At 31.8% G+C, this 141,701-nt stretch overlaps 14 protein-coding genes, 2 long non-coding RNA genes, 1 other non-coding gene and 6 pseudogenes across 54 annotated transcripts; 7 read left to right on the top strand and 16 right to left on the bottom strand.

The window, feature by feature from the left end:
• The first annotated feature begins 3,539 nt into the window (after positions 1-3,539).
• LOC111279146 (uncharacterized) lies at positions 3,540-6,593 on the top strand. Its single transcript, XM_089756717.1, has 6 exons — positions 3,540-3,885; positions 4,142-4,455; positions 4,615-4,720; positions 5,045-5,142; positions 5,279-5,458; positions 5,541-6,593. The coding sequence occupies exons 1-2, from the start codon at positions 3,685-3,687 to the stop codon at positions 4,346-4,348; spliced, it is 408 nt and encodes a 135-aa protein (XP_089612843.1). The 5' UTR covers positions 3,540-3,684; the 3' UTR covers positions 4,349-4,455; positions 4,615-4,720; positions 5,045-5,142; positions 5,279-5,458; positions 5,541-6,593.
• Positions 6,594-11,636: 5,043 nt separating this feature from the next.
• On the bottom strand, positions 11,637-16,580 carry LOC111279144 (serine/threonine-protein kinase PBL27-like). The gene is made up of 5 exons (XM_022866037.2): positions 16,185-16,580; positions 15,233-15,432; positions 14,808-14,997; positions 12,966-13,357; positions 11,637-12,801 (listed from the first exon to the last, which is right to left on the bottom strand). Exons 1-5 carry the CDS (start codon positions 16,324-16,326, stop codon positions 12,181-12,183), a joined length of 1,545 nt encoding a protein of 514 aa, XP_022721772.2. The 5' UTR covers positions 16,327-16,580; the 3' UTR covers positions 11,637-12,180.
• A 5,868-nt stretch (positions 16,581-22,448) lies between these two features.
• On the bottom strand, positions 22,449-23,764 carry LOC111279915 (monothiol glutaredoxin-S10 pseudogene; annotated as a pseudogene). 2 transcript variants are annotated; one of them, XR_016334600.1, is made up of 2 exons: positions 23,151-23,764; positions 22,449-22,725 (listed from the first exon to the last, which is right to left on the bottom strand). The product of XR_016334600.1 is annotated as a monothiol glutaredoxin-S10 pseudogene, transcript variant X2 (transcript). The 2 variants fall into 2 exon arrangements; XR_016334599.1 differs by lacking the exon at positions 22,449-22,725 and having other exon boundaries at positions 23,000-23,763.
• Positions 23,765-47,607: 23,843 nt separating this feature from the next.
• Positions 47,608-48,126, top strand: LOC111279908 (monothiol glutaredoxin-S2 pseudogene; annotated as a pseudogene).
• Positions 48,127-49,330: 1,204 nt separating this feature from the next.
• LOC111279303 (uncharacterized) lies at positions 49,331-55,762 on the top strand. 9 transcript variants are annotated; one of them, XM_089756733.1, is made up of 18 exons: positions 49,331-49,544; positions 49,663-49,772; positions 49,883-49,989; positions 50,228-50,309; positions 50,391-50,534; positions 50,648-50,725; positions 50,846-50,950; positions 51,303-51,369; positions 51,463-51,524; positions 51,811-51,950; positions 52,096-52,222; positions 52,309-52,423; positions 52,618-52,706; positions 53,049-53,132; positions 53,209-53,556; positions 53,696-54,217; positions 54,314-54,373; positions 54,873-55,762. In XM_089756733.1, the coding sequence occupies exons 3-18, from the start codon at positions 49,946-49,948 to the stop codon at positions 54,951-54,953; spliced, it is 2,148 nt and encodes a 715-aa protein (XP_089612859.1). In that variant the 5' UTR covers positions 49,331-49,544; positions 49,663-49,772; positions 49,883-49,945; the 3' UTR covers positions 54,954-55,762. The 9 variants fall into 9 exon arrangements, with proteins under 9 accessions (XP_089612859.1, XP_089612858.1, XP_089612860.1 ...); XM_089756732.1 differs by having other exon boundaries at positions 53,037-53,132; XM_089756734.1 differs by having other exon boundaries at positions 49,663-49,800; positions 53,037-53,132.
• On the bottom strand, positions 53,334-61,370 carry LOC111279304 (anaphase-promoting complex subunit 7-like). Of its 10 annotated transcripts, none has more exons than XR_016334878.1 (19): positions 61,199-61,355; positions 61,024-61,092; positions 60,869-60,919; positions 60,051-60,188; positions 59,876-59,938; positions 59,567-59,682; positions 59,324-59,408; positions 58,593-58,652; positions 58,306-58,351; positions 58,068-58,141; positions 57,782-57,832; positions 57,469-57,669; positions 57,305-57,376; positions 57,112-57,205; positions 56,801-56,946; positions 56,474-56,703; positions 56,175-56,235; positions 55,853-56,013; positions 53,334-53,469 (listed from the first exon to the last, which is right to left on the bottom strand). XR_016334878.1 is itself a non-coding variant. In XM_022866323.2 (18 exons), the coding sequence occupies exons 1-18, from the start codon at positions 61,265-61,267 to the stop codon at positions 55,927-55,929; spliced, it is 1,686 nt and encodes a 561-aa protein (XP_022722058.2). In that variant the 5' UTR covers positions 61,268-61,370; the 3' UTR covers positions 55,607-55,926. The 10 variants fall into 10 exon arrangements, 4 of the variants coding, with proteins under 4 accessions (XP_022722058.2, XP_089612864.1, XP_089612865.1 ...); XR_016334880.1 differs by lacking the exon at positions 53,334-53,469 and adding an exon at positions 54,387-54,509; XR_002688926.2 differs by lacking the exon at positions 53,334-53,469 and adding an exon at positions 55,184-55,321 and having other exon boundaries at positions 57,332-57,376; positions 61,199-61,370.
• Positions 61,371-62,002: 632 nt separating this feature from the next.
• Positions 62,003-64,405, bottom strand: LOC111279322 (putative serine/threonine-protein phosphatase 2A regulatory subunit B'' subunit TON2; annotated as a pseudogene). The gene is made up of 7 exons (XR_016334813.1): positions 64,246-64,405; positions 63,956-64,088; positions 63,778-63,842; positions 63,591-63,666; positions 63,236-63,337; positions 62,761-62,953; positions 62,003-62,369 (listed from the first exon to the last, which is right to left on the bottom strand). The product of XR_016334813.1 is annotated as a putative serine/threonine-protein phosphatase 2A regulatory subunit B'' subunit TON2 (transcript).
• On the bottom strand, positions 62,492-62,610 carry LOC149510824 (small nucleolar RNA snoR104). Its single transcript, XR_016334902.1, has one exon. It is a non-coding gene; the product is annotated as a small nucleolar RNA snoR104 (small nucleolar RNA).
• Positions 64,406-64,557: 152 nt separating the features above from the next.
• Positions 64,558-68,358, top strand: LOC111279321 (GTP-binding protein OBGC, chloroplastic-like; annotated as a pseudogene). The gene is made up of 5 exons (XR_016334812.1): positions 64,558-65,234; positions 65,619-65,896; positions 66,187-66,475; positions 67,944-68,031; positions 68,221-68,358. The product of XR_016334812.1 is annotated as a GTP-binding protein OBGC, chloroplastic-like (transcript).
• A 6,411-nt stretch (positions 68,359-74,769) lies between these two features.
• LOC111279903 (ethylene-responsive transcription factor ERF086-like) lies at positions 74,770-76,021 on the top strand. The gene has a single exon (XM_022866964.2). It carries the CDS (start codon positions 74,894-74,896, stop codon positions 75,896-75,898), a length of 1,005 nt encoding a protein of 334 aa, XP_022722699.2. The 5' UTR covers positions 74,770-74,893; the 3' UTR covers positions 75,899-76,021.
• A 1,610-nt stretch (positions 76,022-77,631) lies between these two features.
• LOC111279226 (zinc finger CCCH domain-containing protein 34-like) lies at positions 77,632-83,678 on the bottom strand. The gene is made up of 7 exons (XM_022866188.2): positions 83,271-83,678; positions 83,021-83,166; positions 82,690-82,755; positions 82,308-82,427; positions 81,906-82,223; positions 81,509-81,814; positions 77,632-78,714 (listed from the first exon to the last, which is right to left on the bottom strand). The coding sequence occupies exons 1-7, from the start codon at positions 83,344-83,346 to the stop codon at positions 78,319-78,321; spliced, it is 1,428 nt and encodes a 475-aa protein (XP_022721923.2). The 5' UTR covers positions 83,347-83,678; the 3' UTR covers positions 77,632-78,318.
• Positions 83,679-90,771: 7,093 nt separating this feature from the next.
• LOC111279690 (protein ALWAYS EARLY 3-like) lies at positions 90,772-102,340 on the top strand. Of its 14 annotated transcripts, none has more exons than XM_089756193.1 (21): positions 90,772-91,028; positions 91,584-91,717; positions 92,951-93,049; positions 93,283-93,345; positions 93,733-93,810; positions 94,250-94,439; positions 94,674-94,933; positions 95,015-95,393; positions 95,843-95,920; positions 96,754-96,974; positions 97,113-97,175; positions 97,957-98,170; positions 98,348-98,577; positions 98,675-98,853; positions 98,931-99,213; positions 99,508-99,750; positions 99,918-100,079; positions 100,487-100,630; positions 100,725-100,943; positions 101,579-101,878; positions 102,020-102,340. In XM_089756193.1, exons 2-21 carry the CDS (start codon positions 91,610-91,612, stop codon positions 102,182-102,184), a joined length of 3,678 nt encoding a protein of 1,225 aa, XP_089612319.1. In that variant the 5' UTR covers positions 90,772-91,028; positions 91,584-91,609; the 3' UTR covers positions 102,185-102,340. The 14 variants fall into 14 exon arrangements, 13 of the variants coding, with proteins under 13 accessions (XP_089612319.1, XP_089612321.1, XP_089612314.1 ...); XM_089756195.1 differs by having other exon boundaries at positions 90,775-91,028; positions 97,119-97,175; XM_089756188.1 differs by having other exon boundaries at positions 90,778-91,028; positions 97,957-98,577; positions 102,020-102,188; positions 102,285-102,340.
• An 855-nt stretch (positions 102,341-103,195) lies between these two features.
• Positions 103,196-103,703, bottom strand: LOC149510823 (uncharacterized). Its single transcript, XM_089756583.1, has one exon. It carries the CDS (start codon positions 103,696-103,698, stop codon positions 103,426-103,428), a length of 273 nt encoding a protein of 90 aa, XP_089612709.1. The 5' UTR covers positions 103,699-103,703; the 3' UTR covers positions 103,196-103,425.
• LOC111279691 (uncharacterized) lies at positions 103,196-107,534 on the bottom strand. Its single transcript, XM_022866691.2, has 2 exons — positions 107,450-107,534; positions 103,196-104,813 (listed from the first exon to the last, which is right to left on the bottom strand). Exon 2 carries the CDS (start codon positions 104,596-104,598, stop codon positions 103,708-103,710), a length of 891 nt encoding a protein of 296 aa, XP_022722426.2. The 5' UTR covers positions 104,599-104,813; positions 107,450-107,534; the 3' UTR covers positions 103,196-103,707.
• LOC149510822 (transcription termination factor MTERF15, mitochondrial-like) lies at positions 106,009-107,456 on the bottom strand. The gene has a single exon (XM_022866692.2). The coding sequence runs from the start codon at positions 107,403-107,405 to the stop codon at positions 106,236-106,238; it is 1,170 nt and encodes a 389-aa protein (XP_022722427.2). The 5' UTR covers positions 107,406-107,456; the 3' UTR covers positions 106,009-106,235.
• A 5,198-nt stretch (positions 107,535-112,732) lies between the features above and the next one.
• LOC149510820 (uncharacterized) lies at positions 112,733-132,592 on the bottom strand. Of its 3 annotated transcripts, none has more exons than XR_016334587.1 (4): positions 132,453-132,592; positions 131,424-131,482; positions 131,217-131,332; positions 112,733-113,232 (listed from the first exon to the last, which is right to left on the bottom strand). It is a non-coding gene; the product is annotated as an uncharacterized LOC149510820 (long non-coding RNA). The 3 variants fall into 3 exon arrangements; XR_016334586.1 differs by lacking the exon at positions 112,733-113,232 and adding an exon at positions 130,914-131,137; XR_016334585.1 differs by lacking the exon at positions 112,733-113,232 and having other exon boundaries at positions 130,914-131,332.
• On the top strand, positions 115,793-122,376 carry LOC111279142 (protein ALWAYS EARLY 3-like; annotated as a pseudogene). The gene is made up of 11 exons (XR_016334517.1): positions 115,793-115,819; positions 115,865-116,305; positions 116,401-116,579; positions 116,657-116,939; positions 117,191-117,433; positions 117,601-117,762; positions 118,159-118,311; positions 118,406-118,624; positions 119,269-119,568; positions 119,708-119,876; positions 121,810-122,376. The product of XR_016334517.1 is annotated as a protein ALWAYS EARLY 3-like (transcript).
• Positions 120,912-122,394, bottom strand: LOC111279141 (transcription termination factor MTERF8, chloroplastic-like). The gene is made up of 3 exons (XM_089756050.1): positions 122,288-122,394; positions 122,089-122,233; positions 120,912-122,013 (listed from the first exon to the last, which is right to left on the bottom strand). The coding sequence occupies exons 1-3, from the start codon at positions 122,392-122,394 to the stop codon at positions 121,081-121,083; spliced, it is 1,185 nt and encodes a 394-aa protein (XP_089612176.1). The 3' UTR covers positions 120,912-121,080.
• LOC111279240 (uncharacterized) lies at positions 122,570-125,356 on the bottom strand. Its single transcript, XR_016334588.1, has 2 exons — positions 125,132-125,356; positions 122,570-123,562 (listed from the first exon to the last, which is right to left on the bottom strand). It is a non-coding gene; the product is annotated as an uncharacterized LOC111279240 (long non-coding RNA).
• Positions 123,697-125,134, bottom strand: LOC149510821 (uncharacterized; annotated as a pseudogene).
• LOC111279239 (uncharacterized) lies at positions 127,500-130,667 on the bottom strand. The gene is made up of 4 exons (XM_022866210.2): positions 130,628-130,667; positions 128,609-128,839; positions 128,297-128,505; positions 127,500-128,194 (listed from the first exon to the last, which is right to left on the bottom strand). Exons 1-4 carry the CDS (start codon positions 130,665-130,667, stop codon positions 127,724-127,726), a joined length of 951 nt encoding a protein of 316 aa, XP_022721945.2. The 3' UTR covers positions 127,500-127,723.
• A 2,379-nt stretch (positions 132,593-134,971) lies between the features above and the next one.
• On the bottom strand, positions 134,972-136,288 carry LOC111279236 (uncharacterized). The gene has a single exon (XM_022866208.2). The coding sequence runs from the start codon at positions 136,247-136,249 to the stop codon at positions 135,080-135,082; it is 1,170 nt and encodes a 389-aa protein (XP_022721943.1). The 5' UTR covers positions 136,250-136,288; the 3' UTR covers positions 134,972-135,079.
• A 1,540-nt stretch (positions 136,289-137,828) lies between these two features.
• On the bottom strand, positions 137,829-140,594 carry LOC111279138 (uncharacterized). The gene is made up of 3 exons (XM_022866033.2): positions 140,549-140,594; positions 140,393-140,451; positions 137,829-140,301 (listed from the first exon to the last, which is right to left on the bottom strand). The coding sequence occupies exon 3, from the start codon at positions 140,141-140,143 to the stop codon at positions 138,974-138,976; it is 1,170 nt and encodes a 389-aa protein (XP_022721768.1). The 5' UTR covers positions 140,144-140,301; positions 140,393-140,451; positions 140,549-140,594; the 3' UTR covers positions 137,829-138,973.
• Between the last annotated feature and the right edge of the window lie 1,107 nt (positions 140,595-141,701).

Genomic DNA, 141,701 nt, shown 5'->3' with positions numbered 1-141,701 from the left:
TTGAATTTTTTAGTTGGATTTGCGTTATCTTTTTTTTTTTACAATATATTTTCTTTGTAATTTTTTTAATAGAATCTAATTAACTAAATTAATCTCTTAACAAATTTAATCAAAATAGAACTTAATAATTGTTGTTTATCATTTTAGAGAGCATTTCAATGTGGTGAAAATATGTTATTTGCTATTTTTTAAAAATATAATAATATAATAATAGATTTCCTTTAATTTCATTTAAAATTAAGTCATCGGTTATTAATGTAGTTAGTATTTTACAAAATCAAATTGTGCTGCTTTATTAGTTAATTGTCTTATTACATAAATTTTATGCATTTAATTTTAGAATTGTGATACTTGATTTTATATTTTTTGTTAACTTTTTGGACATTTCTAATCGGCTTGATTTGGAAATAATATTAAAAAAAATAAATATAATAATCATACTAAAGTGTAACTAATTTATTGCATATATTAATCTTGTTACTTTCTCTTGTTTAGCAAAAAAAAAAGAGATTTCACTTTTAATATTTGTGACACTAATTTATTTCATATATTAATTCTGTTACTTTCTCTTATTTAATTTAAAAAAGAGAGATTCCACTTTTAATATTTGTCACATTAATTTATTTCATATATTAATCATATTATTTTCTGTTGTTTAGTTAAAAAAAAAAAGATTCCACTTTTAATATATGTCAAAGTATTGTAAGAGATTATAATGCTAACGGATAAGAATTAATGGTGTGCTTTAAAAATTATGCTTTTAGGTTTTTTTTTTTTTTTACATTAGAAGAATAAAACATTAATACAAGTAAAAAAAAAGAAAGAGTTTTGATTTAAAACTAAATCTTTAATGTTTTTTCATATACTTTTAATCATTAAATTAAAAGTTCGAAGATATTTCTAAGTTAAATATCATTTTTTATGATCTCTAAATTAATTGATTAGTAATACTTCTTTTGCCTTTTAGTTAGTCTTACGTGGTTGTTATATTTTTGTTACTATTTGTCATAACGTAACGATGAAATGCTTTATCATTTGAGTACATCATCTATCGGTGTTATACGTGTCATCAAATGCTAGAGTTCTTTTTTTATTTTTTTTCCATTTTTCCATTTTTCCATTGGAAACATACTCAAGCCAACCAGGAAAAAGCAAAAAATTCCGGTGAGTGTCAGCATCCTATGAAACCTATGAAAACAGTGTCAACAACCAATATCTTTGCTCCCATAAGGAAGCGGTCACACAGTGCAAATTGAAAACTCATATAAATTGAAAACTTATGCTCATAAAAAAAACAGACCCGGCCATTATTCTTCTTTCTTCCTCTTCCTCCTGCCTGTTTCCTTGTCCTCCAGCTTCTTGTTTTGCTGGCTCGCAGTACTCACCCCCTATATCTTCCATTTCTTTGGATAGAAAACATTTGTGCTAGTTTGAACTAACAATGGAGGCAAATAACAGCTCATCATCATCATCATGGGTGTTACCATCTCCGAAACCTTCAAGTTTACGGGGAAAGGGGGAACTGTGGCTTTCATTTTACTAGCCATATTGTCTGTTCTTATTCTATCTATATTTTATAGATATTATCTATATATATATATATCTATATATTATTTATATATATTTAATATATATTTATGAGATTCTGTTGAAATGCGCTTTTATTTTCAGTTTCTGAGCGATCTCCCTGTGAGCGAGCTTATGGGAATGATTTTAACCAAGCAACTGGAAGCGACCAGTTCCAATCAACAAAGAATACAATAATTAGGAAAAAAACTATACAACTTTTTTTATTTGTATTTGGATATTCTTTATTGTTTTAACGATCAAATATAAATGTTTCAGATGCCGTCCAAATGATGCTGAAGTCGGTATAGAACTAGCTGCTCAAAACTCAGATGTGCTCCCATCAGGTACTCTGTTCATTGTAACTTACAGTTAGTATCTTTACTTTCTTCTTATTTTGAATATATAGTCAGATATTTCTTTAATAATGAATAAAAATATAATGTTTATAAATATAATTACAGTCGTTATATATATATGATCCCACACTGAAAATTTTTTCTGGCTAAGCCACTGTTGAGAGTGGCAGGGGAATTGCATTAACGAGGCAGACACCGTAGATAAGACCTTTTGGACAGGATTTAGAGTAAAAATTAACAAGTTTCAGACAGAGAGAGAGAGAGCAAATTATGGAAGTATGAGCGGATCAAAGTAGCAGCCATGCTGGCGTGTTTGAATCTGCAGGGTATTACATTGATGACGCAATCATGGAAGAATAAGGGGAGGAGAGGAGCATATGTGTGGGTATCGTGATTGAGCTGCAAACTGAGTCCGTAGCTACAACTTAGATTCTTAGAATCAAAATCGGAAAACCACACATGATTATTTTATACCAACAACCTGCTTTGTTCTGTTCTTGTGTTTGTGATGTTTGATAATTTTGTGGTTACTTAATGTATTTGGCAATGGAATCTTTCTTCTCAGAATACTGCTTTTTACAATGTCTATTTTCATTCCTCCTGTTTCAGGTTGTGACCAGCAGCAGCCATGATCGATCAGTATCACAAGCTCCACTGCTGAAGAATAAGCTGTTGAATTATATTAAAATGTGGCTGTCACGTTGTTTGTTGTTGATGTTATTGTTATTATTACAGCTCTTTTTTTTTTATTGAATTTTAGATGTTTCCAGTATCCGTGGAAAATGATAGGTATTCGGGATTGGAACTTCCCTTTTTATTGGGGTTGAATTTCAACGTGTTTTGGGTAGGTTTTATCCCGAGTACATTATATCTACTGACATATCATACAAGCATGAAGATTTTACTATGATTAAGTTTATCTATCATAACATATTTGACAAGTTTGAATTTTATTTTTTGTTACATCATGAGTGTAAAATTTTAATTCAAATAAAGAAAAAAAAATTTATTTGAAATTAAACTTTTGATGTCTTTTAAAATATTTTTAATCACTAGTCTAAAAATTTTAAAACTTTTGAGAAATTTAAATTAAATTTTATGTTATGATACTTGAGTTTAGAATAAGGACATTGAAATTCCTCGTTTCCCTATAAATGGTATGAAATTCTTCATTTGACACTTATGACACTTGAAACGTTAATTTTAAGATTGATAACAGATCGAATCAAAATAAATTTTTATTCGTTTTGATTTAATCTGATTTTATAATAATAAAATTTGAATTTGATTCGATTTAAAATTTTTTTAATTTTTTATATTTTAATTTGAATAGAATTAAAATTAATAAAATATTATTTTTTTTAAAATATAAATATTATTTTTTAAATATAACTATATAAATATATATAAATAAAAAATTAAAAAATAATTTTATATAATATCATATCGAATTTATTTAAAATACTTGATCTTGATTTTTTTTAATATTATAATCGAAACTCGACGGAATCTGTCAACTCTAATTAACTCCACTCTCCTAAATGGCCAAATCCAACGGCTACAAGTTCTATCTAGGGTCAGTCACCACAATACTCGCTTTTCAAAAAATGAAAAATGCTCGACTGCCCCAGCAATCCTCTTAATTTTACTTCTCATTTTTATTTGGAGCCTTCTTTGCATACCAAAGCTCGTTCTCTCTTTTTGGCATTTTTTCCCCTTCTTTCTTGAAAATAAAAGAAACCCTCCATTTTAGAAAGAGATGGCAAAATCGTCGAAGCCGGCGTTGTCCGATGAAGCCCTATCCAACTGCTTCAATTCATCAGAAGAGGAGCGAATCGACGACCAGATCAACGTCGACGAAGACGACGAAGAAGAGCTGAAAGCCGTTGCTCGTTCTGCCGCTGCCTCCGACGAAGACGATGACGCCGCCGCTGAAGAGAATACTGACGACGCTGACGAGGTAATTTTATTATTTTCCCCTCTTTAAAATGTTCTCTTTATTTTGCTTTCCAATTTTTACAACTTTGGCTGTCGGATCTAGTTTTTTGCTCGTTATTTCTAGTTAAGGTTTACTAATGATTGTAAAATTTTACTTTTCCGCCTTTAGTCTTTCCACTTTTGAATAATTTTTGGTTCTACGGTTTAAGCTTAATTTAAACTCTATTGTTATTTATATTTAGATTTTATGGTATTTGAGTCTTTTCTTTTCCATGTAGGATGAGTCTAACCGGGCTGATCCTGAAGTTGGTAAGCGAGAAAAAGGAGAGTCTAAAAGAAAAGCAGAAACTAAAGAAGCAGAAGATTCAGGAAACATTGGATGCTTAAAATGCCAATATGGTGTATATTCTATGGAAAAAGTTGGCGTTCAGCTAATTTTAAGTGTATTATTTGGTTCACTAATGTCTGGTTTGAAGGCAGAATAACAGGGGGAAGGGGGGGGGGGGTTGAAGTTTCTTTTGCAGCCAACGGAGTTGTTTGCTCATTTTGCTAAAGGTGACCATTCAACAACACAAAGGAAGGTGAAGGAAAGGTATGCATGTCTACTATTTTTGCTAAAGATGTTGAAAAAGATGATTTGTCCTGTTTGTGGTGTTTTCATGATACTACTGCTTGTAAGTGATCGGTATTGTTTTCTATTTGGTTTTTAATGATTTTCATACTAATGGTTTCTTCCACTTGTTAAATTTAGGTGCATCATGCATCAAAAATAACTGAAGAGGAAGAAGATGAAGAGTGCCTCAAGGAGGAAGAAGTTGGTTTGTCTGGAAACACTCGATTGGTGACTCAGCCTTCTTGTAAGTTCTCTCATTCTCTCTCCAAACACCCTATGAACACTTTTCCAAACTGTCCGACCATAACAACACAAGAAAAACAGATAATCCTACATTCTGCTTTCTCAGTACAAAGAATACAGGGAGTAGTGTCTGATATACTCGACGAGTAGAACCTGGAAAGGGTACTTAGTCGATTCAAAATGGCCATCCAAACTATCAATGAGAATTTTGATAGCTTTATACGTGTTTTTTATTTTTTTTTAGTGGAGCCTGGAAAGGGTGCTCAGTTCAAGTGGTTTCGTTTATCTTTTATATGCTCTTTACTTTTTTCTTTTTCCTTTCCAGGTATTTAGGGAAAGATGAGGGACTACCAACTTGCTGTTGTAAACTGGCTTGTACGACTGTATGAGAATGGTATAAATGGAATTCTTGCAGACAAAAGGGTATGTGCTGTAACCATAACTTTTAAAGATTGTCTATTGTTTAAGTTCATTGTCAATGCTTGTTTTTAAGATCACAATAAGCTTGATCAGGGATATGTTATTAGCTGAAGTTTGTTTACTAATCTTTTGAATGCAGGGACTGGGTAAAACTTTGCAAACTATCTCCTCATTGGGCTATCTGCATGAGTACCGATGAATTATTGGCCCTCATTGGGTTGTGGCTCCAAAATCAGCTCGGGATAACTGGATGAATGAAATACGTTGATTTCGCCTAGTCTTGCGATCTGCAAAGTTTCTTGTTAATCTCGAGGAAAGAGTAAGTTGCTTGACGCTTTCTTTGCTTATTAGTCTCTCTGTTTTTTCTCGTTATCATGATTCTTACTCTTCTAATTTCTCAGAGATACATCTGTGAGGAATTACTAGTTGCTGGGAAGTTTGAAGTTTCGAAATGGCCATCAAGGAGATGTCTGCCATGCATCGTTTTAGTGGGCGCTATATACAACTTTGTGAAAGGTGCACAGTTTTAGTCTGCCATGCTTCCAAGTTGGTTTTCAACATTTGGGAGGCACCATTGGGAAATTCCATGGAAAGTCCACCAAGCTTTCCTTCGCATAAAGCAAGTGAAAATTTGTTAATTGATTCAACTTTTAGTAGCCTTTGTTGAAAATTTGTTCCTTGTGTTTCTCATGTTAAGTTAATAAATTGGCGCAAAGATATATATCCTCCAAAGAAAAAGGGGCAATGTCAGTGCATGAACCGAAGCAAGTGAAATTGTAATTGTAAAAATTTTAGAGATATTCAGGATTTTTTTTATTTTTTATTTTTAGGAAGTGTCTATGAACATCCAATTTCAAAGGTGGATCCGCCCACGGAAAAAGGTGTTATGACCCTCAATGGGTAGCCAAGAGGCCTAGGTTTCGCAAGCGCTTGTGTGCATTTTTGTCGGGCTTCTTGTCGGGATCAAAAGAGACAAGAGGAACCATATGCAAACCGAAGCCATTAAAAGTCAGAAATTATATGGAAAAGTTAGATCAAGATTCATATTCACTTTAGTCTATTTTGATACAAAATCAGGAAACTTAATCTTATATGATAGATGCGAGTATGTTTTTTTTTTTTTTTGGGTGTTTGTAGCTGAGGCCCTCACTAGTCTTAGTCAAACATCTAACACGCCAAAAACAACATTGACCATATGGTGCTGAAGTTGATGTCCGCGGTGACGTAGAGCTAGCAGCTGGAGACTCATAACATATATCAGTATGCTTTACTTTTTTTCCTTTATTTTGAATATCATGTTTATATAATTAAAGTTAGGTATATATTTATCTTCATTCCTCCTATGTCTGGTTATCACCAAAACGAATCATGTGTATGTTTAATTTTGAGTACATTTTTTATATATGTATGAAGTTCTTACTATGTTATGATTAATTATTTAAGGATTAAGTTTATCTATCTATCTTGACATATCTTGAGTTTAGAAGAAGAACATTCAAATTTTCTTTGTAATAAAACACAAAAAGACTAGCAAAAAAGCATAATAGAAGGGTAAAGAGAAGTGGAAGAAAAATTCCAAGCCATTAACAACTTACCACGGAAACTAATCTCGTAATTCAATAAAGCACACACGCTTAACTTCGTCTTGTTCTAATGTTCAATATTCTTAAGACGGGAGAAGAAAGTGGAATCCACCTCATCAGTTGCTTCCTCAGTTCAACCGTAGCTTTGGTTTGGTTGTTTTTTGCCTTGACTTTAAATTAACAACTTTAAATAACTTTAAGCAGTGTCTTACAAAGTAAGCAATCCTTTGCTCATACAAATTATAGAAAAAACTGATAAATACAGCATTAATCTAAATCAAGAATAACACTTAAAAATTAAAGTATCTTCGCTTATAAATTTTATTTTAATTAAATTATAAATTGATTATTTCAATTTAAAATGAGTAAAATATAAACGAATTACCCCTATTTTTTTTATTTGTATATCTATTATTTGTAAACAAATTAGTGGAACGGCCTTGTTTTTTTTTCGGCTCTCTTAAAAAATTTGCAAATTTCGGCCCCTTAAAAAAATTTGAAAACATTTAACGTTATATGTTAAAATCAGACAAGAGGAACCATTTTCAAACAGGAGCCATTAAAATCAGAAATTATGAGCTATGTATGGGTTCACCATGGAAAAGTTAGATACAAACGTTTATTACATAAAAAAAGTACATGCCAAACTAATTTATACCATATATTTGAACGTCTTAGAATATCAGACATTGTAAATTTGAAAGCTTCAAAAACAATAACAAACCATTAGAAGATAGTGTTTTGACTATTAGAAATAGCTAAACGATATTTTTAATTAGAGTCATATTCATATATTAATCCGTATTGTATAAATACATAATTTTTTTTTACATTGTATCATTAAATTTTAACTTTTGCTTGAAATTTAATCATTTTAAATATTATAAGAAGAGTAAATTTAATAAAAAAATCAACATATCATTTTTAAGTTTATAAATTGAGTTGGGAATGACTTGATTATTGCTTTTATTATTTATATTTTACTTTGCAAAAGATATATTTCGATATATAAAGTAAAAAAAATATTTTTGAATAAATAAGAAATAAGAAATAAAAATTTATATTTATATTTATATACAATAAAATATATATGATTTTACCTTTTACTTTATGTTTTTATTAAATTTAATGGATAAGTATAAAAAAATTACAACAATTTTAGTATTTCTAAAATTGAGTGGAATTAAATTGATTCCTTACTTTGTACATAAAATATCCACAAATTAAAGAAATATTAGATACCTTCTAGATCTCAGGCATAGACATTAGCGTCGTAAATCTCAATTTGCAATTGGGGTGATTTTGACATCCTCCCCCTCGATACTACAGAGGTAGACTGATGTGGGCCATTCTTAGCTCGAAGAAACTGGGGCCATCAGCATCACCATTTGCAACTGAGTAGGCCACGTGTACGCTCTGATTCTCCCCCTTGATACTATGGCGGCATAGAATGATGTTGGGCATTCTTAGTTCAAAGAAACTGGTTCCAACATTCTTCTTTCTTCCCTTCAGCATCTCAATTTGCAAATGGGTAGGCCACTCTCAATTTGCAAAGGGGTAGACCACCACGTGTACGCTCTCAATTTGCAAATGGGTAGACCACGTGTACGCTCTGATTCTCCCCCTTGATACTATGGAGGCATAGACTGATGTTGGGCATTCTTAGTTCAAAGAAACTGGTTCCAACATTCTTCTTTCTTCCCTTCAGCATCTCAATTTGCAAATGGGTAGACCACGTGTACGCTCGGATTCTCCCCCTTGATCCTATAAAGGCATAGACTGGTGTTGGGCATTCTTAGTTCAAAGAAACTGGTTTCCATCATTCTTCTTTCTTCCCTCTTTTCTCTGCGTGTTTCTGTATCTTCCATTTCTTTAGACAAAAAAAAAAAAACTGTGCTAGCTTCAACTAAAAATGGATACAAATAACAGCTCATCGTCATCAAGTGTTACTGTTACCACCTCCGAAACCTTCAAGTTTAATGGGAAAGGGGCAACTATAGCTTTGCTTTTGTTTGCCATGGCTGCTCTTCTCATAACCTTAATCATATATAAATGCATGGGAGCCTGCCGAAATGGTGCAAACGATGATGACCAGGGCGAATAGCCAGCAGCTTCGGTGGCGACGTAGAGATGGGAGCTCGGAGCCGCGTATAACTAGCAGCTCGAGACTCAGAACGTGGGATCTCATGCATCTTCGTGACTTTATTTTTTTTCTTTATTTTGAATATCATGTTTATATAATTAAAGTTAGATATATATTTATTTTCTTTCCTTCTACAACAGCTTTTCAACGAAACGAACCATGCTTCGTCTGTTTTCGTTGATGGTGATGATCATGATCATGATTTTTAACAATAATTTTGATTCTAATTTGAATTGAAACTTTATTTTTATGAGTTAAATTTCAATATGTTTTGGATGTATGTTATAGGTTAAAAAAATTAATAAAATTTTATATAAAATTTATATTTATAAATAATATATATTTTATATAATTTTTTATTATAACTAAATAATAATAGAATTAAAATAAAAAAAAATTATAATCTGTTCTAACAATCAATAAATTTTTAGAATTTTAAGCAGACGAGGATTGTAATTAGGGTTGACATCGGGACGGAGATTGTAATTAGGGTTGACATCGGGTCGGGTTTTGCTCGCCCCGAATCCGACCCGATTTTATCATCAATAAACCCGACCCCCGACCCGACCTGAAAATTTTTTTATTTTTTTATACCCAACTTCGACCCGAACCCGATATTATATAATTCGTACCCGATTCGATTCGACTTGAAATTAATAAAAATATTATTTTTTAAATATAAATATTTAAAAATATAATTATATAAATATATATATAAATAATTAAAAATTAATTAAAAAATAATTTTTTAAATAATATCGGATCGAATAAGATCGAATATGCCTAAAATCCGACCCCGATTATTTTTCTAACATTACTCGACTCAACCCGACCCGACCCGAAATCTGAAATTAAAAAAAAAAAAAATTCGACCTTATAAAATCGGATCGAATCGAAACCCGTCGAAATCGGGTTGAATTCTCATCCCTAATTGTAATTCTATCTACTTTATCGAATACGTGACAGACAAGGAGGCCCCACTAGAAGTTAGCAACTCTTGGATTTGATCGTGTATCTCCATTCTCCACTAAAAGTAATTGGCAACTGTTTTGATTTGTTAATAACGATCAACCCATAAAAGTAAGACCATGGAATCATCATGGAAGGCTGTGAGATTGCAATCAAAAGACGTATAAATTATAATTTTTGCATCCTAATGAATTAGCACGGTGAAAAATTAGTCAATCATTCACTAGCCATTTGTGGTCCAAATGGTGATCGGCCAGTCAAGGTTTTTTTTTTTTTTTTAAATTTTATCCTTAAGTTTTATTACTATATAAAAAATTCCTTAAATTATTTTTATTTTGATTTGTTATCTAAAAATTAAAAAAAAATTCTTAATTAATAGAATAAATAAATTTTATTACTTAATAATTTAATAAAACTTGCCTCATTTTACAGGGAAAAAAGAGGAAGTAATATCACTAATATGAACTACAAATATGGGTTGGGCTGTAGTTTGCATTTGCATGCTAGATTCTGGCTTTTGGTATGGACTTCAGAATTGGACAGAACTAGTTATATTTGTCCTAAGACACCATCTGTACTTGGCTGCCTATCAATTTTTGCTGAAATATAGTCTACCATAGGTATAAAAGCGATGGCTTTAGACAACTATGATAATTTTCTCTATTATTTTTTATATTAAAGAAGCAAATTGGGAACTTTCTTATCAAAAGAAAGATTTTAAATGTGGTTTCATTTTAACAGGCTGGCAAATTTTGCATTTAAAATGTCAACGAGGATAGCATTTTAAACGAACAAATATGAATGAAAAAACATATATTTATATTCATTTATTTTTAAAAATGTTCATAATCGATTCATATTTGTCAAGAAATTATTTTATTCGTTCATGTTCGTTCATTTAAATAATAAATTATTTATGTTCAATTTGTATTCGTTCAATTAAATTAAATAAGCTTGTTTATAAACATTAAACGAATATATTCACATACATATTTACGAACATATATAAATAAATATATTTATGAATAATAAACAAATCATAACCAAACAAATTTAAACAAACAAACCATAAACAAACTTAAATAAATATAAATGAATCCAAATAAATAAAAATAAACATTAAAATAAGATTAAAATAAATAATAAAAATATAATTTTATTAGTATTATTATAAACTGACAACAAACGAATAATAACAAACAATAAACAAACAAGTTTTAAATGAATCATAAATAAATTTATTCATAAACATAAATAAACGAATAAAATTCGTGCTTGATTTTTTAATAAAATAACGTACAAATAATATTTAAAATTATTTATTAAATTTAATAAATAAATAAAAATAAATAAAAATCAAATATATTCACGAACAATTTCTTAAAAATTCTATTTACTTACACTCCTAAGTAAAGGTTGATTGAGTGATAATGATTGAACTTTCGCAATTCGATTTTCGATTTTCGATTTTCGATTTATAAATTCAATGGAATCTTGACTGATACGTACCTAAATTTTTTTGTTTATCGTCGTCTGGTACATACGGTTTCTCTGTTTTGTCATTAATGTGGAAATGTAGATAATGCGAGAAAAAAACAGGGATAGTCGGAAGTATGCACGTCTGAACTTTTTGGCTGACGAGGCAGTCGATTGTCCCATATCTACCAGTGAGTGCATTGACGTCTGCATGTGAATTGTCTTCGGGACATTAAACAATCAAAACACCTTAAATTGGATGCCAACAACCCAATTGAACTCGAATCATCGGCAGCAAGCCATTCAGTTTAGTTAGAAGAGAGAGATGGTGAAAGGAAAGAAGTAATTACATAGAGAACGATATGATGATAATGATAATACATGAAAAACAATATCACGAAACCTCTCTTTGTATAAGCCGAATACAGGACCGACTCAGAAATCCATACACAACAACTGTACGAGACATCCACACAAAACCCACTAAGCCTATAACATCTCCTGTAACATGAATCTCAGAATAAAATAATAAAAAAAAGCCTAAATATATAGATTAACATGTTGCATACAACATTGTTTTTGGCTGCAGAATTTACCTGTGAATGCCTCACATCAATTAACCGCTCTCGATCCCTTCTTTAACCGTGTTTCTTCATTCAACCACATAATTGAAGCATTCAGTTTGATACTCAACTACAAGAATGATTATAGGACAAGCAACAACTGTCAAAGTTGGATACATGCATGAACTCTTATTTCCTGGGTAGATATGGAGACTGACGGTAAAGGATGGGTGGTGTATCTTCAATGTTTCTTCTTTTCCATTGACAACCCTTAAAATGTTACAACATGTCTATGTCTTCGCTTGAATTAGTCATTCATACCATCAAAGCTACCCATTGGGTTCGCCCGTTTTTTCTCCCTCCATTTCTCACCCCATACTTTAGCCTCTGCAACAGCATGTTCTCTATCAAGATCACGATTACGTGGAATTTCCCTTGCTCTCACAGCATTCAGAGGGCTGCCTCTATGAGATTCCTGTCGTTCTGAATCGTCCAAACCCCATTTCCTCCCTGATCCTCCATCAGTTTCATTCCTAACTAACTCTGCACCGGTGCTCAATTCCCTAGCATGATTCCTCTTTCTGTAATCAGGTGAATTTCTGTGAGTGGATGGAGAACCATGCTGTCCACGCTCATCTGGGATGTCAAGCCCATCTGCCATACTCCTTCGATCATCCTTGGGTCTTGGAGTTGATGGGCCAACTCTGTTGCTTTGATTGCTGGGTGCATTTGGGTCATAGATTTGCGAGGCTAAATATGTAAGGGCTGTCACAACATCGCCTATTAGAGGCCTTGTAGCAGCTTGTTCCTGCAAACACATTGCTGCAACTGCAAGAGCTTGGTATAATCCTCGCATTGGATAACGACCTTGCAGTAGTGGGTCAGCCATTTTGGGAAACTTCCTCCGATCTTTGAAAAGAGGTCGGGCCTACAAACCCCCATTTTCACAAGATAGAAAAGAAATACAAGAAAGCTTGTTTTAAGTCAAAGCAGTAATAAGTAAAATATAACAGTCATTCTGCATAAGCATAAACTTTGGAAGAAATTTCTTATGTTGGAATCATGGCAGGATAGAGGAATAAAGAGCCTTACCCATGCAACAAGATTATGTTCTCCAGAAGCACGCATATTATCAATGGCCTTGCGCCCTGTGATAAGCTCAAGAAAGACCACTCCAAAACTATAGACATCAGATTTTAGGGTGAGCTGGCCAGTCATTGCATATTCTGGAGCACAATATCCATAAGTGCCCATCACACGTGTGGACACATGGGTTTTGTCACCAACGGGACCCAGTTTTGCAAGCCCAAAATCTGATAATTTAGGGTGATAGCCCTCGTCAAGAAGGATGTTGGATGATTTTAAGTCCCTGTATATAACAGGAGGATTAGCTCTATCATGCAAGTATTCCAATCCCTTGGCTGCACCAGCTGCAATCTTCATTCTAGTATTCCAGTCCAGAGGTTCCTTGTCTGATGGAAGATCTGGAAACAATTTTTACAAAAAAAAGAAATCATTGTGGTCTGCCAAAAGTGTGATTATCTAATCTAATGAAATGAGTGCGAAATAAGCCACTAAAGAGTATACAGCTAAAATTGAGCGCAACCCTAAGTACAAGAGTATCAGTGAAACACAATTTAAAATGTGTTACTCATAAGAGATGTCAATTAAAAACTCAAGCCAACAGAATAGTTTCAAGGATGAGATGATTCCACATTGATGGCTTACTATCAAGAGTGAAGACTCTTATGTCCAGCTACTTAGAGATATATTCTATTCATGTGTGTAGGTTTATTCTCACAATAATAACATCACGGGGCCATTTTCATAGTAACAAGTGAAGCTAGATTTCATCTTTATATTTCGTTGATGCCAGAGAATTTTAGCATAAATGTTTATACTTCCGGGAAAATTGTTGATGCTGTAAGGAAGCTGCCTAGTAATTCAGATGGTTCATTTGTATATCACCAAGACATTTTCTTTTGACATCCAAACTTGTTAAATAACCAAACAAAAGCAAGCAACAAGCTAATCAAAGTAGAATTTTGCCGGTATAGAGTCACAGGTTAGTTTCTCCGAAGGTCATACTTCATTTCTTAAGGTCTTATAAACTCATGCAGAAGCTACTTAGCTAACTTCATAATTTCTCTTTTTCTCCACATTACAACTAACTACCAACCTTGTTGGGCAAAATGTAAGTCAGCCTTTTACTTTTGGAAACTTAAACCTAGTTTGGAACTTGTGGAATCATATTGAATATTAGGCAATCCACATCTCTAGCAAAGAAATCTACGTTTATACACAGCTGTAGACTTTCTCTCTAGTTTATTACTCAAATAATCTTGGTTTTTACCACAAGAAAGAAAAGATGCATATAACCAAACACCTAAAAAAATCACACATAAAGACACTTGTGGACACAGCCTCAATCTATGTCCATGCAGTGCTTCAAAATATGCCAAAAATCTTTAGGAGAGCTCAAAACGGGGTCATGAAGAGGCTGGGCACCAAAGCAATAGAATGTCTAGTTACTTATTGTCTAGTAGCATAGATGAAACCAAAAACAATCAGCAACAGACCATTTTTTCAGAAACAAAAACCATTCTGCCTGCATTAGAATTCTACAAATCATGATATCTTATTCTAACAGGAATTAACTCTTCATAACATGTTAAAAGACCTCAATAGAAGGAAGTATTGTTTTACCAAAGTCAATCAAATGCGGCTTCATCAATAAATAATTGGTAATTAAGGCTACAAGCCTTATATTGCAATTCACTCAATTGAAAAATTGTAGTTCCTGAAGACAGGCAAAAGCAAAACAGCCATGCATAATTACTCCTAATGTCATTCAGTTTTCAAGTTGACATTGCAATCAAACCAAAAGCCAGAGGACTTCAAGTATCATGAACACCAAAAAAATGTAACCCTTACCGTGTAAGTGATCCTCCAATGATCCTAAAGGCATAAACTCATAGACAAGGAGGCGTTGGTCCCCATCGGCACAATAACCAATCAAGTTGACGAGGTTTGGGTGGTGTAAGAGGCTAAGCATAAGAACTTCAACAAGAAATTCTCTATTTCCCTGAAGCCCGTTTCTATCAAGCTGTTTGACAGCAACTACCTGAAAAGATAAAACAATTATTAAAGAATAGATTAAACTAATATGATTCATAGTCTTCACACCCATAATTCAAAATAAATAGTAAAAGATTACAAAACTTACACTATGAGCATATTTAACATCATGGGGATCCCAAGTCTATCAGATAAAGCAAGCAACTTAAGTGCAATCACATAGCATAAGAACATGTTTAAACCACAGTCATTTAGATCTATTTCAAGTATCTGTTACAGACCTGTCCTGTACTCTCCAAGTGGCCCTTGTAAACACGTCCAAAACCCCCTTCTCCTAATAGACATTCTGGTCTAAAGTTCTTAGTGACAGCAGCAAGCTCTCGAAAGGTAAATGTTTGTGCTGCAATATTTGCTGTTGGTCCATCCTTAGGTACTGCTGGTTCCTTCTTAGGCTCAGAAGCATTCCAAGATTTTGATTTTTCTGTTCAAATAAGTGAATCAGATATATTAATATATGAAAGAAGGAAAATAGAGAACAATAGAATTACAATTAAAAGGGTCAAAAGTTAAAGGTCATCTTCCTGTAATTGTGGCATAAAGTGAGCACAAATGCTCGTTGCAAATTTATTTGCAACCACTATAAACCTTAGTCACCTAGAAATGGAGATGAACCCTTTTATTGCTCTAGAATTGTGCACCATAATACACTTCAATAGAATACTTAAACTTGTTTCTCTTGCACACAAATTAACCATAAAAGTGAAGTCTCAGATGATTATATAATGTAATATTAAAATTACGACTTTGGAACAGCATTTTACATTCTAAGTGGAAGAATTACGGATGAACAAGAATTTACAAGAAAATTAGAAAATCTGCCTTCCTCAAACTAAGAGCAGATCTCCCAAATAACTCCTTAGGTCCTCCATCTGGGTAAAATTCAAACATATCCACTAACTAACAATTCATCAAAGAACAACCATCAACACTCGAAGGTAAAAGATAGATAAATTGATAAACCATCTAAATCAATCAAATACCCTAAAACAACCATCAATGTATCAGATCAAACTAGAAACATATTCTAACAGCTACCTATCATCAAAAACTCAAAAAAAAAACCAAGAAAACATATAATTCAACATGCCCCAGCTGATCAAAAACCAAAAAGTTAAGCAACACAGAACAAAAAAAAAAGAGCAAAATTTGGCTAAGAAAATGAAAGCCTTTTACCTGAATTAACTCTATTAACATGATGAGACTGTCCAACTGAGCCCTCTTTAGTTGAATCTTTCTTGCCCAGTTCTTTCACAGAGCCCCCACCATTCTTCCCTTCCTTGTCTGATGATCCCAAACAAGGAAAACACCCACCCATACTCAAAATCCAAGCAAATCAAACAAAACCCAGAATTAAAAACCCAAACTTTAGACAATTCTTCAACAACTACTCCAAACCATCTTCGTTTTCACACTTTCAACAAAAGACCCATACCTAAATTTCCCCTTAAAAGTTCAATCTTTACCAACTCCTTTCCCCCTTCAAATCCTCTCTCTTTTAGCTTCCCTCTCCATGATCTCAAGTGCCCATTTAAGACAAAGATCGAGACCAAAGTGGCAGATCAGCAAATCGAAGAAAAAAAAAAAAAATATATATATATATATATTATGTTGTGCAAGTGGAGGAGAGGGTAAAGAAAAGAAAAAGAAAATAAAGGAGAAACGAATATGAATAGAGTTTAAATTTACTTAAGTTGCAAGTGTAAACAAAAGTGAAAGGCCTGGCTTTTATTACTTCCGGTTTTAGTTAATTTTTTTAATCTTTAATTGTGGTGAAATTTACGGTTGTGGTTAAAAAAAAAATGAAAATACAAAATTAGGGAAATTTTACTATTTAATAATCGGTCAGAGAAAAAAAGAGTAGGTCTCACTTAAGATCATGTCCTTACACACTTGAGATGGACATTCTCAACACATGCTTAAAATAAAAACTATTTAAAAAACAAAAAAGAAAAACAGGAGCTTTGATTTGGTGTAGTTGACTTCTTATTTGCCCTTTTTTGAGTTTTGAATTTTGGGCCGTTGGATTAGGTGGTGATTGGGTGTGATGGATAAGGTGTTGACATATTGATGCTGGATCCAACAATGTTTTATTATTTTTTTAATTGTAAATCTTAGAATGTCAGTTTCTGACAAAATGTACATGAATTTGCACCAATTACATTTAATTTTATATAGCAATTTGTGTGATTATATACAAGACATTCCGATTATTAGAGTTTAATATTTTATTTTAAAAATTTTAAGTTAGACAGTATAAAATCTATAAAATGAAATAAGATTACTATTTATTTTTAGGAGTGTAAATAATACATTAGTACTCGTAAACTATTCGGGTTTAATTCGAATAAAACTCGAATTCGATTCGATTATTATCAAATCGAGCTCGAATTCGAGTAGCTCGACTTATCGATCGAGTCGAATTCGAGTATTCTTATATCCGGCTTGAGTAGCTCGCGAGTCTAATCGAGTTTTTATATTTAAATATATTTTATTATTTTAATTAATAAAATATTTCGAGTCCGAATTCGAGTTCGACAATGAATAATCGAACTCTTGTCGAGTATATGAATCGAACTTATTTTTACATATTAATCGAGCTTAATCGAGCGAGCTCGAGTAGCTTGAATTCGATCACGAATCGAGTTTGAGTTTGAAAAATAAAACTCGATCGAGCTCGAGCTGAGTATCGAGCCCCGAGTTGTGAGTCGAACTCGAACTCGAACTTTTCACTATTCGACTCGACTCGACTCGACTCGATTACACCCTTACTTATTCTTTCTGTCCATTTTTTTTAATCTTTTTCTTAAATATATTCAAAATTATGTCTTTTTTTAACATTTAAAATTTTTATTTTTTTTATATTATAAATTTGTTTTTTGACATTAAAAATTATAAAATTTAATTTTATAAAAAATTTTAAATTTATTATTAAATATATTAAAATTAAAACTTTTTTTTTTTAATTTCATGATAATCGTATTCTATAATCTAATGTTACATATATAAAAATAAAAAAAAATCAACAATAGTTTTGTTAGTTTAAGTAAACGTGAAGAAGTAGTAAGAATTTTAGTTTAGAATCGAGAAGATTATAGCATCTGCAGGAAGTAGCTTTGATGCTAAGTTATCCATGCATAAGTATTCAGCAGTAGAAAAGAAAAATTCACTATGAAACTTTTACCATTTTGGGATAATTTTTTTTGGATTTGCAAACATAATTATTGGTCTTGAAAACCTGATTCCATTTCCACTATCTAATAAGCTTTTATGGGCGACGGGCGGTGCAATCGAAACATGTGCTAAAAATCTAACAGTAATAATATTTGATTTAATAATTGATATATAATTATTTTTTTTTGTTAGCAGGATGCTCACTTGTTAATTTGAATATCAAGCTTATTATTCAAAGCCAATCAACCTTGCATTAATACTTGTTTTTGGATTTTTTGAATGCGGACTTGTCTTATGTATGACCTTGAAGCCTGCAATATAGATTTGTTTCACGAAATTTCCGGTGGGAAGTAAAGAATTCTAGGACCTTGAAATAAGGTGAACATAAACCCAAAAAACTAGAACTTTTTGGTTGTCTCGAATTGCTTTGGGTGGGAACTTGATTTCCTGATTTTGGTACGTAGCGTGAGGCAAAACCCCAACCAAGTTACGTTCTCCATTTGGCTTGGACACATGAGAAGGGAAAATAAATGGTTGTGGTTGAGACCGTCTGGTCACGAAACTTGAAGCCTAGGCTAATCTTAAGCTCCTCATGACCTGCAAAATTACGGTAAATCTTCAACTCTAAATGGTAGGTTTTATGAATTTACCATGTTTTAGAATGTCAATTGCTCAACCACAATTTTATATATACATATTTAAAATTATAAAAGATTGAATATAAAATAAAAAATCCAACATTTTATGACTATAATGCATGGGAATGAGTTGCTGTTCAACCCATATGCTATTGGCTTCGGCCACTTATTGATAGATTGTATGAATTTTCCATGTTTTAGAATGTCAATTGCTCAACCAAACTTCTATATATATATTTAAAATTATCAAAGATAGAATATAAAATTAAAAATTTAATATTTTGCGCCTAATAATGCATAGAAATTAGTGGCTGTTCAACCCAATTGCTATTGGCTTCTGCCACTTACGGTTCAAATCAAAGTGGGGAATAGAAACATAGAATTCTTAATTCTTTGTTAAAAAAGAAGAGAAAAATCAAATTTGGTTTGATAGTCAACAAAATTAATATGGGTTACTTTTTCATCTCAATCAGCCAAACTTTTCTTGACTTTACTGTTAGACAAGGGTTTGAAATTTTCTTGTTCATATGCTATTTTTCATTAAATAAATTAGGGTAATGAATGCTAGCAAATATTCCATTGTAATTCAATAATAAAATTAGCCAAAACAAAATGGTTTGACAGAAAGTAAAAGTTTATAATTCTCAGAAAGCTCAATTTTTTCTTTGGGATGGGGTTGAAATTGAAGGCAATTTTTCTTGGTTGGGCAGGCTGCCCTCGAGCATACAGTTGAACCTTTCTTGGTCAAAATTTTATTATCCTGAGATAGCTGCTAGGAAGAATGTATCAAACTTGTGCGTCATCTTGGTCTTGGGTTTCATTTACAATTGGTCCTTCATTGTTTATTTTTGGGCTAAATTTGAGCCCAATGAAAATTTCATGCCCAAGGAACAAGTAAGCGATGTTTTTGGGCATCGTTGTTGGTTATCTCGTTAGTCTTACGCATTAGTTTGTTCGAGTTTGAATTTAAAATTTAAAATTTATTTTGTATTAATTTTTAAAAAAATAATATTTAATAAATTTAAATTTTAAATTTGATAAGTGCAAATTTTAACAGGAATTCATCAAATAGACATGTCCATCATAATAATTAAATACCAAAGGATCCATCCCTATATGCATCAACCTTAGGTTTTCACAAATCTTTTTCTTGAAATTATATTTACAAGTAGTAATGACAAATTTATAGTTATAATCAAATGGTTTCTTTTATGAAATTATACTTACAAATTGCAATTACAATCACAATCAAATTATTTTTTCAAGAAAATTAATAAACAAGTCAAATAAATAAACAATCAATATAAAATTAAACGAAATTAATCCACTTGTGAGATTCGAACTTGAAACTTAAAAAGCATAATTGAAATTCCCATATTTTCTTTGTAGTTTATTATTTTCATTTTTCAAAGGACTTAATACTTTTGCATTGAAGAGCATATATATCTAACTTGTAGACTTCTCTAGGTGAATAATGTTGCACATGGTAGCCAAGTGAAAACTGCAGTTCAAAGGACCAGAAAATGCATGCATTTCAATTTGTGAAAAAGAAATGAAATATCTTTTTCTATTATAAGATAAAATGGAATAAATTCCATCACACCTTAGACAGGGTGAATATTGGCCAATCTAACTTTTTTTTTTTTTTTTGAAAATGGAAGAATACAAACATGCCATTCCATCTTCAAAAAAAAAGCTAAGGTATCGGTTGGTTTTTTTTCCACTCTCCCTCCTTTGGCATCTCAGGTTTCTTTTGATAATCAGTTGGCTGCAATTCTTGACTATCAATCAAGGAAAATATCAATCCACTGTGGTGGAATAGGGTGTTTAGCCGATATATATCTTTTAGTTTTTGAGCCTGTTTTGTTGAATCTAGTACTGATCTCGATCTGCCAATTTTAATCCAGCAAGTACCCCAATTTTTGGCAATTTCAACTTTCAAGTAACAATACTAACATTATCCTAGTTGAGACAAAATGATTTCTGATTATAGATGTGTAACATAAGCATTAATCATAAAAATGTCATAGCAGATTTAAATATAAAGCTTGCCTGATAAATATAAAGCATGTTATAAGGGTCTAAAAATTTCTGCATTTTGTTATATTCAGCTATTAAGATAAATACTTCACTTTCCCATCAATTTGATGCATTTGGGATTATATTTCTGAAATGCTCCAAGAAGGATCAATACTTCATTGAACCAAAACTTTCTTGAAGTTCATTAGTTTTCATTGATTTTCATTGATTAAATTAGCTACCAATAAGTTTTCTGTCCACATGAATCCTGTAATGGGCTACATTCCTAGGGACATTTTCATAAGGGAGTGAATGGAACCTGAAATATATTGAAAATGAAGAGGAACAATCAAAAAGAGAGAAAAAAAAATTGAAAACGAACAAGAACCTAAATGATGCATGGCTATTGGCTAAAGTCAGCAGATTTGGATGGGGAAGGACCACTCTGGTTGATGAACTTTCTGAACAACTGCCATCTGTTTAGTTTATCTAACTTAACTGCTTATTGTGGATATATATATATACACACCTCCAAAAGGAGAAAATTCTCAAAATAGTGCCTATAGCTTTCCAAGTTACTTTTTTATCACAATCTTCTTCATTTTTATGTCCTCAAAGAAGATGGACTTGGATTTGTGAAAGAGATATATACCTACCTTCAATAAACTGCTGACTTTAATCATGTGTTTATATTTTGCCTAATCCTAATCATCAAGTAGACTACCAAATTATGTTATGTTACTACGACTCTACATTTTTTTTTTAAATATTTGCGTTTGACATATATTTGTGAAAATGTTACGGAGATTTGATCTTTTAAATATAAAAAAAGACATACATATAACCAATATTTATCTCGAGTCCGAATAACATAGTTACGTACCTAGTATGGGAACTATATATGCTTGGTTTTCCCTTAAAAAAAGGAATCAGACAGCTAATATAATCTGATCATTAATCATTATAAACTAGTGCAAGATTCAGAACAAGCAAAAATTAAACATGAAATTTCTACTTATAGGATGAAGTGTTTGATGCTGATATAATCAAAGCATAGAATAATTAATTTTAGTTCTGGTAGATGTTACTAAAATCTGAATGAATGCTTTACCGAAAATGACAATGAGACTTTATAAAGACTTGACGTAGCTAAGCAAAATTCTCCAATATGAGGCTTCCCCTTTGGCACATAAATGATGGAAACTGGAATGTTTTGGATAAACATTAATTCTTTTTGTCAGAATATTGTTAAAAAAAGAAAAAACCCACCCCAAGAATGCTGATGAGAACAAGAATTTGATCTAAAAATTGTTTTAAATGGGAAAAATATTATTGATCCTGCGATGGTGGTTTGCAAAGGCCAATGTTACAAAGAGAAAGGGAAAAAAAAAAAACCCTAAAACCAAATGAGGAAATGATTCAATTGGAAACCATACTTATATATATGTTATGATTAATCTTTAGATGATTAAACTTTGAGGCATAATTCCGGAACTGTGAATGAACCTCTCCAGGATGGAAAGGTGTTATACAGAAGGAACAACACTAACAATAATATAATTCACAAATCGAGCTTTGGTTTTATCAAAGAATATATGCATATATTTATGTCTCGAAATGACATTGTTAAATTCTTTAAGCTTCTGCCACGTCTCTCTCTCTCTTTCTCTCTGTACATATATATATATATATATATGTTTGTATGTATATGTATGTAAATATTTCTGAGTGAATATTGCAAGGGTCATCAAGGAGAATATTGGATTCTATATATGGCAGCCTTTCATGGAATTGGAATATTAATTTATGACAGCAAAACACGCTTTGATTCCTCATTAGGCATCTTAAAAGTGCTACTCCTTCCGATTGCATCTGCTTCTCATAGCCTGACAGAATCAAATATTAGTGAAGGAAATCAAAGTTTTATATAAAAATACAAATTTTTTGAATTCAAAATTTAATTCAATTGGTTTGAGGTGTCATCTAACAAACTATTGGAAATTTATATTTTAATACCTGCATTTTCTTCTTTTATTCTTAAATTACGACTTCTTTTGCAAAAAAAAAAATTCTGTTGAAATTTGAAAAGCTTGACTATTTTTTATATGATATTAATTGCAAGTATAACAACAACTTGAAGAACTATTTGGTCAACCAAAAGGGAAAAAAAGGCTTGACTTTCAAGAGTAGACTTCAAAAAAGAGTTCCAAATTTCAGAGCATAAGTAGATATGAGATATATTGAACTCTATAGATTATTTTAAATGCAAGGTATAGCCGGCTAAATACTAAAATAAAGGGAAAATACAGACAAGTTTAATTTCACTTAGAAACCAGTAGGACTAGGGGCAACATCTCCATGCACTCTGATTAAAGCCAAATAGCTCCTGCATTTTTGAGCAAGTTCTTCAAGGAACCATTGAGCTGAAGGGTCATGATGGTGTTGGCAGAGCCAACAAATTTGCCCCCAATAAACACTGCCGGAACCGATGGATTGCACCCTAGCCTCATTAGAGTCCACTCCATTTCCTTGCCCCTTGCATCTTCATCGAGCTCATAAATTGCTGGACTCACCCCTTGCTCGTAGAACAATCTCTTGATTGCATGGCACATGCAACATGAGCTCTTGCTGAAGATCACCACCGCCTTCTGGGATGCCAGTTTCGCTATGCGATCCATCTCTCTAATCAAATTAATAATATTTTTGAAATTTAACTAAGAAATTCGCTTGTTTGATACACAAAAAAGGTTGACAAAACGTGAATGGTTTCAAGCTTATAAATAATAAAAATAAAAAGAAAAAACCGGAGATGACTAATTATATGGAAAAATCAAGAATTAGTTTCAAAGAGAATGTTAGAGATTGGAGCAAATGTTGGTTAATTGTTGTAGTAGTAGGCTTGATCTGTGATGGATTCGAAGCTCTCATGAACGTATATATAGGGCTAGGCCATGGGTGAAAGTGGTGAGAGTTAGAAAATTAAAATATTTATTAAATATTAGAAAAGAAAAAGAATGAGGAAAAGGATATGAAAAAGGTGAAGGTTCCTTGTGATATTTGGGTTGATGCCACCTAAATCACCCTTGATTTGATAGTGACTTGTGTGGTTTTCTTCAAACTATTTAACTAGTTACTTTGTTCTTAGAATCTTGCAAAACTCAAAATATTTTTTTATGAGAAATTTAGGTAAAGGGAAGCTACATTTTTTTGAATAAGGGTATATTGCAAGTTTCAACGATAAGTTATATTGAATTTATGAATTATTTATTAAAAAAATTGTTGATGATAAAAATTAAATTTAAAATTTATAAATAAAATATTTAACTCTTATTGATTTTATTAATTTCATCGATAAAACTCAAAATATTTAAATAAGCCAAGACATTGCCGAAAGTGAGATATATTATTCATTTTTTGTGAACGAAAATGTCCCTCGATAATTTTCATGTAACTGTAGTAGGGAAGAATGTCAACTTTTGATAGGATATTTGGTATGATAAACCTGAAAAAAAATGAGATGCTGATAATATATAGATGCAAACACCCACAAATGTTTGCATCGGATAGTGATGTGCAAATAATTATATTAAGCATCAATATAATTATTTGTTTCTCTAGAAAGTTATATTTTTATATTAGGATTTGATTATGAACATAAATCATGCATCATTAATACTAGCTAGTGATATATGTGATAAAATCATTACTTATGTTTCTTCTAATTCATTTTTCTTGTATAATTAAGTCATCATAATTAGTCACAAATTTAATTACATGTCAATTCCAAAACAGGGATCATATTTAAGTCGATTTATATGGTTTAATTTCGTACCTTTAATTTTTTTCAATTTCTTGACCTAATGGTTAAGAAACCTAAAAAAGACATGTAAAGCATAGGTTCGATACCAGCCATCCCCATCTTCCTACATCCCTTGGATAAAAAAAGGCATTAGTGAATTTTTATATTCTTAGATACAAAATATGAGAATTAATCACTTTCTTTTTTAGTTATCATAATAATTTTGGGGATTGTTAGACAAAACTTTTACAAGTTTCAAAATCGAAGAGAGTCATTATCAATTTTTTTGTTAGTTATGATTATAAACACCTAATTTTATCCTAATTAATTCTAATGTGTTCAATTTTATTCTTGATTCGAACATTTCAATTTGGACCGATTAAAGTGTTTTAATTGATTTGGATTGATTGGGTTTTGTTTTGAATTAATTATTTTTGGATAAACCTAAATCTAATTCAATTTTATTATTGGATCAATTTTAATTAAGATTGGAGGACCCAATTAAAAAGCTTAAAGTCTAAATGATGAGGTCAAATTCAATTTTGAAGACTCAATTTCATTTTATTTGAAATTAATCACTTAAATAATAATAATAATAACAGTAATAATAATAATAATAATAATATTATTATTATTATTATTATTACAACAAAAATCACGAAAAGACAAAAACTTCTTCTACCATGAGCCATTTTTCCTAAAGTTTTCTTCTTCAAAATTGCCTTCTCATTTCTGCTTTTCTTTTTTCACCTCTTGTTTTACCCCCATTTACCTTAAGCACAAATTCCTCACACGATATCAACCCTAAAACTACTGTAACAAGGGGCTAAAATTTTATGATCTACTTGGTAAAAAAAATCACTTTACTTTACAACAAATTTTTTAAGAAATGCTGGCTTAGATTCCTAATAAAAAATGAGGCTAATTTTCATTAAAAAAAATGAAGGGACAAAACAAGATAGCAAAGAAAAAGAAAACCTTCCATTTGGCCTCTACCATCAGCACCAAAACTCATCATGCCCTTACAAAAAACACAATGAATTAACACTTAAAAGATCTATCCCAGAATTAACCCTGAACCCAAACTCTTTCCACAGTTAGCCGTTCAGCCTCGTGGTGGGTACCATTCGACCAACCATAAAACTCACAGACTTTTAGCTAAAAACATACCCCAATCACCGTCAACACGACCACATAAAAAACTCTCAATTGAAACCTAGCCAACCCATTGTTAATCTCACATCTCCATATACACACATTCAACCTTCATAAAAACCACCATTGTCAAGTATAAAAAATCACCTATAACCCAATACTCCATTTAAAAAAAAACTACAGCCACTATTTAAACTAATAAAAAATACACACAAAAAAAATCACAACAAATCACATAATCCAAGGTAGGGAAATGCAATAGCAAAAAGAAAGGGTTTAGGATAGGTAAGGGGTTTTGGGTTTAGGTGAAGGTTAAGGTGTGTTAGGCTTGAGCTTGGTGGAAGATAAAGCAATCACAATGAAGCCAGAGAAAGAAAAAGAAAAACATCATAGGCAGTTTCAAAACAGTGGCAACGTAGCACTACATGAATGACGACGGCTTCTTTTGGACGATCAAGGATGGTGAAAACGATGAGGAAAGGGACAAAAAGAACATACTAAAAAATTAGCCAAATCAAACAGTGAGATACGGTGAAACATAGGTGAGATGCCATAAATTTTGGTTGCAAATCTAGGACAATCCATTTAAATTTATGCAAAACGAAACTTGAATTTGTGAAAAGAACAAAAAGAGGAAGTCATAGCTAAATTTTGAAAAAAAAAGGCAACCGATCGGTGGTAGGGTGGCAATTTTTGGCCAAAATCTTGAAGGCTTAGAAAATCTTTTTTTTTTAACCAGATGATTTTTTTTTTTTTGTAAAAACAGGAAATTGAAATGAATTTTTTTAAAAAATTTTTGACATTTATAGTGTTTTTTTTTTTAAAGAAGGTTGATCGAATCAAACCTAATAAGAAACCTAACCACTTTGTTGACTCCTTTGGCCCAGACCCAGTTTGTGATCTGCTTTTTTTAATTGGACTGTCAAGCTTAAGCCATTTTGTTGTTGTTGTTTTGAGTTCAATGCTAAAGACTTCATTTGGGATATATTTCTTTTTTCATTTTTGTTCATTTATTTTTATGAGCCCTTAATCATTATTTGTGCTTGTTAACATTATATTAGCACTTGTGAATAATAATAATAATAATAATAAATAAATAAATAAATAAATAAAATTGCAAATACATTCTTGAAAATTAATTTTCTTAAAGATGATTAATAAATTAAAAAAGAATATTGAATAAAAAGTAAGAGATAGTAATTTCATGATTCCAAAATGATTTTCTTTAGAAAAAAAAAATTGATATGGAAATAAAGATAAATTATATTTTTTAAGTAAGAAATTAATAATTTTGAAAACGCTACCTAAATGTTGGAGGAAATCAAAATCTTTAAAAATAATAATAATAAACAATTTCGTCTAGATGTTGAAAAATTATTAAATAATAAAATAAATAAATAATAAATAAAAATGATAATGATAAATTTTTAGGAAAAAGAAAAAAAGAAAAATATATAAAAATTTTATATAAAGATTAATTTTTGGGAAATCATAAAAAATGAGTTTGTTTTGAAAATCTATCTAGATGTTGAGGATTTGTAAAAATATTCATATTATTTTTTTTAAATCTAAAATCCTAAAATTCGAAACCTTAAAATTCAAAACTTCAAACCCTTTAATCCCGAAAACCTTAGAATTCTAAAGCACTAAAACACCAAATTCCAAAACCCTGAAACTTTAAAACTAAGAAATCATAAAATCTTAAAACTCTAAAATGAAACCTTTGGAAACACTCATCTGTGTCCGAGATCAATCAGACCGTATCCAAGGTTAATTGGATCATGTTTAGGGTCAATTGGATCGTATTTTATTATTTTTGTTATATTATTATTACTATATTATAGTATCATTATTATATTATTATTATTAGTGTATTATATGGTGTTATATCATATTACTACTACTATTTTTTTGTTTTTATTTTCTTTTTTTTTCTTAATCGTAGATAATCAAGGAAATCGATTTGGATTGAATTCAATTTCTTTGGTCAATGGATTTTAAATCAGAACCCAAATCAAAGGCTTTCAGTTTCATCAAAATCTAGCTAAGAATTATGCTCGGGCAAAATCAATCTAAGAACCAATCCAGGCTTGAACCCTAGGATTGATTCTATCCGTTACCAAAAATTTTTCTCAAGATGCCTATAAATTGAATAATCCTCAGAATATGAAGAATGGAGTGATTTTAGAGGGTAACGGTGGAAAATTAGGAAAATTTTAGTTATTGCATGTTTGAAAAACAGTTTTTGGTAGAATAGATGTCTTGGGATTTTGATTTTTGATTTTGGGTTTGTTTGAAGATTCTGGATTAGATTTAGGTTTCTAGAGATTGGATTAAGGTTCTAAAAGATTCGAGGAGTAATTTGAGCAAATTTGCGGAAATTTGAGATTTTTCTAGAAAAATTTGGGTTTGGATAAATTTTTCGATGAATATTTAAAGTTTTCGATGAATTTTTTTTGCATGAATTTGATTTTTTTCGACCAAATTCCAATCAATTTTTCAAAAACTAATAGTAAACCCAATTTTCGATTGAATTTCTAGGGATTGTTTTATTAGGGTCGACAATCCAACCCGTCATTGGTAGGTTTCGATTAGACTTGACCTCCTAAGGTCGATATTTTTTTTTTAAAATCGAGTTTCAGGTCGGGTCGAATTGGGTAAAGCTAAGAAAAAATTGAGGTCGAATCGGGTTCAAATTTTAGGCAAACTCGATCTGACCCGATCCGATATTATATAAAAATTATTTTTTATTTTATTTAATTAATTTTTATTTATATATTTATATAATTATATATTTAAATATTTATATTTTAAAAAACTAATATTTAAAAATAATATTTATTAATTTCGGGTAGGGTTAGGTATGATTTATATAATATCGGATCGATCGGGTTTAGGTATAAGAAATAAAAATTTTTTTGGGTCGGATTAGATTCAAATTTGATGAATATAAAGTGGGGTTGGGTTCAGGGCGAGTAAAAATTCATCTCGACCCGACTCGTTGCCAACTATATGTTTTAGAGAGAGATTAAAGGAAATTGGGATAGAGAGAGCAGGGAACGTCTAGGGCTTAAAACGTTGAACTTGGTTTAAATATCAACCTAATACGATACTGTTTTGGAACACCTGAATCTATGGGTAGATTCATTAACCCGCGCATTGACCCATACTTTGATCCGACCTAATCGCAAGGTTTCGTTTTTCTATTTTATTTTTATTTTTTGATTTGATTTGATTTTATTTTTAGCTTATTTTATTTTTAGTTTTTTTTTTATTTTTTCAGTTTTGTTTTTGAGAATTTTATTATTTTGTAAAAATTATTTTTCTTTTAAAAAAACAATTATATATTAAAAAAAACTTTTTGAATAAGTAAAAAAAATATTTTCAAATAAGTTTTCAAAAAAGGTGTATAAAAAAAAATAAAAAAATATTTACAATAAATAAAAAATAAAAAGGAAGAAAGAAAATATTTTTAAAATAAAAGTCCTTACAAAATAAATTCATGAATTTTACTAAATTATTAGAGAATTTTCATGAATTTAATTTTTAAAATGAAATCCACCAAACTATTGAGAAATTTCATAAATCAATTTTCAAAAAAGTAAAAAAAATAAAAAAAATATTTTTATCCTTTAAACTATTGAAAAATTAATTCAAATTAAGTTATACCAAACTATTGAGAGCCTTAATGAAATTCTTAAAAATTTTTACAAATCCTTTTGCAATAAAATCTCACTAAACTATTGGGAGATCTGCTTTAAATCCTATCAAACAATTGAAAGTTGTACTAATTTTTTGGAATAAAATAAACCAATAAATCCAAAGACGAAGCCTCTTCAAAGTAAAATACTAGTCTCAATGAATACTCTTGAAGTGAAAAAATTATCTTAAATTGTTACCAAACTATTAGGACAATTTTAGAATTAATTTTTAATATTAAATATTTTGATAAAGTATAAAATTTTTTGACTTGGATAATTTAAAATCTAACTGGTACCATCTTTTAGATGGGTGCTGTAGGGATGTTATAATCTTTTTACATGTAATCGTACTCCTGAACCTAAAATCTGATTTCATAAATCTGAATCTACTGTTTAAAGATACCTAAGTTAATCCTAAGACTCCTCTTTAAATGGGACAGATTCAATCAGGTGGTCAATCACACCTAAATAAAAAAAATTAGTGGCAACTTCATTAATCCATTTCTAGCGGTTGGTCCTCGGATCTATACATTAGGATAGTTTGACAACTCTACTGGAGACATCGAGAGTCAAGCCAATAAATGATTTCTTTTTATCTAAGCTTTGCCTAATAAATTAAAATTTATTTTCTTTCTTTTTATTTTATTTTTTTCATTACTTATGTATGTTTTAGTTATTTATTTAATTGTATATATATATGTCACTCATTTACATGTGCATAACATATGCTCTCCACTCAAGCTCTATCATTAGTAGAGAGTGAAATACCTATGTCTTTGAGAGATTGCATGTCTCCGTATAGGCTTACAAATACTTTCACTCAAATTAAATGCTTTTCACTTGTAGCATATAATAGGTGAGGATCAAGGTGCCTTACTAGTCTATAATAGATAATAATGTAAAGAACAATTTAAAAATCTTTTAGAAGTAATCCAAACCACATATAGTTAACCTTAAGAGCCTAACCATAGATAAAGCCATGTTCTTCCACCTTTCATAGTTAACCCAAAATTTAAGATCATGTTATTTTACTTGCTTTATAATGTTTATTGAGGTAACTAATCGATTTTTTTATCTTTTTTTTTATTTCTTTTCTTTTTGTGCATATTCATAAACATACGTGCATATTGCATGTTATGCTTACTAACCTTTTATTATGTATGCATACATTCATGCATCACTGCATTCATTCTCATGTATAATTTGAAAATTCCATGGACTTCATTCTAAATTTGCACATTATGGGAAATCAATGTTCAAGGATAACTCAACACCAATATTACAATCAAGTTAGAGCAAAGAAAATGGAACAAGACAATACAGACCAACTTGAGAGGCTAGAAAAAGACCAAAAATAATTGAGAGAAAGATAAACAAGATCCTCGAAGCTTTAGAAAAGACAAACAGAGAGAAAGTAGTAGCAGAAAACATCTCACATAAATATATTGAACCACTGTATCTTCTAGGCTTCGTTCTGTGTCAAGCTTAAACTATTTTATGCTTTCAGCAACAATAGAACACATTCTCAAATTACAAGTAACGGAATGTTCAGAGCTATACCAATCATGTTTTCATTAAAAAAGTAAGTGAGTCCATCCAAATTCTCAAGATGGATAAGACCAAAGAAGAAGTAAAGTTATAGACAGTTATGCCCTTGAAAGACTCTAAAACTGATCAAGCTATGAGCATAATTGAAAAAAGATTATGGGCTATAAAAGGCATTGATTTTTATGGATCCATAGATGCTACCAACCTTTGTCTGGTTTCAGATGTTGTAATTCTTCTAAAATTTAAGGTACTAAAATTTAAAAAGTATGACAATACTAAATGCCCATTTATGCACATCATAATGCATTATTATAAGATGGTAGCACATGCTAGCAACGAAAAACTACTCATGCATATATTTTAAGATAGCTTGACTGGGTTTGCTGCAATATGGTATGTCCAGTTAGATAGGATTCACATTAAGTCATGAAAAGATTTGACTCAATCATTCATCAACCAATATCGCCACATCATAGACATAGTTTTGATCACCTTTCATTACAAAGGTTGAAGAAGAAAGTATCTAAGTTTTTCAAAAAAAATGCTCAAAGATGGTGAGATATAGCTGCTCAGGTTCAACCTCTCTTAACAGAAAAAAAAATGATAATTTTATTTGTAAGCACTTTGAAGTTATTTTATTATGAAAAAATGATAGGGAATGCGACTGAGAATTTTATCGACATGATAATTTTAGGAGAGATAATTGAAAATGCAATCAAAAGTAGTAAATTGGAATAAGAAAAAGCTTCTATTGCTAAAAAGATACCCAAGAAAAAAAGAAAGTGAGACTCAAGTTATGAGTTTTGATAGGTAGTAATCTAAAAACTACCCTCAGCCAATCCATCCCATATATCATTCTCTTACAAGTTATGCTTCTACTGTACTTTACCAACCAATTCCACAACCTCCTTATTCATCCATACCTAGGCCTTTTATTCGTCTAACTACCCCAACGAGTGGTGTACGGGAATCATAAAACCAAGAAAAGCCTACATTTGACCCTATTCTTATGAGCTATATAGATTTATACCAAGAGTTTTACAAAAATCATTTGATTGCTCCTATTCCTGCAAAATAACCTGAACTTTTCTATCTCAAATAGTATAACTCCATTACTCACTGTGACTATCATTTTGGGGTGATGGACTATTTCATTGAAAATTACATCCGTTTGAAATATATGGTCAAAGTTTGATAAAAAAAGGGTTGATAAAGTTTGATACTGGTGGAAACATGGCATCTAATGTTAATGGTAACCCATTGCCCAATCATCCAAGGACATAATTTTGGAAAAGGTTGATTGAAACTACTCATCATCTTAGGATTTCTTGATATTGTGGATTTTTTTATGTACTTAGATTTCATTTTTCATCATTTTAATGAAAGAGACAAATTTGATGCATTTTCATGACATTTTTTTTTTGTGTGAATACCCATATTTACTTTTATCTTTTCATACCTTTTTCATACCTTTTATTTATTCTAAATAATGAAGGTTTAGATAATAATAATGATTATTCAAGATTCAATACCATTCATTATGGTTTGATTGATAAATTTGAGATTGTTGGTTCATTGAGATTGCTGAAAAAAAAATATAACTCTAGTAAAAGTTTGGCTTATTGAAAGGTGAAAGTGATGCAACACATGATCTTTGCAATTATTCACAAGTATGCTTCTAGTCAATAAAGATTTTTTGTTGAAAGTATTCACATTCGAAATGATAAATGACCATCTTTCTTCTATCATTTCAAAAAAAAAATTTATCCCTTGCTACCCCATCAGAGCCTACTAAAAATTTTTTTTAAGGAACTCTAACCAAGGATTACCTTACATTGAGGGATAAAATTTGAAAGATTTATTCATTCTTAAGGGCAAAGCCCTTTTGTGACCAAATTTTCTTAACAAATTAAAAATATAAAAAAAAATGAAAGAAAATTTGATAGGGCAAAATGCTATTGTGCTCCACAAAAAAAAGGGCAAATAAGGAAAAAAAATTAATGAGGTAAAATATCAAAGTGCTCTATATGAAAAAGTGATCATTGGTTTAATTACCCTGTAAATATAATTTGGGCTTATTTTATCCATTTCTTTGGTAACATTTACCCTAACCTACGTTATATTCTTTAAAAGTTCATTTTGATCAAATGTAAATACTCAATTTGGAAAATCATGAATCGAATTAGGGCAAGTTTATCATTGAATTGTTTGAAGCTCGGATCAAAATATCATTTATGAATAAAATAGAAAAAAATGAAAGGAAAAATGAGAAAAAATATGTGAAAAAAAAAAACAAACAAAAAAAGGTAAAAAAAATAAAAAATTACAAAAATAAAAAATAAAAAGAAGAAAAAAAGACAAAGGAAGAAAAAGGAATACTTAAACTGAAAACCTGAAAGATTGGTTTAAGTGAAGATAAAAATTTGAAAAAAAATAACTTCATATGAAGGTCTCTGGAAAAAAGATGATAATTAGCTCAAAGATTGAAGATATTAATGGAATGTGTCTTTTAAGAATGATCCTAAATTTGAGTTCAAAATTATTTAAGCAATCATTATTTTTTATGTTAATGTCCTATTTAAATAAATCCTAGCATTTTACCTTTATTCACCCTTGAGTTATTTTTTACCCTATCTTTATTCTTTCAACAATAAAATCATTCTTTCTATCATTCACTAAATGAACATTCCTTAAATGAACGAAAGAAATGTATCATCTCCGTCATTAATTTGAATGATGAAAAATAAATGAATGACACTTTTCATAAAGAGTTTTTCATTTTTTGAAAGAAATCCAAGATGAGCTAAATGAAAGAAGCATGAGAAAATGATTTACAATAGGGCAAACAAGGTGACCTAGTGATAAATCTAGTGATAGATTTATTAACATGACTTAGGAGTTGTGATCAAATGAAAAAAAAAGCATGGAACAACTGACAAAATTTGCTCTGAGATCATTAATACTGAGAAGCCAAGAAAGACTGATGGCATTTTAAGAATCTTATTATCATAATTGAAATCACATGGCATGATTTAGTAATATCTGTATTACATATACAGTGTTTACATTTGCATCCTAGATAGGATATGAATTTGCATTATCGTAATATCACTTATCATTCATTTTTTATCTCAACTCAGTCCAGATCATTTCTTAATTTTTTGTTCTATCCTGGTCATCTTCGACCTTGACTCGATCTTGGTCACTTTATTTTTTGACTCGTAATTTCATTTCGATCATTCGATCTCAACTCAATCTAGATCATTTTTTGACTCATAATTTTATCTCGATTAGTTATCTTCGACCTCGAAACGGTCTTGGTCATTTTAGTTTTTGACTCATAATTTTGTCTCAATCATTTAATCTCAATTTCATCCAAATCATTTCTTGACTCGCAATTTCTTCCTGGTCAATAATCTTCGACCTTGATTCAATTTTGATCGCTTTATTTTTTGACTCATGGTTTCGTCTCGATTATTTGATCTTGATTTCATCCAGATCATTTTTTGACTTACGATTCTGTCCCGATCAATCATCTTCGACCTCAATTCGATCTTGGTCATTTTATTTGTTGACTAATAGTTTCATCTTAGTCATTCAATCTCAATTTCATCTAGATCATTTTCAGATTCACGGCTCTATCTCGATTAGTCATCTTCGACCTTGACTAGGTCCTGGTCATTTTATTTTTTGACTTGTGATTTTATCAAGGTTATTCGATCTCGGTTCTATTCAAATCATTTATTGACTTGAGATTCTATCCCTGTCAATCATCTTCGACCTTGACTCGATCCTGATCACTTTATTTTTTGACTCACGATTTCATCTCAGTCATTCAATCTTAGCTCAGTCCAAATCATTTTCCTACTATGGTTCCCTCTCAGTCAGTCATCTTCGACCTTAACTCAGTCTTAGTCACTTTATTTTTTTGACTTGCGATTTCATCCTAACCATTCGATATTAGTTTAGTCCAAATCATTTTCTAACTCGTAGTTTTGTCTTAATTAATCATCTCTAACATTGATTTGGTCCTGGTTGTTTCCTGACTCGTGGCATCATCCCAATCATCTGATCTTGGCAATAAAATCTTGTCAAACTATTAGAAGATCTGCTTTAAAGTAAGTTCTACCAAACTATCGGGAGACTTTACTAATTTTTTGAAATAAAATAAATTAATAAATTCGATGATGGAGCCTCTTCAGAGGAGGACACTAGTCTTCATGAATACTCCTGAGATAAAAAAAATTATCTTAAATTATTACCAAACTATTGAAATAATTTTAGGATTAATTTTCAATATTAAATATTTTGATAAAGTATAAACATTTTTTGGCTTGGATAATTTGAAATCTAACTGGTACTCTCCTTTGAATGGTACTGCAGAGGTGTTATAACCTTCTCCACGCGTAACTATACTCTCGAACCTAAAATCTAGTTTTATAAATCAGAATCTATTATTTAAAGATATCCAAGTTAATCTTGAGACTTTTTTTTGATGTGATAGATTCAATCAGGTGATCAATCATACCTAAACAAAAAAGATTGATGGTGACTCCATTAATCCATGTCTAATAGTAAGTCTATGGATCTATACGTTATGATAACCCTAAATCCTAAAAATCCACTAAGACCCTAAATTTAACCTAAACCATAAATTCGACTCGTAACCCCAAATCATCACCCACAAAATATTCAAAACCTAAAAACCTCGACCTAAGCCTACACTTCAAAATCATCCTAAAATTTTAAGGATACATATAAAAATGTCATATAAAATAATTTGTTCTCAAATGTCGCCTAGAAAATGGGATATTTAAAAATTTTTATTAAGATTTTTTTGGTTACAAGTCATGAACCCACAATAATAATAAGATTAAATAAAAGAATAAAACATATCACTAAAAATGAGATTTTAAATATAAAGAGTCACACCTAAACTCTACCTACATATTTGGAGAGTCATGATGGTCTTCTTATATTTAAGGACCCAATGTCAAATTACATTTCATCATCATGCATAGCATCTATTAGCATACATGCATTTATTTATTATTGTTTACATTTATTTTGTATATTTATGTCTTTAATTATTGTTTGTTACCTGATTGTACCATCATTGACTTTCTTGCATAAAATGTTTTAAAAAATATGTATTTTAAAAATGTGAAATTATAAAATAAAACAATAATAACATCATGAAGAAAATAATTTTTGGTACTCTGCCTAGATGTAGAAGAGTCACCAACAATTATCTTTTGTAATGAATGTCATTTTCATTTTCAAGGAATATTGTGATGAACCTTAGGTGAAAAGAGTTATCTTTGAAATTTTACTTAGATGTTGGAGAATTTTAAAGTAATTTTTTAACTTAAAAATTTTTACAGTATTTTTAAATAAAAACTTTTAATAAAATCGATTTTCTCTTTCAAAAAGTGAAAGAAATTATTATTAAATTTTAAACTGAAATCATTTTATACAACCCCGAAGATAAAGCATGATTAATTAGTATCAATTTTCATGGACATTGTAGGAGTGCTAATTATTTTCTACATGTAACCGACTCTCAAACCCAATTTCATTTTCATTAGCCAAAATTGTCTTTTTAATAAGCTTTAAATTCATTTTATCGTTTTATTAAAAAGATAAACTTTTAAATGACCAATCACATCTTAAAAAAATTGGTAGCGACCCTTTTTATTTTTCTCAATTTTTAAAATTTTTTTCATCTAATGGTCCCAAGATCGTTATGACAATGATTAACCACCTAAAAATTTATCTTTTTAGTTTATCTTTTTAATAAAATCTTAAAATTTATTAAAATTTATTAAAAAATAATTTTTTGTCTACAAAAATAAAGTTGTTCTAGAGAGTTTAGTTATATATGGGAAAAAGATTAGTACCTTGGAACACCCATTTTAAAAATGTACCAACTAATTATGTATTATCCTTTTATTTTGATAAAAATGGTTTTAATTTTAATATTTAAAATAAATCTCTTATCTCTATTTTTTTTTTTGAAAAATCCTTTTAAAGCATTTTATTTAGAAATAAATGAAAATCTTTAGTTTCAAAAGAAATTTTTAAATTCTCTAATATCTAAGTGAAATTTTCAAAAAATATCTCTCAACTTAGATTTTCATGGTAATCTTTAAAATCTAGTGTAATATTTTTTTATAAAAAATAATTATTGATAAGCTTTCTAATTTTTAGGTAGAGTCCTAAAAATTATTTTTCATAAGGAATATTCATTTTTATTTCTAAAAATCATTTTTTCAAAATTATATTTATTGCTTTATTATTATTTTTTAACAAGGATAAAATGTGAACAATGTAACATAAAGTAAATAAATGATGCAAATATAAATTAAAAGATGTAAATGACCAATTTAATTTTTTAATTTATTTTATTTTTATTATTTTTTTAATCATTTGTGATAAAAAATAGTGATAAAGAAATTTTATTTATTTATTTATTATTATTATTATTATTTTGAAAAAATTTTCTTTAATTTCCCAATATTTAGGTGAAATTTAAAAAAAAAAATTAATTCTCCATTTTAGAAATTCTCATAATTATTTTTGGATAAAGAATGAGAATGATACTTAGTAAAAACATAATTTGAATTCCCTACATATGTAGGTAGGATCTCTAAATTTTTTTTAAAAAATATTATTCCATATCTTTTTTCTAAAAGAATTATTTTGAATTGTTATTTTACTATTTCACATTTATTATTAACACATAAAATGTATATATGATAATATGAATAAATTAAATAATATATGTAATTATATATTTTAAAATAGATTTTATTTAGGATGAAAATGGTTTTTTTATTAGAAATATATTTATTAACTCTCAATATTTATGTGGAATTTAAAAAAAAATTGTCTTTTCACTTAAGAAATTCACAAAATAACTTGTCCAAAACAAAAAGATGATTATTTTTGTAAAAAAAATAATTATTTAAATTGCCTCTAATATCTAAGTAAGATCTTCAAAATCATTTTTTTACTTAAAGATACCATTTTTTTTATTTTAAAAAATTATCACTTGTTTGCGAGCACTTTATAAGAATAATTATATTATAATATCAAACATTCACAATTTTACCTTTATAAATATTGTCATAACGTCTAGATCCGGGGATCTATCGCTAGACATTGACTTTAGGGAGTCGCCACTAATCTTTTTTATCCAAGTGCGATTAACCACCTAAAGAATCTGTCCTTTTAGGGAATGCCTAAGTTTAAGGACCCCTAAAAGAATAGGTTCAGGTCTACTAACCAGAACAGGGTTCAAGAGTTCGGTTACGTGTGAGGAAGGTTATAGCACCCTCACAACGCCCATCAAAAGATGGTATCAGCTTAAATTTGTGTTATCCAAGAGCCTTAAAATTTTACCAAGTAATTAATTATTGGAAATTATTCTCAATTGACTCTAATACTTTTAGCAGAAAATTGAAAAAAATTCTTTCACCTCAAGAGTATGCAAGAAAACTATTGTTTTACTTGCAGAGGCTCCGTCGTCGGATTAATTAAAGAAAAATCAAAATCAAAATCAAAATAGAAAGGAAGGAAAGAATGATTGTTCTTGTGTAGGAAAAATTGATACTTTTAACTTTTCCCCAAAACTATTTTTTTGAAAATTTTAATTTCGAGAAAAATTGATACTTTCAACTTTTCCTCAAAAATTTATTTTTTTAAAATTTTAATTTCGAGGAAAATTGATACTTTCAACTTTTCCCCAAAACTTTTTTTTGAAATTTTATTTTTAAGGAAAATTGATACTTTCAACTTTTCCTCAAAAATATTTTTTTGAAACTTTGATTTTCAAGGAAAATTGATACTTTCAACTTTTCCCCAAAAACTTTTTTTTGAAATTTTATTTTTAAGGAAAATTGATACTTTCAACTTTTCCCCAAAAATATTTTTCGAAAATTTTGATTTTCAAGAAAAATTGATACTTTCAACTTTTTCCCAAAAATATTTTTTTAGAAATTTATTTTTAAGAAAAATTGATACTTCTAACTTTTCCTTAAAAATATTTTTTGATTTTTATTTAAAGAAAATAGAACAAAATAAAAGTGAAAATAAGTAAAGATAAAAAAAATAAAGAAAAGTAAAACAAAAATAAAAATAAGATAAAATAAAAAATATTAAATAAATCTAATCTAATAAATAAATAAATAAATAAACAAATAAATAAAAAAATTCCAAAAAAAAAAAAACCTGGAGCGGCTCGGCTATCGGCTCGGCTCAAGGAAGAAAAAAAGGCTCGGAGAAGCGGCTTTGGAGCTCGGCTCGACTCGGCTCAGAGGGAGGCAGACACGCGCGGGTCAAATAGCGGGTCGACACTCGAGTCGGGTCAGATCTCGATAAAACGCGCGGATCTTCTGGGTCACTTAAGGCTAAAACGACGTCGTTTTGGGAGGATATATAAGGTCCTTCCCTCTGTTTTTCGACAGAACGTTCCACCCCTCTCTCTCTCTTCTTCCCTTTTCCTCTCGCCTCTCTCTAAAATGTCGAAGAACTCCGATTGAAGATTCACCGGATTCTGGGATTTGTCGCCGAAATCTGGATTTTTTTATCGAAAATTCACCGGAAGATCACCGATTTCTGGGATTCTTCGTCGGAAACTGGGCAGGTCACCGAAAACTTCAAGGTTGGTCAAAATTTTCGTCGAAAAATTCAAACTTCGTCGAAAAATTCAACCGAAATTTGGAATTTTCCAGAAATTCGGAATTTTTCAGAAATTCCCAAAAAAAATCGCCAAAAATCTTCAAAAAATTTTTGCTAACTCCTGGAACACTCTTAAACCTTTTCTTAGCCTTCTATACGCCTCTTTTCTCTCAAATCAGTAGCTTTGCTCACTATTTTTTTCTGTCTGTTGCATATGTTCCAGGAGGTCCCTTTTATAGGGATTGATCAGAAGTTCCTGATCAATCCCAATTCTTTCTTGAACGGGGATTCAATCTTTGAATCCAATCTGGACTCTTCTGATTGAATTCCCATTCACAATGGGATTCTTCAACTTTCAATCACAGTCATCAAAAAAAGAAAAAAAAATAATAATCAGATAATCAGAAAAAATCAGATAAATAAATAAAAAATAAAATTAACAGATAATTAAAAATAAAATAAGATAAACCCAAAAAATATTACAAGATAAAAAAAATAATAATAATATAATAATAAATATATAACTATATAAATAAAATACATATAAATATTAACAAAATACAATAAAATAAAATAAATAAATAAATAAATAGATAAATAAAGATATACATATATTAATACATAATAATAATAATAATAAAATACATAAAATACATAAAATACAAAAGAAAAAAAATAAAAATAATATAAGATAAAAATTGAATTGGACTTACCCATTTGGGCCAGGCTCAATTGATCTGGGCCTGGACCCAATTGGGTGTCTACAAATATCATTCTTACATAGCACATATACAAATGAGAGGTAAATAAAGAAATGAACACATAATAAAATGATTAAGGTAAATAGATTATACCCAATAAAGTTTTATTGTTGAATCCCAATACGAACAAGCCAATAAACCTAAGGAGCAAGATTGTTGGGCTCTAAAAAGGTAGGCTTGGATAAATTAGCTATGAGTTGGGTCGAGCGGCTCTCTGAGTCAAGGTTGGGCCACTATTCTTTTTTTTTTTTAACAAATCTCAAGACTTTTGAATTTTCAAATCATTTTTTCTTTTTTCTCCTTTTTCTTCTTTTCTTCTTTTTTCTTTCTTTTTTTTTTTCTCCTTCTTTCCTTAGTCGAACCAGACTTTTCATTTTTTTCCACTAGTTTTTCCCTTTTCTCTCTTTTTTTTTTCTTTTTTTCTCCTCTCATTTTTTTCCTTTCTTTTCTCTTCTTCTCCCTTTCTAACAAACTCTTATGCCTTTTCTTCTTTTTTTTCTCCTTATCACCACCAGTTTTTTTTCTACATCTTTCCTCTTTTTTTTTTATTCTTCTTCTCATCTTTTTTTTTTCTTTTCTATTTCCTTCTAGTCAACAATCTTTCTCATATTTTTTTCCTTTTACTTTTTTTCTTTCTTTTCCTTCTTCCTCTCTTCTCTTTTTTAGCCAACTAGATGCCTTGTACCTCATTCATCATCTTTTATTCCTTTTCTTTCCTTTTTTTTTTAAAAAGGCTTTCCTCCCTTTTTTTTTACTTGATTTGGCATTGCTTCTTTCTCTCTAATCAGTGAGAAATGAGTTGTTTTTTTTTAATGTGCTTTTGGTTTTCTTGGGATGCTTAGGGTTTTGGGGTTTGAGTTATAAAAGGTGCATATTCGATTGTGCTTTTTTTTTTTTTTTTGCTGTTAGAAGGTGGTTAGTGGCTTTAGTGGTGTTTTTAAGCTAGGTGTTAGGGCTATGAATAAGGGATGCTAGGGTATAGAATTGTGTTAGTGGTTGATTTAGCAATGGTGGCTTTAGTTGGTTTTTATTTTTTTTTTAGATTTCCTAGTCTCTGAATTCTTGCTTGTCAATTGTGCTATGCTCGTCAATTGTCTTTGCCTTTTCTATTGTTTTAGGACATTTTAGCTCCATTTCAAATCTAAATAAATTAACTTTGCTTGGTTAAAGTTTTTGGATTGTAGTTGTATAATGCAATAATGGCCGTTAATCTTGTTACCTACTGGATTTCTTGGTCATAGTGTCTGAAGAATTTATGTTATTAGTCAGTGAGGTAAAAATAGTGATAAAAAAAGGAAGAGCTAAAAGCAGTGAGACAAATTAAGGGAAGGGAAAGTGAAATTTTGAGGGGAGAAAAAGTAAGGAGGAGGTTGCAAATTGACAGTTAACCCTCTGATCTTCTTTTTTTTAATTTTTTTAATTATTGTTTTTAATTAATTTTAATTTTTATGAAATTGGGCTCTAAGATTGTATTTGGGCCTTAACAAAAAGGATTTGAACCTTTGGCCTCTAAGCCCAAATGATCCAAAAGTAAATTGAATTGGACTTCAACCCATGCAAAATGATTCCAAGTATTCAATACGAAGTCAATAGGAAATCAAAATGAGCCTAGTCAAATTAAGACATTCGAATTACTTGAAATTAATACATTTGAATCAAAATCAAAATTGAACACGATCAAATTATCCCAAACAAAATTAGTTATCTACATTACCTTAATCATAAACTTTACATATCTAAATTTTACTTTTGGTTATTATAAAATGAAATCATTTTTATCAATTTTTATTAGACCTGTACAAAGGTCAAACAAATCCCAACTCAAACTGAGACTTAAACAAGGATTTTGAATCCTGTTCTTCAAAATCCTTTTTCTATTATATGTTTGCCTTTTGTTATTATTATTCAAGACCAAAAAATTATATATATTTTATACAAAAAAAAAAAACCCACATATATTTTTGTAATTTTCACTTAGTGATAGCTAATGGTTTATTGGAAATCAAGAATGTTACAGTCAAATATGCCAAGGCTGCAAAACTGCAGCTAGTTGGAATACCAGACAATATATATATATATATATATATATATATATATAAAAGATCTCTAAAAGTTAAAAGAGATGGCCGTAGAAGGAAAGAAATGAAGGTGCAGCTGCAAATGCCTCTGAATTGGGCTTTGCCCAGTTGCATGAATGTCAGATCTGCACTACATGGAACTTACAAAAGAGTGGGTTGACTAGAATATATAAATATAAATATAAATATAAAATATATATATATATATATGTGTGTGTGTGTATGTGTGGCTAGCTATAACTGATATATATACTTCACCCGAACTAGATTCTATCCAAGGAATGAGACCATCACCATAGAGGAATATATAAGAAATCTCAATACTAAAACATCAAATTCAGATGATGGATGCATGCACTGCTGTCAATGTCCATGTAATATATATATATATATATATATAAGAAACTTCTCAACATTTTCCAAAGACGATAGCTATATGCTATTTGTGAATTGATATATAAGAAACACGAACATATAATATATAATAATTTAAAATTTAATTTAATCGACTTATATAATAATTTTTAAAATATAATATTTAATAAATTTAAAATTTAAATTATAATATTTGAAAATTTTTTATTTTTAAGTTAGGATATCTTTTGTAAAATTAAAAAATAAAAATAAAACACATTATAGTATATAAAATGATAAGGAAAACAGATAAATATGCACTATATATCCTGGAAGGCTTACATTAATAGAGCTTACATTAATAGAGTACAAAAAGCATGAGCATTTTCATTTTGGTGGGGATCGGCAGGATCTATTTGGAACATGTAGTCTATTATAATAACAACTACTTGATGTTTGTCTTGTGCAGGCCAAAAAGAAAATTCATGGCTTAAACAATCTGAACATATCTAAACGATTCTAGCAGCAAATCAAAGAGAAGTCCAATCATCTTTTCCGTAGACTCACTCAATCAGGCTTGATGCCACCTTTATTCCCAAAATTTGATCGAATTGTACGAACAGAACTGACATCTTAGGGCCTGCAAAGGGGATATGAAAATATTGTTAGCCCCTTTGAAATGACGGTGCGTACCACTCTAGTTCTTTTGTCCTTTTTTTGCAAGTTAAGAGGAGCTGTTCTATCAATCCATCATCAAGAATCAAGATCAGATTTAGTTAGATTTTGCAAATTTCTGGTATGATCAGATTATATCTAGATATCCATGCACGTGTTAAATTCAATTGCTTTAAAAAATGACAAATTAATTTTAGACATATAAAATTGAAAAACCAATTCGAATTTGAAAAATCATTTCAATTTGTTTAAACTTAAAATCAATTGATTATATTTCATTATAACAAACCAACAATCTAAATTCGTTTAACTTGACTTTGAAAGTAATTCGAACTTGAATTATTCAATTAAAAATTAACCTAAATTTATTCAAATTTAAATTGGTTTAATTCTAAATTTTAATAATTTAAGCTCAAAATCAAAAAGTTTTTTAATCTCAAATGACTTTGATTTAAACCTGATTTGCCTCCACCTCTACCGAAATCTCAATGAGATGTCAAAGAATAACTAACAGTCCTGGGAATCATAATCAATCTTGCAAATATTTGTGGGACAATAAACGTGATTAAAGAACAAAGCAGGCGAAAGTTTTGCAACCCTTAAGAATATGTTTATATATAATATTATATCCTTTTTACAAGTGATATATATATATATATATATATTTATTTATTTATTTATTTTGTTCGGTAATTAAAAGGTGTCAAACAAATATGGGAGAATCATTATTCACCTTTTTTTTCATGCGTTGGGTTTTGGATAGAAAGGAATTCCTTGTGTTTTTTGGTATCTACAAAAGAAAGTTAAAAAAATAAAGCTAAACGAGTATAATATATTTGTGTGTTGCATCAACCTTTCCATGCTTTTCTCTCTTTTCCTTCTTATAAGAGCAAAAGGGAATATTAATAGAAAGAGAGCAAATTGTACAAGGACTGGCATGTACCTCACCAACCCAGAAACCCTAATATGCATGGGATGCCACGATCCGTCCTCGCATGCTTTGATGTTTATCTTTTTCGTGCCGTGAAATTGACATTCTTTTGCCAAATGCTGGACCTTATCTTATCTCATCTTATCACCCATGCATGCACACCTAGACATGCTTATATCTTGGATGCATAGATATACTTATTTGGTAGCACATATATAACACTGCATATAATTAAAATGAAAATATGTCAATTTTGGTGTCAATTAATTAGTAGTAACAGTTTCCCATGTATAAAATTTGAACAATCTCTTAAAAAAGTTTATATTAAATATCTAACTTTAAGATCAATGTATTTCTATTTTTAAACCCAGAATTTAATTCAATTAATTCATATAATCATCTTTAAAAAATGTCATCTAACAAATTTGTTATTTAAATTTTAATATTTATAACTTTTTTTTATTCTTAAACTACGATCTTTTTTATATAAAAAATATATATTTATTATTCAAACGCGTTATCTTATCCATGAGTATCCAGCATTGATGAAAAAAATGCATGATTATTACATGCCATTTACATAATACAAATGAAGAAAACTGAGAATTCCAAATGCGTATAAGCTAGGTGAAGGATGGATATGATGTATAATACGATCAAGTATTGTTATATAAATGACCCTACAAAATTTGGCTCTTGGCCTTGCCATTGGGACGAACATGGGACTGCTTCTTTGTTTATAACGTTTGTATAATTTATAGTATCTATGTATTTTAGATTAGTTGGCTGGATACATTACCCAGACATGAAAACAACTTGTCAGAAAAGAGTATATTTTTGTTTGAAATACGTATGTTTTTGCCATTATAATAAAACAAACAAGATTCCAACTGGTGACTAAGAGTTTCAAAAAAAATAGTGAAAAAACTTTTGAATTTTTTTGATAATGATGAGATTTTTCCAGAGAAAGCATATACATATAATATATATTGTACAAAGGAAATGCATAGAATAATGGCAGCTGCTGAATTTTCTTTATCAGCCACACTGTTTCAATTGGTGAGACATAATTCTCTAGCTTGATCATCCACAGATTTTGTTCCATATGGTGGAATTATTATATTATATTATTATTAATTTATATGAAAAGGAAAAAAAATTAAAAAAATTAGAAGTACATAAAAAAAAATAAAACTATGTATTATACTTCTAGAATGGATGATTTTGGGTACCTCACCTTAGGGCATCTATAAAATAAATAAATAAATAAATAAAAACTATGTGCTATTGAAAGTGAGAGAGGCTTGGCTCACACACACAAAAAAAAAAAAAAAAGCGAAGATCTTTTTCACAAAAGAAAATTCTATCATGTGTTTTTATAGGTTTTTTTTTTTTTAAGCCTCCCAGTATTCGGTAAAAGTCAAGCCAGATCAAACCCCATGAGAAACATAAACTCTCCAAATACTTATTTTTTTCATTCATAAAATTTAAAATCGAGACCTTGCTAAAAGAGAATCAAGCTCCTTAGCCACTCAGACCAATAGACATTAATGTCTTTATATGTTTATTATCTCACAAAATAACATTAGATTTTAGGGTTCTATAACCTTCTCTTTACCTCTAAATCAATGCGTCATTAGCAATCACTGTGCATAAATATTTATTGTTAATTTATTTTAATTATTTTCCCAAATATATATAACAAAGAATAATTTGCCTTTAATTAATTGTATTGAAAACCAATAACAGTATGATCCTAGATGAGCGAAATTATTTTATTTATTGTCAATAAAATTTTTAAACTCCACAAATAAAATTAGTAGGATAACACATGTCACCTATGATATATTAAAAAATAACTAAAAAAAAGTAGAATATATGTTAATCTCTTAACTTCATTCATAAAATTAAAAAATTCACTAGATAAAACCAATAATAAATATTCAAAATAAAGTAATATATATGCAATCCTTATCATTTCTCAAACGGTTTCAAGTTTCCCTTTCTCTTGCTGGCAAGAATAATATATAGGTTGTATGATTTTCTCCACACTCTTCTCTCTCTTTCAAATAGCTTTCTATTTTCATTTCTAATAGGGAATTTATGCGCCTCTCTGAATATAACTACAGCAACAACAAATAATCCAAGAAACAACAAAGACAAGGTCCCAATTGGATAAATCCAACTGCTTTCTCCAACTCAGAAGATGCCTCCATGATAGCAACAACCAAAATTAAACTCATATCCTATCCTATGATTTATAATAAACAAAATACACCATATATAACAATATATATTTAATTGTTACTAATTACCTCAAAATTAATGGAGATCACAAGTTTATTTTTACATATTTTACAAGAGAGATTACAGTCAGGAGATATATAAAGGGGTGAAAGATATTGGGATTTAAATTCCAAATATTTTGGATGATTAAATGGACCAACTGAATTAAACATTTGGTTCCACTTAGCTTTTTTCACATATATACTACATCTACATAAATTGAATGAGTTCAAACTTTCGTATGTGATCTAATTCAAGAATTTGAAAACTTTCTAATAACTTACAAACAAAAATTTTTTAAAAAAAATACACAAATTATTATTCTATGCACTATTCGAATAGTGATTTTAAAACTTTATATCGAATCCAAATTTGTGTAATGAGACATGTGATAAAAAATTAGATTTGTTCGTAAACATTTTTATGTTGATTGATTGGTAATATATATGATAGAATAGTAATCCAAAATGTTAATGATCTGTCACAAGAGAATATTTTGAGGCAAAGGTAACAATTATAATGAAAATTTTTCGCCGTACAAAGGCTACATCTCTGTTAATTTTCCGTATCAAAAAGATTCGTTTCCTTTTGTCTGGCTATGGAGGAAGGCTTTGATCGCTTTCATGTATGATCTAAGAGGACAAAGAGTGGAGTTGGAAACCGACCCAAATATCTAATGGAACATTCTCTCATTTTTCTTTTCAATTTCCTTCAAACCTTTATTTTCATGCCAACCCAATGCCACAATTCCTATATAAATCAGTGCCGATTGGGCATTCAAAGCACCTCACAGACCCAACAAAAAACTTCAAAGTAGCCTTTCACTTGCAAAAACCCTAGCTATACATCTTTTGGCATTGTTTCCATTTTAGCAATGGAAAGTGTGAAAATTTTGGCATCGGAGAGGCCGGTGGTGATCTTCAGTAAGAGTTCTTGCTGCATGTGCCACACCATCAAGACCCTTTTCTATGACTTTGGGGTGAACCCTGCAGTCCACGAGCTCGATGAGATCCCTAGAGGACGTGATATTGAACAAGCTCTCTCGAGGCTCGGTTGCAGCCCTTCCATTCCAGCCGTGTTCATTGGTGGTGAACTTGTTGGTGGTGCCAATGAGGTCATGAGTCTTCATCTTAATCGATCCTTAATCCCAATGCTTAGACGAGTTGGAGCTCTTTGGGTTTAATCCATAAAATCCACTAACTTGCATGTCGGAGCACCAATAAACATGTGATTATATATACTAGATAATCACATTTAGATCCATAAGAGCATAGGCTTCAAGTCTAATTAACACTATAATGTATCCAACATACCTACTTTATATGGTCTTACTAATTTATGAGTCTACTTAGCATGTATGTCATCTTTTTGGTAATGTACTAATATGTTTTTTTGAGAAATAAAAGTTATGGGTTACATTAACAATATTCTATATCTAAAAATGCAAGTCCTTGGGCCTTTTTTTTTTTTCTATATTGTTATCACCTTATTCAATCTTTTAATAAAATATTTCTATCCTTGCTTTTAAAAAATAATATTCATCTCTTAACCTTTAAATGTCTTAAAACATTACTTGATTTCTTTGTCAAAATAATAATTTTAATTTAAAATCCCTCCTCTTCAAAGTATGAAACTTGTAAAATTCACCATTTCTTCAACCAATCTACATGGGCAAAACTTGATTAAATATGATTAAACTAGTAAAACCAATGCTTGGATTGTAGAAAATGTATAAATATAAAATTGGGTTTTTCATATAAGATGAAAATGGATTTGGGTTGCAAAATTTTTGGCTAAATGGGCCAAAACTCTTTAAAGAGCAAGAAGTTGGTGGGGGAGGGCTTGAATCGAAAGTGACACATGTGGTGGAGACTTGAGGGGAGATTGGATCCTCTGCTATAGGCTATAGAGGGCAGCTGCAACTTGAAAAAATAAATGACTTTCTTTTTTTCTTTTTGTTTTTGACACAGAATCCAAAGTCATCTTTCCATGTTTTTTATGACTGTTCTGCGGTCACTCTTTTCCATGTTTTTTATCACTGCTCTTCAGTCACTCTCAACAGTTATTACTACTATTAAAATTTCACATTATTTTTCTTAGAGTTGAAAATCTGGAGTTGATCAATAATTGTACGTAGAAAATGACCCTTATTGAAATTTAAAAAATAAATCAGACCATATTAGTATTAATGATTCTAGTTTTATAATATTCCTTGAAATTTGATAAATCAGATCATAAGAATAATTTTTGTCGATTAAGATCAGATCTTTTAATAATATTTAAAAGTAATTTTTTAAATATATAATATGGAAGAATATATCATTAAAATTGTTTTAAAAAATTAAATTTAAATAAAATTTGAAGATAGATTACCAAAAAAAAAAAATTTATTCAAGCATGAGGCAATGATTTTTAAGGAAAAAATATATTATCAAACAAGAACGGTAAAAACGGTGAATTAGAAGCATTGACAATTTAACTATATATATATATATATATATATCTTTATTATTACATTTTCATGGTACTATGAAAGCAAACTAGCACTAGACTGGTACCTAGTTGTTAGACAGACCATCCCAAGAAAATCTTGGTAAAGGATCTCATCATCAAACAATAACCAACAGGACAACCATTCACTTCACCTTCACCACTTCACTTCCCTCTCTCTCTCTCTCTGAGTGTCATTTGCTTTGCTTTAGTTGCTATCTCTCTGTCATCACCACTTACAGAAGGTCAGGTACAGCTTACTTCCTCAAAATCAAAACCCACTTCCATAAGTGAACCCTGTCTCTTCATTTTCTGAATGGCCCATTAATTCATTTTCTTTTCTTTTATTCTTTGTTTTCTCAGCAACCCAACTCAAGTACGAGGTTGAAGGTCAAACCTTTTGTGTCAGGTTGAGCTAAGTCCATGGTTCTGGAGGATTGTGCTTTGTTGCTGTTTAAAAAGAACTTGGATAAGTAATCGGGGTTTAATCATTTTATCTATGTATTGACTGGCTGTTAGGCTTTTTAGTATTTTAAGTTGTTTTTCTAGGTGATAATGTAGCTTCATTTTTTGGAAATTTTAGGGTTTTATTTTCTGGTTTTTGATCCAAAGACGTTTCCTTTGCTACATCAAAGCGTCTGCTTAGATGAAAATATTTAGCTTTTCCCGTAGGCGTATGAAGCTTGGCAGGTCAGTTTCTTCTTTTCATTAGTTGACTTGTTAGTCATATTTTCTTTTTCATTTTTCTTGCTCTGAATTTCGATTATTTATTTAAATATATGTTCTTTGTTCAAGATTAGTATTTTTATGCGAAAGAAAATAAATTGCAAGCTTAATTAAAGAATGCCCAAATCCCACTTTTTCATGAAGAAGGCCTCTTTTTGTTGTGTATTGCACACTTATTTGGTACATTGCTGTGTTGATTTAGAGTGAAGAAAGTACAACTTTCAGAGTCTGCTCATGGAATTAAGAGTCCTATAAGACCGCCCAAACGAAGTAACACTGCCAATGTGAGGCTTTTGACTTGTTTGATTTGGTTTGGTACTGGTGGGCATGTGTATAAGGTGCTAAAGCCTTCAAATTTGTTTCAGGTAGAGTCCGCTATGCCTGCTAGTAGTCATTCTCATGAATTTGACTCCCACAGTCCAACTGTCCCTGAGATTAATTCATCAGTGAACTCTGAGAATTGGATGGTGTTGTCAGTTGCTGGGGAAAGGCCTGTGCCACGCTTTAATGTAAAACATTGTTGCTTTTCAATTTCTAATGGCTTCATATCTTAGTTGTTAATTCAACTTTTACATATCAGCTATGATGGAAGTGTTGAAAACTTTACTTGTTCTTTGAGTAGCATGCAGCTGCTGTGGTGGGGAACAAGATGATAGTGGTTGGTGGTGAATCTGGGAATGGATTGTTAGATGATGTGCAGGTAAAAACATGTTAATAGTTTGTAATTTTTGAAAATTATGTCTAGTTTACTTGACATGGTGCAAGATCTGTCACAAATTGTTACCTTAAATCCTATAATTCTTTCCTGTTTTTATTGCAGGTTCTTAATTTTGATAATTTTTCCTGGACCACAGCATCATCCAAGCTTTACTTGTCCCCAAGCAGTCTACCATTGAAGATCCCTTCATGCAAGGGCCATAGTCTGGTAAAATCATAGTGACATATTCTATTGTCCCTGATAGAATATTCTCTTTGCTTTGCATACCATATATGCTGAATTGTTGTTACTACATGCTTTTCAACTGAGGTGTTTTCTGCCGTGTGCTACATAGGATACGGCATGTGTACTGAGGTTAATAGGATTCTCGTGCCACTGCTATGTCTACTAATTAGACTTAATTTTTATTGTATATTGTTTCTAATTTAATCGTTTGGTTAAATTGATTGTGCTACTTTGTGGTATTATTGTGCTGGTTCTTGTTATTTCTAACAAGTGGGATGTGAAGCGTTAGTAGTGTTGATATGCTCAAGCTTTTTTGTGTTTTTTCCTTGCCCAGGTTTCATGGGGGAAAAATGCCCTCCTGGTTGGAGGCAGAACTGACCCTGGGAATGACAGAGTTTCAGGTTCAAGATTAGAATCTTCTGAATCATGCTATTATCACTTTGTCTTTGTACATGGTGTAATGCATTTTCTGTTCTCAATTTTGGTTTTTGCAGTATGGGCATTTGATACAGAGACAGAATGTTGGTCAGTTATGGAAGCAAAAGGAGAAATACCGGTACTTTTTTCTAACTCATAAATGGCCAATTTACATGTAAAGTAGCATTTCTTGCATTGATATCAAACATCATAAAAAACAAATGCCAAATGGGTAAGAACAGTAAATTGTAATGAGCAATACATTCATTGGATAGAGCTATAACACTGGCATGTCGTAAACTTACATCGTATCATTGTCTTTTGTCGATGCTCCATCTTTCTCGTTTGCTATTTCATTGACAAACTATGGGTTTTACTAATTTATAGAAGTAAGCATTCCTAGAAAACATTGTCATGCCTTCCAGGTTGCTCGAAGTGGTCACACTGTGGTCAGGGCAAGCTCCGTTTTAATCCTTTTTGGGGGTGAAGATGCTAAAAAGAAGAAACTGAATGACCTACATATGTTTGATCTGAAGTCTTCAACTTGGCTCACCCTTCAATGCACGTGTGTAGCTCTAACATCTTCCATTATTGTTTCTTAATTAAGCCCGTGTACTTGATGTCACTTTGCTGATAGAGAAATCTGGCTCTTATCCATGCAACGTAAGACTAAATGCAAGAAGCTTCTAAGCAAAGAATCTTTTGTACAGGGGAACAAGACCATCTCCAAGATCCAATCATGTGGCAACTCTTTATGATGATAAAACTCTTTTCATCTTTGGTGGAGCATCAAAGTCCAAGATACTGAATGACTTGTACTCACTTGACTTTGAAACGGTGTGTAAAAATTTTAGCAATCTTGCCATGTTTATGTTAGATTATATTAGCTTGTAATGGTTTTCTTATAAGTACTTTTTTGTCAGATGGTATGGTCTAGAATAAAGATACGTGGTTTTCATCCATCGCCAAGAGCTGGTTGCTGCGGAGTTCTGTGTAGAACAAAATGGTACATATCAGGCGGTGGAAGTAGGAAAAAAAGTATGCCCCGTACTATTAAGCATGTACTAGCACCTGAAAGTGATTATAAGTGTCGATGAAAAAATCATCGTACATGAATTTGATTACCTCTTTTTCTTGCATATTTTGAAATGGTTGAACCTGTAATTGTGCATCTTTTGCATTCATTTTTACTTCTTATTTCCTTAACATATATGGTTTGGAAATGTTTACAGGACATACAGAGACTTTCATCTATGATGTTTTAAAGTCTGAGTGGTCTGTGGCCATTGCATCACTTCCATCTTCAATCACAACTAACAAGGTCAACATGCTGAATTTATTCTTTTGCACATTTGTTCTTTTGCACAAAGCGTGTGATTCTTTAAATGATTTGATACCCTCATACCACATGATGTGAATTATATATGACTGGAATTCCTGTATGTTGTCTTTTTGGTATAAGATTGCAAACTTGACTGTTAGAGACGATCATCCAGTTTTCTGGTTGGTCATTGATTTGAAGTTAAAAACAGAAAATTCTGATAGGATTTTGTTTAAGCACAATGTAATCATTCTTCACTAGTGAACATTTCTTAATAAAAGGTACCTCTCATTGGTCATAAGACATGGGGCCTTATTGTTCTTAAGATAGTTGTTCTGGCAGGGATTTAGCCTAGTACTCGTGCAGCACAAGGATAAGGATTTTCTTGTTGCATTCGGCGGATACAAAAAGGAGCCATCAAATCAGGTTGAAGTTTGAATTCATATACTTAGAATGATTAGATTGTGTTTAAATTGTAATTCCTTCTTTGTCTGTTACACAGGTTGAAGTACTGATCGTTGAGAAGAATGAATCATCCATGGGCTGGCGATCTACTCCTGGTAAATCTGCGGGACAAATGCAGTTTGGAAAACGCTCGTCATCTGCAGGGTCGGCTAGCCAACCTGTTAACGGTTCTTCCCAACGTTTGGTTAACTCTGCTGCAAGACAAAATCTAGCGTCTGTAATTGAACATGATTCTGGTAGAAGATCGTTGTCAGAGTTGTCACTTGTGGATCAAAATCCTCTTTCTGGAAAAGTCTCACTACGGAAGCAATTTCATAATATGGAAGAATACAACACAGCTGTTAGAATAACAAAGTGTTCAGAGGACATAAGTTCTATTCTACAGGTAATTGTAAAAGCTTCATTTAATTAACTGTTGCCTTCAAGATGATTAACATCCATCAATCTCTGCTCAAACTTGAAATGGCACCTTCTACTTTGCCATCGAAATATTCCATTAGCATAACATATTTTTGTTGTTTTAGGCAATAGAACAAAAAACAAATCAATCTGATACGGGAATTCAGATTCATGCTCCTGGGACCAAAATCAGTTCAGACAAATCACTCCTATTTGGATCTGAAAGTTCAAATCCCCAGGTTAAACGGATCATAAATGTTCCTGTTGATAATGATAATTTTGTATTTCCAGAAGCGGATGATAAATCAGGAGCCGTATCAGCTCCTTCAAGCATATATCAATTTTATGAGACAAGAATGGCTGCCCTTAGTAGAAAAAATGGAATTTTAGAAGTACAGTTGGCAGCTGCATCAGCAAGCCAATACAATGCAGAAAGAAATTTAGCTTCTGCTCTCAAGAGCAAAGAGGAGATGGAGAAAAGATTTGCAGACACAATGAAGGAGATGGAATTGCTAAAAGAGAAACTAGCTGGTACAGAACTTGCTCAAGAAGAGGCCAACAGGTTATCTAACATAGTCCACTCAGACAATGTAAGGCTCGAACATGATGTGGCTTTCCTTAAGGCTGTTCTAGATGATACTCAAAAGGTATTGATTTTGTTGTCTTGTGCTATTTAATCATGGAAACATGCATTTTGGATCGTAACGCATTTTTAAGAGTGCCTGATTTGAAATTTATTCTAGGAGCTGCTCTCGGCCAGAGGAGTCCTTGCAGGGGAGAGGGCCAGAGCATTCCAACTACAGGTGTGGCTTTGAACCAAATTGTTTTGGATAAATGGGAAATGAAACTAAGATAAATGCTCTATGGTGGCTGCTTTCGTTAGTTTTAATCAAGGGGAGTGCAAAAGCCTGTGTGCCTGGATGCATGTGTTTATCAAACCTGCAGAGGCAAATCCACATGTTTAGCTAGGGTATCCATGGACACCCCCAAAGATTAAAAACAAGAAAAATTTGAAGGAAATTTTCCCCTAAACACTCTTTCCATCATAAAATTGGTAAATCTGTGACAGTTTTCAATACATATTATAAGTGAACATCTCTAAAAAAGAATCCAAAATCCACCACTGCAAACCTGAGGCTAATGCCACTAGAATCAGAGTCAAATTGTATGCCAAATGATCAGAGAGTCAATTCAAATCTTAGTTTTTGTCCATCAGATGAAGCTCATTCGTTTCTTCATTAATATACTCCCTGGCTTCTCTTTGACCCTATATGTTGCAATTCACCTAATATTGCAATGCAGGTTGAAGTTTTCCATCTCAAACAAAGGTTGCAATCCATGGAGCACCGAGCACCCACTCCTAGGAAACCATTCAATGTATAGTGTCAGACTGAATCTGACTCGTTACAGTCATATCCATATATCTATTTCTGACTAGTTACTGTCATATCCATATATCTATTTGCCATACAAGATGGTAGGAGGAACAGTTTGAATCAACAAGTGTTCAATCTGCCTGGAACTGAGCCTATGTCTGCTGAACAAAGGCATGGATATTCATATTCATTTGGTAATTTACTATGTACATATGTATATCGACCATGTCACATGTTTCCTTGGACGCAATCTCTTCTTCTAGTTTGAAGAAACCCCTGCTGTTCAATACTAATGACCTATGGCATGGCTTTGATCTCTGCGGGCTTCTAAGAGGAACTTTGAATAAGGTTTGCGGTAGGAATCTAGCTGCAGACCTGCATTATATTCGAGCCAAACGAATAGTAGCAGGTCAAATGAGGGGAGCTCGCTGCTGCTGAAGAGTTTTAGCCTCTATCTTCAAACAATGCGAATGGGTGTTTGATTGCTATAGAACTTATGTACATCTTACCAGTCCCAAAGCGCAAAGAATTTGAACCAATCGTCCACTGGAACATGAGGTTCAGGTTCACATTTTCAGATTTCAACACTTTTACAAAGGGTTCATTCATGATAAACCAGAGATAGTTGCAGTAGTAGTAGTTTTGAATAGGCAGTGGAAATTCATAAAATTTAAATGAACTCATATCTTACTGTAACCATATTGTCGACATCTACAAAATCAATTGTATTAGTGATTTGGACCGAAAAATACAAACCATCTATCTATCGCATAACTGATGTGCTTAGTCAAATGAAACTTTTAAAACTTGGTGCAAGTCTCCAATGAATTATGTCAATTTTTAGCCCCCCTTAAAGATTATAAATTTGCTGGAAATGATTTGCTTCAAATGGCAGCAAGAAGTTACCTTGATTCATAATCAGTTTTCTTCTCAACAGATGAATTCAGGATCCTATTCGATTGAAGACCTTGGCCACAAGCTTACAAAAGCTCAGTCTCTTCTTGGTCTGCATCCGCATCTTCAACCTCATTTTCTTCCTCTTCTTCAGGTGCATCTGGATCCACTCCCTACAAGAAGTCACTCGCTTACTCTCTCTGCATATCTATGATTAGCATGCCTAAATGCCTCCAGACACACACACACACACACACACAAAAAAAAAATCTTAAAAACACCCCCTCCCCCTTATAAATGAAAAAAGAATGGACGGCACAAGCACAATACAGACCTTCATCTGCTTTTCCAGGCGTTCCAACCCCTTTTTCGCAGCTTCATTCTGAGGATTTATTCTGCAAAATGCATTAGACATTAAATTGCATTCATTAAAAAGGGAATAGCAGGTTTTTTTTGAAAGGCATAAGAAATTCTATTAATGGGGAAGTTTAACAGCAAACAAAGCAATAGCAGTTTTCTCTGTCAGATTATTTGACATGAAAGCTTCCTTTATAATCATTCAAAGTTCTTGTCATGTGCAGGCTATAAACTAGAATAAGAGAAAATTGGAGCATATCCTGAGTATGAATGGACCTCAATGCCGATTGATAATGTGACAAGGACTCTTGAAGCATATTTGTGGCAGCAAATACTTGAGCCAGTTTGACATGAAGAGAGTCATCAGCCCAATCTTTGAGATAACGCTCAAGTAGAGATACGGCATCTCTATTTTGGCCCTCAATGACATGGAGCTCAGCTAAAGCTAATGCAGCTCCAAGGTAACCAGGTTCCAGCCTGAGCGCTGATTCATAGAATTTTTTTGCCTGTTACCAGTTTCAATTAGAGTAAAACTTATTAAAATTTACTTTCAGTGGCAACATCTAGTCAAGTTATGCTAAGAATAGTCTATTACAGGTTTACCTTCTCCCTGCCACTGGAATTGCTAGCATGAACATCACCAACTAATTTCAGTGCCTTTGCAGAATGAGGCATTGCCTTCATTGCCTCTCTAGCAGCATAGAGGGCCTCCTTGACTTTAGAAAATGCCAGATACGACTGAACTAAACCTGAAATTATAACAGTCAGAGGTTTGCCAGGCCTCCATAATCTCACGATTCTTTCTTTTTTAGAATATAACTGCATCAAACAAATAGAAGACAGTAATAGGGATAAGATGAATCTTATGCAGCTGAATAGTGAATTTGCATATTTTTTGTCCTTAAAACTCAAACCTTGATACGAACGAAGATCAGCTCTCAATTCTTGAGCTCCCCTGAAGGCCATTACAGCAGCTTCTGGCCGCTTCAATGATAAGAGCAGGTTACCCTAACAGCACACAGAAAAATATAGAAATTGAGAAAATAGAATTATATTGCCAGGAAAAACAAACACCCAGAGAAAGCTTTAATGAGGATAATCACCCACTCTGTTGGATGGAAAACCTTTCAATACCTTCATTATATAACCCGGTATGTGCCTCTCATCAATTTTGATGCTCTGATAGCAAACAATATAAGTGAATATGTGAGATATATAAATATTTACAAGAGGGGGAGGGGGAGAGGACTGTTACGGATAAACCAGCTAACCTTTTCAGCATAAGATAGAGCACCCTTTTCATCTTTCCTTTCCCACAATACAGATAGAGCCACAAAAACTTCGGGTCTTGTAGGATCAATACTCAGCAAATCATGCACTAACTTATTCAACCTTGAATAATCAGACTTCATCTTTAGAAGCATTGCATACTCATCCATGTAAGTCATAACATAAGGATCAATGGATCGAACCTACAAGGACCACAGACTCAAATTTGTTACCATACATGAGTCAAAGTGTAAGCATAGGCAGAAAAAGACTTGAGAATAGTTCATTGACATAAAAGTTAGATATTCTAATCACCTTCTCAAAATTCATTCCTGCCTCATCATTCTTTCCAATGATGGCTTCAACCTGGATATAGGAACATGTATTAATTAATAGAAAGTTAATTAAAAATCAAATGATCTAGATAATATAAACAGCCCACAACTAGCAAGATTTAACATTAGTGATCATGTTCATAAATACTCTTCCAGCCTTTTCTTATCCATTCTAAGCTAAAGTCAACCATTAGTTTTCTTTCCTACTAAGCTGATAAAGGAGCAAATAAACAAGCTGGATTTATTAGAATGCAACCATCCCTAACCTTTGCCATTTCAAGCAATATGTGTATGTTATTAGGGAAACGTTGTAAAAGTTCTGTAAAGAGTTCCAAACCACCTGCAAAAGGATTTAGGGGAAACAGGAATCCTAATGAAAAGAAATTAATAAAGCAGATAAATTAACAAATATATCAGAATAGATAACCTTTGCTTGGCAACATCCATAAATACGATAAGTTCTAGATTATTAAACCTTACAATTTGAAAAGAAAGTTATCTTACCTTTGTAATCATTTGAAGCAATGCAACATTGTGCCTCAACATACCGCTGCACAAAATCAGCAAATTACTAAGAATTCTGTCAAAGCAGAAATTAGTATTGACATAAGCACTGAAACTAAAATAATAATGCACAAGATAACACCAAAATAACTGAGTGAAGCATTATTTTTCTGAAAAACCATTATAACAGTTTCCAAATCCATATTTTCATTGTTTATCAAGGAACATAAAGCTAATAAGTAGCTCAATATGGAGCAGAATGTCACCCATTTTATTTTTTTTCTTACTTGCAGCCAACGGCTTGAATCACCATGATCTAATTGAGCCCTCCCACTTCTATATGGGGTCTGGAATTATACAATAGGAACACGAAGATGTTAGGTAACAAAGATCTATGACTACAAAAACCAAACAAAAAAATTAATTGTAGTAAAAAAAATGAAGCTAATAAGACACCAAATAGTCAACAAATCTAGTTAGGAACCTCATAGCATTACTTTTGATTTTAAAACTTGAAAATATGTTCATAAGAAGAACTTTGGGTTAGGAAGAAATAATTTGCATTCCACAAAATCATGTTTTTGACAACCAAAGATTCAAAACAAAAGGAAAATCTCCTGCTTAAGGTGTTTACTGCACTATACATTGCAGCTCTCAAAGTTTAATAACAGAGTAGACTGCACTACCATATAAGTTAACTTCTCTTGAATGAATGAAAAAAATGACTAAATGAGTGTATCCATGCAACTTGAACAATGACAAATGACATGTGAAAAACTAGAAGTTTACTAGTAAGAACTCTACTGCAGCCTGCATGAGAATGACAAATCCAGAAAAATGCTTCCCATTTTGACCTTCTAAACATGTCTATATGGAGCACAGTGAAAATTCAATACAATCTGAAATTAAAAACCTTATGCAAACTCAAAGGCATACAACATCAAAGAAAAAGTACATCTTGCATACTTAACTACCTGACTAGACACAGGGACAAAGCATAGCACTTATATTGACAAACCTGAGGGAACAATGAAATTATATCCTTGGCACTGGCCCCTAATTCAGCCAAGGCAATGATAGCCTCAATGACATAAGGACATTGCCTGCCAAAGAAGAACCCAAAAGACACATGCTTTCAGAAAGTTAGCACAACAAATTTTAGTGAATACCAGTAAAAACAAAGGGAAAAGCAATAACTATTAGACACACTATCCATAAAGAATAAAGAAACATCAGGAAAATAGGAATAAAATTGACAGACCTTAAACATTCCCTGTAACATGTAACAGCACCGCGGTTATGTTTAGTATTTCGATAAAGCTTTGCCATCAATAAACTCATCTGCAAATTTCTTGCTTTGCAAGGTATTCCCTCCATCTGCAATTTCAAAGTAATGAACAATGCAGATTTCAAAAAAAAAGTTGAAAGAAAAGTAGAGGGGCTGAATAGTGAATTAAACTTTAAATCAAAATCCATTAAACAAATATTTAGGAATCCAAAATACAAGCTCCATCAAAACAAGTCAACAAAAACAATAAAACAGAGAAATAAAGATAGAAATGAAGAAAACCTCTGCAAGGGCCACTTTAATTTCACTTAGAGCAAAATGACAAGAAGCAATTTTGAACTTCACCTGTCATGGAAAATGAAACAAAATTGCAATAAGTGTTTTAGTCTCAAAATTCAAAAATTTCAGCTTACGAGAAAAAGAAAAGAGCTCAAAGAGAATTCATAAGAGAAAATACCTCGTTTTCATTTATCGCTGAAATGTTAAAAGAATTCGGAGAAGAAGACCGGTTTGAGGCAGACAATGAGCTTCTAGAAGTTGTTGAATTTTGCTTGGGAATAATCTTGTAATACTGCAGGGCTTGTTTGTACGTATGCTGAAAAGATATAGGAAAAGGCAAAAAATTAAAGCAACTCTGACTTCATTACTCGATCAATCTCCTCCGAAAATCTAATCACTCTAGCACATGAATCACATTTTCTATATAAAGCCATCTCTTCCCAAAGACAACATTATATACAAACTCGAAAATTGATTTTTTTTTAATTAACAACATAAAATTATATAAGATAAATGAAATGAAACAATTTAAAACTTAAAAAATTAATCTTGTAATACTGCAAGGCTTGCTTGTATGTATGCTGAAAGCATATAGGAAAAGGCAAAAAATTAAAGCAACTCTGACTTCATTACTCTATCAATCTCCACCAAAAATCTAAGCACTCTAGCACATGAATCACATTTTCTATATAAAGCCAACTCTTCCCAATGACGACATTATATACAAACTCGAAAATTGATTTTTTTTTTAATTAATGACATAAAATAGATATAAAGATAAATGAAATGAAACAATTTAAAACTAAAAAAATTAATTTAAAAAAATATAGCAGCTCATTCATATTTCATACTAAAGCTGTTCATCTACCGGGAACAAATAAAGATACTCTACAGTTGACTGATTTTGTTCACATTATCCGAAAACGAGTCCATTTATGTCAATTTTTTTGCCAGTAAATCAGAGGAAAAAATTATTCAAAAATAAAATGAGCTTACAATTGTTCTACGGTACTCTCTCTCCCGAAACAAAGCATCGCCAAGAAGAATCTGCAGAAATACAAAACAAAAATTGAGGAAAAAAAAAGAATCATTTAGCATTTAAAAACTCATTTAAAACAAAAAAAAAAAGGAAAATTGGAATAAATCGATACCAGATTTTCAGCCTTGAGATGTGGACTAGTTTCGGCATTAACGGTAGATGATGAAACAAGAAAAGAACCCTGTCAAAACCAAACCAAAAAAAGATCAATCAGCGAAGTAAATATTTAAGTTCGGTTTGTTTTAATAATAAATAACTAATACATAAAAAAAAAAAAAAGAGATTACGAGAACTTGAGCGGAGCCAAAGAGAGCATTATCGAGAAGAGCAGCGATTTGCTCCCTTGGGACGTCCATTTTCTAGAGCAGCAACAGAGACAGTAAAGGTTTTTTTTTTTTTTTTTTTCTTTCCTTTTTATTTTTAAAAGATGAGAAGAAAATTTGACAATACGTAATTGAAATTATGCCAAACAGCCCGCCCCGTTTTTTCATTTTAAAACCCCGGTTTTGCCCCTGAAAAACAAAGTGCGCCTCCTTCTATTTAAAAAAAAAAAAAAGGTTTTTATTGGAAAAATTCGAAAAATTAATTCTAGTAAATATAAAACTCAAAAATTAAGTATCGTAATTCATATCCATAAGTTAAATACAAAACTTATTTTTTTAAACTTATAAATAATATTTGTTAAAATTTTAATACAATTCATATATTTGTGTTTATTTATTTAATATTAAATACATGTAAAATATAAAAATTAAAATGTTATAATTTATGTTAATATGTTAAATATAAAATATATATTTTAATTTTTTTCAAATCTATCAAAAATTTTTATTAAAATTTTAATACATGTCACTTTCTTCTTCTTTTTTGTATCATTGATTTTTTGGCCATATCTGTGGCTTAAGAGATCAGTTCCTTCACAGTTTACTATAGTGGTAGTTAGTTGTCTATTACTTGGGGCTTTGCTTCAAGTTCTGAAATGGTGGTTGGTATCCCCAATGGTCTGCTGATGCCTGCGCTATCAGTTGCTTGAATAATGGTGTAACATGACTCAGCTTAGTGAGTGAGGGATTGATCATCTGAAACTAAGATTGACTTAATGAATCGAATTTCATTAGCTTTTGTCTTGGTACAGGCATCTTTCAGATCATATATCTTACCAGTTACAACAAAGAAGATTTTGTTAGTACAAGCAGGATTTTGATCAGACAGGCAAATCAACATTCTTCCCCTGGCTCTTCTTGTTCTTGGAGAAGGTTTTCCCTGTTGTCATGAGCCCGAAATCCCCGCACATCTACGAGCATGCAGGCGATGGTACCACCCTGTTTACAAGCTAGGAGGTCAGCCAGTGTAATCATCAGTGGATCAACTGGCTTCACCATATCCCATATCTCATCCCTCACATCCTCAATGCACAATTCACAGTTGCCCCTTTCAATCCATTTCTGGTGTACATCTCTGTTTCAAGATGGTAAAGGTGGTCTGTGTTAAAATAAATCATTAATCCTGGGTCAATGAGAGCTATTACTAAAGAGCAGAATTCGATTCCGAGTTTAATCTATGGTTCATTGGTTAATCATTCATGTCTATGGAGATATGAGACTTGCAGAAGCTTGCTCAAAGTACTACAAACAGGAAATTACAGAGTTTTCTGTAGGAAGATTGTATCAGGAAACATCTAATCTCTTTGATGCTGCCCTTCTTCACTTCCATGTTTGTAGCTACGTTTGATAGCTCAGGAGAGGGAATAAAACTCTAGCTCTTAGCAACAGGTCAAAGCGGATAATAAAGATTCGAACCACGGTAGCCAAAATAAAACTTCCATGTGCATATATGAAGAGGTCTTCACCTGAAAAGAGAATGAATATCTTCTGATGTGAGGAATCCTCTACCATGAAGATCAAGACAGCGAAATAAATATGTTAAACCTTCTGGAGTGTCTTTGTTCTCAAAGGCCAGAACAAAGTCAAGAAAACTTTCAAAATCCATCTCTCAATTATTTCCAGCACCAGTTTTCCCACGGTGGACATGCTCATCAAATACTATTCAAAGCATAAGAAATCCAAAAGAAAAAAAAGAGTAGAAAAACTCAAAACAAAATCCACAATAGCAGAAAGGATTCAACTTCTAAATGACACCAGAAAGAGAGAAACTCAATGATACTTTTGAGTAAAAGAAGATACATAGTGGGTTTATTGAACATCCCAAAGTTTAATTCCATTTTTATTTCAAAAGGTAGCTTTTAAAGTAACAACTCTGCATAAGAATCAAACATAAGAAATCCCGGTAGACCTTGAAAAATAAACAACAGTGTTATATCTTACCTCTTTCGATAAAAATTTCAGTTAGAGTTCAATCTGCATAATCTTTAAGCTCCTGCTTACTCAGTGTTCCGTTCATATCTTTATCAAGGGCAAGAAACATATCTACAGAAGAAATAGTATGCAGTTAGTGCATTATTACACAGTACTCTTCCCTTATATATTATTCAAAGGCTTATGCAATTCCCAAATAGCAAGAAAGAAACTTTATTTCAAAGAATGGAATGCGTAAGAAGTTGCAGTTTATGATCAACTATACCATCAGGGAACGTTGTACATTTGCAAAAGAAAGGATAAACTAAAACAGTAAAGATAGAGGACAATTTCTACCAAAACTGAAAGTGTTCTAAGTACTCACCACATATGCGTTGTGCAGATGTCAAGGAAACCCAATTTTCAGCTTGCTCGGTGTTAGTGACTTCTTCCTCACTTTCCTGCACAGAAGTTTAAAGAGAGAAAAGAAAATATCAAAATAAGAAATACATTTGTCAAACTTAAGTAAAAGAGGATGATATATATACAAGACATATTCATCAATAAAGAACCTGATGTAGTTCCATTAATTCCAGGAGACAGTTGCTGAGTAGCACCTTTTTTATGCAGGCTTTTCCTGCAAGAAATACTAAGTTTTAACTATTTGAACAGTACAATCGAAGCACCAAAACAAATTATAATAGATAAGATATCAGTCCATTTTGGTAAGCAAATTTAGGTCATGCAGACCTCGTCTATGAGGATCACAAAAGAAGAAGAACTTGTGTGCAGCTATGCGACAGTACATTTGAACAAAGGCTGCTGGCATATCCTGTAGTTGTGCCAGGTTAGGAATAAGACCGCGAATATAGGCTTCCCTTTCCTGTACAATATCAAAGTGATTATAGTTCTTATACTTTAGAAATGGTGAAAAACAAACTGATGCTGGAGTAGTACCCAATGTGAAAGAGATTACATGGTAAGAAGATCATATAAACACTTGAAGTTGAGGGCGGCTTCAAGATGCAAAGAATCCTTACATGAGGTTGGAGGAAACCATCTGAATCCTCATCAAGCTCACTCATATATATCCTGGCTCGTGTAAGAGAAACCTGAAGAACAATGAATAATAAGCAGCAGTCAAAGAACTACTTCCTCAATAGGAATAAATTAAAAAGGAAAAGCAGATGATATCTAGGTTTCTTCGAACATCATGATTTTAGGACTGCCATCTTTAGTTAACAAAGCAACAGTCCATAAGGGACTGATCCCAAGACTTGCACATGATTAAGAAAGATTGTAAAGTATAATAAAAATTAGTAACATTTTGAAATATTAAAGAAATAAATAAATGAAGCTGAAATGTTAGACACCGATGATAATGATGATGTTGATGAAGAAGTAAATGAAAGTTCAGGTTTTGAGGACGAACCTTAGATGAGAAAATCGAAGATTTTTTATAATTGTGATGAAAGTTTGGATTTTGAGGAAGAAGAGAAAGAGGAGGTTTATTATTACGATTCTGATGGCAAGCTTGTAAATTTATCAGAAAATGATGTTGATGATTGGGGTTGGAAGTAAAGGAGAAAAGGGTGCCAGCGGTTATGAGATGCTTTGACCGAGCCAAAATTTACGTGAAAGCAGGGAATGGCGGGAACGGAGTGGCGGAGTTTCGTCGCGAAAAGTACGTGCCTTTGGGGGGACCATCGGGAGGCGACGGAGGGAAAGGAGTGAATGTGTATTTGGACGTCGATGGAGCGATGAATTCGCTGTTACCGTTTCGGAATTGTGTGCATTTTAGGGCGGGGAGATGAGCGCACGGGGAAGGGAGGTTGATGTGGCGGTGAAAATGGCGGCGGCAACGGTGGTTAGAGGCGGGAAATGAGGAACGTTTGTTGGACTTGGTGTATCCGGGGCAGCGGGCGTTGTTATTGCCTGGTGGGAGAGTTGGAAGAGGGAATGCTTCGTTTAAGTATGGGAATAACAAGGTGCCTAAGAATGCAGAGAATGGAGAAGAGGGTCCTGAAATGTGAGTTTTCTTTTTTACTATTACTAATATTTTTGGATGATCAATGCATTTCCCATTTTCTTCTATATCCTATATTTTTAGTTTTTTACATTGCTTTTGTTTTGGTTGTTAGTGTTTATACTTTATCTTCATAGATTCTTGCCATTCAAACATAAAAGGATTAAGTCGGATTCAAATTTCAACACCTGCAGCCTGCGTTGAAGTACCAAAAAAAAGGACAAGGCTTTTTTACATTTCATGCATTTTGTTTTTAGTGCCAATCAAGATCCAACAATTTTTTACTCTCATTCTTGGCCACCATGAAACTAAGAGCAATTACTATCTTGCAATGGTTTTTTCTTTGTTTCTGCTAATATGCACATTAGGAATAATGGCATTCTTCAGCAGGTGGCGTGGAATTAGACCTAAAGGTGGTTGCAGATGTTGGTATAGTGGGTGCTCCAAATGCTGGAAAAAGCACCCTTCTGAGTGTAATAAGCGCTGCTCAGCCAGCAATAGCAAATTACCCTTTTACAACTTTACTTCCGAATCTGGATGTAGTTTCGTTTGATTATGCGTCTACCATGGCAGTTGCTGATCTTCCTGGTTTACTTGAAGGAGCACTCAGGGGTTTTGGCTTAGGTCGTGAGTTTCTACAGCACACTGAAAGACGTTCTGCACTGGTACAGACTTCTTGTCATACAGTGCAACTACTGTAATCCTTACTCATTAAAGACTAAATCCATAACTGCTTTTCATGCGTTATGGTAGTATGAATTCACTATGGCTCCTTTAACTATTAAATTTGATGTCCTGAGCTCATTTTCCAGTCAGTTTTTTATACCATTTATGCTTTTCACCAAGAAAGAAAGGGATAGGATTTATGTTTGATATTCACTAGTCTAATTGATAAAGGTAAAGGAAATGGCTTTTTAGGGTGACCACAATCTGATCTCTTCTTTCTGTTACATAGGTACATGTTGTTGATGGCTCTCAACAGGAACCAGAACTTGAGTTTGATGCTGTTCGGCTTGAGCTGGAATTTTTTAGTCCAGAACTTGCTGAACATCCATACATAGTTGCCTACAAAAAGTGGACCTTCCTGAGGCATATGAGAATTGGCCATCATTTGTGGAAAAACTACAAGGTCATAGAATTGAAACTTTTTGCATGAGTGCAGTAAAATGAGAGGTTTCTCATGAAGTTATCTGTGCTGTCTGCAAGCTTCTTCAAAACCAAGGAATGCAATGAGGCATTCAAAGGTTAAGTTTATTTAAGTTAAATTTTTTAAATTTATTATTGTGCACATCCTTAATTATATTTCAATACCAAATTCTAATTGTACTCTATGAATCCTAATCCATTCATGAATTCATCGCATTCATTGTTGACAAATCCTTCCTGTTCTTTAGTTTTTCAAGATCCAGTAGATTTGAACCATGTAGCTGATATGATACACAAGCAGCGTAGCTCCTCTATTAGTGAGTTTGAGATCGCTCATGACAGTAGTTGCAATACTTGGCATTTAATTGGAGCTCATCTGTTATACTTTATTCAGATGACAAACTAGCAGTAGGTTAATAACTCTTATCTTTGATTGCTTATACTTCTTGCTTTCTTTTCGTCTCAACTTGCTGTGTGTATCTGTTGAGTCTATTCTATTCTTGTTTACCATGTTCATATAACTTTGCTAGTGCTGCTGAGTCTGTTCTGTCTTATTTCATCTCATTCATATCATTTTGTAAAGTCTGACTTATATAAATGTGGGATATATAATACTGAATAGGTTTTATGCTGCGTTAAAACCATACTTGACTTCTAGATCATGCAACCAGCTGGATAGTAATTTTTTTCCTTTTTTCTCATAAGGAGAGAAACAATGGCTTTTGGCTTTTTGTCTCAAATGAGTATTAAGCATTGACTGCCCAGTTCCGGAACAGCACTATAAACTGTATTGGTAAATACCTAGAATGAAAATTTATTGACTTACAGTTAATTCCTCATGTTCTGCCCTTAATCAGAACTTTGGACATGCATGTTCTCTCTTATCTAGTCTTTCGTTTCGCATTCTCCCTTTTAAGTTTCTAGAGGAAGAAAGATACAGAAAAGTCAGACAAAAAAAGAAACCTTTATTGCAATACAGAGGATAAATTTTGAATATTTCAAGCCCTCAATATTAATAGTTCACTTATATGAAAAACATTTTCCTGTAATCAATTATGAATGATTGAATCTAGTTTCTGTAAGCATTGGAATGAGAGTGATCCAGTCCAAAACCTACAATGATTCATCTACTTTGGCCTCATCGATTGTTCAGTGATTCATTTAATTTTGATTTAGATTTCACAGTGCTTGTAATATGTGCTTCCTTTTAATGTTTTGGTTTTTTTGTTCTGTATATGGAATGTTCATTATGTAACTTATATGAACCAAAGTGTAAGCCATTTGGTTTTCCATGGGTAAATGGATCATATACATTTCTTTGTTGAAAACTGAATCTCATTTGAAAGAGTCCAGCCAAGAAGGTGAGGTTTTTTCTCTGATAAAAGATACATGTAGCGGACTTTTACAAAAGCTTAGTTCTACCATGTTTTCATAAAATGAGCCCTCTTGATCGAAGTACATACCATGTTTTCATAACTGCATGTTTCTCACTTACGTTAAATGCCCCAAATTGATTAAAAGGTGTTACTGTTATTCCTTTACTGATAACATCACTCAATTAAACAGATACATAAGACTCCAAGAAAAATGTTTAAACATCTCCTGGAGGCTTGTGGAGTCAACAGGTCTCTCATGAAGCTTGGGGTGAACGAAGGTGACAATGCCATATTATATTGTTACTGATGACCTGTTCCATTTTCTTGTGATTCCACCGACGTTTCCGTTTTCTTTTAGTTGAACTAGATTAATCTTGGTGAAGAAGAATATTTGGGAGAAATTAAAAACATGGGTTTCGCTAGTCTTCTATCCAGCGATAAAATGTTTTTTTTTTTGTCCCTATCAGATGGAGATGATGTGGCATGATTCTGCTGAGAATTCCGGTACACCAAGCATGAAGAAGAGATCAACAGATCAGTCAATCAAATGGCCCCAGTGGAAGTAACTGGCATCTGAAAATTTTGTCAGTAAACTGCCATATTAGGGGGTTTGGCAAAGGTTCCAGTGCCTGTTCATGCCTGATTTAGTTTCAACCAATGTTATACTTACTGATTCCACACCACAACATTCAATCTCCAGGTAAAGCCAGGACCTCTTCCTTCATCCAAGAAACAAGAACCAATGCCTGAATATTCATGTGAAACAGATAAGCAACAATATGCAATCAGAGCCTGAAGGTGTTGTAAATTCATGAGAAATGACATGGAGCTTGATGAAATATACTGCGATTGCCACGATACCAAAAAGATTGGAGTGCATGGTGCCAGTGACATTTCCGACATGTTCGAGTGCTTCACATTGGTATAGAAGGACAGGCAAGTTCTTGTCCAATTCATTGTATGAACTGGATAATGCAATTGCAGTTGCAATCTATAGTCCCCAAGAGACTTTAGGGTAATGCCTTCATTCTTAATAAGCATTTCTTTTTCTCTTAATATTGCAATCAAGGCCAATAATGCATCCTTGAAGTGTATTAGTTATGTATGCCATTAAATATCTAAGTTTTGCATCTAATTTCTTTAATTTTGTGATAGAATTGCAAACTTGCAATGCAAGTAATTTTTACAAAGAAGAAAATTATAAAATTGGTTTCATCAATATCTTATATCATGCACAAGATTCAGAAATAAAAGCCAAATTTGAGTTACAAATAATTTCCATAGGTGAGTTTTTAACCCTACACAAGCCAGCAATTTGTATCAATTTGAATTATTATTTATAAAAAAATCGTAACTTGAAAATGAATTTGAATTATTTATTTTATAAAAAAAATCTTAATTTGAAATAGAGAAAGAAATAGTAAGGGCAAGGATTTGAATTTGAATGTCATTTTAATTTTTATATTTAAAATTTATTTTTTATTTAGATTTAGTTGGATTCAATAATTTAAAATATAATATAATATAAAAAAATCATAAAGATAATACGGTTTAAAATTATAAAAATATATATTTTTTATGATTTTATATTGATACGAATTAAAATAATTTTTATATAAAATATAATATAAATATATATAAATTTTAATACTTTATAGATATGAATATATTAAGTGTCAGATTTAAGAGTTATAATATCAAATATGTAAAAATTAAACTATTTTTTTTAATATTCATGAAAATATTTAAAAAAAAGAACTTGAAATGAAAAACAAAAGCTGTTATTTTCAAAAAACCAAAAATAAGAAAAAAAACGTGGTGGGGAGGAACGTAAGAAAATTGCGAGTTGCAATGCATACGTAAGCAAATCTCGTGGGCAGTGCTCTAAATCGAAGACAAAAGACAGTGTCACTCTCAGCCGTCCAATCTCAATCGGACCGTTGGCCATGAATCTTTGACTAACCCTTTGCTTTTCTCAAACCAGATTCGCTTTCACTGTTTTCATTATTCCCTCCGATTAATCCCTACCGTCGATCTAACCTCCATCTACACGTGGTCTTTCCTCCGTGATTTACTTTCCCCACTGTTTTTGAAAGTGAGTATTCTCTCTTCACGACACGTCATCTCGATCATTCGGCTGTAACTAGGCTCTTTTCACTGGACACGTCGTCGTACGGGATTCTGAGAAACTGTAACGGGATGACATGGCAACAGTGTCCACGCGTCACATCGTGCATGCTACGTAGTAATCGGATTCAGGGTTTGGTGGCCTTACAAGTTTACGTGTCTTAATTTTACTGGTTGACTTGAAAGCATTGGCGTGTCAAATCCGCCTTGCGTTGTCCGTGTCTTTAATTTCCTTTTTTTTTTCCTCCTTTTTCTTATTTAAAGATCATAAAAAATAAAATTGAATTCTTATAATAATCCATTAATATTTTGGTTTGATAATATGATTTGACTTTAATTTATGGAAATTTCATTTTATAATAATTCATAGATATTTTAAATTTTATGGAAAAATAAGATATATGTAAATTTTTGACAAAATCATCAAAATAAATGTAAAATTTTCAAAAAGATAAAAAATGAAAAAAAATTAAAGTAAATATAAAAGAATAATTTCTTAATATCTCAATCAATTTTTGTTTTTAGCCCATCACATCCTAACCATTAGCTTGTGTGTGTATATATATATATATATATATATATATATATATATATATATATATAACCCACACTTCATGATTAACAATTAGATCAAAACAACAAAGACTATGAATATATGATAGACAATAAGAGCAAAAAAATTGTAGGGGTTTTTTTTTTCCTCACTGAATGAATCTAAACAATATTATCTACCACATGATCGTCCCATCATCACCTAAATAAGAGCAAGAAGAAGAATTGTTTGGTTTCTTTGGGCGCTAGTGCACCATGACTGCTTTAATGGAAGGTCACAAGTGTTTGTGTGAGTGTGTGTGTGTGTGTGTTTGACTGCCTTGAGTAGCCAAAAAGGAGCTTAAACAGTTAAACCATAATAAAAAGAATCTCACCCAAAATGGGACAATTTTCATGATAAAAAGCTAAGTACTCTTGCTTGTTTAATGTTTTCAGGTCAAAGTCCAAAGTTCTATAAGAAAGACACTCTCATCTTTTTCCCTAAATCCAGGGTTACCCTTAGCACTAGAAAATAAAAGTGGGTGTTTTTGGAGAATGTGCATAATTCTTTTCTGACCCCCAAATCCCAAAGGCCAAAACCCCAAATGGAACTTTTCTCTCTTTGTCATGAAAATGAAGAAAACTTCATAGGAAAGGTAATCAAAGCAAGCAAGGATTGAGACAAAGAGAAAGGACTCTACAAACCATCTGGTTTTCTTTGTCTAAATTTAAAACCAAACCTATCTTTTTGAAGGAATTGAACAAGCAAAATAATAATAATAAAATAAAAAAATTATGGATTATAAGATTTAAATTTTAAATCTATTGAATATTATGTGATTACATACATCAACTAAATTAATAAAACAAGATTTTATCAAACCATATTTCGTCCTTACATTTCAACTGGCCTCACATTTTTTCAGAAAGAGGCTTGGCTACCCTTTCTTCTATTCAAATGGTAACATCCACAAGTAACCTTTCATGCAAAGTAAGGCATTGATTTTCATGAAAAAAGAAACTTTTTCTTGATTTTATTTCATGTGGCATTTTGTTGAAAGGTTCAATTTCTTGGTCTAACCAGAATATGAGGAAAAAAGATGTTTTTCCTTGGACCAACCACAAAACATAAACGTACATACAATTTTGGATTTTACCACTTAACTGCAAAATCTCAAAACAAGAAAAAAAAAATAAAAAGACAAGAAAACCTAATAATTGTTTCAATTTTAAGCAAAAGACATGGATTTTCTTATGTGAAAAGACAAACAAACTTTTGGCCAATACTTTATTCTTCTGTATATTGGTCCACATGTGATCAAATATTATGATCCCATGTTCTAAATGGCCATTGCTCTATTAAGATAAGGTAAAATGAAACAAATCCCACATTTGTTTGTTCTTCAAATCTTTAGTGGATGAGTCAAGGGTCATAGATTCTAATTCCATAAATAAATATATATATATATATATATTGTCATTCTTAAAAGAAATGAAAATGATTGTGTTTAAAAACTCAAATAATATTAATAACACTTGATGATGTGCCATTCTCTCAGCTCATATTTTTATAAGTTCCATCATTTAAATATGCTTGATTTGTTTTTTGACCATGTAAAATCAATTTGGTCCATTATTCAATTATGTTTTGGCTATAATAATGACTAGTGGGCAAAGCAAAACGTTTAAAAAAACAAGAAAACGGGTTGACCCATTTGATTATGATTAGTTTTTTGCCATTCCCAATGCCATATAGCCATGTGAAAGTTTAATTGAAATCAAAGAGGATGGTTTTCCACTTTCATTGTTGGAACGGCTAAATAAATTTTGTTAATGCCCCATTTATATATAAAAGTTCGTCTTTTATTATAAACGAAATTAAGAGATTAATATATATATATACGTTATTAATCTCATTTATGAAATTTAAAAAATTTTCTAATCGTGAATGGGAAATTTAGTCCCATCTTGCTTTTACAATTTATTCTTTAAGCCTTAATTTGATTACCCTTTTGACTATAGCTTTTTTCTTTTTGCTTTTTTATGGAGAGATCAAAGACAAAAGAATGAAAGTTCCCCATACTTGTCTAGGCCAGATTGTGCTGAACTTTGAGTTAAAAAGATACCTGAAAAGAAAGTTTTTAAGGAGCTCGAAAATGTGGAAATGACCCACCATCTTTATTTGTCCCTTTTCTCCACTTTCACCTTCCAAATTCCATATTTCCATCTCCAAGTTATTAGAATATTGTTTTCATGAGTTCATTCCCGATCAAAACATATTCAAACACATAAAATCACATATATTGAGGTAAAAAATTATCGTGATTGTAATATTATATTATTAGAATCGAATTATTTTAACGATAGTAAAAATTTAAAATCATAAAAGAAGAAGATCTATTAATAACAAATATCAGAGATTTTTTTGACATTTGTACTCTAACATTTAGATCAGTGTTTAACAAGAAAATAAAAATAAAAGAAAAGTCTAAAAATAAATATGAAAGTTGAATCAATTTAATAGTAAGAGGAGTTATTTATATATTAATGGTGAAGGTACTGGACTTAGATAGCCTGAGCTCCCGGTGATAAGATTAAAGTTGATGTGATAGCTTGAGTTTAATTAACAATTAGTGACTCAATTAAGAAGTGATAAATCATAGTCCTCATATGACATCAAGGAATCAATCAAGGTGGTCGAGTTGATGTGAAATTTGAGATTCCAAGTCAACTCGACGTATCAACTTTGATAAAATTAATAAAATTATCACTATTTAATTGATGACTCTCACTCTAAGACAAAATTGTTTTGTTCATTGAACCACAAAATATCCCTAGCACATATGAATAAAGAGATCAAGAAAGTTAATATAATATCCAACTTATTAATGCAACACCATTTGTGTACCTTGAGACCAAGGTCAACCTCACTCTAGAATCAAATTTTTACATGAGATAATACTAAAGGTGAAACCAATATTTTGAAGGTTAGATATGATGGCAAATAGAAACAAATTAAAGGGTTTTGACTTATGGGTCATTGGTGAAGGGACCCTTTGGTTTTTGAGCTTTATTTGTTTTGTGGAAATGTTGAGCCTTTAATAAAATATCTTCATATTTTTTGGGCATTTTCTGCTTATTTAGAGATAATGTTAACTGCTCCCTTTGAAAATAGTGAAGCAGACAAAGAAACTTCCTAGTAAAGTGATTGATTAATTTTGCTCAAAATGCTGATTAACATGTGCATGTTAGTGTTGATTACAATGCATACTAAACATTTGGGAAATCCAAATACAATACTTAATTAAATAAATTTATGTAGTTAGGATCCAATAAGTTTAAAATTTAAATTTTAACACCGCTATTCTCTTTTCATATTTTCATATCACGAATCTTTTTACTAAAAAAAAAAAATTAGTAAATCCAAGAAGTTAAATTATTTTTTAGGCAGATCCACATGATTCTTTTCTAATTAATCCTACCATTCAAGGCCTTTTGTTCATACTAATCATTCAATCATAATCTTATAATTTCTTATTAGAAAAACGAGATTCGAACCATATTTTTCAAACATAAAAATTATGCATTAATTATTGAACCAAATATTCAGATCCAATATTTATATAATCTTATATTCATAGTTGTTATTAACTTTGACATCCTTACTGGGTTTATTTGAAACAGATTTTTCTATGAAATTAACAATTTTGTGTGGCATTGTTCAATAGCTTAAGATTGCTATATATTAACCTTTCCTTTTTCAGGTAGATTAGCCCAGTAAATACGCAGTTACACGTGACTTGATCATAGGGTGATAATATATTTTTTTTCTTTTGATATTTGTCTAAAATAATCCTAGTAGCTTACGTTGACCTGATGTAATATTTGCACCATTAGAAAAGAAAATCCATCATACGATACCTGGTAAAGTTTTTGTGTTTCCAATACATAAACTCATTATCAGTTTAATTCAAGAAGATTTCAGGCAAAGAGTGGTCAGTAGACCATCATTTGAAAGGTTAATTTCACCCATAAGTTCAAGCCCTGTGTAATTATTTTGAGCTGGAGGAAGGACTAAAGAATTTAATAGAAGTAAGGAAGAAAAATCATATAAGAATCAGAATTTAATTTCGATGGTTTATGCAATCACTTATAAGAGTGATATTCAATCTCCTTGCTGCAGCATTTTTTTATATAAAAAAAATATTGTATAAAGATTTACAAGTAGGTAGACAAAGGTAGGCTGGTCTTCCAGGGAATGACAGCTGCAATGTCCTTCTCTTTCCTCCCCATGTTCAAATCACTCTCTTTAAAAGACTTCCCTGCACTTCCTCACATTTCCATTCAAAAAACCTACCTCTGCCTTTTCTCCCATCTCTACATTCCCAGTCTGAGCCATACCTCTCCTTAGCAGCATTGTGCTTTTAATTCTCTATCAAGTAACAGCCACAATCTGTCCCGCTACAATACTTTTTTATAGAGATGTCCACTTCAATAGCCTTGGATAAACCTTTTGGATATGAACCTGTTCAAACTCAAGCAGGTTTTGCTCTGCTTCTGAGAAACACATCCCCTTCTCAGTCTGGTGAAAGGAGAGGCAGAAGAAAGCAGGCAGAACCAGGGAGGTATCTTGGAGTGAGGAGGCGGCCTTGGGGTAGATATGCTGCTGAAATCAGAGACCCAACAACAAAAGAAAGGCACTGGCTTGGAACATTTGATACAGCTCAAGAAGCTGCTCTTGCTTATGATAGAGCTGCACTTTCCATGAAAGGAACCCAAGCAAGAACAAACTTCATATACTCTGACAACACTACTTTCCATTCCCTTCTTACTCCTTTTGGTGTCCAATCCATTTCACCAACTTCTCAGTTTCTTACCAGCTCGCAACCCAAACAAGCAACCAATCACAACAGTGAACCTCAGCCTGACATTTCCCACGGTAAAACCCCCACCCAACCAAATAATAATGACCCATCATCATCACCTGATGAAATTCCATGCGGGTCAGTTGATAATAATAGTTTCTTTTTCTCTAGTGATAGTAACTCAGGTTACTTGGCCTGCATTGTTCCTGATAACTGCTTGAAGCCTCCTTGCACTCCAGCCAGCTCACTTGTTTCAAACTTCTGCTCCATGAACCAAAACTCCCATGAAAACCAATCACATTGTAATAACTATGCTCTTCCTCTGGACATAACAGACTTGCCCAAGTCTAGCAACATTGAGTTTCCGGGTTTTGATGAACTGAATCAGGGTTTTTGGAGTGACCAACAATCATGGGAAATGAACTCCAATGAACTCTCAGCTATAATCAACCCCCCATTGATGGTTGAAGATGGGTGCATGGGAGCCTTTTATCCCTACAATGGCAATCCTAGCAACTACAGCATGATCATTTCTCAAGCCACTTCTTCAATAACTTGCTCTCCTTCAGTGCCTCCTTTTGGTGATGTAGTCGCTTGGGGTATTCACTCTTCTAAGTTCTAGCTTTCTACAGCACTCTATCATCTATCAGTAGGGAAGTATTGGTGCTGTGCTTGTTCCCACCTGCATGCAATTTGTTATCATCTAGTGTCGTTTTCAGTTTTATTTCAACTCTCTTATTCACTGTAACTAAACATTTTATTTAGTTTTTCCTCATTTGAGGTTGAAAGAGAGTCCAGGAATGTCCACCTTTGCCAATTTGAATGAAAATGTTTTGAAAAACAGCTTTAAGCAAGGTCTTTTTTTTTATTATTATTCAGGAAACATGATCATTAACATGATGCATTTGATAGCGGCTTGTCATGCAGCTCGACTTTAAGTAGAAATCAATTAATATGGACTGCACGATTCTGTCTTTTTGCAGCTACTTGCTCTACTTTTTCTCAACAACCCTAGCTCTTATACAAAATGCAATAAAACACATAGGTCTCCAGGATGGATTCATTCACCATTAATGTAATGTTCACAGCTTTTATCTTAATTAATACTTTGTGATTTTATATATGGTTGACTATCACCTGTCAGATTATGTTGCATTTTTATGTTTTCTTACAAAACTCAAACTTGGTGAGCGTATAGTTTTTTACAGAATCCATTACTGCCAACATTATGGGAGGGAGAAAGAAATCTGAAGCACTTAGAACCACAAATGTCAGAAAGTGGAAAAAAGTATTGGCTAATTAATTGTAGCTAAAGGTTTAGTATACTGACGAGTTTATGAGAATTAAGAAACTTTATATAGCAAGCAAATCATGAAATATAACAACTTGTTCTCTTTTTTTTTTTATGGGAAAAAAAATCGTATATTATATTATAAAAATAATTGTATAAACCAATTACAGATCCTCTATTGTTGCTGTCTTTTTAAATGCCTTTAAGCACAGTTGTCTTATATACCAAACAGCTAAAAAGGTGTTAAGGTAGAAGATTGACAATTAAACATCACTGTCAATAGACAGTACTAAAACAACATGACATCCTTTGCATATTTACAAGGATTACTTTTGCTAATTGTTAGACAAAATCTTTGCAGTAAAGTGGAATTGTTTGTTTGTTTTCAACTTTCAGCACTACTGGCCCTAGGTGTAGTACTTGCACTTGGTTTTGTTTTCATCATAAGTATGCACTTGCTGCTGCTTCCCATTTTTTATTTTCCTTTCCCTTTTTTTTCCTTATTTACCAAAGAACTGGGTAGCCCGAGAGGGTTGTAAAGTGACTAAAAAGATGCAGAAATGCAGCATAACAATTATCTGAATCAGAGAGACTAATGGCAGAACAAAAAAGGGTTAAGGTCATAAATGACTTTTAGACTATATCGAAAAATTCAATGTAATATCTGAATTTTAAAAATCAAATCTGTTAACTAATATTATACTCTATACATGACTAGTTTCAACATTTTTAAAGTTCAAATTCTATATTAAAAATTTTTTAAAATTTAAATATCACATTGCATATTTTACTATAATTTAAAAATTATTCATAACATTAACCCCAGCACAAAACTTGGCCCTATCAGAGAAAATATGATAGGAGAACAAGAGGAAATGGAGGAGCGAGAGGAAAGACTAGGCTGAAGAAAACAAATGAATGTTGCCATTTCTGGAGGATAATCACTTGCACAAGCAAATATTCAAATCCAAATGATCTCTTGCCCGTAGTTTGGCACATTTGAATGAAGCTGTGACAAAAAGAGAAAACTGAGGACTAAATGCTGGAATTGAAGTGATGAACAATTATTGCAGTCAAAGAGTAATTCTCATATATTCGTATGTCATAATAAATTTATCGAACCATGTCAAGCATTTCCATTGTCACAACACAATCATGTATCTAATCCCATATATAGTCACCTTTCGATGCCTCCTCGGAGTTTTTCTTAAATTACTTATCTTCTTCACAACAACCCCTCTTCTTCACAACAACCCCTCATAAAAAGTGGGGGAACAAGATTACTTTCAAGTTCTTTCTAGATTGAATTGGAAACTTGTTCCCAAATTGAAAATAAAATCTATGATGGACATGAACAAACGGTGTAAAGAGAAGAATGCTGTGGGATCGATCTTTTCATTTCAAAAAAGATCAGATCATAAACAAATGCAACAGACTCCAAAAATTGGACGGGTTGACACAGTTCTCCCTAACATAACTGCAGGTTCTTCAGTGGTTATTCAAAAGCAAGGTGTATGGGGTTTGCTAAACTTTTTATGGTTTGGCTATGGGCTTATTCAATATGGAAGAGATGGCCCTATGATGATTATATGAACACATGATCGGAGATGTTGTGTGCTAGACCTGAATTGTGGAACCATGATAACAAAGAAATGAAGCATCCTATTTTTGAAGAGTGGCACAAAAAATAATGTTTTGGTTCATGACCTTGATCAAAAAAAGGGGATTGAGGAAGTTGCTTTTCTTTTCTCTTAGCTTGAAGTGTGCGCCTTGGTGCTGCTGCTGCCACTACCAGTAGAAGGGGCAGAACTCTGAGTAGACTGTTGTGTGCTTGATTGAGGAACGGGTGTACCTTTAGAAAAAAAGGAACCAACCGATTCACTTGATGCACTCGCGGATGATGACATTATGGAAGGGGCAGGATCCTTGCTTGACCCTGAAAGAAGTTCTGGTCGTAACTCTGAAGATGAGGATGATGGAGCTAGAGTACCAACTGTAGATCCAACAGAACAGGGTGCAACAGGCACATCAGCAAGGGAAGACGCAGATGGACTGTAACTAAAGGTTCCCATAGGATGGTCAAATTTGCAAGCAGCTCCAAACTTGCATGCTCCTCGCTGTGAATAATGAGTGCAAGGTGGTGCACCCTGATGCCATTAAGACAAACACAAATAAGCATATAAACAAAAACTTATGAGGAAAAGACTCGAATTAATTTTCGCACGATGAACATAAAAAACCATAAGGCCTAGAGGTGAAAATCCTCCACTTATCAGAAAAGACTTAACATACAGAAATGGCAGGTTGAACAGCTAGCAAGAGCAACACAAGCTCATGTAGGAGCTATATAACAATTAACAAGTATGAAAATAAAATGTCAAGGCAAAAGGAAAAGAGTGATAAAAAAGAACAAACAAATGAAAGACAAAAGAAATTTAAAAATTCACAGGAAGTTCATGCTCCTAGACCCCAGTGGAGAATTCCTGGAATGAGCATAATTTTGCAAGCGAAGCATCTTACAGTAAACATCAGTAGCACTGACAACCAGGGAGAGTACAATTTGTTCAATAGCACTTTACAAAAAAAAACAAAGATCAACCATTCTTAACTTACTTTGTTCATTCAATTTTATTCATGCTCTTGAAAATTGTTTGTAGAGAAAATTAAAAAAAAAATGTGTGCACATAACATCAATAGGTCGTATCACAAATATATGTTGCATGACTAATGTACTAAAAAGAAACCATAGAAGAAAACATCATAAGACATTCACGCAACCAGATGATAGCAAGTCTGAATGTTAACTAGCTGGTTGTCGAAAAGGTTGGCAGAATGACATCAAGAAAGAAATCTAGTACGCCTGCACCAGCACAGCCAACCACAAGTAATAGAAACACATGGGGTTAAGGAACATGAATAAATAAATAAATAAAACTATCCAATCATAACAATTTCATTATAGCTTCCTTCGTTGAACTTTTGTGGTTTTCAGTAAGCTGGGTTTCACAGATATATGAATAACAGTTTCAATCATGAATAACCTCACTCCGATTAGAGAGTGCAAAAACATTCCCATTCAATTCATTCATTTACTGAGATTGTCAAATAAGACAATTTTCTACTATATATAGACAATAATCAGAAGAAGACCTTAGCTCATGCAGACAAAAAATTTTCTTCAAAATCCTAGGATTCTTCTTCAGCCAGTCACTATAACCAAAAATTACACTCTCCATCAGAAACCCTGCAACCAAGCTAGCTTCGAGAGGATGGCCCAAATTAAGGATAAGACAGTTTTCAGCATCTTGCGCTGACTTGTAGTCACCTATGCCACATTTCTAGCCATCCTGAATAACTCACTTTTTGCAAGTTCTGAATTCCAAAGTAGAAATTGCTTGAAAAACTTAAAAACAAATAACTGAGGTGTTGTCATGTACAATTTATCAACATCCATCCATCATCCAAACTAAGACGTAAAAAAAACACATCATCAAGCCCTTTGACTTGGTCAAAGAGTAGTAATTACCAATCATTCCTCATCCCAACAGTCCAGGAAATTTATGTTGAAATTGGAAATTAAGGCATCAAACATCACCAGGAACTTTACAACAGCGCCCAAACTTTTGCAGTTGACAGAACAAATTATAGCCACTCTTTCTCAAAAGAACTACTGAACCAACATCTATAAATCACCTAAAATCCTGTTATAGGTTAGAAGACTTTTGATGTTTACAGAGATGGCATAATCTACAAATCCTAGAAAGTATGAATCACAATTTCACAAAATAAACCCAAGAAATGTTTATATTCTTAATAGTAAATGAATAAATGTATGAAAGACCACTCGATGGAGGACAAAGATATTCTTAAGTTAAAACAAACCTATGAAATCAAGAAGAAAAGTAGTAACCCAAGAAACTCTAAGATGCAAAAACAGAAAAACAGAACAATCTTTATGTTCCCAAAATCAAAACAATGATTCATGAAAGTCACGTAATAAACTCATTCATCATGTAAAAGTATTTTCATCAAACATGCTCACAGAGTTCTAGGGAAAATTCAACCAGGAAATCCTGCATCTAAAAAGGAAAAATCTACAGGTTCATGCAAACAATAAATGCTGGCACAACAATCTATTGAAATCCAAGTCAAGGATACTCCACATCTGTAGTTATGGGGTCCAAACCAAACACAGAAGTTTACAGTGAAGTGCTTTCACAAAATACAAATCAAATTTCGAATCAAGCAACAGGTTAAATGTTCTATCTGCACACAAGTAACTGAAAGATATTCTAGTGTTTGTCAGACCTCATACATAAACCTTCTAATGATATTGAGTTGAAAACTCTGAACAAACTAGGGAGAACCTGAACAGGTTTTCCTGAAACAAAGTTCAACTCAAAGACTCCAAGAATTGGAGCAAGAAGATGTTTGCCATGCTGAGACAACTGAAGCATTACCATAGTGAGTGGAGAACAATAGTTAGAATATGCCCTATGAAAAGATTCTAAGAAAAAGTTTACTTACTAAAACTTAAAACATAGTAAGAAGCTGCCAGTTATGTGGGTGGGCAAAGACCTTAGTTTTGGCAGATCTTACATACTTATTATCCAAAACTGTATTCCTGCTTTCCACTGGCATACATTGTCACCTTTCCTACAAAGCTTCAATCTCTCTACAGAAAAAGAAAGCCTGACCATTGGGAAAACTCTTACATGTTTTATCAGGTCTAGTTGCAAGTTGGAATATACAAAAGGAACCCAAATAGATGCCAAAAAAATGCCAACAGTAAAGTTACAAGAACATAATAAGTTGCAAAAGCAATTGAGTATAGAAAACTCTAATTCATGCTGATGTAGTAAGTATTAAACATGATCAATTTTTTAAAATACTATCTTGTATAAAGCATCACATTTTTAGGACATTTCAAGAAATGCTTACTGGACGAAGAGGAAAACCAAGAGGGCTGAGGATGACATCAGCTTTTGGTGCAATCACTTCAGGCGGATGATGATATCTACAGGAGGATCCATATTTACAGTCACCTGTTTTCATATAATAATGACATTCTGGTTGGCCAGGTCTCTCAGGAAATGACTGCTCCTTCTGAAAACTACTAGAAGGCCCAACACTAGATGGTACAGGTTGATAAGATCCTGTATAGGCAGGTGCTGAAGGAGATAATGGTGTTACTCTAAAAATTGAGCTTGATCCAACATTGGATTGAGTACCAGGATTGACAGGTGCCTGCACCACTTGCATTAACAACCTTAAAAATAAAAAATTAATAAAGCAAATTCAGCATTGAGGGAACTGAATAAAGTTTTAATTCTCCTACCAGATAGGGGTTCCAACTTGGAACATAAACCATGCCTGGGGAAAGCATCAAAGGACCATAGGGGGCTTGCCCATATGAGCCTGGCATCAAGGGAGGCCGTGCCATTACAACTCCATATTGTTGAGAGGAACGACCAGATGGTGACTGCACCATGGGATATGACGTAGGTACTGGACCTGGTGTAGGCAAACGTGCAACTGGAGGAGCAAGAGATGGTGCTGGAAGCTGCACAGCTGGTGGCGCAGGATGATGGAATTTACATGTTGCACCAAACTTACACCGCCCTGTCTTCACATAGTAAGAACACTCCTTTTCGCCCTGTTTTACAGCATTACCCAAGTATTAAGCAAACTTAACAATACGTATCTAAAAGATTAAGTTTCAACGTCAAGGGTTACAAACCGGACGCAGTGGGTATCCATAATAATTTAGCGGCACAGAGTTAACAGAACCACCTCCCTGCTTGGGATGATTGTACTTACACGAAGCACCAAATTTGCATGTCCCCGTCCTCATATAAAACTGCAAATCAATAAAAAGGAAAGCCATAATCAACATAAAAAGTAACTTACGGAGTTCCTAATTTCCTAAACTGTCAAACCAAGCAGAATCTATTCACCAAAATTACAAGACCTAACTCTATCCTTTAAACATAAAATAAATTCACATAAAGTTATCTTTACCTTCAAGAATTTAGGCAATGCATATTGTTGAAATTGTACCATTTTAGCATACTTACGTCAAATTTGTCAAACATTAAAAAAACAATCTAATCAAAAAGTACCTGACAAACTGGCTGGCCCACTCTCTCCGGATACTCCTCTACACCACCTCTTCCAGCTCCAATAACCTAAGGCAATCATCATCATCATCAATTCATCATCACATTTCTTTCACCAATCAAAACAAATGAGCATCAAAGTTTTTCCAAAATCACAATTACTAATTACACTAGATCTTAATGCAGAAACCAAAAACCTTTCATTTTTACCCCAAAATAAGAAACCCCCATCACTCCAAATACCATAATCAAACAAAAAACCAATCAAAACCTTCAAGCAAACATCAAGTCATATCAAAAACAGAAAATTTCAATCAAATTATCCATAGTTTACCCTGGCATGGTCACGTGGATGATTGAACCGACACTTAGAGCCGTAGCCGCAAAACCCAGTCCTCAAATAGTACATACAATCAGCTTCGTTAGGTCGCACCGGGTATGATTCCGACCCATCCCCCAAACCCAATCGCCAAACCGGCTCTACATTCCAAACAAAAACCTCGTATCACATCCCACATTACACCAAAAGAAAAAATCGCAAAAATCCCATAAATCATAAACCAAAAAGTTGGAGTCCTCTTTACCTTCGAGCCCCGTTTCGGGTCCCGAAGCTGTCCATTCCGGTTCCGGATCCGGATCCGAATCGGATCCCCGCTCCATTCAACGTACGGACAACAACCCCAAACAGCCCAAATTGCAATCCGATCAAATGGGTGTGTTTGTCTTCTTTTCTAAAGAGACAAAGAAGAACAAATATGAAACAGAAACTTAGAGAGAGAGAGAGAGAGAAAAAGCAAAAAAAACAGAAACTTTCTCCCTCTCTTTTCCTTCTTTCTTACAAGGAACCAAAAAAACACTGTTTGTCTCTGTTTTTTTGGGTTCTGTTTGTTTAGTTTTTTTTTTTTTTCCTCTCTTTCTTTAACTTTCCTTCACTTTCTCTCTCTTTCTGCTTCAGTTTCTCGAAGTCATATGCCGTTTGTTTGATCTTTCTCTCTCCCCTTGTTTTTCAAGGGTCGGCTTATATACGCGCCAAATAGAGGGAAAAATCATTACCTAAAACAAAATAAATAATTATTTTAATCAACTGATTATACAATGAAGTAGTGTGATATGACAAATATATCCTCGTATTAAGATGATGTCCCTGTCGGAACTAGGTTAAAATGGTCAGAAAAATAATAATGGGATTTTGTTGAATTAATTGATGACAAAAAAATAATAATTGGGGGGGGGGGGGGTTGGTTTTATTAACATGGCAAAGAAAGGAGGGGATATCTTCCTTAAAAGTAGAAAAAAAAGGTACATCACAATATCAACTACTTAAGACTTAGATTAGTCTTCTCTTTCTACTACTTTTTTCTATTTTTTAATGTGTTACTTTATTTGATGATTTTCATATTTATGTTACATAAAATATTTAAATTTATATATTTAAATTATATTTTATATAAAAATTATATATTATAATTTATATTAATAAAAAATATATTTTTATTTTATTAAATTCATATATAATTATTATTAAAATTTTAAATTATATCATTTTTTATCTTATTTTTATATCATATTATCGTATTATATTTTAAATTATTAAATCTATTTATAAATTAAAATTATGATAATCTTATAGGTCAAAAACTCAAATTAAAATATTAGTTTTGTGTTACTTTTTTTATATATAAATAAAGTCATAATTTAAAAATTAAAAAGTATAGATATTAAAATTAAAATCACAAATGTAAATGTTAGTTTTATTTTTACACAAAAATCACAATATGTAAATAGAAAAATAGATTTTATGTGATAAAATTTGAATTCAACATTAATGTTTCTTTTTAAGAGTAATTATATGAATTAATTAAATTAAAAAAATTTATTATTATCCCTTTGGGTAAGTAATAAAGTTTTAATTATTACAAAAAATAATTAGCTCTTTATGAAATATGAACAAATAATAATTCTAGTGAAAATATCTTAAAACTTGATCCATCTAATATATTTGCAATATTTAAGTAATAAAAAACAAAATTAATACAACTTTATTTACACATGTGCTATAACAAATTTATCAAATTCTTTAAAACAAAGACACTAAAAAATAATAGCCATTAACTATGATTCCATCCAATGACCAAAAAAAAAAATTATGTTTGGCACAATTTCCTAATTTAGGATTTAGGGAGGACAATCCATTACCAAAGTTGGGATCCCATTGAAAACAAAATAAAATTTAAAACACGAAAAATAATTTTATTAACAAATTGTAAAATATTAAATTTATAATTTCAATGATCATGATTTTATTTTAAATGATCTCAATTATAATAAAAAAAATCTTGAGACGGAGATCTCTTGAACAATTATTATATTTTAATTTAACAAAAAAAAATTACTTAAGACAAAATCTTGATTTTGGTTCTTTTAGTTGTTTGCATTTCCTTGGTTTATTATTGGGGGGTATTGAATTAAATTTAAATTATTTAATTAGCATATAAGTACTATTAATTAATAAAAGAAAAACGTGGGGTATTTTTCTATTGTGAGCTTTTTACCTTGGAAGTGTTAGGACAGTGGGGTTTGATAATGACACCCAACTTTTTTTATGAACCAACCATTGATCAACACGTGTCGTACAGTATTTCCTTCTTACATAAGCAGTTTAACTTCAAACTTCCTTTCCATACGCGCTGCTTTAAAACGTGAACAGGCGAAAAGTTAAAAAAAAATGCAAAACTTTTTTTTTTTAAATTAGGTAAAAGCATTTATTTACAAATTCGATAGTTTTTCAAAATATAAAAAACAAAAAACAAAAAAAAAAAAATCAATTAGACAGACATAAGTTAGTTTTATTATGATCAAGTTTTTTTAATATAAAAATATCATAATTAAAAGATAATAAAATTGCTGAAGTTGAAATTTAAAATTTAAATATATAAATAAAATTTTTTAAAAATAATTGTATGAACTAATTAAAATTAAAATTTATTGATACAATGTTTAAATATTTTTATTTTTTTAATATTCAAAATAATGAATATTATCTATAATAAATATTTTTTTAATTTTTGTCAAATCAACAAAAAAATTTGAGAGTATTAAACATTTTTTTGTTACAAAACTATAAGTATAAAAGAAGTTGAGTTCTTTGCTTTAATTTTTGTCAAATTGACAAAATAAAAATATTTAACTTAAACTATATATACTAAATTGTGTAACTTTAAATTAAAAATATTTTAATATAATTATTCATTCACTCAAACTAATTTGAGCTAAACCAATTTTTATATAAAAAAAGTTTAATTTTGCAAGAGAAATCAACAAGAAAATCAAAGCTTAGTGTTCAACAGGATTTTTAATCAATATTTAAGGTATTTTTACAAAAAATTACATTAATTCCATTAGATTAATAAAAAAATACATTTTATAATTAAATTTTTAAAATTTTAATTATAAAATGGTACCGTAAAATTAAATTATCATACGAAACCAATACAATCGCCTAAAGTAGCGCGTGGGCGAAGTTTTCAAGTCGGTTAAAAACCGGAAGCTAATAAAACATCGTGTGAACGAGGTTTTAATTGGGAAAAATCTATTGCAATAGTTCACTTTAACAAAACCAACGGTTGAGATCTCCCTTCTTTAAAACCCGACGGCTAAGATCGCTTTCATGTCATCATCAGGAGAAAACCAAACTGGGGAATGACCGGGGGGGGAGTAGCAGTAGTGGGTAAGAAGGCTATAAATGCTGAAATGCATATTACTTAACCGGATGCAGGCGGTGAAAGAGAGGGAAGGTTGGGAAGGAAGGTGACTGGAGCAAGCGGTAATCAGGTGGAAAGTTCCTTTGTTTGACTTGGACAAGTTTTGGCCACTTGTGGGCACTTTGTAAGATTTGATGCTTGGTCTGGTAACCATATCTTATCAACCAAATGTCGGCGAGGAGGTTGAATCGATGGGTTTTATCAAAGAATTTTTTAGTTTTTTTTTTATTATTATTAAAATTAAAATTTCATATTTTATAAATAAATTACATGACAATTGATTCTCTCTAAAAATAAAAAAGAAAAACAATTTTTTTTTATTAAAGTTAGTGTTTCCTAAGCAATGTAAACTTTTAAGACATTTAGTATTTTTTTTATATAAACAAATAATAAAAAATAGAGATAAATATAATAATTATTAATTAAACAAAACACCCAGTTAATACAAAGTTTACCTTTCTAAATTATGTTAAATTCTACTATCTTAATCTCTATTTAAAAATTAATTACACTGATAATTAATATGATAAAAAGGGTTTTTTTGTTATAAATTCGATGTAAATAATTTATTTAATCTTTAAATTAAAATAAGATATGTCGTATATAATAATTTAAAATAAATAATTACAAATCATATATTTAAAATAATTTTAATAAATAATCATCAATAAAATTTAAATTTTAATAAATAATCATCAAAAAATATAAATTTTAATAAATTAAATTAACTACTTATTGATAATAAAAAAGGTCTTTCACGTAATCAATGTTGGTAACTTTTTTCACAGCCAACATTGTTGTAAGAGAAAAAGGTGTGTATTGTAATATTTAAGGATGTAATAACAATCTTTTGTCAACATTATTAGACATGTCTCTGTTCCATGATGATTAATTATGTACTGCAGCTCAAAGCTAACACAATTATGAGCTAATCTGTCAGTCCTTTTTTTAATTATTATTATATCAATCAATTTGTTTTCAAATGGGCATGAATTAGTTCACTTGAGTTGCTAAGCCAAGATTGGACACTTCCTTGTAAAAAAATTGGTACAAAATTAGTTTAAAATTAGTACAAAAGGACAGGATGTTTAATCATGTTTAAACTCATGTTTACTTTGTTAATAAATTATACCAAGTGGTTGGTTTTTCCAAACAAAATCAACCATTATCCCTAATTCTTTAAAAATTCTTCTAAATATTCATTTAAAACACAATTAAAAATAAAATTTAAATTTAACTTAGTTGATTTATATAATATATTTAAAATATTATTCAATAAATTTAAAATTCAAATATTAATACATGTAATTTATTTATTTTTATACATAATCTCATAAATATAAAAACAAAAACCCGATTAAAAAATTTTTATCGTACTTTTAGTACGATGTAATTGAACTCATTGTATTATCAATTAAATCTAAATATCAACTCTAATAAAACTAATCTAATATAAATTTTTTATTAATTTTTTTTCAAATACAACAATATTAATTTTTATTACTATTTTCAACTCACTATAGATTTAAATAGATTCTAAATGTGGGCTTCAAATTAAACTTAATTTTGAAAATAATAACTGTGAATATTTTTGTAATTGAAGATTAACATTTTTACTCAATTATAATACAATGACAACTTCAATTATAATGTCAAATGAGACCATGTTTTATTACAAAAAAGAATGAAGCTATTGGATGATTGATGGGAATCTTCGTTGAGAAACCTTGTTAATTTCCCACAAATGAAATTTGATTTTTGGTGTGGGAGAAACACAATCCTTAAACATGTCCATTTGCTGCTGGTTCAATTATGACCAAAAAAAAAAAAAAAACCAGTGGCAGACACAAAAAATTTGAAGGATCAACATGTCACATTGTCTAGTAAAATTTGTGCATTTCTTCTTTTTCTATGCTTTGTTTTCCTTGACAAACAGTAGTAGGAGTATGTTGATGCTCAATTTTACTTTCTGATGCCAAAGCTTTGCATGCCACTCTTCAAACATCATCTTATCCCTGTTCGGTGGCTGACCCAGAGATGACATTTTTGATACCTTTGTTTATGGAAAATCTTTTTTTTATTATTATTATTCTTTGGCTATCATTAAATTAATTAAATATTATATTATCAGTTCATATTTTTACTCTGATAGTTCAACCTTGCTGTCTTGCACATTGCGTTTATACTTTATTTCTTACCCTTTATGTAAATTTTTAATAATAGAACCTATGGTTTAGGCAATTGGTTTTGTTATATGTCCAGCAAATTTAAAATTTAATTTTTATTACTTATAATTAAAAATAATAAAATAATTTATATTTAACAGATTTTGATTCATTTCATATAATATGATTAAATTTTTTCAGAATCAAAAATTGGATCGAGTTTTTTTTTAAATCAAGTTCAAGTTAAAGTTGGATTTTAGGTTATATTGTTTTGATCTTATCCGAATATATATAAAAATTATTTTTTATTATTTATTTAATTTTATATTTATATATGTATTATACTAATAAAATTATTATTTTATACCTTCATTTAAGGTATTAACTTAATAAAAATATAATTTATAATAAAAAATAATATTTTATAAAAATTATACTAAATTAAAACTATTAAATTAATTTCAGGTTTGGTCAATTATGGTTTATGAATATTTAAGTTGGATTAAATCGAGTAAAATTTTAATATTTTTAATATCAATCAGGTTGGAATCAAATGTAAATATTAAAAGATCAGGTTAAAGTTGGATTAAGAAAAATTCATTTCACTGTTGTTATCTTTACTTACAACTCTTTGGATTTTTTTTATAAAAATTAAAAAAAAATGGCGAGTATTGGGGTAAGTGCATCAACAATCAACGACCAAAACCTTTACTCAAAGCTTAGATAAAAAGATCCTGACAACACAAAAAGTCCAGCAATCTGGGCTTAATATTCAAAACCCAAAGCCCAATCATAAGTTTAAAGGTGAATTGCAAAGTTTCCTAGGTCTATGATAGCATCTGACAGTAAAATTTCTGCTTTAATGGACCTCTTTAGTGAACAAAATGGATTGGAACCAGGGAGGCAAATGATGTTTCTGAAAGGCCTCGTCTTGTATATCCTATAGCTTGGAAAAAAGGTTTCTTCCTAGGGCTTCAGTTACGTCTAATAATTTGAAATTAAATATAATGATATAATATAAAAATAATATAAATAAAAAATATAAAAATAATATATTTAAAATTAAAAAATCATAAATAATTTTAATAAAATTAATATTTTATATTTTTATATTTATATAAATTATAACATATAATTTTCATATAAAAAATATAAAAATAATATTTTATACGATATAATAACATAAATTATTAAATTTAACTTCAATTATTCAATTTCTGTTATCAAAAGATTTGCTTGAGCATCTTTTAACTCTTTTAACTTTAAAATTTTTATTTCGACGACCATCGACAATAATTATATATATTTTTTTGAAATTAAAATTTTAAAAAATTATTAATAAAATAAGGTAACAATGCAATAATTTTTTTTTGTAAACCATTAAAAATATCCAATATAAATAATTTTACTCTTAACTTTTTTTTTTTGTTCATAAGAAAATTATTTTCCTTATATAACATGTTAGTCAGAACTTCATCATCCATCAATACAAGAATAATTTTCCTTAATTTTAAGTTTAATGCCATTTTTAAATATTTTTAGAAGTTATCTTTCTAGGAAAAAAAAGTGAAATGGCAAAAAAAAAAAAAATCTATTACCAATATTTTTGGATATGAATATTTTCAATGGTCCAGATTAAAGCATATTGTCACGCACACGGTAAAGATCAACTCAACTAAATCTAGGTTCAATGTTTCGAATTCAAGTTTGACTGAAATTTTATTATTTAAAAATTGGTTTCAATTTGATTAAATTTTAATTTTTAAAATTTATTTTAATTTAAAATAAAATTTAAATTATTTAAATTTATACTATTAATTTTATTTAATAAAAATAAGTTTTATTTTTATATTTGATTTCGATTATATATTTGAATTTCAATTAAAGCTATAATTGATGTATATATAAAATAATAAAAATTAAAAATTTGATTAAATTTGAGAGTTATTAGAATCTATTATTTAAATATTTAAACTCAATTCACTTAATCAACAACAATCAAATTAAATTTAAATTTTATTTAAATTAAATTTAAATAATTTATAAATATTGATATATTATTTACAAAATTTATTTATTTTTGTAATGAATGAGCTTTTGCACAGGAAAATCATAATCATGAATTAAAAATAAAATATTCAAATAAATAATTGGAAAAAAAAAGAACAAATTCGCTTTTCTTTGGCCTTTTTTTGTTCTTTTAAAGTTTCGCGGTTATATCCCGAAATTCTCCCAATTCTTCGTTTCTCTCCTTCCATCTTCAATCTTCAAAAATCCAATCGAAGCCCAAAAACTAAAGAAAAAGAAAAACAATTTATCGTCGGAGAAGAAGCTCGTGTTTACTTGATCGCTTCTTCTTCGTTTCTTATTTTTTGCCCAATGTTCTCCAAATCTGTGTCGTTTTCGATTGCTACTGGTAAGCTTTTCGTTTCTGCTTTTGAAAGTTTTTTATTTGCTTCGATTTCTTCTTCTCAATTCGATTTTGAAAAGAAGCAATTTTGGCGTTTTAATTGAAGTAATTTGACACTTAAATTGAGTGAGCTTTTGTGTTAATAGTAAAATTTTTGTCTTTGAACTAGAAAAACGTTTTTCTTTTTCTTTCTCGGCAACCAAACGTCACTTAATCGGTGGTTCGTTGATCAGAAAACATGGCTGACATGATCTTCACTCTATTCTTCTTCTGTAACTTAGTTGTTTAAAGATCTCGACTTTCATAGATTCTGGATTCTTAGTTTTTTTCCTTTTATTACAAAGCTTGACTTTTTGCTTTTCTTTTTTAGAGCTGGAAATGAAATTTTACGAGGTTGAAATTGAAATTTGTATTGAATGTTTTATTCAAGATTTCTCTTTTTTTTTTTTTTTTTTTTTTTTCTTATTCTTCTTTTATGGAGAAAAAAAAAAAGATTGAGATGAAATTTGTTTTTTGATTATGTAATTTGATTCACTGATTTGATGTTTGGATTTTGAGTAGGTTTCAGGTAATTGAGGAAGCTCCTCATGGCTCCATCTAGGAAACCTAAAAGTGTAAATAAGAAGTTTTCTTATGTTAACGAGCTTGCTTCTGCTAAAAATGGAGATAGTAGTGCTAAGAAAAGTGGGCAACGGGTGAGTTCTTGATTTGCTTTTCAAATATTTTGATTTTGATGCATTTATCTATTTATTTTTAATTCTTTCATTTAATTAGGTTATTCCAGTAAAGATTATTGCTCATCCCTCTCTCATGGTTTGATTATATTTGTTGATTATATATTGTTCTTTAGAGTTTTTATTTTCTTTTTAGTTTTGTAATTGATGTTGAATTTAGTTTATTTATTCCCTGAACTATTCTTTTATTGTAGTCCTCCTTGACGGGTTTCCACCTTTTATAAGTTTTGGTTTGAGCTTACATGCTAGCAAATTCTAACTAAGTTTTGTGTACAAATAGGATTTGACTAAGTTGTTATGTTAAAAGATAACCTAGTTAAGTATGAAGTGGTGTTGGTGACAGAATTAGCCACTAACCAGAATTTTAAGAGTTGCAGCTGTGAGGTTTGCACATTCAACATTCTTTTTTGTCTATGTATCTATAGGTGCTGGTAGCCTTGGTAAGAAGAGATTTTTTTTGGGTCCAGAATGGGCATCAGATTCAAAGGACCCCAGATTTAATTAGAAACTGACCAGGGGTGACAAACCCCCAACATGTCAGCCAGAAGAACAGTGGATAGATCAGGTGGGGAGAGGGGAGGATCTTCAGGCCTGTGCTTTGAAGACAGCTTCACTTGGCAATCCACTCAGCAGCCATGTTCCTCTGTCTAGGAATGTGGTTGAGTGACCAATGCAAGTTGTTGTTTAACATACACCTGATGGCTTGGACTAGAGGGTGGTAAAGGTGGTTAGGAGGTACCCTTTCTCAATAGCTAAGATGGAATTGAGAGAACCAGACTCAACTCCAGCTTGTTCATTCTCTATCGTTGGGCTTACTTAACTCCATGGTAGAAGGCCTAATATTTAGCCAAGTCAATGCTACAATCTCCAATTTGATAGCTATATCCAGCAATCCAATTACCACCCGAGTCCCCAAAGAGACCCCTGCTGCAGCAGCTGGAATATTTTTCCTTTGCTTCCAGCTTCCATCTGCGAGTTCGAGGTTTCTCCTGCTAAAATGAGATATAGAAATTCAGAAAGTCACCATATCTTTCTAATAAAGTGCCAATTGGAAAACAAAAGAAAATTATTTTCTTTGATTTACGTTAATACTGTTCTTTGACTATTTTGTTGAGATCTTACTACAAATAATGAAAACTTACTTGTGAAAATTTTGTCCTGGAATTGATTATAGTTGTAATGTATTATGTGCAGAAAAGGAAGTTGTCTGACATGTTAGGGCCGCAATGGACTAAGGAAGAGCTTGAGCATTTCTATGAGGCATATCGTAAGTATGGAAAAGATTGGAAGAAGGTTAGTTGTGAGTGCTGTACTGGGTTTTATTATTGTTGTTGACTTGTTGTGATTATACTTTTTTTAGATGGCATATGTTCTAGGAATTGTTACTCTAATTTTCTATATATATATTTTATAAATCAGAAAAGCTACTTTAATATAGTTGCTTTTAAGGTCATGTAGTTGGGACATCTGGTGTTTGGTTGTTGTGTTTTTACCATTTTCTGATTTTGCTTTGTGTGGGTTTCTAGGTGGCTACCATGATACGTGATCGATCTGTGGAAATGGTAGAAGCTCTTTACACTATGAATAGGGTAAGTGTGGTTTTAATAGCATAATACATCACATAACATATCTTTATTTCTTTATTTGTGAAACTTGTATGCCTTACGCATATTTTCTTTACAATAGTATGAATTTCTTTTTTGTCTCTCAAGTATGAGACACTGGAGTTGCATAAGCTTTTTCATGTTGCCACCTAGCCATCATCAATAAGCATTGTTATATGATATGAAATACTGAAATTAAATATCATATTTAACACTTTTTTTTTCTTAAATACTATTTTAATCATATTATTATCATCTTGTAATAAAGGGATGCTATTTTCATCATAATCATGTGTGACTGACAAAATCAAGAAGGTGCTTGGGTGGTTTTTAAGTCTAACTCAACAATAGAAAATTTTACCATGTTTTCAGGCCTACTTATCTCTTCCTGATGGCACTGCTTCTGTGGTTGGACTCATAGCAATGATGACCGATCACTATTGTGTTATGGTGAGTGTCTAATTTAATATGGCGCCATTCCTTAAAATTTACATGGATCTGAGGTTTTATAATACATTTGCACTTGTTTTCTGCAACTTTGACTATTTAATCCTCTGTTACTTTTGTGACATTACTTTCGTCCCTTATTGTCAAAGGATAAACCTGTCTATCTTTTTAGTTGGCTGGATCATTCCCTGCAGTCATTTGGCTAGTTAATGTCTAGATGCCAGTTTTAGTGTCAATGAAATTTCCTTGATCCGAAGTCTCTTATCTTTTAGATTTGTATTACATTATTAATCAGGTATCTTTATGGTATGGTATTGTGGATTCTACCAATGGAGCTTGGACGCATCTAGGAAGAGTAACCAATTAGGGAACTGAAGTTAGGAAATGTAATCTTTAAGGTATGCTTTTTTGGAACTGAAGTTGTTGGATTGTGAGATGGCAGGGAGGAAGTGATAGTGAACAAGAAAGCAATGAGGGCATGGGAGCTTCTAAGAGACGTCCAAAGCGTAGCAGGGGAAAACTTCGAGATCAACCCTCTAAGAGTTTATATAAGCCACTTCCTGATCTTTTGCATTTTCATTCAGCTGCATCAAGTTATGGCTGCTTGTCGTTGTTGAAGAGGAGGCGCTCTGGTAAGATCTCTATCTCACTCTCGTTCTAGTCTTCCTACACATATTCTACACAGACATTGAGCGTTTGAGGTGGTATTCACATTTACCATTTAAACGTAGAAAGTAGGCTAGTCTAGGGAAGCTCTATTTTATTCAGCGATGGATATTATGCATTAAAATTTAAGCTCTTAATATTAGGCTGCTGTACCTCATTTCCTCGCTGTAGTTTTTACTTGTTTTTGGTATTCATTTCAGAAAGTAGGCCCCGTGCTGTTGGAAAAAGGACTCCTCGCGTTCCAATTTCTTTTTCTCATGACAAAAGCAAAGGGGAAAGGTATTTTTCACCTATTAGGCCCGGCATGAAACTAAAGGTGGATGCTGTTGATGACAATGTTGCTCATGTGATAGCATTAGCATTGACAGAGGCATCACAAAGAGGTGGCTCTCCCCAAGTTTCTCAAACACCAAATAGAAAAGCAGAGACACCTTCACCTGTCTTCAACAATGAAAGGATGGTAATATGTTTTTATTTGATGTTTCACAATGCTTTTTCATTACTTCCTTACATTCAGAAATTAATTGATTACTTTTTTCAGAACGCTGAATCAGAAACTATTAGTGCCAAGATTCTCGGTAGTGAAGTGGATGAAGATGCTTGTGAATTAAGCTTAGGAAGCACTGAAGCTGATAATGCAGATTATTCTAGAGCCAAGAACTATTCAAGGAATATAGAGGGCACTGGTACAGTTGAGGTTCAACAGAAGGGGAAAAGATACTACAGAAGGAAGCCAGAGGTTGAGGAAAGTGTAAACAATCATCTGGAAGACACAAAAGAAGCCTGTAGTGGGACAGAAGAAGGACAAAGATTATGTGATTTGAAGGGAAAGTTTGAAGCTGAGGTTGCAGATGCCAACACTTCTAGAGCCTCCACCAAGTGTCTAAGGAAAAGAAGTAAAAAAGTATTGTTTGGGGGAGGTATGATGGTATTTTCCTTTAGGCAAAGTCTTATTTCCCTCTTCTGGTTTGTATCCACAAATACTAAATTCTCTAAGTTAATTCTAGGATATTGGATACTTTATTTTTAGTAAATTGCTTATTTATGCAAGTATGGTCATGCTTCTTGTATATCTATGTTATTTGGAGATCGATTTTTGGCTTGTTTCTCTTCAGAAAAATAATTTACTCTAAATCATGTTTCTTAGGAGTTTTCTTTTTCCAGTTCCACACTGCTTTTTTTTAAAAATAAAGATAATTTTTTATCAATTTCTTGTTAGACTGTTAATCATACTTTACCATATTTTTTTCCCTCTTTCTCTTTTTGAATTTATTTAAGTGAGCTTTGACTTAACCTTAGCATTTACTTTAATCTGTGGAACTTTGTCTATGTCATGTTTTATCAATTTTTTGACTCTTTTCTTTTGTAGTGGAAGAAACTTCCTTTGATGCCCTGCAAACTCTGGCAGATCTGTCCTTGATGATGCCAGAAACTGCTGCTGACACTGGTAAGATGTATATGCTTTAATCAATAAACAGAAACTTTTGAATTGGTATCATTGTAGGATTTACTGTTATATGAGTTGGCTCATTTTTTTCTTAGCTAAATCTCATCATTTTTGTTTATTCTTCCTTTTAGGTGCATGGTCCTCATTAGATGCATAAGTTGGATAGGGTTTAACATTAATGGCTTGTTAAAGAATTGTGTATTTTGTAGTTTAGCCAAATGACTTTTGACAAATAATTCATCCAATTAAATGCCAAGCTATTAGATTGAGTTTACAATGTATCACCTTCTTAATCCAGATGTAGCGCCTTGTTCAATTATTACCATGCTTGTGGCAGCCTTTATATGCTAACTGCTAGATTATACCAAGTTTATAAGTTTTGCCTATATAATACGCTTGACTTGCCACCTTATTTTTGCCAAATTCAGCTTTCTGTCATACATTATAAATCTAAATTAAAGCAAGTAATGAGTATGACATTAAAATAATACCCTGTGAGGGAAATTATAGGAGGGCCTGAGTGGTCAAAATGTTTTGGGTGTTGTATGAGTATCTTATGCCCAAATGCTTTAATCCTTCAGGATTATAGATGTGACTTAGGTAAGATTTTTCATATGGCATTTTCATGCTTCAGATGATCTTTACAATAAGTTAAAGCCTGCAATCTTAACACAAGGTAAAAACCTGCTCTAATTTTGAACTTAATGATTTCATTTGCTCTAGCTTGAACTACACAGCGTAAATCCTTCTTGATGATTCAAACTCTGGAAGATCACTCTTTTTGGGTGTGTTTATGTAATGTCATATCCCACCTCTTTTTTTTTCTGTGTCAGAGTCATCTGTGCTGTTTAAGGAAGAGAAAAATGAAGTTGTTGAGAAGACTAAACCAAAAGGAAATCATCCTGTTCCTGGAGCTAAAGGCACTGCCTCCAAACAATCTAAACAGGGAAAACTTTTTCATCATGATGTTCATGCTATTCCCAAAGCAAAGGAGGAATCACATCCAAATAATGTTGGAATGCTGAAAAGGAGACGGAAGTCCTCACCATATAAAGTAAGAGTTGATGCAACCAGTTTTGCTTGTTTCTATCTTTGTAGGTCAATCTTCATTTTTGATTGATTCTTTTTTGGCAAAAAATAATTCATTGGGTTTATAGCATGAAACAATGATCATATGCAACTTGCTCACTAGTTGCAGATTCCAAAAGATGAAACTGATGCTGATTCTCAGTTGGGTGAATCTCCAAACGTTGAGGTTTGTATTTTTCACATTTTTAGCTTCAAAGAGTTACAATGGCTCCTTTTGGTGCTTTCAGGTAAAAAGCGCAAACACAGCTTATGTATGACGTAAATTTTTTTTTCAGTACCTTGATTCATATGATGGCCTCTTAAGATACTTTTCTTCTGCAGAATGTTAAATAAACTTTTTACCATGAATGCAATAAATGTTTTTGATTCTGAGATTAATTTTATTGAATTTTATGAACTGGGTGTATGCTTAAATCTTTTTTGTTTTTGATGCAAGTAATCTTGGCACCCATCGCTTGGGTTTGAGTGACAAACAGACTAAGAATATAACAATAAATCTTATAAGAGAAAATATTATGAAAAGAATTAAATAAATTTTTTATGAAGTGAAGATAACAGGGAGATGAATTGGTAAGGAATAGCCCTTTCATCATGTGAACTGCTACTTGAGAAAGGAGGAAGTGAATAAACAGATAAAGGTTTGAGTTGGTGATTGAGAACATTATAGATGTAAATTTAGGAAATAAGTAAAAGATCAGCTCGGTTAAATATTTTAACTGGTTTGTGGGTCAGCCAAGGGCATTCTATGTTGGTATAGATGTCTAACTCGGTAATTATTTTTTTCTTCCCTCTTTGACCTTGCAATTTGAGGGTCTTCTTTGTAACTTAAAAATGTGCAAATTTTTTACTTAGGAAAATTCCTAAATTTATACTCTATAGGGTCATGTTCTTCCCTTGATCACTTATTACTGGTTCTTGATGTTGCTATTTTTATGTGCATTTTTTAGGCTTCAGACGAGGTAAAGAATCTTGTGAGCAAAGGTAAACGCTCTAATAATGTTGCACATACAAAGCAAGGGAAATCTGTGAGACCTTCAGAGTGTAAGTCCTCAAGTAATATTGCACATCCAAAACAAGGGAAATCTGTGAGAACTCCAGAGCGTACATCCGCAAGTAATGTTGGACATCCAAAGCAAGGGAAATCTGTGAGACCTCCAGAGCGTACATCCGCAAGTAATGTTGGACATACAAAGCAAGGGAAATCTGTGAGACCTTCAGAGTGTAAGTCCTCAAGTAATATTGCACATCCAAAACAAGGGAAATCTGTGAGAACTCCAGAGCGTACATCCGCAAGTAATGTTGGACATCCAAAGCAAGGGAAATCTGTGAGACCTCCAGAGCGTACATCCTCAAGTACTGATCATGGAAGGGACTTGAACACTTCAGCTCCATCTACCATACAGGTTTCATCTATTCACCAGGTCAACCTACCTACAAAAGTCAGGAGTAAGCGAAAGATGGATGCACAGAGACCTGCAATTGGAAAGGATATAAAGCCCTCTGATATTGTAAAGGGCAAATTTAGTGTTCCAGCTATGTTATTCCATGACAGAGCACTCAATCTGAAGGTACCACTATTTACTTCAACAATTCCAATGAAGTTGAGTTTCTATATTTTGGGCTTTTTTTTTTTTTTCTTTCATATATGTATATCATGTATGACAGGCAAAGCTTTGCAGCTTCCTATCTTCATATCAAGCACGGAGATGGTGTGCTTTCGAGTGGTTCTACAGTACAATCGATTATCCATGGTTTGCTAAAAGGGAGTTTGTGGAGTATTTGGATCATGTAGGATTAGGTCATGTCCCAAGATTAACTCGTGTTGAATGGGGTGTCATAAGAAGGTATAGCTTTCTACTTTCAAATCTTAATAAGGTTTCGGGTGTTGATGCTCTGCTTACATAATGTTATGTCGATGCAGTTCCCTTGGCAAACCACGACGATTTTCTGAGCAATTTTTGAAGGAAGAAAGAGAGAAGCTCAATCAATATCAGGAATCTGTTAGAACGCATTATGCTGATCTCCGTGCTGGTATTGGTGAAGGACTTCCAACTGATTTAGCTCGACCTCTATCTGTTGGACAACGTGTCATTGCTGTTCATCCAAAAACTAGAGAGATTCATGATGGAAGTGTGTTAATTGTTGACCATAGTAGATATCGGATTCAGTTTGACAGCCCTGAGCTAGGAGTGGAATTCATCATGGTAAATTTTTATTTTATGGAGTTGCTTCATGTATGAGAGCAACATGTTCCTTTCATTCAACTGAAGATGTTGAATATTGCCATTAAGGCCTTAGTCTAATGGATTAATGACAGGCTAAGGCCTTCGGAGGTTCCTTTCTTAAATTACTTGTCTAAATATGCAAGTAGATGTATGCTTGTGTATTTGTGCTCAATCTAATTCTCTGCCGTTTACTAAATATATTTAGCTTGTTCCTATTTTTCCTTGGTTGTTTTTTCCTATTAAGTTTCATGAATGGTACATTTTTTATTGTAGGATATTGATTGTATGCCTTCATATCCATTGGAAAATTTGCCTGCTTCCCTTTTGAGACAAAATGCTGCCATCTGTAAATTTGCCGAGAACTACAGTGAGCTCAAAATGAATGGGCAGCCAAAAGAAAGCAAGATTGAAGAGAACATGAAATTTAGTCAATGTGATAACCCGGAGAACACTGATAGTTCCTCTCGTACTTCCCCATCAACTTTCAATGTTGGCAATTTATCACAGCCGGTTAAGGTAAGTTATGACTGCAAAATAGTTTTCATTTCATGTATATCAGACAAAATCAATTCAAGGGTAAATTGCATTTCAGTTGGAGTATTACAATTAAAAGTTTTGACATAGGAAACAATGCAGAATCAGAGTAACTGTCATCTTATATAAGGATAAATTGCTTTGGCCAGGTTGATTCATCAAGTCCTAATTTGCAACATAAAGTTGGACCTATGGAAACTGTTTGTACTCAACAAGCTGTGAATTCTCAGCCTTCTGCTCATGCACTGGTTCAGGCAAGGGAAGCTGATGTTGAAGCTCTTTCTCAGTTGACTCGTGCCATTGACAAAAAGGTTGTACACCATGTTGGCTGTTATGAATTAAACTTAATCTACTGGTGAATCTTTCTCTGTCCGTTCTCTCTTTTTTAACTTCAAGTTCTTATAGAAACTTATCTTTGTTTTTAGTGCTATATATAGTGCCCGTTGAATGTTGATCGTTTAATACTTGAGCATTTTTTGCTCCCTATCATTGTTCCTATCTTTTACTAATAATGGTATTTTTAACCTATCTTATCTCCATAATTGGTGGTTTTTGCTTTGTTGGGGCATCAATATTCTGATTCTCTTTTGTAGCATGTTGCATAGTTTGTGTTGCATGTTTATTGTGTTTATCTAAGGCTGACATAGAATTCCTTTCAAATAATTTTGTTCGCATTGTGTCTGAGAAGTGAACTTAAGGGTTGTGTTAGCATTTGCAGGAGGCGGTGGTGTCTGAACTGCGACGCATGAATGATGAGGTGTTGGAAAACCAGAAAGGTGCAGACAACTGTCTAAAGGATTCAGATTCTTTCAAGAAGCAATATGCTGCTGTTCTCTTGCAGTTAAATGAAGTCAATGAGCAGGCATGAGATGCTGATGATACAGTTTTCACTTTAAATCTCTTTACCGATGTCATATGCCATTTTATCTGAACTTTGCCTAACCTTTCTTTTGCAGGTTTCTTTTGCTCTGTTTTGCTTGAGGCAGCGTAATTCATATCAAGCAAACTCTTCAGTTAAGTTGCTGAAGCCGTTGGCTAAAATTGGTGGGCACGGCTGTCAGTTGAGCTCTTTTGATCATTCTATGCATCATGTCCAAGAATGTGTGTCCAATGTGGCTGAAATTGTTGAAAGTTCAAGAATGAAAGCTCGGTCAATGGTTAATGCTGCTATGCAGGTAAAAAAGGGCCAGTGAACTGTTTTATCTTGATGGCCCCTTATAGATGGATCAACTTTGTTTTAGTCTAAACCTCTTTCCCCTTCTTACGTTTCTTTTCAAGCATTTTGAAAATTTCCCATACCATTGGAACTTTATGCATCATTGCTTACATATACATCAAAGTGTCAGTCTTAAACCAATAAGCCATAGGTTAAAAAGACCAAGTAAATAAAGGGCCACAGCAATCCCTGAGCTAAACCATACAAGATGACACTACTTGACAATGTAAATTATAAAAATTTTATCATAGTTTTGGTGGTAGAGCTTACCTCTATTTTGGTAGAATATTTTCATCCCATCTGTAGGACGACATGTTCATCTCATCTTTCTGAAAACTTAATGAAAATATTGACATTCTATTCTCACAAGGAGCATATTTGCTAGGAACTCACTGTTGAGCTTAATTTGGCAATTTAAGGCAGAATCCAGAGATGTGGCAGGTTTTGCCTGCAAGATGGTTATGATGTACTATTTGAGGCAATGGATCCTTGCCTTTATTTTTTCATAAATTGCGTCATGCTGTGGAAGTCACTTTTGATTATTTAAGTTGAATACTGTACTTTAGTTCTGATTAAGCTTGATTACCATCTCAGGCCATGTCATCCTTAAGAAAAGGGGGGAAAAGCATTGAGAGGATTGAGGACGCAATAGATTTTGTAAATAACCAGCTTTCATTGGATGATTTTAGTCTGCCTGCTCTGAGGTCGTCTACCCCATTAGACTCAGTCCACAGTACAGTAACTTCTCACGATCTTCCGACTGCCTGTGTGTCATATCCGTCAGCAACTAGTCACATACCCGATGTAAAGATGCAAAATTTTTCTGACCAAGATGATCTTAGAATCCCTTCAGACATTATCGTGCATTGCGTAGCCACCTTGCTCATGACACAGGTAATCATCTGAATGGCTCCTAAGTTCTTGTCAGCAGTTCTCAATACAACTCTTTTTTTTTTCCTCGTATTTGATCATCTGATTGCCTGTTGATTGTAAAATCTGATTCTGATTACTTTCACCCCCAAAAAAATATTGCAGAAATGTACAGAAAGACAGTTTCCACCTGGAGATGTTGCCCAGGTACTAGATTCTGCTGTTTCAAGTTTGAAGCCATATTGTTCACAGAATCTTCAGATTTACTCAGAGGTACAGAAATGTATGGGAATTATCAGGAATCAGATATTGGCGCTAGTACCCACATAGACAGGTATTCATTCCTCAATTGTTGTAAAAATTTGCAATCCTTTTCTCTCAAACTCCTATCCATTTTACTTACGAATTTTTTTTTTTAAACCTTTAATAGGAAGAAATACATGTATCAATTATTATCAAAGTAACCGAGTAAATTCAGTTTGTACACTTCCTGTCAGCATTGTGAAACCAATTAATTTCTATTTTTTGTTCGTCAGTATCACTTAAGCTGTGTTTGGTACAACTGAAAAGGATGAAAAAGGGTGGATAAAAAAATGGAAGGACGATTGATTTTTGGTGTGCTTAATAGGAAAGAAAATAAGAAAGATTATCATTTTTTACATTGATTAATGAAAACAAATCACTCTGAAGCGAAAAGAGAAGAAACGACGAAAGAGATGTGAATATGTATTATATATTTATAAAATAGTTTATCATATTTAGATTTTTTTTATCTTAATTTACTAAAGATTATAACAATAAAATCATGTAAATTTTATGTTTTTTTCTTTCATTTTTTTTAACTCTATCAAGCAATAAATAAAAAGAAAATTGCATTTTCTTTTATTTTTCTATCTTTCTAATCAAACACACTAATAAAAAGAAAAAATTTTTTTTTAATTTTTTTCACTTTTTCTCTCTTCTAATTTTCCATCTTTTCATTTTTATTTCACCCTGCCAATCTAAGCCTTAATTTTCTTAACTAAATAATTTCTAGAGTCTTGGGATTAAATTAGGAAAGATAAAGAGAATTGGGATTAAATTAATAAAGATTAGGTAGGTAATGACAGTGTATAAAACAGTTATCGCAAAATGTCATTTTAATTTTATCGGGATTGGTTGAATTGATACAAATTAAATATTTCTTTCGTAAAATTTAATTTCGATTTTTGTTGTTCGATTCATAATATAAATTCAATATAAATTTTCAATGAAATTTGTAATATATTTGATCTTAAAATAGAATATTTTTTTCTCTATCTACACTTTTATTAACAAAAAAAAGTAAAAGGGATTTCAATGTTCAAATTCATTGTTGTAAATACAAAATGAACGCCAACTTGTTTTTAAGTTCAATTGCAAAGCAAACAAAGAGAGAGAAGCATTGCTGAGGTAAAAATTCACTGATGGCATAACAGGGTAAAGCTAAAAACAAGTTTCATATCACCAAATGAACAGAAACATAATGATACAAAGGGAAATCTGAATCTTAATGTGCCAATCCATCCTAAAAATGTTGCAGTCAATGGTACTCACTCTTTCAATTTTTCTTCATATAGCTCCAACAATTCTGGTGCTTCAGCCACAAATCGATTAACGAACATCTTGAGGAACAACTCCTCCGAACTGTCATATAACACAGACAATTTGAAGTCTTTGATTAAACCTTTGGACAACAGATGTTGAGCAATCAAAGCCCTCGGAACAATCCTCTTCTCCAAGCTGTGTCTCAGAAAACTTGGTTGATTGGCAAGACGAGAGGAATCCAAGCCCATCTTGTTCACCACAAAATCCATTTTGGCCATGATTTTTCCCTAAGAAATTGCAAAACAGAATGGATACTTCCGAAAACATTCCCAACTCTCTTTTTCCGACCAACCCCATTTCTTGCAAACATCAACCTTCCTCTCTCGAGTGGATTTGCTCATTCCAGCCAATACAGATACAGCATGAACAAACTTCAATATCAGAGGACTCAACCCAGTTTCCTTAACTTTTTCCACAATCTCCTTCAAGCTACCAGGATTTATCAGCAAAGTTCTAGGAAATTGATAAAGTAATTTGATAATATGTGACTCTGGCATTCCATGATCTCGTAGAAGATTGATATTAGACAACAAATGGCCATTGATAATGTTCATATCATATGAGATGAGATATGGATACCTTTTTATAGCATAGACAGTCTTTTCATTAGAATGAATCAGATTGCTATAAGTACTGAAAAAAGGGATGATTTGTCTGTCTAAGCTTCTTAGCAGAATTGTTGGGGAATATGATAACAATTTGGCAAGGTCAGGGCTTGAAAACCCTTTGGAGAGAAGAAATTTCAACTTGGGCAAAAGGGTTTTCTCAGAATCAGATGCAAGCAATTTTGGGGCCTTGCTGACCATGGTTTTGATCTGGAATTTTGAAAACCCATGTTCTTCTAAAAATGAAATGACAGAGTCAGGATTATTAGGGGTCTTCAAATGGACATAATTGGAAGCCGCTTGAGCAGATTTTGGGGAGAACCCAAGTTTGTTTATGAGGTATGAGACAGTGAATGATTGCTGGTTTGAAGTGGTTGACATGCATCTAAGAGCATTTTGTTGTCTGAAAATTGATAGGTCATTTTGAATCATGTAAAAAAGTTTGTAACTTTGAGAGGTTGTAGTAGTTTGCCTCCCATGGAGAATTTTAGTTCTACAGAGAAAATGCAACATGAGAACTGAAAACTGACGACTTCACTTTGCTTACCTGCAATTCTGAAGAATATCAGAACCCTTGATTGAAAGGCAAATTGGAGCCGCTTCAACCTCCAAAGCTAAACGGGACTTTCCTTTTTCCTCCTGGATTCTCTTCTCCTATTGGCGGGGCTTTGTTAGGGTTGTGTTACTTTATCTAGTGTTAGCGTCCACTATCCAGGTCCAACTAAAACCTGTATATTCATATAAATTAGTTGTCCTGGCCCAATCATCGGACCTTTTTTTTTTCTTATTTTTTAGGTGTCAAAATTTGAAATCTAATTACAAATATTAATTACAAAAAGTGGTATATCAACAGAATCCACCATGGTATCTCCCGGACTCGTTGATCTTATATTAACTTTATCAACAAATCACACGACCATTATTTATCAGACTCGTTGAACTTGTTTTAATAAATCTGTCCTAAAATTTACTTTTGAATTTTGATAAGAATCATATCAAACTCGATTACTAATCAAAATATTAATTTCAATTCATGTTTTACAATATTTGAATGAAAACAAATGCATTTGACAATGGGAACGTCGATGTTCAATTGATAATGACATCATAATCTCCGTCTTTAATTGTTCATTGAAGTTACGGTGCTCACAACAGTTAGTCTCTACTCTGCGTCTGTGGTCTGGGAAACTCTCTTTTGCTGCATTGTTCAACCGAAGTTTTGTCTAATGGCCGTTGAGCCTACATGTTCCGCACTGGAAAATCAAGAACCACACGGTCCAAGCACACCTTCGCCTTGGGACAAAGATTCCCAAGCAGTGTCAATTAGGCCAAGGCAAATTGACGTTCATAACTCTAAACAAATGATGAAGAGGATCTAACAGCTTTATGACAAGAACATCATCACTTGGAGACTGATAAACACAGCAAATGAGACCCCATTAACAATTTGAACAAGCAAAGTGGAGATGAAGTTAAGCACGTGAAAGGACTTTGTCAAGCTTAATTTTGTTTACAAGAAATATATTATAGCCATAAACTTTTTCTCAGATGCTGTCAACTACAAGGGACACCTTGGAAAAGCTCCGCAACTCTGTTCATTAGTTCAACCACACTTCCTATAAACATTAAACTTCCTATCCGATGTGGATTTGCTGATTGTCCCAATCCTGACACCAGTAAAAACAGCGTAAACCTTTAAGGATTGAACCTCATTTTCTCTACCTACCCTCCACAATCACCCTTTACTTGGTGGCTACCAGCAGAATTATTATAATAATTAAAACTACAGCCACAAAGCTGCGCCAAAACAACAGGTAATTTGACCTTCATAACTTCAAACAAGCAGAAAAGTTGCATAAAAACGAACACCATTTGGAGCCAAAATCTTTGTCACACAATATAATAAACCTAAAGATCGTAAACTCTATAAATGAGACTCATTTCACAGTTGCATTTCAAGCAAGATGACAATTAAACCACATAAAACAGGCAGAGCACATAGTTGAGTTCAAGTTTCACAGATGGCAAGAGTGAATACTGCTAAAAATACAGTACTAGTTGCACTCATTTATTCAAACTGGAGCAAGTTTGAGATCAAGGAATTCAATCGGACAGAAAAGTCAGCTCAATCAAATATGTTAGATTTTATGCTACCCTGATCTATATTTGCCTCCTGTTGCAAGATCCTGTTTTTCTTTGTACAGCAATAACAGCTCCGGTGCTTTGCATTCATATTTGTTAACAAAGCTCTGAACAAACACCTTTTCTGAAGTGTCAAACAATGTAGACAATCCCAAGTTCTTAATTAAACCTTTTGATAACAAATCTTGAGCAAACAAACCCCTTGGAACAATTCGCTTCTCGAAGCTCCGTCCAAAAACACTTGGTTGATTGGCAATGAGCAAAGACTGAAAACCCATTTTGTTCACAAGAAAATCCATTATTGCCACAATCTTTTCCTCCGATGTTGCCATAACATTTGGATACCTCCGAAAAGCTTCCCAAATCTCCAGTTCAGACCAACCCCACTTCTTATAAACGTCAAACTTCCTCTCCATTGCAGGTTTGCTCACTTTTCTAAACACAATGACAGCAAGAATAAATTTAAGTACCAAAGGATTGAACCCCATTTCCTTCACTTTCTTCACAATCTCCTTAAACTGATCAGGGTTTACGACCAAAGATATAGGGTGGTAATTAAACATTGATATGATATTTGATTCAGGCACTCCATTATCCCTCAGAATACTGATATTAACTAACAGATAAGCGTCAAGTTTACGTGAGAAAAGAAATGGATAGCGTTTTATAGCTGTCATAGCCTTGGAATCAGATTGGAGCACATTGCTAAGTTGATTGAAGCAAGGGACAATGTTTTTCTCTAAGCTACAAGCTAAAATCTTGGGGTTGCAAAAAAGGATTTTGGTGAGTTCAGGGCTTGAAACACCTTTAGATAGGAAAAATTCTAGCTTGGGTAAAAGGGTTTTCTCAGCATTAGAATACAGGAGACCTGGTTGAATTGCGATGATCTTTTTGATTTGGGTTTTCGAGAACCCATGTTTCTCCAGAAATGCAATGACAGAATCAGGCTTATCTGGGGTTTTGAAATTGAGATACCTGCCAGCCGCCATGGCAGATTCTGGTGAGAACCCAAGTTTTTCTTTGAGGTAAGAGACTGTAAAAGACTGAGATGGGTCTGAACAGGTTTTTGAGATGCATCTAACTCTGACGAAGAAGGATGGGTTTGAGGAGGAATTGTTCATAACAATATATGAAAGCCTATGCAAAATACTAATGTCTTTGCTATGACGATTAAACATTTTGGAAATTGAAATGAATAAAGCTACTCGGACAGAAAACTCACCCTGAAAAGCTTTCAACTTTGAACCTTCGAGGCACACCGGAGAGGAGGTTGCTCTTGAAACTCGAACCTTTTCTTTTTATTTTTTATTTTTTATTGTTCAATTCAACTCAAAGCTTCAAACTTACCAATTTCCTGACATAATTTCAGTGCGATTTTTGTATTCGTGTTAGTTTTGTTTCAAGTAAAAATTATAGTAGAAAATATGAAATTTACTGCATGATAATGATTTGGATAATATTTTGATTTTTTTAAATAATTCAATATTATAAAATTTTAAAATTTAATTTAAATGTGAATCGATAATTTTTTTAAATTAATTCAATTTGAATTGAATATTTTTTAGTTTGGTTTAATTCCATATATAGACTTTCAAATTTTAATTTTTTAATTTTTATATATTATTTTAATAAAAATTTTAATATATTTAAATAAATTTATTATAAAATAATTATTTTATTTTTTAAAAATTTAAAATATATATAAAAATTATTAAAAAATATATTTTCTATCGATTTTATCAAATTTTTATATTTTGATTTAAAATATGATTCAAATTTAATATATATATTTAATATATAAATTTAATTCAAATTGAATAAAAAAAATCACTTCAAACTTAATTGAAAAATATGATTTTAAATTAAGTTTTGATTTTTTTTGCTTTTTTTTCTCATCCCTAATTATATATAATTTTTATCAAAATTTTAAATTTTATCATTTTTACTACGATTTCTTTTTTAAATTTAAATCATGTTAATTTTATAAATTTTATAATTTTTTATTATATTATTATATCCGTTTACAATTATCCATATAAATTAATTCTAGTTTTTTTTTTTTTTTGCCACGGATTTTTTATCTCTTTTTCTTTTTAGGGTAATCGACATCTGGAGGGAGCCTTTCTTCTACAAATTAATAATTAAAAATAGGAAAAAAATTTTGACATTTGTTATGATTAATTTAAAAAATAGAGATAATCACTTAAAAGTCTTAAATTTTGCTAACATTTATTTTTGAATAATGAATTATTGTTAAACATAAAAAGGAGAAAGAATCATTTTAAATTAATATGAATAGAAACTAATATTATGATTGATCCTATTAAAAAAACCCAAAGACTTTGGGAATATTAAATGCTTCAAACTTTGCCATTGCCAACAAAGAAAACACATCATAAATCATTAATTATGAATATGAAATTGCTGTACTAAAAATAATAGCAGTTACATACATACATATATATATATATATATATATATACACACACATGTACATATATATATGCATACATAAATATATATGCATACATAAATATATATACATACATGTATACATACATAAATGCATACATACATATATATATATACATACATACATGCATGCATACATGCATATATATACATACATGAATTTGCAAAAAAACAGCAAGATAAGATAAAGTGGAGCAGCAAAGAGTCATCCACAGATATGCTCAAAGCTCCACTACTGGAACAAAGAATGCAGCTCCATTGAATTGCTGCACTGAAAATTATAGTAGTTAAATATATATATGCATACATACATGCATACATGCATACATACATGTATATACTACATATACTTGCAAAAAAAATAGCAAGATAAGATGAAGTGGAGCAGCAAAGAGTCAACCATAGTTAGGCTCAAAGCTCCAATACTGGAACAAAGAATACAGCTCCATTGAAAATATACATATACACACACACATACATACATGCATACATACATATATATATATATATACACATGCATACATGCATATATGTACATACATGAATTTGCAAAAAAACAGCAAGATAAGATAAAGTGAAGCAGCAAAGAGTCAGCCACAGTTAGGCTCAAAGCTCCACTATTGGAACAAAGAATACAACTCCATTGAATTCTGTAGTTTGCCATTGTAGTTTACCCTGCCAAGGTTCAGAGCTTATAAAGGATGTGTTTCACATGACGGAAAAAAAGTTGACACAAAGTATCCGCCATTAATTCAACACAATAATCTCCTAACTTCTAGTTTGTTCCCTGCCCAACCCATAGGAAACTCAAAAGAAAAAAAAAAAAGCAAAGAACAGTTTTGATGTATTATTCCTCAAACATCAACTATTCCTAGACAAACTATGAATAAGAAGTCACACTTGCATAAAAAAGAAGAAAACGTCAATTAAGAAGCTCATTTTGCAATTGCACTTTATGACAGCAAGATGAGATATATCGGCACAGTTAAGTGTCAGAGCATACATGTTCAGTTCAAACTTCACTAACAGAAGAAAAGACTACAGACAATAATTTTGTATTAGAAATATTCCAGACCCAAAGCAGAAGCTAATTTCACATCAACGAATTCAATTATATAAAATTAACATAAGGCGGAAAATCTGAATCTTATTGTCAACATTCTATAATCTCTGCAGCTTGGATGTACCAGCTTTCAGTTTATTTGAAAGATCAAACTTTCCTTGATATAACTTTAACAGCTCAGGAGCATCTGCTTCATAGCGATTCACAAACTTCTCAATGAACAACTTTCTGAATCCTCAAACAATGCCTCCAAGTTAAATTCCTTCTTAACCAAACCTTTTGACAACAAATCTAGATTGAACAAACCCCTCGGAACAATCCTCTTTTCCAAGCTTTGCGTTATCACACGAGGACACTTAGCAATAAGTGAAGACTGCAATCCCATTCCGTTCACAAGAAAATCCATTAATTCATAATTTTCTCCTCAAACACAGTCATAAACAAGGGATACTTCATAATATCTTTCTCAGACCAACCATAATTCTTATAAACATAAAATTTTCTTCCCACACGGGTTTAGTCCCAAAATTCAAGACATTGACAGTGACTACAAATTACCTCCTCATTGGATTGAAACCCATTTCCTTCACTTTCTCCAAATTTTCCTTAAACTTAACTGACCTTTTCAAGAATATTTTAGACATTGAATGAAGTACTTTGATAACATTGGATTCAGGCACTCCATAATTCCTCAGTATATCAATACCGGGTAACACATAATTATCAAGATCATAAGTCACAATACGAGGAAAGCGTGTTATAGCTTTAATAACCGCCTCATCAGACATAAGAAGATTTCCAAGGCAATTAAAAGAAGGGATTATATGATTCTCTAAGCTTCTACTTAAAATAGTTGGATGATTACCTAAGATTTTGGCAAGGTCAGGGCTTGAAACTCCTTTAGACTTGAAAAACTCAATTTTGGGCAAAAGAATATTCTTGACATAAGATAATAGCACTTTTGGCCTACCCCTGATGAGGATTGTGATTTAGGGTTCTGAGAAACCATGGTTCTTGAAAAAGGCAATGACAATCAGGGGTTTCAAAATGCACAACTTTAGAAGCAGAGAAAGCAGATTCTGGAGACAACCCACATGTGTTTATGAGATATGAAACTATAAATGAGTGCCGATTTGAAGTGGTTGAGAATAACCTGAGAGATGAAATTGATGGGTTGTTTTGAAGAATGCAGAAAAGTCTCTGACTTAAAGAGGCTGCGAAGATTTTCTTCTACCTCCCATGAAAGAAAGAATAAAACATTGGAACTGAAAAATTAATTTAAGGAGATAACACATTAGATCAGACTCACCTGCTGCTGCTGAGACTTTAAAAAAAAATTATTCTTTCTTTCAAGGAGCAAACTTTGATATCTTTGGAGGATATAGCATACAAGTGGCTTGACTCCAACTTGGATAACGCGAAACGGTTTTAGTGTTTTTTTTTCTCTTTTTTAGATATAGGAAATTTATATGTATTTTTAAAATTTTTAAATATATTATTAAAAAAATATTACACGTTTGTAATTTTTAAATTCAGTTTATCTAAAAAATAGTGCATAGAAAATTTAAATTTATTTATAAAATTAAAATTTAAATGTAAATAATTTTAATGTCCAAAAAACGAAAAGAATAGGTCCCATGCCAAATTCTTTTTTTTTTTTTTAAATATTAGCTGATAGATATTTTTTTATGACTAATACTTAATAAAAAAAGAAAAAAAAAAGATGTTTTAGAAAGTTTAAGCTTCTCCACTATTCTTTGTCTTGCATGAGTCTAAAATTATCTAAGCTTTTTTTACCATATATATATATATATATGGGATCTACTTAGGTTAATATAATTTTTATATTTTTTAAATTTTTTTATCAAAATTAAAATTATGACTTATTTAAATTAAAATAATATTTTTAAATTTAATAATTTTGATTCAAGAGTTTAAAAATAAAAAGAGTTGCATTAATATAAGTGAATCCGATACATATATATTGTCTATGCTTTTTGTTCACTATGATAGTGTTTGGCATATAGTAATCACTTCAAAAATTATTATCATTTATATACAGTGATTATATTATTGTGTTTGATAAACATTAAATGATTTTATGTAGTAGTGATCTTGATCAAAAGTGATGTTTAGGACGATAATTTAATTTTCATCCAAAATAATAAACTTTTATCATTAAAGTAAATTGATACATAAAATTAACAATAGTTAATATTATGCATTTAATTTGTGAATTACAAATTTACTTTCCTTTAAAATTGTAATTATTTTATATTATAATTTTTTATATTTTAAAACTAATATTTATTGTAATAAGTTTAAAAATAATTTGTGTTTTTTTTTTATATATAATATTATTTTTGTTTTCCTTTTATTTTGAAATTAATAAATTAGTTTTATTTTTTAATTCAAATATTTTTTACATAATTTATATTATAAATATTAGTTTGCTTATCAATAAATATATTTATTAATTTAATAATTTAATTATATTTTATTATAAAAAATAAAATACTGCTAATATTTTATAAATTATTATCTTCAAATAACATTAAAATCATTATCTTATATAATTATTACAATATACATGATTATTTTTATATTTTTAAATAAAATATTAAAATGATTATGTTACCTCGTGATCTTCCAAAGATACTTATCGCTTTGTCCAAGCTTGATTTTTTTTTTCATCTATTTTTAATGTTTTCCTTCAAATAGAAATGTTTGATTTCCTTCCAAGAAAAACTTTCTATAGTAATTTTTGAGGTTTGCATGGATATTCAAATTCACAACATGTTACTCTTATAAGCTGGATTAAAAAGATCACATTTCCGTTAAAATTATCTCCTAAACTGAAAAGAAAAGAAAAAAAAAAGACTGAAGAGAGAGGTTAGATGATGCTTGAATAGAAAACCAAAGCTAAAAATTGTTTACTATTCGAAATGCTTGAATAATAAACGTTTTGAGTGTAAGTTCAATGAGTTGGTTGAGGATGAATCAAGAATAAACAGGCCACGTGCCTTAAAAATTAAAATGCTACACGACAAGAACAAACCTCTTGTTATTTCACCATTTCAACTAAGATAAATAATAAAACATCAATTGCACATCAATAGAGATTCAAGATGTGTCCAAAAAAAGCACATCAGTTATGTGTAAGAATAACAAGTTGATTTGTCCAAAAAAAAAAAAAATCTCAAATTTTTAAGGGTCTGGAGGTCAAATTGCCTTTAAAGAAACCAACCCCCTCACCCTTTCATGAATAGTAGTCATGTATCTGATTCTCTTCTTCTTACTCCTCAGTGATCCCTTCTTCTGCTTCTTGGGCTGCTGGTCCTCAGTTTTTTCAAAGTCTATAATTTTTTTTTTTTTTTTGCAAAAGAAGAACCTATCATAAGCATTAATCCTGATCATAGTTTAACCTTCTTTTTAGGCCTTTTCAATTTACATTCATGATCCTCCACCACCTGCAACAGCAGAGACTTCTCATTTGATCAGTCAAGTGGAAAACATGGGAAAAATATATGGTTGGCAAAAATAAATAATACAAAAAAAAAAGCAACCTTCTTTTTTTTGTTCTTGTTCTCCTTTTTATTCTTGTTTTTCTTCTTCTTCTTCTTATCATTTTTCGGTTCAGGATTTTCCAAGTTAGCTTCCTCCGAAGAATCCTGCTAAATTGATAAACCAATGACAAATGAGAAGCAACAGCACCTCAAGAGTTTTGCATTTATCAATTACAAAATGGCATAATCAAAGCACCTCAGAGTCACCAAAGGAATCTACATGTCGAACCTTGCTTCCCGAATTTGAAGCCCCACCTGCACATAAACAGAACAAAGAAATCAGAATAAATTGCAAACTAAAGATGCACATTCTAAAGCAATCTAATAACCAAATACAAACAACTAGAACAACCTAAAGGAACTTAGGTCTCATTTGGTCCATAGGATGATTGATAGGAAAGGATGATAATCATTCTATGTCATATTTGATTTGTATCTAAAGAAGGGGACAATATTGCAAGGAAGATTAATCATCCTCTTAGCATAAGATTATTTCGATCTTCCCAAAATGGCGAGGATTGTTTTGAATCCAAAGGATTGAACTTACATGGTATATTATACCCTTAAAAATTATATCAATAACTTAAATTGTATAAACTTTAAAGAATGATAATTTTGATCAATAAATAAAATTATCTTATTCTAATCTTTGAACACATCAAACACAAGATAAGGTGATATTATTTAATTTATTTCTATTCCTAATATCATCTTATCCTATCCCATCATAATCTTTTGTACCAATCACATCCTTATAATCACATCATTGAGTTTACAATGTACCACCTTCTTAATCCGGAAGTAGCAACTTGTTCAATTATTACTATGCTTGTGGCAGCCTTTATATGCTAACTGCTAGATTATACCAAGTTTACAAGTTTTGCCTATATAATAAGCTTGATTTGCCACCTTATTTTTGCCAAATTCAGCTTTCTGTCATGCATTATAAATCTAAATTGAAGCGATTAATGAGTATGACATTAAAATAATACCCTGTGAGAGAAATTACAGAAGAGTCTGAGTGGTCAAAATGTTTTGGGTGTTGTATGAGTATCTTATGCCCAAAATGCTTTAATCCTCCAGGATTATAGATGTGACTTCGGTAAGATTTTTCAAATGGCATTTTCATGCTTCAGATGATCTTTTCAATAAGTTAAAGCCTGCAATCTTAACACAAGATAAAAACCTGCTCTAATTTTGAACTTAATGATTTCATTTGCTCTAGCTTAAACTACACACCGTAAATCCTTCTTGATGATTCAAACTCTGGAAGATCTCTCTTTTTGGGTGTGTTTATGTAATGTCATATCCCACCTCTTTTTTTTTCTGTGTCAGAGTCATCTGTGAAGTTTAAGGAAGAGAAAAATGAAGTTGTTGAGAAGACTAAACCAAAAGGAAATCACCCTGTTCCTGGAGATAAAGGCACTGCCTCCAAAACATCTAAACAGGGAAAACTTTTTCATCATGATGTTCATGCTATTCCCGGAGCCAAGGAGGAAACACATCCAAATAATGTTGGAATGCAGAAAAGGAGACAGAAGTCCTCACCATATAAAGTAAGAGTTGATGCAACCAGTTTTGCTTGTTTTTATCTTTTGTAGGTCAATCTTCGTTTTTCATTGATTCTTTTTTGGCAAAAAAAAATTCATTGGGTTTACAGTATGAAACAACGATAATATGCAACTTGCTCACTAGGTGCAGATTAAACTGATGCTGATTCTCAGTTGGGTGAATCTCCAAACATTGAGGTTTGTATTTTTCACATTTTTAGCTTCAAAGAGTTACAATGGCTCCCTTTGGTACTTTCAGGTAAAAAAGCACAAACACAGCTAATGTATGATGTTATTTTTTTTTTTCAGTCCCTTGATTGATATGATTGTCTCTTAAGAGACTTTTCTTCTGCAGAATGTTAAATAAACTTTTTACCATGAATGCAATAAATGTTTTTGATTCTGAGATTAATTTTATTGAACTTTATGAATTGGGTGCATGCTTAAATCTTTTTTGTTTTTGGTGCAAGTAATCTTGGCACCCATAGCTTGAGTTTGAGTGACAAACAGACTAAGAAAAATAACAATAAATTTTATAAGAGAAAATATTATGAAAAGAATTAAATAATTTTTTTATGAATTGAAGATAACAGGGAGATGAATTGGTAAGGAATAGCCCTTTCATCATGTGAACTGCTATTTGAGAAAGGAGGAAGTGAATAAATAGGTAAAGGTTTGAGTTGGTGATTGAGAACATTATAGATGTAAATTTAGGTAATAAGTAAAAGATCAACTCAGTTAAATATTTTAAGTGGTTTGTGGGTCTGCCAAGGGCATTCTATGTTGGTATAGATGTCTAGCTCATTTAGTAGTTATTTTTTTCTTCCCTCTTTGACCTCGCAATTTGAGGGTCTTCTTTGTAACTTAAAAATGTGCAAATTTTTTACTTAGGAAAATTCATAAATTTATACTCTATGGGGTCATGTTCTTCCCTTGATCACGTATTACTGGTTCTTGATGTCGCTATTTTTATGTGCATTTTTTAGGCTTCAGACGAGGTAAAGAATCTTGTGAGCAAAGGTAAACGCTCTAATAATGTTGCACATACAAAGCAAGGGAAATCTGTGAGACCTCCAGAGCGTACGTCCTCAAGTAATATTGCACATCCAAAACAAGGGAAATCTGTGAGAACTCCAGAGCGTACATCCTCAAGTAATGTTGGACATCCAACGCAAGGGAAATCTGTGAGACCTCCAGAGCGTACATCCTCAAGTACTGATCATGGAAGGGACTTGAACACTTCAGCTCCATCTACCATACAGGTTTCATCTATTCACCAGGTCAACCTACCTACAAAAGTCAGGAGTAAGCGAAAGATGGATGCACAGAGGCCAGCAATTGGAAAGGATATAAAGCCCTCTGATATTGTGAAGGGCAAGTTTAGTGTTCCAGCTATGTTATTCCATGACAGAGCACTCAATCTGAAGGTACCACTATTTACTTCAACAATTCCAATGAAGTTGAGTTTCTATATTTTGGGTTTTTTTTTTTTTTTTCCATATATTTATATCATGTATGACAGGAAAAGCTTTGCAGCTTCCTATCTTCCTATCAATCACGGAGATGGTGTGCTTTTGAGTGGTTCTACAGTACAATCGATTATCCATGGTTTGCTAAAAGGGAGTTTGTGGAGTATTTGGATCATGTAGGATTAGGTCATGTTCCAAGATTAACTCGTGTTGAATGGCGTGTCATAAGAAGGTATAGCTTTCTACTTTCAAATCTTAATAAGGTTTCGGGTGTTGATGCTCTGCTTACATAATGTCATGTCGATGCAGTTCCCTTGGCAAACCACGACGATTTTCTGAGCAATTTTTGAAGGAAGAAAGAGAGAAGCTCAATCAATATCGGGAATCTGTTAGAACGCATTATGCTGAACTCCATGCTGGTATTGGTGAAGGACTTCCAACTGATTTAGCTCGACCTCTATCTGTTGGACAGCGTGTCATTGCTGTTCATCAAAAAATTAGAGAGATTGATGATGGAAGTGTGTTAATTGTTGACCATAGTAGTTATCGGATTCAGTTTGACAGCCCTGAGCTAGGAGTGGAATTTGTCATGGTAAATTTTTATTTTATAGAGTTGCTTAATGTATGAGAGCAGCATGTTCCTTTCATTCAACTGAAGATGTTGAATATTGCCATTAAGGCCTCAGTCTAATGGATTAATGACAGGCTAAGGCCTTCGGAATGCTTGTATATTTGTGCTTAATCTAATTCTCTGCCGTTTACTAAATATATTTAGCTTGTTCCTATTTTTCCTTAGTTATTTTTTCCTATTAAGTTTCATGAATAGTACATTTTTTATTGTAGGATATTGATTGTATGCCTTTATATCCATTGGAAAATTTGCCTGCTTCCCTTTTGAGACAGAATGCTGCCATCTGTAAATTTTCCGAGAACTACAGTGAGCTCAAAATGAATGGGCAGCGAAAAGAAAGCAAGATGGAAGAGAACATGAAATTTATTCAATGTGATAACCTGGAGAACACTGATAGTCCCTCTCGTACTTCCCCATCAACTTTCAATGTTGGCAATTTATCACAGCCATTTAAGGTATGTTATGACTGCAAAATAGTTTTCATTTCATGTATATCGGACAAAATCAATTCAAGGGTAAATTGCTTTTCAGTTGGAGTATTACAACTAAAAGTTTTGATATAGGAAACAATGCAGAATCAGAGTAACTGTTATCCTACATAAGGATAAATTGCTTTGGCCAGGTTGATTCATCAAGTCCTAATTTACTACTTAAAGTTGGACCTATAGAAACTGTTTATACTCAACAAGCTGTAAATTCTCAGCCTTCTGCTCATGCACTGGTTCAGGCAAGGGAAGCTGATGTTGAAGCTCTTTCTCGGTTGACTCGTGCTCTTGACAAAAATGTTGTACACCATGTTGGCTGTTATGAATTAAACTTAATCTACTGGCGAATCTTTCTCTGTTCGTTCTCTCTTTTTTAACTTCAAGTTCTTATAGAAACTTATCTTTGTGTTCAGTGCTATATATAGCGCCTGTTGAATGTTGATCTTTTAATACTTCAGCGTTCTTTGCTCCCTATCATTGTTCCTATCTTTTAGTAATAATGGTAATTTTAACCATCTTATCTCCATAATTGGTGGTTTTGCTTTGTTGGGGCATCAATATTCTGATTCTCTTTTGTAGTATGTTGCATAGTTTGTGTTGCATGTTTATTGTGTTTATCTAAAGCTGACATAGAATTCCTTTCAAATAATTTTGTTCGCATTGTGTCTGAGAAGTGAGTTTAAGGTTTGTGTTAGCATTTCCGGGAGGCTGTGGTGTCTGAACTGCGACGTATGAATGATGAGCTGTTGGAAAACCAGAAAGGTGGAGACAACTGTCTATAGGATTCAGATTCTTTCAAGAAGCAATATGCTGCTGTTCTCTTGCAGTTAAATGAAGTCAATGAGCCGGCATGAGATGCTGATGATGCAGTTTTCACTTTAAATCTCTTCACCGATGTCATATGCCATTTTAATGTAACTTTGCCGAACCTTTCTTTTGCAGGTTTCTTTTGCTCTGTTTTGCTTGGGGCAACGTAATTCATATCAAGCGAACTCCTCAGTTAAGTTGCTGAAGCCGTTGGCTAAAATTGGTGGGCACGACTGTCAGTTGAGCTCTTTTGATCATTCTATGCATCATGTCCAAGAATGTGTGTCCCATGTGGCTGAAATTGTTGAAAGTTCAAGAATGAAAGCTCGGTCAATGGTTAATTCTGCTATGCAGGTAAAAAAGGGACTGAACTGTTTATCTTGATGGCTCCTTATAGATGGATCAACTTTGTTATAGTCGAAACCTTCTTCCCCTTCTTACGTTTCTTTTCAAGCATTTTGAAAATTTCCCATACTATTGGAACTTTATGCTTAGTTGCTTACATATACATCAAAGTGTCAGTCTTAAACCAATAAGCCATAGGTTAAAAAGGCCAAGTTAATAAAGGGTTACAGCAATCCCGGAGCTAAACCATACGAGATGACACTACTTGACAACGTAAATTCCAGTGTAAATTATAAAAATTTTATCGTAGTTTTGGTGGTAGAGCTTACCTCTATTTTGGTAGAATATTTTCATCCCATCTGTAGGATGACACGTTCATCTCATCTTTGTGAAAACTTAATGAAAATATTGACATTCTAGTCTCACAAGAAGCATATTTGCTTGGAACTCACTGTTGAGCTTAATTTGGCAATTTAAGGCAGAATCCAGAGATGTGGCGGATTTTGCCTGGAAGATGGTTATGATGTACTATTTGAAGCAATGGATCCTTGCCTTTATTTTTTCATAAATCGCATCATGCTGTGGTAGTCACTTTTGATTATTTAAGTTGAATACTGTACTTTAGTTCTTACTAAACTTGATTACCATCTTAGGCCATGTCATCCTTAAGAAAAAGGGGGAAAAGCATTGAGAGGATTGAGGACGCAATAGATTTTGTAAATAACCAGCTTTCGGTGGATGATTTTTGTCTGCCTGCTCTGAGGTCGTCTACGCCATTAGACTCAGTCCACAGTACAGTAACTTCTCACGATCTTCCGACTGCCTGTGTGTCATATCCGTTGGCAACTAGTCCCATACCCGATGTAAAGATGCAAAATTTTGCTGACCAAGATGATCTTAGAATCCCTTCAGACATTATCGTGTATTGTGTAGCCACCTTGCTCATGATACAGGTAATCATCGGAGTAGCTCCTAAGTTTTTGTCAGGAGTTCTCGGCACAACTCTTTTTTTTTTTCGTATTTGGTAATCTGATTGCCTGTTAATTGTAAAATCTGATTCTGATTACTTTCACCCCCAAAAAAATATTGCAGAAATGTACAGAAAGACAGTTTCCACCCGGAGAAGTTGCCCAGGTACTAGATTCTGCTGTTTCAAGTTTGAAGCCATATTGTTCTCAGAATCTTCAGATTGACACAGAGATACAGAAATGTATGGGAATTATTAGGAATCAGATATTGGCGCTATTACCCACATAGACAGGTATTCATTCCTCGGTTGTTGTAAAAATTTGCATTCCTTTTCTCTCAAACTCCTATCCCTTTTACTTAGTAATTTTTTTTAACCTTTAATAGGAAGAAATACATGTATCAATTACTATCAAACTTCTTGTCAGCGTTGTGAAACAAATTAATTTCTATTTTTCGTTCGGCAGTATCACTTAGACTGTGTTTGGTACAATTGAAAAGGATGAAAAAAGGTGGATAAAAAAATGGAAGGAAGATTGATTTTTGGTGTGCTTAATAGGAAAGAAAATAAAAAAGATTATCATTTTTTACATTGATTAACAAAAACAAATCACTCTAAATTGAAAAGAAAAGAAAAGAAACGGTGAAAGAAAATTTAGATTTTCTTTATCATATTAAGATTTTTTTTATCTTACCAAAGATTATAACAATAAAATCATGTAATTTTTACTCTTTTTTCTTTCATTTTTTTAACTCTATCAAGCAATAAATAAAAAGAAAATTGCATTTTCTTTTATTTTTCTATCTTGCTAATCAAAAACACTAATAAAAAGAAAAAATATTTTTTATTTATTTCACTTTTTCTCTCTTCTAATTTTCCATCTTTTCATTTTTAATTCACCCCACCAATCTAAGCCTTAATTTTCTTAACTAAATAACATCTAGAGTCTTGGGATTAAATTAGCAAAGATAAAGAGTCTTGGGATTAAATTAGTAAAAATTAGGTAAGTAATGGTGGTGTATAAAATAGTTAACTTTTTATTGTTGGTGAACAAAATGCCATTTTAATTCTATCGGGGATTGGTTGATTTGATAAAAATTAAATATTTTATTCGTAAAATTTAATTTTGATATTTGTTATTCTATCCGTAATATAAATTCAATATAAATTTTCAATGAAATTTGTAATATATTTGAACCCAAAATAGAATAATCTTTTCCGTATCTAAACTTTTATTAACAAAAAAAAAAGTAAAAGGGATTTCAATGTTCAAATTCATTGTTGTTACTACAAAATGAACGCCAACTTGTTTTTAAGTTCAATTGCAATGCAAACAAAGAGAGAGAGGCATTGTTGAGTTAAAAATTCACTAATGGCATAACAGGGTAAAGCTAAAAACAAGTTTCATATCAACAATTTAACAGAAACATAATGATACAAAGGGAAATCTGAATCTTAATGTGCCAATCCATCCTAAAAATGTTGCAGTCAATAGTACTCACTTTTTCAATTTTTCTTCATATAGCTCCAACAATTCTGGTGCTTCAGCTACATATCGGTTAACAAACATCTTGAGGAACAACTCCTCCGAACTGTCATATAACACAGACAATTTGAAGTCTTTGATTAAACCTCTGGACAACAGATGTTGAGCAATCAAGCCCCTCGGAACAATCCTCTTCTCCAAGCTCTGTCTTAGAAAACTTGGTTGACTGGCAAGACGAGAGGAATCCACGCCCATCTTGTTCACCACAAAATCCATTTTGGCATTGATTTTTTCCTCAGAAACTGCAAGACAGAATCGATACTTTCGAAAACATTCCCAAATCTCTTTTTCAGACCAACCCCATTTCTTATAAACATCAACCTTCCTCTCCCAAGTGGATTTGCTCATTCCAGCCAAAATACATACAGCATGAACAAATTTCAATATCACAGGATTCAACCCAGTTTCCTTAACTTTTTCCACAATCTCCTTCAAGCTACCAGGATTTATCAGCAAAATTCTAGGAAATTGATAAAGTAATTTGGTAATATGTGACTCTGGCATTCCATGATCTCGTAGAAGATTGATATTAGACAACAAATGGTCATTGATAATGTTCATATCATATGAGATGAGATATGGATACCTTTTTATAGCTTTGACAGTCTTTTCATCAGAATGAATCAGATTGCTATAAGTACTGAAAAAAGGGATTATTTGTCTGTCTATGCTTCTTAGCAGAATTGTTGGGGAATATGATAACAATTTGGCAAGGTCAGGGCTTGAAAACCCTTTGGAGAGAAGAAATTTCAACTTGGGCAAAAGGGTTTTCTCCGCATCAGATGCAAGCAATTTTGGGTCCTTGCTGACCATGGTTTTGATCTGGGATTTTGAAAACCCATGTTCTTCTAAAAATGAAATGACAGAGTCAGGATTATTAGGGGTCTTCAAATGGACATAATTGGAAGCTCATTGAGCAGATTTTGGGGAGAACCCAAGTTTGTTTATGAGGTATGAGACAGTGAATGATTGCTGGTTTGAAGTGGTTGACATGCATCTAAGAGCATTTTGTCGTCTGAAAATTGATGGGTCATTTTGAATCATGTAAAAAAGTTTGTAACTTTGAGAGGTTGTAGTAGTTTGCCTCCTATGGAGAGCTCTAGTTCTACAGAGAAAATGCAACATAAGAACTGAAAACTGACAACTTCACTTTGCTCACCTGCAATTCTGAAGAAAATCAGAACCCTTGATTAAAAGGATCAAATTTTTAGTTCCAGCTGAAAAAAAATAAGCCGCTAAACCCCCAAAGCTAAGCGGGACTTTCATTTTTTTCTCCTGGATTCTCTCCTCCTATTGGCGGGGCTTTGTTAGGGTTGTGTTACTTTATCTAGTGCTAGCGTCCACCATCAAGGCTTAACTATTACCTGTACATTCACATAAATTAGCTGTTCAGGCCCAATCGTCGGACTTTTTATTTTCTTAATTTTTAGGAGTCAAAATTTTAATTCTAATTACAAAAAATAATTACAAAAATTTGTAGTTTATCAACAAAAAGCACCATTTAATCTCTCGTACTCATTTATTTTATATTAACTTTATCAACAAATCACACAATTATTATTTATTAAACTAGTTGAACTTATACTAATGAATGTGTCCTAAACTTTTAAATTTTGATAAGAATCATATCTAACTCGATTACTAATCAAAATATTAATTTCAATTCACGTTTTACAATATTCGAATGAAAACAAATGCACTTGACAATGGGAACGTCGATGTTCAACTGATAATGACATCATAATCTCCATCTTTCATTGTTCATTGAAGTTATGGTGCTCACAACAGTCAAGTCTCTACTCTCTGCTGTGGTCTGGGAAACTCTATTTTGATGCGTTGTTCAACCGAAGTTTTGTCTAATGGCCGTTGAGCCTATATGTTCCGTACTGGAAAATCAACAACCACATGGTCCAAGCACACCTTCGCCTTGGGACAAAGATTCCCAAGCAAATGGCAATTAGGCCAAGGCAAATTGACGTTCATAACTCTAAACAAATGATGAAGAGGATCTAACAGTTATATGACAAGAACATCATCACTTGGAGACTGATAAACACAGCAAATGAGACCCCATTAACAACTATTGAGCAAGCAAAGTGGAGATGAAGTTAAGCACGTGAAAGGACTTTGTCAAGCTTCATTTTGTTTACAAGAAATATATTATAGCCATAAACTTTTTCTCAGATGCTGTAAACTACAAGGGACACCTTGGAAAAGCTCCGCAACTCTGTTCATTAGTTCAACCACACTTCCTATAAACATTAAACTTCCTATCCGATGTGGATTTGCTGATTGTCCCCAATCTTGACACCAGTAAAAACAGCGTAAACCTTTAAGGATTGAACCTCATTTTCTCTACTTACCCTCCACCATCACCCTTTACTTGGTGGCTACCAGCAGAATTATTATAATAATTAAAACTACAGCCACAAAGCTGCGCCAAAACAACAGGCAATTCGACCTTCATAACTTCAAACAAGCAGAAAAGTTGCATGAAAAAGAACACCATTTGGAGCCAAAATCCTTATCACACAATATAATAAACCTAAAGATCATAAGCTCTATAAATGAGACTCATTTCATAGTTGCATTTCAAGCAAGATGACTATTAAACCACATAAAACAGCCAGAGCACATAGTTGAGTTCAAGTTTCACAGATGACAAGAGTGAATACTGCTAAAAATAAAGTACTAGTTGCACTCATTTATTCAAACTGTAGGAAGTTTGCGATCAAGGAATTCAATCGAATAAAAAAGTCAGCTCAATCAAATATGTTAGATTCTATGCTACCCTGATCTATATTTGCCTCCTATTGCAAGATCCTGTTTTTCTTTGTACAGCATTAACAGCTCTGCTGCTTTGCATTCATATTTGTTAACAAACATCTGAACAAACACCTTTTATGAAGTGTCAAACAATGTAGACAATCCCAAGTTCTTAATTAAACCTTTTGCTAACAAATCTCGAGCAAACAAACCCCTTGGAACAATCCGCTTCTCGAAGCTCCGTCCAAAAACACTTGGTTGATTGGCAATGAGCAAAGACTGAAAACCCATTTTGTGCACAAGAAAATCCATTATTGCCACAATCTTTTCCTCCGATGTTTCCATAACATTCGGATACCTTTGAAAAGCTTCCCAAATCTCCAGTTCAGACCAACCCCACTTCTTATAAACGTCAAACTTCCTCTCCATTGCAGGTTTGCTCACTTTTCTAAACACAATGACAGCAAGAATAAATTTAAGTAACAAAGGATTGAACCCCATTTCCTTCACTTTCTTCACAATCTCCTTAAACCGATCAGGTTTTAAAACAAAAGACTTAGGGTGGTGAGTAAACATTGATATGATATTTGATTTAGGCACTCCATTATCCCTCAGAATACTGATATTTGGTAACAGATAAGCATCAAGTTGACATGAGATAAGAAGTGGATGGCGTTTTATAGCTGTCGTAGCCTTGGAATCAGATTGGAGCAAATTGCTAAGTTGATTGAAACGAGGGACAATCTTTTTATCTAAGCTACAAGTTAAAATTGTGGGGTTGTAAAAAAGGATTTTTGTGAGTTCAGGGCTTGAAAAACCTTTAGACTGGAAAAATTCTAGCTTGGGTAAAAGGGTTTTCTCAGCATTAAAATACAGGAGATCTGGTCGAATTGCGATGATCTTTTTGATTTGGGTTTTCGAGAACCCATGTTTCTCCAGAAATGCAATGACAGAATCAGGCTTATCTGGGGTTTTGAAATAGAGATACCTGCGAGCCGCCATGGCAGATTCTGGTGAGAACCCAAGTTTTTCTTTGAGGTAAGAGACTGTAAAAGACTGAGATGGGTCTGAACAGGTTTTTGAGATGCATCTAACTCTGAGGGAGAAGGATGGGTTTGAGGAGGAATTGTTCATAACAATATATGAAAGCCTATGCAAAATACTAATGTCTTTGCTATGACGATTAAACATTTTGGAAATTGAAATGAATAAAGCTACTCAGACAGAGACAACTCACCCCGAAAAGCTTTCAACTTTGAACCTCCATGGCAGACAGGAGAGGAAGGTTGCTCATGAAACTCGAACCTTTTCTTTTAATTTTTTATTGTTCAATTCAACATAGCTTCAAACTTTCCAATTTCCTGGCATAATTTCAGTGCGATTTTTGTATTCGTATTGATTTGTTTCAAGTAAAAAATATAGCATAAAATATGAAACTTATTACATGATAATGATTATATTAGATTTGATTTAATTTTTTTAAATAATGCAATATTATAAAATTTTAAAATTTAATTTAAATTTAAATCGATATTTTGTTAATATTAATTCAATTCAAATCTAATTTTTTAATTTAATTTAATTTAGTTCATCAGCTTTTAAATTTTATTTTTATATATTATTTGAATAAAATTTTTAATATATTTAAATAAATATATTATAAAATAATTATTTTATTTTATAAAAATTTAAAAAAATATATAAAAATTAATAAAAAAATATAATTTCATTCCATTTTTTTTATTTTTTACATTTTGATGCAAAAATTCGATTAAAATTTAATATATATCTAATATTAAAATTTGATACGAATTAAATAAAAAAAATTAATCCGAAGTGAACACAATGTTATAACTTTAAATTAATTTTTTATTTTTTATTTTTTTCTCACCTTTAATTATATATAATTTTTATCAAAATTTTAAATTTTATCATTTTTATTACGATTTTTAGTCAAAATTTAAATCATGTTAATTTTATAGCTTTTTATAACTTTTTATTATATTATTATGTCTGTTTACAATTATTCATATACATTAACCTGGACACCTTATTCTATTTTTCTTCTAAGATTTTTTTATCTTTTTTTTTTTAGGTTAATGTACATGGGGAGGGAACCTTTCTTCTACATATTAATAATTAAAAATAGGAAAAAAAGTGTGATATTTGTTATGATTAATTTAAAAAATATAGATAATCACTTAAAAGTCTTAAATTTTGCTAACATTTATTTTTGAACAATGAATTATTGTTAATCATAAAAAGGAGAAAGAATCATTTTAAATTAATATGAATAGAAACTAGTATTATGATTCATCCTATTAAAAAAGCCCAAAGACTTTGGGAATATTAAAAGCTTCAAACTTTGCCCTTGCCAACTAAAAAACACATCATAAATCATGAATTATGAAGATAAAATTGCTACTCTGAAAATGATAGCAGTTACATACATACACATATATATATACATACGTATATGCATACATGCATATATATATATATATACATACATGCATATATATATATATATACATACATGCATATATATATACATACATGATCTTGCAAAAAAATAGCAAGATAAGTTAAAGTGGAACAGCAAAGAGTCAGCCACAGTTAGGCTCAAAGCTCCACTTCTGGAACAAAGAATACAGCTCCATTGAATTGCTGCACTGAAAATTATAGTAGTTCAATATATATTTACATATATATATACATATATATATGCATACATACATATATATATATATACATATATTCATGTATGTATATATATGTATATATGCATACACACGTGTATATGCTACATGAACTTGCAAAAAAACAGCAAGATAAGTGAAGTGGAGCAGCAAAAAGTCAACCGCAGTTAGGTTCAAAGCTCCACTACTGGAACAAAGAATACAGCTCCGTTGAAAAAATATATATACACACACACATAAATACATGCATACATACATATATATACATACATATATACATGCAAACATGCATATATATATATATATACACATACATGAATTTGCAAAAAAAAAGCAAGATAAGATAAAGTGGAGCAGCAAAGAGTCAACCACAGTTAGGCTCAAAGCTCCACTACTGGAACAAAGAATACAGCTGCATTGAAAATATATATATATATACACACACACATACATGCATACATACATATATATACATACATACATACATGCATACATGCATATATATACATGAATTTGCAAAAAACCAACAAGATAAGATAAAGTGAAGCAGCAAAGAGTTAGCCACAGTTAGGCTCAAAGCTCCACTACTGGAACAAAAAATACAGCTCCATTGAATTCTGTAGTTTGCCATTGTAGTTTACCCTGCCAAGGTTCAGAACTTATAAAGGATGTATTTCACACGACGGAAAAAATGTTGACACAAAGTATCCGCCATTAATTCAACATTATAATCTCCTAACTTCTAGTTTGTTCCCTACCCAGCTTATAGGAAACTCAAAAGAAAAAAAAAAACTCAAAAGAACAGTTTTGATGTATCATTCCTCAAACATCAACCATTCCTAAACAAATAATGAACAAGAAGTTATAGTTGCATAAAAAAGAAGAAAACATCAACTAAGAAGCTCATTTTGCAATTGCACTTTATGACAGTAAGATGAGATATACCGGCATAGTTAAGTGTCAAAGCATACATGGTCGAGTTAAAACTTCACTAACAGAAGAAAAGACTACTGACAACAATTTTGTATTACAAATATTCAAGACCCAAAGCAGAAGCTAGTTTCACATCAATGAATTCAATTATATAAAATTAACATGAGGAGGAAAATCTGAATCTTATTGTCGACATTCTATAATCTCTGCAGCTTGGATGTACCAGCTTTCGGTTTATTTGAAAGATCAAACTTTTCTTGATATAACTTTAACAGCTCAAGAGCATCTGCTTCATAGCGATTCACAAACTTCTCAATGAACAACTTTTCTGAATCCTCAAACAATGCCTCCAAGTTAAATTCCTTCTTAACCAAACCTTTTGACAACAAATCTAGAGCGAACAAACCCCTTGGAACAATCCTCTTTTCCAAGCTTTGCATTATCACAAGAGGGCGCTTAGCAATAATTGAAGACTGCAATCCCATTTTGTTCGTAAGAAAATCCATTATTTTCACAATTTTCCCCTTAGACACAGTCATAAACAAGGGATACTTCCGAAAAGCATCTATAATCTCTTTCTCAGACCAACCATAATTCTTATGAACATAAAATTTTCTATCCCACATGGATTTAGTCCTAAAATTCAAGACATTGACAGCGATTACAAATTACATCATCATTGGATTGAAACCTATTTCCCTCACTTTTTCCAAATTTTCCTTAAACTCAACTGACCTTTTCAAGAGTATTTTAGACATTGAATGAAGTACTTTGATAATATTGGATTCAGGCACTCCATAATTCCTCAGTATATCAATACTGGGTAACACATAATTATCAAGATCATAAGTCACAATACGAGGAAAGCGTGTTATAGCTTTAATAACCGCCTCATCAGACATAAGAAGATTTCCAAGGCAATTAAAAGAAGGGATTATATGATTCTCTAAGCTTCTGCTTAAAATAGTTGGATGATTACCTAAGATTTTGGCAAGGTCAGGGCTTGAAACTCCTTTAGACTTGAAAAACTCAATTTTGGGGAAAAGAGCATTCTTGACATCAGATAATAGCACTCTTGGCCTACCCCTGATGAGGATTGTGATTTGGGGTTCTGAGAAACCATGGTTCTTGAAAAAGGCAATGACAATCAGGGGTTTCAAAATGCACAACTTTAGAAGCAGAGAAAGCAGATTCTGGAGACAACCCACATGTGTTTATGAGATATGAAACTGTGAATGAGTGCCGATTTGAATGGTTGAGAATAATCTGAGAGATGAAATTGATGGGTTGTTTTGAAGAATGCAGAAAAGTCTCTTACTTAAAATGCTGTGAAGATTTTCTTCTGCTTCCCATGGAAGAAAGAATAAAACATTGGAACTGAAAAATAAATTTAAGGAGATAACAAATTAGATCAGACTCACCTGCTGCTGCTGAGACTTAAAAAAAAAAAAAAAATTCTTTCCTTGGAGGAGTAAACTTTGATATCTTCGGAGAATATGCCATACAAGTGGCTTGTCTCTTGCTTGTATAAGGCGAAAGGGTTTTAATATTTTTAGCCCTTTTTTAAATATAGGAAATTTATATATATTTTTTAGATTTTAAAATACATTGTTAAAGAAGATATTATCCATCCAAATTTTTTTAAAATCGTAATTTTTAAATTTAACTAATTTAAAAATAGTCGATAAAAAATTTAAACTTATTGATAAAATTAAATTTTAAATGTTAATAACTTTAATGTTAAAAAAAAAAAAGAATAGGTCCCATGCCAAATCCAATTTTTTGAATATTAGCCGATGAATATTTTTTTATGACTAATACTTTTTTATAAAAAAAAGAAAGATGTTTTAGAAAGTTTAAGCTTCTCCCATATTCTTTGTCTTGTATGAGTCTAAAATTATCTAATATTTTTTTACCATATATATATATATTAGATCTAGTTATGCTAATATAATTTTTATATTTTTTGAATTTTTTAATCAAAATTAAATTTATGACTTATTTAAATTTAAATAATATTTTTAAATTTAATAATTTTAATTCAAAAGTTAAAAAAATATAAAAATTACATTAATGTAATCCCTACTATATATATGTTGTCTAAGCTTTTTGTTTACTATGGTAACGTTTAGTATATGATAATCACTTCAAAAATTATGCTGATTTATATACGATGATTAGATTATTGTATTTGACGAACAGCAATTGATTATATGCAGTAGTGATCTTGAATTACCAAAAATGATCAAATTATTGTCTTGAATTATAATTTAATTTTCATTAAAAATGATGAGAAACTTTTATCATTAAAATGAATTAATACATAAAATTAACAATAATTAATATTATGCATGCTTTCGTTTTTAATTATAATTATTTTATATTATAATTTTTTATAAAATTGATATTAATTGTAATAACTTTAAAAATGGTTTGTGTTTTTTATATTTTTATATATAATATTTTTTTATTTTTCGTTTATTATGAATTTAATAAATTAATTTTATTGGTCAATTCAAATATTTTTTACATAATTTATATTATAAAAATTAGTTTGCTTATCAATAAATATATTTATTAATTTAATCATTTAATTATATTTTATTATAAAATAAATAAAATACTACTAATATTTTATAAATTATTATCTTTAAATAGCATTCAAATCATTAATTTGTATAACTATTATAATATCCATAATTATTTTCGTATATTTAAACAAAATAATATTTGATCTTTAATTATTAATCATTAATGATGTTAATAAAATAAAATAATTTTAAATAAAAAATGATAAAATCACATTTATAATAAAATCATTTCAATAATTACATTACCACATAATTTTGCAAAAGATATTGCAAAAAATACCCAATGCTTTATCTAAGCTTGATGTATATTTTTCATCTATTTTTGATGTTTTGCCCCAAATTGAAAATTTTGAATTCCATGCAAGAAAAACTTTCTATATTAATTTTTGAGGTTTGAATGGATATTCAAATTCACAACATGTTACTCTTATAAGTTGGATTAAAAAGATTACATCAATACTACCCTATATAAAAAAGGATCTTTTCAAGATCTTGATAATAACAACTGACTTTGTCTTCTTAGGCTTTGAATCAAGAATCCACAGGCCATGTGCCTTAAAAATTAAAATGCTACACAACAAGAACAAACTTCTTATTATTTCACCATTTCAACTAAGATAAATAATAAAACATCATTTGCACATCCATAGAGATTCAAGATGTGTCCAAAAGAAACACATCAGTTATGTGTAAGAATAACAGGTTGATTTGTAAAAAAAAAAAAAAAAAGCATCTAATTTTTAAGGGTCTGGAGGTCAAGTTGCCTTTAAAGAAACCAACCCCCTCATCCCCCCCCCCCCCAACGCCCTTCCATGAATAGTAATCATGTATCTGATTCTCTTCTTCTGACTCCTCAGCGATCCTTTCTTCTGCTTCTTAGGCTGTTGATCCTCAGTTTTTTTCGGAGTCTATAATTTTTTCTTTTTTTTTTCCAAACGCACCTATCATAAGCATTAATCCTGATCATAGTTTAACCTTATTTTTAGGCCTTTTCAATTTACATTCATGATCCTCCACCACCTGCAACAGCAGAGGCTTCTCATTTGATCAGTCAAGTGGAAAACATGGCAAAAATAAATAATACAAAAAAAAAAGCAACCTTCTTTTTTTGTTCTTGTTCTTGTTCTTCTTCTCCTTTTTATTCTTGTTTTTCTTGTTTTTCTTCATATCATTTTTCGGTTCAGGATTTTCTAAGTTAGCTTCCTCCGAAGAATCCTGCCAAATTGATAAACCAATGACAAATGAAAAGCAGCAGCACCTCAAGAGTTTTGCATTTATCAATTACAAAATGGCATAATCAAAGCACCTCAGAGTCACCAAAGGAATCTACATGTCGAAGCATGCTTCCCGAATTTGAAGCCCCATCTGCACATAAACAGAACAAAGAAATCAGAATAAATTGCAAACTAAAGATGCACGTTCTAAAGCAATCTAATAACCAAATACAAACAACTAGAACAACCTAAAGGAACTTAGGTCACATTTGGTACATAGAATGATTGATAGGACATGATGATAATCATTCTATGTCATATTTGGTTTGTATCTAAAGAAGGAGACAAGATTGCAAGGAAAATTAATTATCCTTTTAGCATAAGATTATTTCGATCCTCCCAAAATGGAGAGGATTGTTTTGAATCCAAGGGATTGAACTTACATAGCTTATTATACCCTTAAAAATTATATCAATAACTTAAATTGTATAAACTTTAAAGAATAATAATTTTGACCAATAAATAAAATTATCTTATCCTAATCTTTGAACATATCAAACACAAGATAAGATTATATTATTTAATCTATTCCTATTCATAATATCATCTTATCCTATCCCATCGTAATTTTTTGTACCAATCACATCATTGAGTTTACAATGTATCACCTTCTTAATCCGGAAGTAGCACCTTGTTCAATTATTACCATGCTTGCGGCAGCCTTTATATGCTAACTGCTAGATTATACCAAGTTTACAAGTTTTGCCTATATAATAAGCTTGATTTGCCACCTTATTTTTGCCAAATTCAGCTTTCTGTCATGCATTATAAATCTAAATTGAAGCGAGTAATGAGTATGACATTAAAATAATACCCTGTGAGAGAAATTACAGAAGGGTCTGAGTGGTCAAAATGTTTTGGGTGTTGTATGAGTATCTTATGCCCAAAATGCTTTAATCCTCCAGGATTATAGATGTGACTTAGGTAAGATTTTGCAAATGGCATTTTCAAGCTTCAGATGATCTTTTCAATAAGTTAAAGCCTGCAATCTTAACACAAGATAAAAACCTGCTCTAATTTTGAACTTAATGATTTCATTTGCTCTAGCTTAAACTACACACCGTAAATCCTTCTTGATGATTCAAACTCTGGAAGATCTCTCTTTTTGTGTGTGTTTATGTATGTCATATCCCACCTCTTTTTTCTTCTGTGTCAGAGTCATCTGTGCAGTTTAAGGAAGAGAAAAATGAAGTTGTTGAGAAGACTAAACCAAAAGGAAATCACCCTGTTCCTGGAGCTAAAGCCACTGCCTCCGAAACATTTAAACAGGGAATACTTTTTCATCATGATGTTCATGCTATTCCCGAAGCCAAGGAGGAAACACATCCAAATAATGTTGAAATGCAGAAAAGTAGACAGAAGTCCTCACCATATAAAGCAAGAGTTGATGCAGCCAGTTTTGCTTGTTTTTTTCTTTTGTAGGTCAACCTTCGTTTTCCATTGATTCTTTTTTGGCAAAAAAAAATTCATTGGGTTTATAGTGTGAAACAACGATAATATGCAAGTTGCTCACTAGTTGCAGATTCCAAAAGATGAAACTGATGCTGATTCTCAGTTGGGTGAATCTCCAAACATTGAGGTTTGTATTTTTCACATTTTTTGCTTCAAAGAGTTACAATGGCTCCTTTTAGTGCTTTCAGGTAAAAAAGCACAAACACAGCTAATGTATGATGTAAAATTTTTTTTTCAGTCCCTTGATTGATATGATTGTCTCTTAAGATATTTTTCTTCTGCAGAATGTTAAATAAACTTTTTACCATGAATGCAATAAATGTTTTTGATTCTGAGATTAATTTTATTGAACTTTATGAATTGGGTTCATACTTAAATCTATTTTGTTTTTGGTGCAAGTAATCTTGGCACCCATAGCTTGAGTTTGAGTGACAAACAGACTAAGAAATATAACAATAAATCTTATAAGAGAAAATATTATGAAAAGAATTAAATAAATTTTTTATGAAGTGAAGATAACAGGGAGATGAATTGGTAAGGAATAGCCCTTTCATCACGTGAACTGCTATTTGAGAAAGGAGGAAGTGAATAAATAGCTAAAGGTTTGAGTTGGTGATTGAGAACATTATAGATGTAAATTTAGGAAGTACAAGTAAAAGATCAACTCAGTTAAATATTTTAACTGGTTTGTGGGTCAGCCAAGGGCATTCTATGTTGGTAGAGATGTCTAGCTCAGTTAGTAATTATTTTTTTCTTCCCTGTTCGACCTTGCAATTTGAGGGTCTTCTTTGTAACTTAAAACTGTGCAATTTTTTTGCTTAGGAAAATTTATAAATTTATACTCTATAGGGTCATGTTCTTCCCTTCATCACTTATTACTGGTTCTTGATGTTGCTATTTTTATGTGCATTTTTTAGGCTTCAGACGAGGTAAAGAATCCTGTGAGCAAAGGTAAACGCTCTAATAATATTGCACATAGAAAGCAAGGGAAATCTGTGAGACCTCCAAAGCGTACGTCCACAAGTAATATTGCACATCCAAAACAAGGGAAATCTGTGAGAACTCCAGAGCATACATCCTCAAGTAATGTTGGACATCCAAAGCAATCTGTGAGACCTCCAGAGCGTACATCCTCAAGTACTGATCATTGAAGGGACTTGAACACTTCAGCTCCATCTACTGCACAGGTTTCATCTATTCACCAGGTCAACCTACCTACAAAAGTCAGGAGTAAGCGAAAGATGGATGCACAGAGACCAGCAATTGGAGAGGATATAAAGCCCTCTGATATTGTAAAGGGCAAATTTAGTGTTCCAGCTAGGTTATTCCATGACAGAGCACTCAATCTGAAGGTACCACTATTTACTTCAACAATTCCAATGAAGTTGAGTTTCTATATTTTGGGTTTTTTTTTCATAGCAGATTGACGTTCATAACTCTAAACAAATGATGAAGAGAATCTAACAGTTATATGACAAGAACACCATCACTTGGAGGCTGATAAACACAGCAAATGAGCCCCATTAACAACTTTTGAGCAAGCAAAGTTGAGATGAAATTAAGCACGTGAAAGGACTTTGTCAAGCTTCATTTTGTTTGCAAGAAATATATTATAGCCATAAACTTTTTCTCAGATGCTGTCAACTACAAGGGACAGCTTGGAAAAGCTCCGCAACTCTGTTCATTAGCTCAACCACACTTCCTATAAACATTAAACTTCCTATCCGATGTGGATTTGCTGATTGTCCCCAATCCTGACACCAGTAAAAACAGCGTAAACCTTTAAGGATTGAACCTCATTTTCTCTACTTACCCTCCACCATCACCCTTTACTTGGTGGCTACCAGCAGAATTATTATAATAATTAAAACCACAGCCACAAAGCTGCACCAAAACAACAGGCAATTCGACCTTCATAACTTCAAACAAGCAGAAAAGTTGCATGAAAAAGAACACCATTTGGAGCCAAAATCCTTATCACACAATATAATAAACCTAAAGATCGTAAGCTCTATAAATGAGACTCATTTCACAGTTGCATTTCAAGCAAGATGACTATTAAACCACATAAAACAGGCAGAGCACAAAGTTGAGTGCAAGTTTCACAGATGACAAGATTGAATACTGCTAAAAATAAAGTACTAGTTCACTCATTTATTCAAACTGGAGCAAGTTTGAGATCAAGGAATTCAATCCGATAAAAAAGTCAGCTCAATCAAATATGTTAGATTCTGTGCTACCCTGATCTATATTTGCCTCCTATTGCAAGATCCTGTTTTTCTTTGTACAGCATTAACAGCTCTGGTGCTTTGTATTCATATTTGTTAACAAACATCTGAACAAACACCTTTTCTGAAGTGTCAAACAATGTTGACAATCCCAAGTTCCTAATTAAACCTTTCGATAGCAAATCTTGAGCAAACAAACCCCTTGGAACAATACGCTTCTCAAAGCTCTGTCTAAAAACACTTGGTTGATTGGCAATGAGCAAAGACTGAAAGCCCATTTTGTTCACAAGAAAATCCATTATTGCCACAATCTTCTCCTCCGATATTTCCAAAACATTCGGATACCTTCGAAAAGCTTCCCAAATCTCCAGTTCAGACCAACCCCACTTCTTATAAACGTCAAACTTCCTCTCCATTGCAGGTTTGCCCACTTTTCTAAACACAATGACAGCAAGAATAAATTTAAGTAACAAAGGATCGAACCCTATTTCCTTCACTTTCTTCACAATCTCCTTAAACTGATCAGGGTTTACGACAAAAGATCTAGGGTGGTAATTAAACATTGATATGATATTTGATTCAGGCACTCCATTGTCCCTCAGAATACTGATATTAGGTAACAGATGAGCGTCAAGTTTACATGGGAAAAGAAATGGATAGCGTTTTATAGCTGTCATAGCCTTGGAATCAGATTGGAGCACATTGCTAAGTTGATTGAAACAAGGGACAATGTTTTTCTCTAAGCTACAAGTTAAAATTTTGGGGTTGGTAAAAAGGATTTTGGTGAGTTCGGGGCTTGAAACACCTTTAGATAGGAAAAATTCTAGCTTGGGTAAAAGGGTTTTCTCAGCATTAGAATACAGGAGACCTGATCGACTTGCGATGATCTTTTTGATTTGGGTTTTCGAGAACCCATGTTTATCCAGAAATGCAACGACAGAATCAGGCTTATCTGGGGTTTTGAAAAAGAGATACCAGCCAGCCGCCATGGCAGATTCTGGTGAGAACCCAAGTTTTTCTTTGAGGTAAGAGACTGCAAAAGACTGAGATGGGTCTGAAGAGGCTTTTGAGATGCATCTAACTCTGACGAAGAAGGATGGGTTTGAGAAGGAATTGTTCGTAACAATATATGAAAGCCTATGCAAAATACTAATGTCTTTGCTATGACGATTAAACATTTTGGAAATTGAAATGAATAAAGCTTCTCAGACAGAGAAAACTCACCCTGAAAAGCCTTCACTTTGAACCTTCAAGGCAGAGAGTAGAGGAAGATTGCTCTTGAAAATCGTAACTTTTCTTTTAATTTTTTATTGTTCAATTCAACTCAAAGCTTCAAACTTTCCAATTTCCGGGCATAATTTCAGTGCGATTTTTGTATTCGTATTGTTTGTTCCAAGTAAAAAATATAGTATAAAATATGAAATTTATTACGTGATAATGATTTGGATTATATTAGACTCGGTTTTATCTTTTTTACAGAATTATTAATTTTTAAAACTTTATCTAAATTTGAATTGATATATTTTTAACATTGATTCAATCCAAATCAAATTTTTTCGGTTTGGTTTGATTAATTGATTTTTAAATTTTATTTTTTGATTTTTATATATTATTTTAATAAAATTTTTAAATAAATTTATTATAAAATAATTATTTTATTTTATAAAAATTTAATATATATATAAATTAATAAAAATATACAATTTCTTTTAATTTTTAATTTTTTATATTTTAATTTAAAATTTGATACGAACTTTATATATATATATATATTTAATATTTGAATTTTGATTGAAATCAAATAAAAAAAATCCAAATTAAACTTAAGATTACAATTTGGAATTGATTTACAATTTCTCATTTTTTTCTCATCATTAATTATATATAATTTTTATTAAAATTTTAAATTTTATCATTTTTATTACAATTTTTATTAAAATTTTAAATCATGTTAATTTTATAATTTTTATATATTTTTTATTATACTATTATATCTGTTTTAAATTATCCATATACATTAACTGGGGCAACTTATTCTAGTTTTTTTTTTCCAAGATTTTTTATTTTTTTTTATTTTTTTTTTAGGTTAATGGACATGGGGAGGGAACCTTTCTTCTACATATTAATATTTAAAAATAGGAAAAAAAAGTGTGACATTTGTTATGAGTAATTTAAAAAATGAAGATAATCACTTAAAAGTCTTAAGTTTTGCTAACATTTATTTTTTAATAATGAATTATTTTTAATCATAAAAAGGAGAAAGAATCATTTTAAATTAATATGAATAGAAACTAATATTATGATTGATCCTATTAAAAAAGCCAAAGACTTTGGGAATATTAAAAGCTTCAAACTTTGCCCTTGCCAACAAAAAAACACATCATAAATCATGAATTATGAATATGAAATTGCTGCACTGAAAATAATAGTTGTTACATACAAATATATATATATATATATATATATACACACACACACGAACATACATACATGCATACATACATACATATATATATATATATATATATATTTACATACAAGAACTGGCTAAAAAACAGCAAGATAAAGTTGAGCAGCAAAGAGTCGGCCACAATTAGGCTCAAAGCTCCACTTCTGGAACAATGAATACAGCTCTCGGACTCGTTGATCTTATATTAACTTCTTTATCAGCAAATCACACTACTATTATTTATCAGACTTTGTATTAATGAATGTGTCTTAAAATTTACTTTTGAATTTTGATAAGAATCATATCTAACTCGATGACTAATCAAAATATTAATTTCAATTCATGTTTTACAATATTTGAATGAAAAAATATGCAGTTAACAATGGGAACGTCGATGTTCAACTGATAATGACATCATAATCTCCATCTTCCATTGTTCATTGAGGATATAGTTGGTGCTCACCACAGTTAGTCTCTACTCTATGGTCCTTTTTTTTTTCTTCTTCTTACAAATTATTCAGTGTCTAATGGCTGTTGAGCCTATGCGTTCCGTATTGGAAGATGAAGAACCACATGGTTCAAGCACAGCTCCGCCTTGGGACAAAGATTCCCAAGCAAAAGGCAATTAGGCCAAGGCAAATTGACGTTCATAACTCTAAACAAATGATGAAGAGGATCTAACAGTTATATGACAAGAACCTCACTTGGAGACTGATAAACACAGCAAATGAGACCCCATTAACAACTTTTAAGCAAGCAAAGTGGAGATGAAGTTAAGCACGTGAAAGGACTTTGTCAAGCTTCATTTTGTTTACAAAAAATATATTATAGCCATAAACTTTTTCTCAGATGCTGTCAAAACACAAGGTACACCTTGGAAAAGCTCGGCAACTTTGTTCATCAGTCCAACCACACTTTCTATAAACATTAAACTTCCTCTCCGATGCGGATTTGCTGATTGTCCCCAATCCTGACACCCATAAAAACAGCGTAAACCTTGAAGGATTGAACCTCATTTTCCCTACCTACCCTCCACAATCACCCTTTACTTGGTGGCTACCAGCAGAAATATTATAATAATTAAAACTACAGCCACAAAGCTGCACCAAAACAACAGGCAATTTGACCTTCATAACTTCAAACAAGCAGAAAAGTTGCATGAAAAAGAACACCATTTGGAGCCAAAATCCTTATCACACAATATAATAAACCTAAAGATCGTAAGCTCTATAAATGAGACTCATTTCACAGTTGCATTTCAAGCAAGATGACTATTAAACCACATAAGACAGGCTGAGCACATAGTTGAGTTCAAGTTTCACAGATGGTAACAGTGAATACTACTAAAAACACAGTACTAGTTGCACTCATTTATTCAAACTGGAGCAAGTTTGAGATCAAGGAATTCAATCGGATAGAAAAGTCAGCTCAATCAAATATGTTAGATTTTATGCTACCCTGATCTATATTTGCCTCCTATTGCAAGATCCTGTTTTTCTTTGTACAGCATTAACAGCTCCGGTGCTTTGCATTCATATTTGTTAACAAACCTCCGAACAAACACCTTTTCTGAAGTGTCAAACAATGTAGAAAATCCCAAGTTCTTAATTAAACCTTTTGATAACAAATCTTGAGCAAATAAACCCCTCGGAACAATCCGCTTCTCGAAGCTCCGTCCAAAAACACTCGGTTGATTGGCAATGAGCAAAGACTGAAAACCCATTTTGTTCACAAGAAAATCCATTATTGCCACAATCTTCTCCTCTGATGTTTCCATAACATTTGGATACCTTCGAAAAGCTTCCCAAATCTCCAGTTCAGACCAACCCCACTTCTTATAAACGTCAAACTTCCTCTCCATTGCAGGTTTGCTCACTTTTCTAAACACAATGACAGCAAGAATAAATTTAAGTAGCAAAGGATTGAACCCCATTTCCTTCACTTTCTTCACAATCTCCTTAAACCGATCAGGGTTTAAAACAAAAGATTTAGGGTGGTGAGTAAACATTGATATGATATTTGACTCAGGCACTCCATTATCCCTCAGAATACTGATATTTGGTAACAGATAAGCATCAAGTTGACATGAGAAAAGAAGTGGATGGCGTTTTATAGCTGTCGTAGCCTTGGAATCAGATTGGAGCAAATTGCTAAGTTGATTGAAACGAGGGACAATCTTTTTATCTAAGCTATAAGTTAAAATTGTGGGGTTGTAAAAAAGGATTTTTATGAGTTCAGGGCTCGAAAAACCTTTAGATTGGAAAAACTCTAGCTTGGGTAAAAGGGTTTTCTCAGCATTAGAATACAGGAGATCTGGTCGAATTGCGATGATCTTTTTGATTTGGGTTTTCGAGAACCCATGTTTCTCCAGAAATGCAATGACAGAATCAGGCTTATCTGGGGTTTTGAAAAAGAGATACCTGCAAGCCGTCATGGCAGATTCTGGTGAGAACCCAAGTTTTTCTTTGAGGTAAGAGACTACAAAAGACTGAGATGGGTCTGAAGAGGTTTTTGAGATGCATCTAACTCTGAGGAAGAAGGATGGGTTTGAGGAGGAATCGTTCATAACAATATATGAAAGCCTATGCAAAATACTAATGTCTTTGCTATGACGATTAAACATTTTGGAAATTGAAATGAATAAAGCTACTCAGACAGAGAAAACTCACCCTGAAAAGCTTTCAACTTTGAACCTTCGAAGCACACCTGAGAGGAGGTTGCTCTTATCTTCTTATCATTTTTCGGTTCAGAATTTTCTAAGTTAGCTTCCTCCGAAGAATCCTGCCAAATTGATAAACCAATGACAAATGAGAAGCAGCAGCACCTCAAGAGTTTTGCATTTATCAATTACAAAATGGCATAATCAAAGCACCTCAGAGTCACCAAAGGAATCTACATGTCGAACCATGCTTCCCGAATTTGAAGCCCCACCTGCACATAAACAGAACAAAGAAATCAGAATAAATTGCAAACTAAAGATGCACATTCTAAAGCAATCTAATAACCAAATACAAACAACTAGAACAACCTAAAGGAACTTAGGTCACATTTGGTCTATAGGATGATTGATAGGACATGATGATAATTATTATATGTCATATTTGATTTGTATTTAAAGAAGGGGACAAGATTACAAGGAAGATTAATTATCTTCTTAGGATAGGATTATTTTGATCCTCCCAAAATGGAGAGGATTGTTTTGAATACAAAGGATTGAACTTACATGGTCTATTATACCCTAAAAAATTATATCAATAACTTAAATTGTATAAACTTTAAAGAATGATAATTTTGATCAATAAATAAAATTATCTTATTCTAATCTTTGAACACATCAAACACAAGATAAAATAATATTATTTAATTTATTCATATTTATAATATAATTTTATCTTATCCCATCGTAATCTTTTGTATCAATCACATCATTGAGTTTACAATGTTTCACCTTCTTAATCCGGAAGTAGCACCTTGTTCAATTATTACTATGCTTGTGGCAGCCTTTATATGCTAACTGCTAGATTATACCAAGTTTACAAGTTTTGCCTATATAATAAGCTTGATTTGCCACCTTATTTTTGCCAAATTCAGCTTTCTGTCATGCAATATAAATCTAAATTGAAGCGAGTAATGAGTATGACATTAAAATAATACCCTGTGAGGGAAATTATAGAAGGGTCTGAGTGGTCAAAATGTTTTGGGTGTTGTATGAGTATCTTATGCCCAAAATGCTTTAATCCTCCAGGATTATAGATGTGACTTCGGTAAGATTTTTCAAATGGCATTTTCAAGCTTCAGATGATCTTTTCAATAAGTTAAAGCCTGCAATCTTAACACAAGATAAAAACCTGCTCTAATTTTGAACTTAATGATTTCATTTGCTCTAGCTTAAACTACACACCGTAAATCCTTCTTGATGATTCAAACTCTGGAAGATCTCTCTTTTTGGGTGTGTTTATGTAATGTCATATCCCACCTCTTTTTTTTTCTGTGTCAGAGTCATCTGTGCAGTTTAAGGAAGAGAAAAATGAAGTTGTTGAGAAGACTAAACCACAAGGAAATCACCCTGTTCCTGGAGCTAAAGGCACTGCCTCCGAAACATCTAAACAGGGAAAACTTTTTCATCATGATGTTCATGCTATTCCCGAAGCCAAGGAGGAAAAACATCCAAATAATGTTGG

This window comes from Durio zibethinus, chromosome 27 (genome assembly GCF_047325235.1).
Source record: "Durio zibethinus cultivar Kanyao isolate XHJ-2024 chromosome 27, ASM4732523v1, whole genome shotgun sequence".
In the NCBI taxonomy this organism is placed as follows: domain Eukaryota; kingdom Viridiplantae; phylum Streptophyta; class Magnoliopsida; order Malvales; family Malvaceae; genus Durio; species Durio zibethinus.
The sequence above is the reverse complement of the archived record's forward strand: the minus strand, read 5'-3'. Positions and strand labels throughout refer to the sequence as shown.

Excerpts from the sequence above, each read along its gene's own strand:
- LOC111279146 (XM_089756717.1), top strand. The coding sequence starts at position 3,685 with ATGGCAAAATCGTCGAAGCCGGCGTTGTCCGATGAAGCCCTATCCAAC. Across the intron at positions 3,886-4,141 it reads ATACTGACGACGCTGACGAG|GATGAGTCTAACCGGGCTGA; the intron begins GTAATTTTATTA and ends TTTTCCATGTAG.
- LOC111279144 (XM_022866037.2), bottom strand. The coding sequence starts at position 16,326 with ATGGGTGGGTGTTTTCCTTGTTTGGGATCATCAGACAAGGAAGGGAAG. Across the intron at positions 14,998-15,232 it reads ACTTGGAGAGTACAGGACAG|GTAGTTGCTGTCAAACAGCT; the intron begins GTCTGTAACAGA and ends TTATCTTTTCAG. Across the intron at positions 12,802-12,965 it reads AACATAATCTTGTTGCATGG|GCCCGACCTCTTTTCAAAGA; the intron begins GTAAGGCTCTTT and ends GGGGGTTTGTAG.
- LOC111279303 (XM_089756732.1), top strand. The coding sequence starts at position 49,946 with ATGAAAATATTTAGCTTTTCCCGTAGGCGTATGAAGCTTGGCAG. Across the intron at positions 51,370-51,462 it reads TGGGAATGACAGAGTTTCAG|TATGGGCATTTGATACAGAG; the intron begins GTTCAAGATTAG and ends TGGTTTTTGCAG. Across the intron at positions 52,424-52,617 it reads CGGTGGAAGTAGGAAAAAAA|GACATACAGAGACTTTCATC; the intron begins GTATGCCCCGTA and ends AAATGTTTACAG.
- LOC111279304 (XM_089756738.1), bottom strand. The coding sequence starts at position 61,267 with ATGGACGTCCCAAGGGAGCAAATCGCTGCTCTTCTCGATAATGCTCTC. Across the intron at positions 61,093-61,198 it reads TTGGCTCCGCTCAAGTTCTC|GGTTCTTTTCTTGTTTCATC; the intron begins GTAATCTCTTTT and ends TGGTTTTGACAG. Across the intron at positions 59,939-60,050 it reads CAGCGATAAATGAAAACGAG|GTGAAGTTCAAAATTGCTTC; the intron begins GTATTTTCTCTT and ends TTTCCATGACAG.
- LOC111279903 (XM_022866964.2), top strand. The coding sequence starts at position 74,894 with ATGTCCACTTCAATAGCCTTGGATAAACCTTTTGGATATGAACCTGTT.
- LOC111279226 (XM_022866188.2), bottom strand. The coding sequence starts at position 83,346 with ATGGAGCGGGGATCCGATTCGGATCCGGATCCGGAACCGGAATGGACA. Across the intron at positions 81,815-81,905 it reads CAAGTTGGAACCCCTATCTG|GCACCTGTCAATCCTGGTAC; the intron begins GTAGGAGAATTA and ends CAAGTGGTGCAG. Across the intron at positions 78,715-81,508 it reads TTGGTTTTCCTCTTCGTCCA|GGTGCACCACCTTGCACTCA; the intron begins GTAAGCATTTCT and ends TAATGGCATCAG.
- LOC111279690 (XM_089756184.1), top strand. The coding sequence starts at position 91,610 with ATGGCTCCATCTAGGAAACCTAAAAGTGTAAATAAGAAGTTTTCTTAT. Across the intron at positions 93,050-93,282 it reads ATGGAAAAGATTGGAAGAAG|GTGGCTACCATGATACGTGA; the intron begins GTTAGTTGTGAG and ends GTGGGTTTCTAG. Across the intron at positions 100,080-100,486 it reads CTCGTGCCATTGACAAAAAG|GAGGCGGTGGTGTCTGAACT; the intron begins GTTGTACACCAT and ends TAGCATTTGCAG.
- LOC149510823 (XM_089756583.1), bottom strand. The coding sequence starts at position 103,698 with ATGGCCAAAATGGATTTTGTGGTGAACAAGATGGGCTTGGATTCCTCT.
- LOC111279691 (XM_022866691.2), bottom strand. The coding sequence starts at position 104,598 with ATGTTGCATTTTCTCTGTAGAACTAAAATTCTCCATGGGAGGCAAACT.
- LOC149510822 (XM_022866692.2), bottom strand. The coding sequence starts at position 107,405 with ATGTTTAATCGTCATAGCAAAGACATTAGTATTTTGCATAGGCTTTCA.
- LOC111279141 (XM_089756050.1), bottom strand. The coding sequence starts at position 122,394 with ATGAAAGTCCCGCTTAGCTTTGGGGGTTTAGCGGCTTATTTTTTTTCA. Across the intron at positions 122,234-122,287 it reads GATTTTCTTCAGAATTGCAG|AACTAGAGCTCTCCATAGGA; the intron begins GTGAGCAAAGTG and ends TTTTCTCTGTAG. Across the intron at positions 122,014-122,088 it reads CAAACCAGCAATCATTCACT|ACCCCTAATAATCCTGACTC; the intron begins GTCTCATACCTC and ends GTCCATTTGAAG.
- LOC111279239 (XM_022866210.2), bottom strand. The coding sequence starts at position 130,667 with ATGGCCTGTGGATTCTTGATTCAAAGCCTAAGAAGACAAA. Across the intron at positions 128,840-130,627 it reads TCAAAGCCTAAGAAGACAAA|AGACTTTTCTGCATTCTTCA; the intron begins GTCAGTTGTTAT and ends ATTTTAAGTAAG. Across the intron at positions 128,195-128,296 it reads CTGAATCCAATATTATCAAA|TTTGTAATCGCTGTCAATGT; the intron begins GTACTTCATTCA and ends ATGATGATGTAA.
- LOC111279236 (XM_022866208.2), bottom strand. The coding sequence starts at position 136,249 with ATGTTTAATCGTCATAGCAAAGACATTAGTATTTTGCATAGGCTTTCA.
- LOC111279138 (XM_022866033.2), bottom strand. The coding sequence starts at position 140,143 with ATGTTTAATCGTCATAGCAAAGACATTAGTATTTTGCATAGGCTTTCA.